This window comes from Phocoena phocoena, chromosome 6, assembly GCF_963924675.1.
Source record: "Phocoena phocoena chromosome 6, mPhoPho1.1, whole genome shotgun sequence".
Lineage (NCBI taxonomy): Eukaryota > Metazoa > Chordata > Mammalia > Artiodactyla > Phocoenidae > Phocoena > Phocoena phocoena.
In genome coordinates, this window is record NC_089224.1 from 35874906 (window position 1) to 36019084 (window position 144179).

At 41.5% G+C, this 144179-nt stretch overlaps 2 protein-coding genes across 2 annotated transcripts; one reads left to right on the forward strand and one right to left on the reverse strand.

The window, feature by feature from the left end:
- Positions 1–11221: 11221 nt before the first annotated feature.
- Positions 11222–36140, forward strand: RIGI (RNA sensor RIG-I). Its single transcript, XM_065878499.1, is given in 20 exon segments — positions 11222–11363; positions 12402–12567; positions 14012–14094; positions 14847–14932; positions 14934–15001; positions 15579–15722; positions 15724–15832; positions 18103–18208; positions 18211–18261; positions 19628–19705; positions 21717–21740; positions 21856–21954; positions 21957–22008; positions 22951–23061; positions 23187–23209; positions 23821–24013; positions 24221–24471; positions 26392–26543; positions 34081–34222; positions 35800–36140. Coding segments are annotated over 20 exon segments (2388 nt in total). The 5' UTR covers positions 11222–11254.
- A 5550-nt stretch (positions 36141–41690) lies between these two features.
- ACO1 (aconitase 1) lies at positions 41691–101163 on the reverse strand. Its single transcript, XM_065879827.1, has 21 exons — positions 101124–101163; positions 80667–80785; positions 79447–79615; positions 78249–78386; positions 70547–70616; positions 70233–70416; positions 69542–69681; positions 67712–67883; positions 66322–66422; positions 64805–64921; positions 63546–63705; positions 62141–62276; positions 59441–59525; positions 58501–58657; positions 56977–57101; positions 55014–55118; positions 54401–54543; positions 51788–51935; positions 47500–47622; positions 44072–44257; positions 41691–42562 (listed from the first exon to the last, which is right to left on the reverse strand). Exons 2-21 carry the CDS (start codon positions 80761–80763, stop codon positions 42449–42451), a joined length of 2670 nt encoding a protein of 889 aa, XP_065735899.1. The 5' UTR covers positions 80764–80785; positions 101124–101163; the 3' UTR covers positions 41691–42448.
- Between the last annotated feature and the right edge of the window lie 43016 nt (positions 101164–144179).

Consider the following 144179-nt stretch of genomic DNA (forward strand, 5'->3'; position numbering starts at 1 on the left):
GGACACGGGTTCGAGCCCTGCTATGGGAAGAAACCACATGCTGCGTAGCAACTAAGCCCATGCGCCACAACTACTGAGCCTGTGCTCTAGAGCCCGCGTGCCACAACTACTGAAGCCCACGCGCCTAGGGCCTGTGCTCCGCAACAAGAGAGGCCACTGCAATGAGAAGCCCACGGACCACCACAAACAGTAGCCCCTGCTCGCCACAACTAGAAAGAAAGCTGGCACATAGCAACAATGACCCAACACAACCAAAATAAATAAATAAATAAATATCAATGTTTAGTATGTTAACAATATATGATCACCTCAATAGATACAGAAAAGACATTTGAGAAATTCAACACCAATTCATGATAAAAACTTTGAGCAAACTAGGAATACAAGAAAACATTAATCTGATAAAGGGCATCTAAGAAAAAACAACAGCCAACTTGTTTACCAAGTGCAAGCTTGTACTGCTTACCAAACGACAGGACAATAAATCAAGCGGTGAGGTGTTGGGGCAAGGAATAGCGACTTTATTCGGAAAGCCAGTGGACTGTGAAGATGGTGGACTAGTGTACCAAAGAACCATCTTGCCTGAGTCACAATTCAGGCTTCTTTTATACTAAAATGAGAGGGGGTGTGACTGGTTGCTGCAGACTTCTTGGTGTAGGAATCCTTTCTTCTTGCAGCTGTCAAGGTAGGTCTGGTCACATGTTCCTATAAACCTCCAACAAGACAAATGTTATTCTCTGTTCTGCAACTTTTAATCTCTATATGAACGGAAAAGTGGTATACCTTTAAAGGTCAGAGCCTTGAGAATGGGCTATCCTGTGTATTTCAGGCTGGAGGCGATATTCTTTTGAGTTTGAGGAGCCCTTGGTGCAGAGCCAGCATGACTAACCACAGGCAACAGAGCACAAAGGTTAGAGCTAAAGGAATAGATTCAATATGGAGTCAGGTTTGTTCTTCTCTGTTACAAACTTTGTAATTAAAGTGAAACATTGTTTCCCTGCTGAGACAAGTAATAAGGGTGTCAATTCTCAGCAGTTTTATTCAACTTTCTGTTGGAAGCCATAGGAGGTGCCATAAGGAAAGGAAGCAGAATGAAAGGCATAAGGATTGGAAAAGAAGTAAAAAACATGTATTCAAAAATGACATGATTGTTTACCTAGAGATTTTTAAGAAATCTATAGAATAATCACTACAACTAATAAGTGAATTAGTGAATTCTATATACTAGCAACAAACAATTTGAAAATGAAACTTTAAAAACAATTCAATTTACAGTAGCCTCAAAGAACATAAAATAGTTAAGAATAAATTTAACAGATATGTAGAAGATCTGTACTCTTAAAACTATAAAATATTGCTGAGGGAAATTAAAGACCTAAATAAATGAAAATTTATGTTCATGGGTTCAAAGGCTTGACATTGTTAAAAATGTCACTTCTCAAGTTCATCTGTAGGTTCAATGTAATTCTGATCAAAATCCCAATATAGTCAAAATCCCAGAATAGTCAATATAATCTTTACAAAGAAGAATAAAGCAGTATCAGCAACTAGACAAGAGTTAGAAATAGACCTGCACACATACAGTCAACTGGTTTTTTTTGACAAAGTTGCCAGAGGCCATTCAATGGGAGAAGGAAGAGTTTTCAACAAATGAAACAGTTTGTGCCGAACAGTTGGAAGTGCAGGAATAAAATGAAACCTTGACTTCTGCCTCACACCACAACAAAATTAATTTGAGATGGTCACAGCCTAAACGTAAAAGCTAAAAGCACAAAGACTCTTAAAGAAAACAATATATTTATGACCTTGGAGTGGGCAAAGATTTACTAAAGAGGACACAAAAGGCAGTAAACAAAAATTTAAAAAACCCTATAAATTAGATTGCACCAAAATAGATTTGTGCTGAAAAGACACCTTGAAGAAAATGAAATGATAAGTCACAGACTGGGAGAAGATATCTGGAGTACATATATTTGACAATAATGCACCATTTCACACCTGGCAAGAAACAAAACCAAACCAAACCATGCAAGCGAACAAAAAAACTGACCGACGCGTGTATTTCCTGGATGTGCATCACCTGGAGCTGTCTCACACTCCGGGAGGGAAGGGACCATGGGATGGCCATTTTGGAAGACAGGTGACAGTTCCCTGTAAAGTTAAAAGACACTTGGCCACAGGACCCACACAACCTGGGGAAGGTGGTTACACCCGCACACATTTTGCAAAACTCAGAATTGTAAATTAAAATCTGTGCATTTTATTTTAACTAAATTTTACCTATGTAAAAGCAAAATAGAAAGTAAGATGAATAAAATGAACATCAGAAAGCAATTAGCAGGGTTCCTCTTGGGTCCCTCTGGATCAGCCTGCGCCCGCGGGTGGGCGGGCCCGGCAGCCAGAGAGGAAACGAAACCGCGCAGGAGACCTGCGCGAGCGGAGACTGGGCGGCCGCCGCCTCCCACCCCTGACTGCAGTTTTGATTTTTCCTTGGCAGTCCTGGTTTCCCTGCAGCTCCGGCTCTCGGCGCTGGGTGCTTTTCTTGGACAATCCCTCTTGTCTCATTGGGCTTTCTTGGGAGCTGAGCGCAGGGAGCGGAGCGCAGGTGATGCGAGGACCTCGCGGGGAGCGAGGAGCGGCAGAATCTGCACGCTTTCCGGGACCATGTCAGGAACATAGTGGACTCTACCTACATCCTGAGCTACGTGACCCCCTGGTTTAGGGACGGTGAGTGGTTCCCAGCGGCGCTTGCCCCTTGGGGCAAGAAAACAGTTCAGGACTTATTTCCGCCTTGCTTTCCCCCGGTCTTTCAATCAATACAGGTAGCCTGCTGGGAACACCGGGTTTGTGGCAAGATCTCCACAGCGTTTTAGACTAGAGATTGTCAGAGTTTGAGGAGCACTTGGAGGCCCAGATGGGGAAACTGAGTCCCAGCGAGGTGAAACGACTTGCTTAGGGGGGCACATCTATTTAGATTTAAAGCTGGGGAAACAAGTCGCTGTCCATTTCATTTATTTGTACTAATACTTAGCGTCTCCTGTGTTTGTCTTTGGGCTGACATCAGAGATTCAGAATAAGATACAAGCCCTTCCTTAAAATACTTTAAAGTCCAAGGGTTTGGAGATGGAAGACTGTTGAGGACAGAAGTACACAAATGATTGCAAAGTGCTGTCAGAACTCAAAGGAAGTTGAGGCTTACTCTGCTGGATCTCGATCTTATTTGCACTACCAAATAACTGGAAATTTTTTTTAATTTAATTTTTATTTTATATTGGGGTATAGTTGATTTACAGTGTTGTATTAGTTTCAGGTTGTACAGCAAAGTGATTCAGTTATACATATATCCATTTTTTTCAGATTCTTTTCCCATATAGGTTATTACAGAATATTGAGTAGAGTTCCCTGTGCTATACAGTAGGTGCTTGTTGATTATCTATTTTACATGTAGTAGTGTGTATACGTTAATCCCAGACTCCTAATTTATCCCTCTCCCCTAGGGTTCCCCTTTGGTAACCACAAGTTTCTTTTCGAAGTCTGTGAGTCTGTTTCTGTTTTGTCAATAAGTTCATTTGTATCACTTTTTTAGGTTCCACATATAAGTGATATCATATGGTATTTGTCTCTATCTGATTTACTTCACTTAATGTGATAATCTCTAGGTCCATCCATGTTGCTGCAAATGGCATTATTTCATTCTTTTTTATGGCTGAGTAATATTCCATTGTATATATGTACCACATCTTTTTTTTTTGTTTGTTTTTTGATACGCGGGCCTCTCACTGCTGTGGCCTCTTCCAGATGCTCAGGCCCAGCGGCCATGGCTCACGGGCCCAGCCGCTCCCCGGCATGTGGGATATTCCCGGACCGGGGCACGAACCCGTGTCCCCTGCATCGGCAGGCAGACTCTCAACCACTGCGCCACCAAGGATGCCCATACCACATCTTCTTTATCCATTCCTCTGTCAGTGGACGTTTATGTTTCTTCCATGTCTTGGCTATTGTAAATAGTGCTACTGTGAACACTGGGGTGCATGAATCTTTTTGAATTATGAGAGGAGCAAGACTCCCTGGAGTGAATGGCTTTAGGCTTCAATTCAGGTGTTTCCATGTGGTTTATAAGTCCCTTGATGATGGATAATGGCCATTTTACAAATTTGTATTGAAGTGCTTTGTGGCAGAGGTGAGCAGAGGCTTGGGGAGAAGAGAAGGGAGATGGTGCCTGGAAGGGTTGAGATGAGAGAAGGAATCTGCTCTAAGTGCCTATGTAGCTTTCCTGATGTGAGGTGGTTTTTGGAAATTGCATTAAAGCAGACAGGTAACTTGAGTGCTAATTGCTGTGCAAAAGCAAATCACAGGTTGTGGAGTGAGGAGTGAAAGAATGCCACCAACACAAATAGACCCCTACTTTCTAGTTGTACCCAAAGAAAAGTAACAAAAGAGTAGCTTGGGCCCTTGGAGAATGTAAGCCATGCAAGACATCTGTCTTTTCTAGAAATCCTTGGAATGAGTGAAACCCTAACAATGCTAGGAATCCCGTTCTTTCATGCACTCATGTATTGATTCAATTACCAGCAACTTAACCCCAGTTAAGGTGTGTGTTAGGCATTAGGCTAGCATTGGAGACAATTAACACATATTACTACATATATTATTTAATAGGAAGCATCCTGTTAGGAACTGAGGGTTCACTGGTGAGCTGGATAGAAATGGTTCCTGCTCTAAGGGATTAGAGTGCACATGTGAAGGCAAGTAACAGAACAATGGTAATAAAGTGTGCTGAGTGCTTTGATGGAAAACCGTAGTGTGCTAAGGGAGCACATAAGTGGGATAGCTTTTAACATATATAAGTTGTAATTTATAGTTACAATACAATCACAACAAAAATACCAAAAGGTAAGTTAGAAAAGCAAGCTGAAGAACACTGTATAATATTTTCTTATTTTTGACTGTTAACGATACCATAGAGTTTTTAGTTCGAGCCCTTTCCTGAGGCAGCTGTTTTCATTTAGTTGGTTTACATCTTTCCTGTTCATTTCTTTATATTTTATCACATAAACTCTTTGCTTTCTCCCCATCTCTTTCTGTTTTCTGTTATATTGATAAAGTTCTCTATCCCCTGTTTTTTTTTTTTTTTTTTTTCGTGGCTGCTTTGGAAGCTCTGGATTCTATTGGTTAACCTTAACTGTGACAAATATATTTTATCATCAGGATTCAGTGAAGGAGCACAGACACTAAAGAGCATTATGGCTGGATAGAAGCTTTTTGACTCATTTTTTTTTGCCCTCATTAGAAGGCAATGGGAGCTTATCCATACTCTCCTTATGCCCATACATTCCCCATACACACACACACAAATACACCAATATGTTTAAATTACACTAGCAACATCCTCTATCTCTTACTATAATCCTTCTCTCCACATGTTGGATATTGTGCATGAGGTGCCTCTTGCAACAGGAGCACTGCAGCCATGTTTCTTCTGGAGAGCTTGCTTGGTAACTGGGGTACCTCAGGGCTTTGCTTATTCACAAGTTATCCAGAATGTTTCAGTGTAGACCTGGGTGTGGGCTACAGATTTTTTGCAATATGCCTTTGGAGTCAAGACTAACACTTATCCTGGAAGGGTGCTGGTGGGCAATATTCTAAGCATTTCTCCATTCCTTCAGTAACATATTCTGGACACATCATGAGCCGGGCACTTTGTTGATGATTAGAAGACAAAGATGCAGATAAAATGAGTACAACATGCTCATGGTCATGGTCAAAGGGAGAAGACAGGCCCCCAAATGATTACTATATACTATGCAGTGTCAGTGCTCCAGTCAGAGGCATGTAAATTAACTGAAAGCACAGGGAAAGACCAAGAAATTCTGCCTTGGGGAGCTGAGGATAGCATCACAGAGTGGCCAGGATGGCAAAAGGAGTGAGAGATACTGCCTGCCAAAAATGTGAGTTTCCATGCATTGAACTTCCAGTGCTTTTGAGGAAAGTAACACTACCTAGTAGCAGCAGATATTGGGGCCAGGCAGCATCACAGTGGGCCCAACCATGTGCAGAGTAAAACTAAACTGCCCAGGATATGGCGAGGCAGTTTACCTGGGAAGGTCTCAATTGTGACTAGACGAATCTGGACCTCCATGTGGACTATCCGTAATGGCTCATAGGTAGCACATCTAGCAGAAGAACAAACAGCAGCGAAGCCTGGGAGCAAGAACCCAGCTGTAAGGACTAGGTTTAGGAAAAGGATTAACTATTGCAAAGGGTTGTGTGCCCAAGGATGCTGGGATAGGTGACAAGATAGGTTACTGTTATGGATTGAGTTATCTCCCCCAAAAGGTATATTGAGGTCCTAACCCCAGGCTTCAGAATGTGACCTTATTTGGAAATAGGATCTTTACATAGGTATGTAGTTAAGATGAGGTCATCCTGGAGTAGGTTGGGCTCCTGATCAAATATGACTGGTGTCCTCCTAAGAAGACAGCCATGTGAAGACATAGAGGAACAAAGAGAATGGCATGTGAAGGCAGAGGCAGAGACTGTAGTGATGTGGCTGCCAGACAAACAGAGGGGAAGGTAATGTGAAGAAAGAGGCAGAGTGGAGTGATGTGGCTGCAAGCCAAGGAATGCCAACAGCCACCAGAAGCTGGAAGAGGCAAGGAATGCCTTGTCCCTTACAACCTTCAGGGAGAGTGTGGCCCTGCCAGCACCTTGGTTTCAGACTCTGGCCTCCAGAACTGTGAGAGAATAAGTTTCTATTGTTTTAAGCCACCCAGTTTGTGGTAATTTGTTACTGCAGACACAGGAAACTAATATAGACGGCTAAAATTAAAAAGATAGTAAAAAGTGTTGGCAAGGATGTATAGAAATTGGAATCCTCATAAGTTGCTGGTAGGACTGTAAAATGGTACAGCTCCTTTGGATAACAGGTTGGCAATTCCTTACAGCGTTAAACATGGAGTTACCATAGGACCCAGCAATCTCATGCCTAGGTGTATACTCAAGAGAAATGAATACATATGTCCACACAAAAACTTGTACATGGATGTTCATAGCATTACTATTCATAAAAGACAACATGTAGAAACAACCTAAATGCCCATTAACTGATGAATGGATAGACAAAATGTGGTATATCCATACAATGACATATTATTTAGCAAGGAAAAGGATTGAATGATAAATGATACACAATAGATGAACCTTGAAAACATTATGCTAAGTGAAGGACCACAAGGACCACATATTATCTGATTCCATTCATATGAAATGTCCCAAACCGGCAAATCCAGAGAGACCCAAGATTAGTGGTTACCTGGGGCTAGGGGGAGGGGAAATGGGGATGACTGCTAATGGGTACGAGATCTATTTTTACAGTAAGGAAACGGCACTAAAATTAGATTTAAAACTCTAAAAACTATTGAATTTTACACTTTAAAAGGGTTTGTTTTAGTGTTGCAGAGGAGGAATGCATTCTTTCCTTTCTTCTTTCATTCATTCAGCATACCTTTGTTAAGTGTATATTAAGTACTAGATCTTCTTCTAAACTCTGAAAACACAGAGATTAACCAGCCAGACAACTGGCTTACTCCATTGGAATTTACATTCCATTGACAATGGGGAAAAAAAATGGAAAATTATCAAATGTCAGGTCATGCGAAGGCAAAGTTTTGGTCACCAGCCCAGATGTGGAGTTAGTGTACAAAATCAGTATGACCACCAGCTGGTTGGTGGATAGTTTTCTGTTACCTGGCCTCACTGTGTTTCTCTTTAGCTTCTTTTGCTTTCTCTTTTCTGCTATATTTCCTACTGTCTGTTGACCTGAAATGAATAGACTGCCAGATATTTCTCCAGCAAAGATGGGTTTTTTCAGGGTCAGCAGAGAATTGCAATCTGGAGTCTGCAACCATGGCAGCCGTGTGCAAGTCCCTGCAGGGCAAAGGGAGGAGAACACTTTTTTAGAGAGGAAAGGAGGCTGGGAGGGCTGTAGTAAACAAAGAGTCCATGGCTTTTCATTGGCCAAGTCGTTACCGGGAAAGAAGAGTCTGTCTTCTTCCTCTTGGGCTCTGCTATGTTCACAGGGCAGGAAAGCGACCCCTTCTGGTCTCCTGACTCTATTTAATTGAGATTTCTGTTTATTAATTTTTTTACACGTCTTAGCAAAAGCCTGGAAAAAGGACCATGAAAGTATCTCTGTTTATCCTAACTCTGCTTGCTGTGTCCACTGTAACTGTTACGGATGACATGAGTGGTCCTATCCTCACACTCTTTTAGTCCTGTAATTAATTTAGACTTTTGAACAAGAAGCTATCAAAGTGTTAGAAGAAGGCTTTGTTCTTCCACCTAACCCGGTGCTACCCTAACTTCTCTCTTGTTATGGGGAGACTCTTGCAAACATCTTTAAGAAACTCCTTTTCTTAAGGACTGCCCTCCAGCGTGTTCCCAGACTTCCACACCAAACTATTGAGAAGTTTCCAGAGAGGGTAAGAGGGGGATTTGGTCAAGAATGGGTGTGATTGGCCTGGGCAGAGAACTTGCTGCCTTCCTGCAGTTCCTTTCGTCGCTGTGATTTGTTATACTCCCCAGTACCATTTGAGAAGTTTGGTCTGACAACCAACCCTTCCAATGATTAATGGTTTTACATCCAATGATTAGTTTCTGCAGTTTTTTTTTTTTTTTTTTTTGCGGTATGCGGGCCTCTCACTGTTGTGGCCTCTCCCGTTGCGGAGCACAGGCTCTGGACGTGCAGGCTCAGCAGCCATGGCTCACGGGCCCAGCTGCTCCGCGGCATGTGGGATCTTCCCGGACCGGGGTACGAACCCGTGTCCCCTGCACTGGCAGGCGGACTCTCAACCACTGTGCCACCAGGGAAGCCCAATAAGGTACTATTATTATTTCTGTTTTATACAGGAAGAAACAGAGGCTTAGAGAAACTATATAACTTGCCTAAGATCACACCACTAATAAGTGGTTGAGCTTGGATTAACAAAATGTATTTGTGTCCAGAGCCTGAACACTTAACCACTGGAGTCCATAGCCTTTTTTCTTTTTTGCCATTTTTAATTAATTAATTAATTTATTGGCTGTGTTGGGTCTTCGTTGCAGCACGTGGGCTTTTCTCTAGCTGCGGCGAGCGGGGGCTACTCTTTGTTGCAGTGCGCGGGCTTCTCACTGCGGTGGCTTCTCTTGTGGAGCATGGGCTCTAGGCGTGCAGGCTTCAGTAGTTGTGGCACACGGGCTCAGTAGTTGTGGTTCGCGGGCTCTAGAGCACAGGCTCAGTAGTTGTGGCACACGGACTTAGTTGCTCCATGGCATGTGGGATCTTCCTGGACCAGGGCTCGAACCCATGTCCCCTGCATTGGCAGGCGGATTCTTAACCACTGTGCCACCAGGGAAGCCCCCTTTTTTCTTTTTATTTGCTAAACTGTTTGGTTGTATTTAAGTTTGCATAAAATATTATTCTCAAAAGTAATAAAATAATTTTATCTGAAAATAGGGCAAACCTGAAAAAAACGTGACACAAAAATTACTCAGATCACAAAAGTACTCTTCTAGGTAATTATGCCTTAGATTTGAGGACTTTTGTAGATTTCAATGATCTTGCTCAGGTCTAAAATAGCATAGAAAATAGAAGACATTCCCCACGTTCAAATTTTTTCCCCAAATTCAATATTTAATATTAATTAAAATACCTGAATAATTTCTTCACATTCCTGATTAATTAAACGTTCAGATATTTCAGGAAGGATACCTTTTGGATTGATCGTGGTTTTAAATTCTGGTTGTAAACACTTTAAAAGTAATCTATACTCCTCCAACCTTTCAAGTTTTTGGAAATCCCAACTTTCAATGGCATCATAAAGTCCAGAATAACCTGAAAAGTAGGAAGAAAATGGGGCTTTTAGAACGCCAACTAAAAATTACTTTGAGATTAATATCTCAAAATCATGATATGAAAGAGACTGAAAACATATCTGTAAATCACCTCCATTATTTATGATCTTTCAAAAAGAAAATTCAGTATTCATTTTAGGCACCCCACATTTCAGGTCCTCTAACAACGTTTACCATCTCTTAGGAGAAAGTACTAAGGTTAAATTTGAAGTCTTACATTTGGTCTTAGTATGAAATCTTCCTTCCAAGGTACCCCATGGACTTCACCTCAGCCTCTGATTTGCCTTTCAAATGAGTCAAACCGTTATGCTATTAAGTATCTCCTCAGTGCAAATTAGTAAAAAAGGCAAAAAGAAATAGAAATTTTAATTCCTGCCCCTCAGAGGCTTACCTCCTACATTATTCCAAGAAAAGAATAGTAAGTATAATGGGAAATTTGAGGAGAAAAAATTATTTTCTACTGTAATAATCCAAGAATGCTTGGCCCTAAGATTCTTAGCAGAATAACCATGCTTGTCTGACTATAGGCCCACACTCTTTTCATTAGGCTATAAAGACTATAACCACAGGGCTTCCCTGGTGGTGCAGTGGTTGAGAGTCTGCCTGCTGATGCAGGGGACACGGGTTCGTGCCCCGGTCTGGGAATATCCCACATGCCGCTGAGCGGCTGGGCCCGTGAGCCATGGCCACTGAGTCTGCGCGTCCAGAGCCTGTGCTCCGCAACGGAAGAGGCCACAACAGTGAGAGGCCCACGTACCGCAAAAAAAAAGAATAATAAAATAAAAATAAAATTAATAATAATAATAGTACCTTATTAAAATGGTATTTTTATAGGAATTGAATGAGATAATATATGTAAAGTGCTTACATATCCCTGGCACATAATAAGTGCTCAATAAATTTTAATTATTGTGATTAATAATAAAAGTCATGTAAGTCCCACTACCCAGAAAAAAGCATTTGTTAATATTTTGTCATATCCTTCCAAATATACCTATGCCAATATACCCATATTTTGAATGAGTGTCAAATAGGTTCGTTGTCTTCCTAATATAGCTGATGATGATACATATAACATCTCAGAGGAGGTAAGAACACATGGCTTGACATGTTGATATCACATGTAGAAGACAAGGATGAAGGAAAGCGTATCTTATTAAATGGTTGAGTTGGATGGGGCAAGAACGGTCATGAAGGAGACCTAGTGAACCAAAGTACACAATGATTTTAAATCAGATAGTAGTTGAATTGATATTTCTTCAGTAAAAACTCATAAAACGAAAACTTTTGAACTTGATTAATCAACTGCATTTGTCTTGCTTAGATTTGTTCCAACAAGGGGCTGATGGCAGGTGCAGAGTAAATGGTTGAGTGCCTTCTCAGATCAGACAAGGAGAACTGGCCGAAAACTTTGAAACTTGCATTGGAGAAAGAAGAGAGCAAGTTCAGTGAACTGTGGATGGTAGAGAAAGGTAGCGTATTTGGAAGGGTGGGAGGGTCTGAAAACATGCCCTTCCTCATAGTTCTACTTAGGGCTTCCTTCAGTCCTGCCTGTTTTTCTCTCACTGTCAGAGGCATTTCCCCTGCAAATACTCATGGTTACATCTCTAGTGAGAGACCAGCATGAAGTTGAGTTCTGGAAGGCAGGTGGTTTTTTAATCTACAGAATTAGTTAGGTTGTATATAACCCCTAACAAACCACTCTCATCCAGAATTAGCCCATCCTGCCCAAAGCATTTGGGTAAGGCAGAGTCTGAGCTCGCCGTCTGGGTTTAGATTATCAGAAAAATAGCTTGAAAATTCTAGAGTTAAAGGTTCAAACTCCAGGACTCACCCACTTTTCAGAGTAGAATTATGATGGACATTGCCTGGTTCTCTTGCCTGGAAGCCATCTGGAACTGAACTAGAACAGGATTGGAAAAAAGAATCTGTTGTGATTAAGTATCTGAGCCATCATTTGGCTTCCTGAAGCTAGTAACATCTTCTCAGAGCATTATTTTAAAGGCTGAGTTTGGTAAACCATCTGAGCATCTGGTCTTAGCCTTTTTGTAGGCTTCTTTAAGATCACAAATTGTTCCAGAAATTATCTGTGTAAATATACATCTGATTTCTTGGGTCAGGTCAGGAATGGAAGACATGAGTGTCTGCTAAATCGTGCTTCTCTTTGGTTTGATTGTAAATCACTGGGGAGCTTGCTAAAATGCAGGTTCTGATTCATTCCGGGCTCAAGAGTCTGCATTTCTAACAAGCGCCTAAAGAAGTTGCTGGTCCATGTTTCACATTTTGAATAATAAAGTTCTAAATGACACTGGAGTTCAAACTCCAAATTGAGATTTCAATTTGAAATCAAAAAGATTCCTTTGGTTGTTTTAAAAGGTGGAGGGAGTAGTTGTGAGAAATCTTAATGGAAGTTTAAAATTTTAGTATTATGATCTCTTTGTAGGGCTTTCACCATCAAGATCGTAATCAAATAATGTAAAGATTCTAAGATGTGTTTTGGTCTCATAAAGGTGCAAAAGATGTCAAAATGAAAGATCTTGAGGATGATGAAATGAAAACTTTGGATGTACAGATTTTCTACAGGGAAGAACCAGAAAACCAGAATCTTAGTCAGAATTCATGCCCTTCTTCAGGTACTCAGCATCGTTTGTTCTTATCCATAATGATGCTTTTTAGGTATTTTGTGTGGGGTCATGTTTTGCAGTGCCAAAAGTCATAGCCTAATGAAAAGTTACTTAAGGAAAAGTAAGAAAGAAAAGAGAATTTATATTAAAATGGATACTTTCTCTGTAATTAGAAATGTCTTTCTCTCCCTTCCATAGCTATTGCTAGCTTCTCCCTTTTTTTTCTTTTTGTCTTCTTTTATCACTAAGTATTTGCATATATACACTGAAAATGCAAATAGAGTCCTCCCAGAAACTCAATGTCTATGAAATCCAAAATCAGCCCTGCTTTCTAAAGAAATACTTCTACTCTTTGTGAGTCACTCGCTCAGTTTCCTCTCAAGATCTCAGGGCTGCAGTGTATGTTGATGAAATGTGTGCCCTGCACAGACATGTGGAGCTGAGAGGTTGAGTGGGGCTGAGATCCAGCCTGTCTTGTTTGGCAAACAATACACTGAGGGGCTGTGTCCTCCAAAAGGAGCTCCTTTCTCTAATTCTCACATAAGTTAGCTACGGCCCTATAAGGCCCACTTTATGTTTCTTGAAGCATATTTTCATGAGGAGACCAGAAAGTTGCATAGTAAGCCATAGTCAAGAGTTATTTATAAAAGGGCATCAGGGAAACAATTAGGATCGATAATGAATAGTGGTAGAAGAAAGATGTGATTTGGGGATAGCAACATAAGGTGAAAATTTATAGATTGCTTCTGCAACCGAATGATACATATTTTTTGTTATTCCAGAATAAAATCAATGAATGTAAATTGCTTTCATTTTTTCTGACACGTAAAGGTCCTTAGTGGAACTCACTTAACCTTTAAGAAATTCCCATTTTCTTTAAAATGGGTAGGTTGGACTCAATAGATGATTTCCAAGGTCTTTTCTAGCTCTTAATATTCTGTATGCTTACCTGTTAGTGAGAAAAGCCTCTGATTATTTTTTAAAACTTCTGATTCTATGAAGAGAGAATACCATGTGAGAGCCTGCAGAATTACAAAGCATGGTTGTTCGTCAGTAAGAGATTACTTTGGGAGTTCATTATTCACAGTTAGGTGTTTTTCAAAGATCTAGGAGGGGTTTGTGGTTGTTTTGTCTCATACAGCATTTCCTTTAACTGGTGGCCATCTGTCTTGCCCTGAATTAGGCCATTCTTGCTTTAGTTTCTCCTTATTAGGCTTCCATGATTGTTTCAGAAAGAAATCTTTGTGGGTTTTTTTTTTTTTTCCTTTTTGCCATTGGTACTTTGTCATTGGGGGAGAATTCTGTACTTCAAGTCAGTGCAGAAGCTGGAATGCTTAATTAGAGACAAGGATTCTAAACTTTCTTGAATGAGGCCTTTCTTTCTAGAGAGAGAATTCTTGTCTGTTGGACAATACCTGTTGCCTTGATTCCTCAGAGCAGTCACTGTTTGGTAACTTAGTTTCTTTTGTTTTACAGAAGTGCCTCATACTTAACAGCCCATTGAAGCCAAGAAATTACCAACTAGCGCTTGCCTTACCTGCTCAGAAAGGAAAAAACACAATAATATGTGCTCCTACTGGTAAGCCAATTGCCATTACTGATATAGTTTGTTTCTCTATTTGCTTCCTTTTTTCCCCTTTATTGAACACTGGAACACAATGGGCAAGTTTCAGTTTTTTGATTGTTCCATTTGTCTTTTGAGACAACCATTCTATTAATATAGTCTCAAGGTATTTAAGGAACATGAGGAAGGAAAGAAAAATGCCCTCTTTTATTTACTTTTTAAAATTTATTTATTTATTTTTGGCTGTGTTGAGTCTTTGTTACTGTGCGAGCTTTCTCTAGTTGAGGTGAGTGGGGGCTACTCTTCATTGCGGTGTGCGGGCTTCTCATTGTTGTGGCTTCTCTTGTTGCAGAGCACCGGCTCCAGGTGTGCGGGCTTCAGTAGTTGTGGCTCACGGGCTGTAGAGCACAGGCTCAGTAGTTGTGACGCACGGGCTTAGTTGCTCCGCGGCATGTGGGATCTTCCCAGACCAGGGCTCGAACCCATGTCCCCCTCATTGGCAGGCGGATTCTCTGCGCCACCAGGGAATCCCCCGAAAAATGCCCTTTTTTAGCTTCCTGCAGGCCCTGACTGTCTGAATGCATGTTAACTAGGACGCAGCTTGATTTTTCAGTCATAGTGTAAATTCTGCAGTTGTTAACCTGCCCACATCACCAATTTACTAGTCAGTTCAGTGGGTTTAGGGGAGCCTAAAATAATGACCTTTCTACAGAAGTATTTTAGTATACTATTAGTTACATGTTGTCTTTCTCTTTATATGTTAAAAGGTTGTGGAAAAACTTTTGTTTCACTTCTTATATGTGAACATCATCTTAAAAAATTTCCACAAGGACAAAAGGGGAAAGTTGTCTTCTTTTGCTATGCAACTCCCAGTGTATGGGCAGCAGAAATCTGTGTTCTCAAAGCATTTTAGAAGACTTGGGTAGGTATAAGTTGGTCCAACTTCTTTTTCTCTAGCTTCATGTAACTGATGTGTTTTCTGCTTTGTGTTGCTTTTGGAAAACCATGATTCAAAAAATTTATAGTAGATTAAGCTTTTATATAATCTAGATGTAGTTCCTTCATGGATTCAAGTCTGTTTTGTTAGATAGACCTGAAATCCTAAATTCCTTTGATTAGCTCTTGTCGAATGAGTAAATGACTTAAGATAACTTTTATATTTAAATGGCACATTTAACTTTTTAATGATTTTATAATTTATTTAATATTACTCTTTTCCTTACTATTTTCTTTCTCAGTGGCTTACAAGAATTACAGTCAGCCCTCTGTATCTGCAGGTGCCACATGGAATATATTCTACTAGCAATTCTTCCTAGCTTACATTTATTGATCACTTACTATGTGTCAGGCTTTGTGCTGGCACTTAACTTTTCTCCAGATCTGTTCCTTTTGAACTTAGGGAGAATTTAATCCCTCGATGTTCTGACCTGGTATTTCATATCTTTGTGGTTCGTCATTCACATCATGGTTGGTAATAGGAAATTTCTGTCATTTTCCAGGTACAAAGTTGTAGGCATTTCTGGAGTAACATGTGACAATGTCTCAGTGGAACAGACTGTTGAGAACAATGGCATCATCATTTTAACTCCACAGATTCTTGTAAACAACCTTAAAAATGGGACTATTCCATCACTCTCTGTCTTTGATGATATTTGATGAATGCTACAACACTAGTAAACATCATCCTTATAATATGATCATGTTTAATTATCTAGTTCAGAAACGTGGAGGGTCTTCAGACTCACTGCCCCAGGTATCTCTAAAGTCAGATGGATTTCTCAGAAGAGTTCTAACCTTCCTAAATCCTGTTTATTTACCCTGGTGGCCATACTGAGGATGTCCTTCTGAGATCCTGAGTGCACATTGTACAACTCATTCATTAATTTTGATTGATTCATTCATTTATTCACTTAACAAATATGTATTAGGTGCCTCCATGTGTCACGCACTGTGCTAGGCACTAGGGTATAAATATAAAAAGACAAAGTACTTGCCCACAAACAGCTTAAGTTTTGTGGGGAGCAAAATATGTGAGAATTATGTTATAATTTATGGTGATGGCACATGATGGAGTGGTACAGAACAGGAATGACAGAGATCCTAAATGTGCTATGAAAGTAAGGCAAGACCTAACAGAAGTTAGGATAGGCAAAAACTAACAAGAGTTTACAAGATGGTTTTCAGTAAAGGCTACTGTATGTCCAGAGGCAGAGAGTTATGAAAGAGCATGGGGTGCTCAAGAAGCTTGAAGTTCTTTTTTTTTTCTTTGACCGCACTGCACGGCTTGCAGGATCTTAGTTCCCTGACTGGGGATTGAACCTGGGCCACGGCAGTGAAAGTGCTGAGTCCTAACCACTGGACTGCCAGGGAATTCCCAAGAATATTGAGGTTCTTGATATTTCCTGAGTGCAGAGCGTGAAGTAGTGAATAGCAGCTGGTGAGGCAGGATGGGAGAGAGGGAATGACTGACAGAACAAGATTCCAGGAGAGACCAGAGGGTATGGGATAGGTAGGCAAGTAGATGCATTAGTACGGGAGAGCAGATGAAACACCATTTTTGGTGTCATCAGAGAGGAGTGGCTGAGGAGAGTCAAGACAGAGAGTAGACGGAGGCAGGAAGGGTAGGGAATCCCTGGCGTATAACCTCTCTTCTCTCGAATGTAGGAGAGAGAGATCGTTCACTGAGGATAATCAAGATGGGAATGGAGGAGGGAGCTCAGGGTGTATGGAGAGGATTTGAAATGGTCGAGACAGAACTGAGAGGAACACAGAAGAATCGCCTGGTCATATTGGGGCCAAATGAGGTTGGAAACCATGACTATGGTTTACTGATCTCACATTTGAGTTATGTTCTCTAACCTTAATAATTACCCGTTTAGGAAGCACAGTTTAAAAGAAATTCAGTATGGTGCCCATAGACAAAATTCAGTAGAAATCACATTTCTTACAGATTTTTCTTCTAGAATAAAATTGGTAGTTAACTAGATTCCTTGCTTGATTGAATGATTCAGTCATTCAATATTTGAGTGGCTATGAGAGGAAGGAATAAATACTTATTAGAAGACCATTAAACTAAATTCTTTACAAATGTTATCTTACTGAATTCACACAGCTACCGTTTTTTAAAAATTGAAGTATAGTTGACTTACAATGTTGTGTTAATTTCTGCTGTACAGCAAAGTGATTCAGTTATCCATAGATATACATCCTTTTTAATAATATTTTCCATTATGGTTTATCACAGGATATTGAATATAATTCCCTGTGCTATATAGTAGGACCTTGTTGTTTATCCATTCTATATATAATAGTTTGCATCTGCTAATCCCAAACTCCCAATCCATCCCTTTCCCACCCCCCACCCCCTTGGCAACCACAAGTCGATTCTCTATGTCACACAGCTACCTTTTTTTTTTTTTAAGTTTCTTATTTTTTGGCTGCACCACACAGCATGTGGAATCTTAGTTCCCCGACCAGGGATCGAACCCATGCCCCCTGCACTGGAAGCACAGAGTTGTAACCACTGGACCGCCAGGGAAGTCCCACAGCTACCATTTTAAATGGCTGTTGTTTCCCAACTTTAGAGACGGCTGAAGATACTTGTCCAAGGACACACAGACAGTGTGACATGGCTGAGATTGGAATGCAAGCATGTCTGATTTTAGTCCTTTTCCTTTTCAGTATGTTGTTCTACACATCATGGGGGAAACAAGGGTAAAGAAAAGTCCTGCCTTGAAAGGGTTTCTTCTCTTGGCTTCTATGCTGATTTGTGTTTAGCTGCTGAGTAACTATTCAGTGCTGAGTAACTATTCCTGCATTTATTCAGTGCTTTGCCTAATGGGGACCTTTCCATTTTTGATGTCATGGAGAATGTCAGAAAAAAAAATAACGTTCTTGCTCTTTATCTGAAGTTAGTTTTAAAACCAGAACAAAACCTACTTTAGCAGGAAAGAGTTACATGAAGGGTTGTGGAAACATCATGCTATTTCCCAGACATCCAACGGTTTGGAGTGCTCCTCACAGGTCATTGGGCTGACTGCCTTGGTTGGCACTGGGGATGCCAGAAATACAGCTGAAGCCACAGAATATATCTGCAAATTGTGTGCTTCTCTTGACACATCAGTGGTAGCAACAAAGACAACTTGGAGGAACTGGAGGAGATTGTTTATAAGCCCCAGAAGTGTAAGTGGGATCCAGTAACAAACCCTTTGGGACTTTGTTACTCTCTGCTATTCTTAGTTCAGGGCTATTTAGATGAACCCTGAATTTTTACCCTTCCTCTGTTTAGTGGAAAATATTTAACCCCAAACTTGGGAAGTAATCACATTTCCAGCTTCTTTCCCCAATGAAGTTCAGGAGTGGCCTGTAGACAGCAAACATTCTTACTCTTCATTTCTGCAAAACTCTTATAAACGTACTGGCAATGAGAGATGGGTGCTTAGAAAATCATGTAGATGGCTCAGTCCTTCCCTGCTTTCCGTGCCTGAGGCAGACACTGAGTTCCCATTCATCATTTGAATATGTATCTGGTAATTTTGGTTGAAATGAAATTATCTGAACTCATATTTTCCCTCAAAAGATCAGAATATGATTTTATTAATAAGATCAACTAACAAATGATTCTTGAATATGAATGCTATATTAACCCAGCAAGGGAGATGGGTACAGAAGATGCATATGAGTTCATCCCCTTGCTCTCTGAATAACATATGACCGAATGAGTAAAAGGCAGAACATACATACCTGAAATAGTCAGGGAGCTGCTTGTCCCCCTGCCCCCTGAGTTTCTTCTCCTCTCACGACCCATAAGCCCAACCAAGTCGCATTCCTTGGGCTCCTCAAACGGGTCATGTGTTGTGTTCTGTCTCTAAGCTTTGTCCGTCTGAGCATTTGCACATGACTGCGCTCACTCCTTCTTGCCTCTTTATCCCACGACACTGCCTCCCCGGGAAGAATGAGAGAGTCTTTCCCATGCTCCATGACACCTTGCACATACTATGTCACAGCACTCTGTGTGGTCATTTGGCTGTGTATCTTTCTCTCCCCTAAGAAGACAGACCTCTCTGGAGCACAGAGCCTGTTCTTTTCAGCGATCACCAGAACGCGGCATGTGGTAGATGATTAATAAGTTTCTGTGGATACAATGCAAAAATGAATGTTAGGAATATTGTGAACACTCCTGGGGGTTGGGTGGGAAGGGAGAAGATGAAAGAACAGAGACAGGGTTTAAAATGTGGCATTTTCAGGAACAAGATGGATATCAGACTTGTCAGAGCAGGGCCTATGTGTTGAGTAACAGGAAAGCCTGAGTAAGAAGTTGAATTAGACCCAGACAGTGAAAGAGATGTTAGAATCAGTGCATTAAACACTAGGGAGCCGCTGCAAGGTTTCTGAGTATTTGTTTTATCATTCAGATGACTTGCCTGTGAGCTTGGGGCCTAGGGTTTTACAGAGGAAGTAACAAAGGCAGAGAAAGGTTTGGAGAGGCATGCTTTGAACTATGAAGTGTGCTTCCTGAAAAATACTCATTTTCCTTTGATGGCTCTAGTTTTTAGGAAAGTGGAATCACAGACCACCAACAGATTTAAATGCAACATATCTCAGTTGATGATAGAGACAGAGTCTGGTAAAGAGTATCTTTGAAGAACTTGGTACCATAACTCTCGGTGAGAATAACCTCATTTTGTACTCTCTCCATATGGGAACAGCCATTTATTATTCACTGGTGTCTTGCACTCTCCTTAGTTCAGACAATGTCAAGACCATATCTAGAGGTTGACTTTCTTGATTATAGGTTATTCAGGAGCCTTCTTAGTCCTCCTTTATTTTCTCTTGCTTTTTTTCCCTCTTTTTAAATCCAAAGTAAATCCTTCTGGACATGCACACCTGAAAAATACTGTATTTAAATCAATTCATTGCTTTCGTGGCCTTCCAAATTAGCTTTCCATCCTGACCTCCCTATTTATATGAATGAAACCACCATTCCCGTGAAGGCTCAGATTCAAACCTAGGGGTGATCTTTGATTCTTTCTTCTTTTGAGGCTCTCATGAAGTCACCAAGTTCTGTTCTCCTTTTTAAAATTAATTAATTAGTTAATTAATTAATTCACCAGGTGTTGTGCCAGGTACTATGCTAGGTAATGGAAACACCAAGATTAAAGACAATCTTGCCCTCAAGGAACTCACAGTCAAACAATGAGAATCAGATGCGAATAGTTGCCATGCCGTCGGGCAGAGTTACACACTGGGCATCATGGGAGCATATGGGAGCTTAGGCATGGACTGGGCTGCAGGGAAGACTTCCCGGGGGAGGTGATGCCTGAGACAGATCTTGAAGTCAGCCAAGTTAAGACAGAGAGGTAATCAAGTGAGGTCGAAAAGGCATCAGAGTGACTTCCCTGGTGGTGCAGTGGTTAAGAATCCGCCTGCCAATGCAGGGGACACGGGTTTGAGCCCTGGTCGGGGAAGATCCCACATGCTGCAGAGTAGCTAAGCCTGTGCGCCACAACTACGGAGCCCACGAGCCACAACTACTGAAGCCCGTGTACCTAGAGCCCTTGCTCTGCAACAAGAGAAGCTACCACAATGAGAAACCCATGCACCCGCAACGAAGAGTAGCCCCCGCTCACCACAACTAGAGAAAGCCCTCACGCAGCAACGAGGACCCAACACAGCCGAAAATAAATAACTAAAATAAATAAATTTATAAGAAAAAGAAAAGGAAAGAAATGGCATCAGACGCAGAAGGAAGGAGAGAGTGCAGTGAATTTTAGGACCTGCAAGATTTCATGATAATTCTAACAAGTGATTAGTAGAAAGGAGTGAAGCTAATGGGAGAGGCAAGGGCCAGTGAAGGGCCCAGTAGGCCAAGCTGAGTTTGAATTTTAGCCTAAAAGCAATGGGAAGCAGCGGGTGATTTTAAACTGATTAGTCCTGAGATGAGGACACCAGTGAATGAAGAGAGCCAAACAGAGGCGGTGGAGTTGGGGTGGTGAAGGGAGGAAGCTTTTGCAGACAGGAAGTGTTCAGCTTTAAGGGCTAGCTGGCTTTGGGTGGGAATGAGAAGGCGGGGCGGGGGGGGGGGGGGGGGGGGGAGGGTGGCGTGGCACCTGTGTGTGCGCCAGCAGGTGGTACTGGTTCTAGCGCTAGGAGTAGCTTCGGCGGACACAGGTGAGTTCAGAGTTTTGGAGATGTTGAATTTTTGATGTCTGCAAGGTAACTCCTGGTGTCTCGCCTTCTCACACTTAATTTGCTTTTCTCTTTCCTTTTCTTTCACAGCTTGATTTCAGACTTATTCTGACACCTCATTTGTCCACCTCTGTTTCCCATTGAACCCCCATTACCTGGCTCGTCTGCCTGAAATTACCAGTTTTATCTCGTCAGTGTCCTGCTGGCATCCTTGTTCTTCCAGGCCGAGCTGTAACCTGCCCATTTGCGCCCTGCTCGTGCAATCTGGTTCTGCTTCTCTTCCCAGGTTTCCCCTGTATGCTAGCTCTGTGACTTGGCATAATGATTTTGCTTCTCTGAGCTTCCATTTCCTAATCTGTAAAATGTAATATCTACCTCATGGGTTTGTGAACTGAAGTGAAATTTTAAATGTAAGACATGTTGGTTCTTGGTACATAGTAGGTATTCAGTAAACAAGCGTATATGTACACAGACACCCTACTGAGAGGAATATCTGTGTACAGAGAGTAAGGAAGAAAATTAGAAGGCAAGGCATGCTTAGAACCTTAAATGACTGGCCAGATGGCACAATGAAAAACTTTTTTTTTTTTCAGAAAACATCTCAAATTCAAAATAGGAATTTTGGAACACAGAGATATGAACAGTGGATTATCGCAGTTCAGAAAGCGTGCATGGTGTTTCAGATGCCAAAGATGAAGAGAGCAGGATTTGTAAAGCACTGTTTTTCTACACATCGCATTTGTGGGTATGTGGCTTCTTTGGAAAAGCATATTTCAGTCGTGTCACCTACTGGGAGCTGCACTGTGGCAGCTGAGAGAGCATCACTTAGGAACTTGCCAGGTGGTTCTTATGAAGCAAACTCCAAAAGTTATCCCATTCAGCATCTTCTTTGCTCTCTGAAACCTAGCACTAGAGGCAACGGGACAGAAACAAAGGCCGAGGTTGTATGTTGAGCCTCAGCATTCCCATAATTGGCATAATTGGAAAACACTGGGTGGTGATGCACATTATTGTAGATACGTGACCAGTGACAGCCATCTTTAAAGTTCAGTAGGTGGGTTGTGTTGCCATATCCTGAAGCACATGTCTTTCTGCTTTTGGTCAAGCCACATGCTGAGAAATCCAGAATCTCTGGTTGTTTGCTGGCTAATCAAGAAGGTAAGCAACAACAACCATCATCACCTCTGCTTGTCGTGCCATTGAAAATATTTTAAAATGCACTCAGTCAGTATGAATTTGTAGAATTTTAATGAATTTAATTGACTATCTGGTGTAAGTGGTCAGCACCATCATTCTGAACAGGTGCCATTACAATTCAGTGATGGCTTTGGGTGTATAAAAAGGTTAAGTTGAATGTCTGAATTACATTTTTGTGTGATTTAATCTTTGACATGTGTTCTTCTTGGAATTTTCTTTCTCTTCTAAGGTAGATTTCTAGAATCCAAAGTGATCCTAATTAATTAATGAGTCTAGCTAATTGAGGGGTTTTTTTTATAGTGTGGTTCTAAGGTTTTATTATAGTACTGTTAGAGACCATTCATCTTAAAAAAAACTAAGTTGGAATGGATTTGAGACAAGTTTATTATTAAAATTAATTCTGTGTTAATTACAGCAAATTGAACTTGAGTACAGCGAATGCACTAGGCATTAGAAACATACTGAAACTGTTTTCACTTTCAACAGATACAATGATGCCCTCATTATCAATGAGCATGCTCGAATGAAAGATGCTCTGGATTACTTAAAAGACTTCTTCAGAAATGTCCAAGCAGAAGGATTTGATGAGATTGAGCATCAAGCTCACTCAGAGATTTGAAGATGGGTGGCATTTCCAGGAGAGGAAGGCCAGTGGAGCCTGGAGACTCCAAGGGCAGCCTACACACATTGTGTCACACTTAGAGGCACGTGGTTACGCTCAGGGACTTGTCCCGGGCTCAAGAAGGTATTATACATGTCAGGACTATGATGCTTCAGGGAAATCTGGCGCTTATGAAAAGAATCTGCTGCTTATACTATTTCTTGTTTTGAAGAAGGAAAAAATAATAGGATTTGCAAAGGATACATCCCATCAAAATAGTCAATTGATAGTAGCATTTTTTGGTTTAACTTTTAGTAATTTTATAAAGGTTTAAAATTTTTTTTAAAAGTGTTTTAATGATATTAAGACTAATTATATATATGTCTTTATAAAGAAGAAAACCAACATGGCTCATAATCCCACTGCCTTCATATTTAGGAAAATATTAACTGAAAAATCTCTCTTCTTCCTCTCTCAAATGCTTTTCCCAAAGGTAATTACTGTTAATTTTTTTGCCTACCAAAGTATTAACTATACATATGTGTGCTGCTAAACACTGAACAACCAGATTTCTGTGGGAAAAAAATGTATGCATTTATCAGTATATTTAATGTATGCATTAAATTGATGGTTATTCCTCATAAAATTCTGGTCAGAGATTGGGAGATAAACTGTTTGAACTATAGCTAAAGGTCACAGTGTGTTCTACATTGCTAGAATTTAAAAACCTTTTGTAAAATGTTCCCCTTTTGCAGAGAAGCTGCAGGAACTAGAATGTATTTCCATGGATCCCAGCAATGAGAACCCTAAACTCAAAGATCTCTGCTTCATCTTGCAAGAAGAGTACCACTTAAGCCCAGAGACCAGAATCTTGTTAGCTGAAAACTGCTGTGCGTGTGCAAATGTGCTAAAATTAGCTGTTAACATTTTTGCAAAAAATCAATATTTGTTTTGATATACCATGACCAAAGCCACATAGCTAGTAGTTGCCACAGCTGGGATTTTAGGTCAGGCAGACTTGTGGCAGAGTCCAAGTTGTTGGACCCCACCTTAAATATCCTCTCAAAAACAAGGACAAGGATAGGCCCTATTGCTAAGGTTGTTGTAAGGTCATGGATGTAAAGCACTTATCACAGTACCTGGCATGTCGTTAAGTATTCCATAATTAATAGCTGTTTTTTCAAGGGTAAAGTTCCCTCTTGGTGAGTTATACCTGCCTTCTGACTCTGACACAGGAATGACCCTCCCAGTACAGAAGTGTGTATTGGATGCATTCAGAACTGACGGAGATAACAAGATTCTGATTGCCACCTCAGTTGCTGATGAAGGCATTGTCATTGCTCAGTGCAATCTGGTCCTCCTATTTGAGTATGTGGTCAATGTCGCCAAAATGATCCAAACCAGAGGTAAGAAAAGCTTTCATACCATTACTAAAAGGCTGCCATTTTATCTGATTTGTGAATGTGTCTGTCATTCCAGCCTTTCTCCTTTACTGTGACCAATGGCACAGTGGACCCTGGTATCATTGGCCCTAAAGGTGGCTTACTTGGTCAGGACTGGGTAGCTACAGTTTTGTCCACTAACATATACTCCATTTTGGTTCTTGTTCACAATGAATACTGATTACTGGACCGACATTGGCTGACATATTTATTGAAGGATAATTCCAACTTTGATTGACGCTTTGGCAGTCACATGTGGACCTTTTCTGGTTGTGCTTAGGTGCTGGTGGGCTCCCTGTATTCCAGAAGAGACACTCCAAGGAGTTGTATCCCACTTGAACTAGACAGTCTCCTAACTGGTCTCTCTTACTTTTTCTAATTTCCATAACAACGGCTGCCACATCTTTTTTCCAGAGAAACAGCTCTGAGCATGTCCCTTGCCTGTTTAGAAACTCCAGTGTTTCCCCAATTTTCTTGGTGTTAAAGCATTTTCAAAATCCAGCACCCACTTATCTTTCCAGCCTTATTCCGCATTCTTCCATTTCATTCATTAGCCGCTTCAGCCTACCTGACTTTATCATTTCTTCCTTTTTGAAGGAATTGTACGAGTACTGCTTCTGCTGACCTTTGGTTTTCCTCTTCTCCTGCCTCCACATCACCTGTCCCTAATTCTCCCAGCTGGCAATAATCTCTAATTTGAATGCCCATGACCCTTTTATCCATCTTTCTTTTTTTAAAAAAAAATATTTATTTATTTATTTAGCTGTGCCAGGTTTTAATTGTGGCATGCAGGATCTAGTTCCCTGACCAGGGATCGAACCCTGGCCGCCTGCATTGGGAGCATGGAGTCTTACCCACCGGACCACGAGGGAAGTCCCTATCCATCTTTCTTTTTTTTTTTTTTTTTTTTTTTTGTGGTACGCGGGCCTCTCACTGTTGTGGCCTCTCCCGTTGCGGAGCATAGGCTCCGGACGCGCAGGCCCAGCGGCCGCGGCTCACGGGCCCAGCCGCTCCGCGGCACATGGGATCCTCCTGGACCGGGGCACGAACCCGTGTCCCCTGCATCGGCAGGCAGACTCTCAACCACTGCGCCACCAGGGAAACCCCATCTTTCTTTTTTTAATAAATTTATTTATTTATTTTTTGGCTGTGTTGGGTCTTCGTTGCTGTGCATGGGTTTTCTCTAGTTGTGGTGAGTGGGGGCTACTCTTCCTCGTGGTGCACGGGCTTCTCATTGTCGTGGCTTCTCTTGTTGCAGAGCACGGGCTGTAGGTGCGCAGGCTTCAGTAGTTGTGGCACGTGGGCTCAGTAATTGTGGCTTGCGGGCTCTCAGGCTCAGTAGTTGTGGCACATGGGCTTAGTTGCTCTGCGGCATGTGGGATCTTCCCGGGCCAGGGCTTGAACCCGTGTCCCTTGCATTAGCAGGCAGATTCTTAACCACTGTGCCACCAGGGAAGCCCTCCCTATCCATCTTTCTTATAGCAGTTATCATTTTCCACCTATATTCCGGTGGTTGTGAACATATCTTATTTCCCCATTTCCCCATCTGTTTATTATTCATCTTTGGGGCCCTCACCATGTCATCCTGAGGGTTCATGCCAGATTGTCTTTAAGCAGTATTTCTAATAATGTGCCTGTCCAGTCACACTGTACCATGGAGACCCCAAGGAAGCCTGCCTAAGGTGGGCTCCTTGTTTATCTGAATGTTTAATATGCAGGTGCACACCTGAGTTAGACTTCACACCCTACCAGCTCAGCTCTTCTAGAAAGTGGGATTCAGTGAACCAAAGTTGAATTTTAGGAATACCCCTATTTCTCTCATATTCTCAGATTTATCAGAGTTTTAAGTCAAAGACACCAAATAAAATATTTATTTTCTAATAGGCAGAGGAAGAGCAAGAGGGAGCAAGTGTTTCCTTCTGACTAGTAATGCCGATGTAATCGAAAAAGAAAAAATAAGCATATACGAAGAAAAAATGATGAATGACTCCATTTTAAGCCTGCAGACGTGAGATGAAGCAGTATTTAAAGAAAAGGTAAGTCTTTGTATCTGTGTTACTCTTTCAGAATCTGACTGTAAGTCACAAACAGTCCCTGTTTGTGAGCATGGCTGGTACCTGTTATCATGTTGCTCTGAGTGTTATTTTACTTTACTATTCCATTCCATTCCATTCCCTGCACTGTGGGGCTTGTGGGATCTTAGCTCCCTGACCAGGGATTGAACTGCGCCCTTGGCAGTGGAGTCCTAACCACTGGACTGCCAGGGAATTCCCTGAGTGTTATTTTATTTTACTTTAAAAAAATTTTTTAACATTTCTATTTATTTATTTAGGCTGCGTTGGGTCTTCATTGCTGCGTGCGGGCTTTCCCTAGTTGCAAGTGTGCGGGCTTTCCCTAGTTGCAATGAGCGGGGACTACTCTTTGTTGCGGTGTGTGGGCTTCTCATTGCAGTGGCTTCTCATGTTGTGGAGCATGGGCTCTAGGCACATGGGCTTCAGTAGTTGCAGCAAACAGGCGTCAATAGTTGTGGTGCACGGGTTTCAGTAGTTATGGCACGTGGGCTCAGTAGTTGTGGCTTGCGGGTTCTAGAGTGCAGGCTCAGTAGTTGTGGTGCACGGGCTTAGTTGCTCCACGGCATGTGGAGTCTTCCGGACCAGGGCTCGAGCCCACGTCCCCTGCATTGGCAGGCAGATTCTTAACCACTGCGCCACCAGGGAAGTCCCCAGAGTGTTATTTTAGAACCATAAGTTTATGCTTAAAATTTCACCCTGTAGTGAGCATCAGATTCATTCTGCTTTGAGTCTCAGTGAGTTAAAATATATTGTATTAGTGCTAATACCTGAAACTATGTTTTTAGATCTAAAAGGCAAACTGAGCTAAAATTGCTCTTAAGTTGACAGTTCATTATGAGCACTACACCCTAACACTGCAAGACACAGCTCTTCTTAGTCTTTTCCTCAAATCTCTCTCTCTCTAACATCCAGAGTCCTCAGGGAAAAGCTTCCAGTGCACCGTGCCTGGGAGGTGTGCCCAGTGTTGGAAGTACGTAGGTATGGATAATAGTGTGAACTTTGGAGTGGTGCACTGATTCAGTCCAGCATTTCGGTAGTGACCTTAGTTTGGTTGTAATTTCCTTTATAACACAGAAAAATGGGGGGCAGATTAGGGAAACACACACACACACACACACACACACACACCCATGCTTTCTGCAGACCATTTGCAGAGATTTTATCTCAGACTCTTTGGAAGCATTGAACTCTGCAGGTCTGGGGCAGGAGCTTTAACATTAGAATCAGTGGTTCCAGTCCCAGTTCTGCCACTTACAAAATGTGTGACTTCAGGTAGTTCCTCGTTGAGATCATCATTCTCCTTGTTTGTAAAGTTGGGAAAATAACAGTATTTGACTCACAGGTTAGTTTGGGGGATAAAGTGAGACATATGCATTGCTTCCTACAGTGCATGGTATAAAATAAGTGCTCAAAAACGGGAGTTGTTACCGGACAGAGGCATGAGGCCTACTTTAAAACTTCATGAAGATGAGTCTTACAATTTAGTAGACCGATTCCATAGGGTTCATAATTTTGAAAAGTCATAATTTGTATGCTCAAAAAAGTATTGAGAAGCAATGAATGATCTAAAGCAAACTAATACTTATTTTAGGAAAAAATTACAGTGTTATGTCAGCGTTGACTCATTTTAAAGAACATTTCTTCCTAAAGTTTGGAGAACAAGATATTTAAAAATACCTCTTCCACACTTTCACTGAACAGAATTAAAGGGCAATTCTTTAGTTCCTCTTAATTTCCCTCCTTAATTTTACTTAGGGTAGAGTTTTTTCACTGAGCCACGTCTCCATTTTGTAGAATACAGGGACACTGCTAATAAAGGCTTTAAAACCATGTTAGCTTTGGCATAATTCTTTATCTCCCCCACTGAGTAACAAGGTGCTTACACTCACATGTGGCAGAAGCAATAGAGTAAAAGTCTTGAGGCAGACGGAGGCTGGAACAAACACATAGACATTCTTTTGTAGGCAGCACACCTGGCCATAGAGTGGGGTGAGGAGAAAATGGTTTAAATATCTGTTGAATTAGGCTATTTAATAGCATTTGGGATTCCCCTAACACCCACAGATCAAAAATGGGCAGAGGTGGTAAAGAATCAGCAAGGGCTCAGCACAAGTGCGGCCACGAGTCATTGGCAGCTGGCAATGCCATGGCAGCTGGGAGCTCAGAGTCTTGGTGTCGTCCCTGTCCTATCCTGGTGACCAGCCTCCACTGCTCTGTTGAAAGAAGAAGACCTTGCTTTCAAAGGCTTAGGAGAAGTGTATAATAAGTTAGGGAAAACCTTATGCTCTTAAAACTAAAAGGAATTATGGTTCTTGGGGTAAGCCCCCTTTCTGTGGTGTTTTGTTAAGGGTTGGGCATTGGATCTGAGCACCTGGGCCCTTCATATCAAAGAAACTCTGCAGAAGAGAGGGAACCAGTTCAGAGGTCTCTAGGGTAATCCCTGGGTAGGGGGGTGGGAGACTGTACACTTTCTTCTCTGCACCCACAGCTGCATTGTCCATTGTCTACGTGTGGCTGACCTTCACCAGAGCACTGTGGCCCTTGGGGAATCTCTGGTTACTCTCCAGCCACCTGAACATGTAGAGAGCCCAGAATCATCCAAGAACTTATTTCTATGATGGAAGCTTCAGGATCTGGTAGTATTTCATTCTGGAGGAATAAAGTATAAAGGATAGTTTTCACAGTTCTAGTTGTGGAGGGTCATTTGAAATCAAAATGAGGAAACCTACTTTCCTTTCTTATGAGTAGAGAATAAGTTATGGGTTGAAAGTTCAATTTGACGGAATAACTTCCAACGTGATGTGTACCCATGACTGCACGCAATCGGGGTTTCATAGTTTTGCTCTTTCCACCTCAGTGCAGGGAGTTAGGCTGCTTCTCAACCACAGGTGGGCAATGGGGAAGCAGTGTGCTCTAGACTTAATTTGTGACTTTGGTTGAACCTCTTTATCCAGTTACTGAGTTTTACTTAGTTTTCATTATAGCAGTAATAGTTTTAATTTATTAGGATTTATATTTATTGCCTTCAGTGACATTTAAAATATTTGAGGTTATTAATATTTAATGAATTTTAGTATATAATTGAATATCATTAGATATAAGTGAATTTTTTTAATTGGATGCCCAAAGGGCAAGTTTATATTTTTACCCTCTTTCCTATCAAATCCCCCCCCACCGTGAGCCTGCATTAGGTAGTGATCAGAACCGTGTCTGAGAAAAAGAAATTAAAATTGCTCATAGGGAAATGTATATCATGTAACCCAGTAATTTCACTTCTAGAAATTTACCCAAAGGAAATAACGGGATTAAATATACATAATGCAACAGTTTTATGGCAGTGAAAACTTGAATTGAAAATAGGAAGCATTAAGCATCCTTTATTCTTACAAAAACAATGACGATAATTTCAAGTGGGATGGGGTGGGGAGTTGGGGGACAGAAAATCGTATTTTGATTGTTTTCCTAACCTATATTCCAGGCCTAAATTTTTAAATATAAATCAAATTTTATTTGAATTTGAAGTGCTTTAGAGATCAATGGATTCTCTATGGATGATCAGTAACCAATACAAGATATACGGGGGTGGGACATTTCCATTCACAGTGACAACAATAACTGTGACTCATACATGCAGAACATGGGCTCTCCACCAAGCCCTGCAAATGCTTGTTTATTTATATCAACGGGCCTCACAGAGTTCCATGTGGTAGAGCCTCTTATTATGTCATGCTCCAGGAGGGAAACTGAGGCATGGAAGTTTTCAGTGTCAGTAGACCACACAGCTAGTTAGGGGTGGAGCTGGCAGGGCCCCTCTGTTTAACTACTACATCTATTGGCCTAACCAGAAATGTTTGAAGTGTAAATACGGACAACTAAAAAAATTTTACTTAGAGATAGAAGGTAGATTAAGACAAAAGAAATGCCATGCTCTTGAATGGAATGACTGAATATTTTAAAGATGTGCATTTGCCGCAAATTCTCTTTCAGGTTTATCATAACCCATAATCAAAGTATAAATGATTTTTTAAAATTTATTTCTTTATTTCTTCTTGGCTGCATTGGGTCTTTGTTGCTGCGCGCAGGCTTTCTCTAGTTGCGGCAAGTGGGGGCTACTCTTCATTGCAGTGCGCGGGCTTCTTACTGCGGTGGCTTCTCTTGTTGCAGAGCATGGGTTCTAGGTGCGCGGACTTCAGTAGTTGTGGCACACGGGCTCAGTAGTTGTGGCTCGCGGGCTTTAGAGCGCAGGCTCAGTAGTTGTGGCGCATGGGCTTAGTTGCTCCGCGGCATGTGGGATCTTCCTGGACCAGGGCTCAAACCCGTGTCCCCTGCATTGGCAGGCGTATTCTTAACCACTGCACCACCAGGGAAGCCCTAAATGATATTTTAAGTTGGTAAAATGGTTCCTGAGTTTATACAGAAGAATAAATAAATGAAAACAGCTATGACATTTCTGAAAAAATAACTCATGAATGGGTATTGCCCTACCCAATACTAAAGTACAGATCACCATCATTAACATTTTCATGGTTCTTACCAAAAGACTAGCCTAACAGACCGAGGCTAACAACAAGGAGCATTAAAGCTACGCCAGGCAGCCCTGAGCAATTATTAACTCATCTTACCTCCCAACAGCCCACAAAGTAAATGCTATTACTACTATTCCCATTTTGTATAATAATTGAGGAAACTGAGGCACTTGCCCCAAATCACACAGCTGCCAAGTGGTAGGAACAGGATTTGCACCTAGGCTATCTGGTTCCACCTGGAACACTTGATAAAAGAGAGGCAGCACCACAAACCACTGGGACAGAGCGGATCCTTCTACAGCTGATACTGTGGAAATCACCACGTTCCTTCTTCCTTTATGATGTTTCATGTTTTCTTCTTTTATCATGTCCTTCCGTTTAGAGAACTTCCTTTTGCTCTTCTTTTAGGGAAGGTCTACTGGTGAACAAATTCTTTTAGTTTCCCTTCATCTGAGAATGTCTTGATTTCCTCTTCATTTTTGAAGGATATATTGCTGGATATAAGCGTCTGCGTTGACAGGTTTTTCATTCAGCATTTGAAAAATACTGTGTCACTTTCTTCTGCTCTCCCATAGTGTCTGCTGAGAAATCTGGTGTCATCCAGATTGTTTTTCCCCTATAGGTCAGGTGTCAGTTTTTTTCTGGCTGCTTTCAAGATTCTTTCCTATGTCTTTAGTTTTCTGAAGTTTAATTATAATGTGCCTTGGTGTGGTTTCTTTGGGTTTATCCTATTTGGATTTGTCCAGCATCTTGTATCTGTAGGTTTATGTTACATTATGTTAAATTTGGGTAATGTTCCATCATTATTTCTTCCAGTACTTTTTAAGCTCTGCTTTTTCCCCTCTCCTTCCAGGACCCTAGTGTCATAAATGTTAGATATTTTAAAATGGTCCTAAAGGTCCCTGAGTCTCTGTTTATTTATTTATTTATTCATTTATTTTGGTCTGTTTTCTTTCTGTTGTTTGCATTGGGTCATTTCTATTGTTCTGTCTTCCAGTTCACTGATTCTTTCCTTTTTCCTCTCCATTCTGCTGTTGAGCCCATCCACTAAGTTTTTTATTTTGGTTATGGTATCTTTTAGTTCTAAAATTTCCATTTTGTTCTTCTTTATGTCTTCCGTTTCTTTGTTGAGCCTCTATATTTGTTCATGTTTCAAGAGTGTTTATGATGACTCATTGAAGCATTTTTATTATTGCTACTTTAAAATCTTTGTCAGATATTCTCACATCTCTGTCATCTCCATGTTGGCATCAATTGGTTGTCTTTTTTTTTCACTCAGTTTGAGATCTTTCTGGTTTCTGCTATGAAGAGTGATTTTTAATCAAAACCCAGAGATTTTCATACTATATGATGAGACTTGGGATCTTATTTAACCTTCTGTGTCAGCTGGCTTCTTTCTGATATCATTCTGGCAGGGGAGATGGGGGACATTGTTTCATCACTGTCAGGTAAAGGTAGAAGTCTTGGTTTCCTACTCAGCCTCTGTTGATACCAGCAAGGGGAGGCTCCTTGTTACTGCTGTGTGGGGATGGGTGTTCTGGCTCCTCATGTGGTCTCCATGGACGCCACAGGTGAGGGGGGCTACCATTTGGCAGGACTGAAAATCCTGGCTTTCTCTGACACCAGCAGGTGGGAGTGTTGAGGTGCTTTGTTAACAGACCTGCAGAGTGGAAGTCTAGGTTCCACGCTTAGCCTCAGGGTTCAGGGTTTTTTGTTGTTGTTATTGTTATTGTTGTTGCTGTTTTTTCCTGTGGTGTTTGGTAGAACAGCTGTTGTCTGAAAGTTTTCTGTCTTGCTGGCTGCCCCTGTTCTGGTGGCTGCCCCTGTCCTGGTCTTTTGACCAGTAGCTAGAGAGATAGGGTTTTGTTGAGATTTCTTTGTCTGTCCCCATAGTCAGTTCTGGTTGCCAGCTTCTTCAGCTCCATGTCTGGGATATAAGAGGCAAAACGAAAACCCAGGAAACTCACTACCATGTTGTTTCTAGGGTCCCAAGGTTCCTAGCTGGTCTGCCTTCCTCTCTTCACCCTACAGAATCTTATGGTTATTTTATATATAATGTCCAGGGTTCTTAGTTGTACTTAGCCAAGGCCTAAATTTTGAGATAGAATATGGTCATCCTATACAGACATTTAATTTTACTGTAATTCAACAATACTCTCTGTGGTTGGAAAGGAAGAGAGAAAAAAGATTTTAGGTGGTGAGGGATTCTTCTGCCTACTGTTACATTCAGTGGGTTTATGCCTTGAGAGTGGGTGTAATTATTCCTGAAACAGTTAATGCATATCATATGTCTGTTTGTGAAGGATTTTTTTTTTAAAGATTTAATTTTATTTTATTTTTGGCTGTGTTGGGTCTTCGCTGCTATGCATGGGCTTTCTCTAGTTGTGGCGAGCGGGGGCTACTCTTTGTTGCAGTGCGCGGGCTTCTCATTGCGGTGGCTTCTCTTGTTGTGGAGCGTGGGCTCTAGGCGTGCGGGCTTCAGTAGTTGTGGCACGTGGGCTCAGTAGTTGTGGTACACGGGCTTAGTTGCTCCGCTGCATGTGGCATCTTCCCGGACCAGGAATCGAACCCATGTCCCCTGCGTTGCAGGCAGATTCTTACCCACTGTGCCACCAGGGAAGTCCCTGTGAAGGATTTTTAAAGTTTTACCAACTACTAAAGTGGAAAGCATGGTTCACATCACTATTTTACGGACATCTTTAGTGCTTTTATGGGCATCTTTGATGAAGATATTAAAGGGCTAATTGGAGGCCACAATTAAACATTAACTAACAAAGAATTCTCCTATTAGGAGAATCAATAAAATTACCTATGAGATTTTTATGAACAAAGCCAGGTACTGTATGTTCATGGAAGTTGTATAAGAATGAATGATTATGTACATATATATGTGTGTGTATATATATCCTAGTTATACTCTAATTACATATTTGAGGAGGTTCTTTTGTTTGTTTGTTTTGTTTTTTTGCATCTAGGTTTGCCAGATACAGATTCATGAAAAATTCATCAGGGATAATCAAGGAAAAGTAAAACCTGTGCTTGATAAGGAAAATAAAAAACTGCTCTGCAGAAAGTGCAAAACCTTTGCATGTTATACAGCTGATATAAGAGTGATGGAGACAGGCAGTCTTTTTAACAAATAGCACTGGGTCATTTTTTAGCACTCATTAAAGCTTATTATCTATCAGTGAGATATTTATAGTAAGAATACTATTATTCTGTTGTTATCATGGCCATGGTCCATGTATTTTTAAAAGGCTAAAAAGTTTAAAAGAAACCCTTGATGTTCAACAATAAAGAAATAGCTTAAAAATTGCTGCACAGCTACTTAATTATATATTACGTAGCCATTACAAATAATGGTTATGCTAAATGCACCATGGTATCCTGGATTAGATCCTAGAACAGATGAAGGATATTATTAGAAAAAGGGGTAAAACCTGTAGTTCAGTGTAAATCTGAAATTACTCGAAAATAAAGTTTGTTAAACAAAGTGATTAGGAAGCTTATATAGTATAATGAAAAACTTCTTACAAACTAATGGTACAGTGGGAAAATTAATGAGGATAGAAAGTAGTAAATATGCTATGATCATAGCAGTGCAAAATAATAGCAGCAATACCACCATCACCACCACCAAAAAAAACACTTACGTTTGTACAAAAAAGGCTAGAGGAAGTATACTAAAATGTATTAATACTTTGCAGTGAGACACCATGATTTTTTCTCTTTCTACTATTTTGTGTTTTCTAAACTTTCTTCTGGGGATATGGATCACTTTTACAATGGAAGCAAAATCTCCTTATTTTAAAAACATGACATCTGCAGGTTAGCTTTCTAAAACTCTTAGATAAGGGTTAGAAAAATCTCCAAAGACAAAAATTGGCTGTAACTATTGCTGCCGATTGGGGAGAGTGGAGGGCCTGGGCCAGGTCAGATGAGAAGTTATTACTTTAGGGTTCTGTTTAGTCTTCAGAAAGCTGAGTCTTTAATCAGTCCAACATTGGAGCAAGAAGCGTATTAGGGGTAATACTGGCAAGTTCCCATACCTTTCTGAGTCTTTTTCTTTAGCAGTAAAAGGAAGGTCCTTTCAGCTCCAATTTGGGTGATCTTCTGTTGAAATGGCCCTTTTAGACTATGTTTTCCCGAGGGACTGGATATGTAGGATCTGGGTTTGTTCTGTGCACTGTGGTGTTTGTTCAGTTTATTCTAACGTTGACTGGGGGCGGGGCCAGTGGACACATTAGTCCCTGAGCCTCTTCAGATACACATTGACCCTTTGTTGTTGTTCTCTGTATCCTTTGGATTCTTCCTGTCAGGGCCACTGGTGAACTCAGGCTTCACAGATCTTCAATAAATACCCCTTTGTCTCTGAATTAATAAGGAGTATCTATTTTGGGGAGCCAGGTTGCCTGGAAACTTCTTAGTCCTCCTCTTCATGAGGTGTCCCCTGCCCCCTCACTTGCACCTCCACCTCCACCCTAACCTCTACCTGTGTCACTGGTGGTCAGGCTGCGTGGATTCTACTCTGGCCTTGAGGCAAATCCACATTTCCTTCTTACTCCATCTGTAAAAGAATTGGGATCCCGCCTTCTCATCATCTCTGATTATTGTGGAGTTTTCTTTTTTTTAAATCACAATTATGTTCTGGTTCTAACGTTCTGTTTTGTATGCTACTCGATCCATTCATCCGTAGGAATGCCATTTCACTATGGTTGGAGTTGCTTTCAGGGAGCATTTTGTGAGTAAGTTACACCCCAGACCAAAGAGCTTTGGGAGTTTTGAGAAGAGAGCAAAGATCTTCTGTGCCAGGGAGGACTGCAGCTATGACTGGGGAATCCATGTGAAGTATAAGGTATTTGAGATTCCAGTTATAAAGACTGAAAGTTTTGTGGTGGAAGATGTTGCAACTGGAGCTCAGACACGGTATGCAAAGTGGAAGGACTTTCATTTTGAGAAGATCCCATTTGATGCTGCAGAAATGTCCACTTGAGCTCAGGACCTCAGTCTGCAGGGAATGGGTGACCTTGAGTGAGGAAGAAATTAGACCAGTGGGTGAATCACAGATCACTTGTACCACTGTCAGGATATTTTCCCTAAGGCTTGTACTGTACTGAGTATATATCACTTAACTTCTGTTGTTTTCAGCAGTTTGTACTGTATCACTTACGTAAAACACGAGTGAATGAATCACAGCACTCAGTGAATCACTTTGTAGGTCAGTAGAGCTTGGGAAAAATGAAAAAGGCTTAACTTATTGCCATTCTTCCCTTCAGAACTCACTGCCAGTGTGCACCGCTAGCCACTCAGTACACATTGAGATAAATGAATGAGTGAATGGAATGTTGAAAGGTTTTCCATGCTTCCCTTTCTTTCCTTAACCTACTGTAAACTGGCTTTTGCCCTTAATAATCTACTGAAATTGTTTTTGTCAAGGTCACCAGAGACTCTGGTGGCCCAATCCACTGGGCACGTCTTAGTCCTTCCCTCTGTTTGACCTCTTTGCTGCTTTTGGCCCTGTTGAATACTCCTTTCTTGGAACTCCCTCTTGGCCACTAGCGCTTCTAACTCTACCCCGGTCTTTTCTATTGGCTCCTTTTTGCTGATCCTTTACACGTTGGTAAGTCCAAAGGTTCAATATATATATACACATACATAGGCATAATAGTCACATACACTTGTGTTCTCTATGTGTGGCATCTGATCTTAAAATTCTACAGTGGACAATTTTTAGTAATGGGGGCATTTAAATAATACAGTACTCATTGAGAAGTTGATTTCTGTTCTTTTGGTTTACTGTACATCTTGACCGATTAATTTGTTTTCTTAACCTGTGCCATTGTTCCCTTCGAATGGTCATTTCAAGCCATTTTCCAGTAATAGTTGATGGTCAACATTCGGACTCTGTTCTCAGGTAGGTCCCTTGGATGATACTGAGGAGGCAGTTTAATTTGGCTGTCCTTTCTATTTAAAAACTTAGAATACATATCCAAATGGCATTCCTGTGTCATTTAACAAGGCTGATGCTCCAGAGCTTAGTTTGGGGTTTTCCAGACATGGAGACAACTACCTGAGTTTTACTGTCTCCATCCAGGCCAAGGTATTTTATGTTCCGCTCAGGATAGCCTCTATAGTAATTTAAGCATCTTCTTAAAACAGATTCAGATTAGTTGTTTGTAATTCACTAGGACCATCAATGGCTTTAACAAACCTCCAAACATCATAAAACGTTAATATGCTCAGCAGAAGGGGTCGCATAACTCTTTTCAGATAGCACTTATATCTGAAGGCTTATTGGTGTCCAGGAGGCCATCCAGACCCCCAGATCAGTCCTGGAGATCAGTGGGGTGACCTGCTGCAGCCACCTCTTCCTCCTTTTGATCTGATGAGAGTCAGAGAACTTGCCAGTTACATAACTTCTCCTAGGCTTAATTTTCTTCATCTGTGAAACAAGGATAATACATACCTGTAAGAGTTAGTAGAGAGTTTTTAACTGAAATAACATAAAGTATTTGATATACATAGTAGTTGTTTGATAAGGGTTATTAATAGTATTCTTAGTAAGACACAATAAAATGGGTTATTTAAGCCAACTTGCTTGCTAATTTTTATTCATTTTCCATTTATATTTTATTAGAGTATTAACGTTCTGGTCACCAGTTTTAATATGGGCTTTGTTCCCACACCACCAACCAATTCACCAACGGGGTGTCCTACCATTCAACTCAATTCTGCCAGTATCTGCCTGGAGATGGCGTCAGATCCCTACAAGTTAAGAGCTCAGTCCTACAAAACTGCCCCACCTCTTCCCTACTTCAGAAGCCAAATTGTTATTACCTGTGCCTCTGACCAATTGAATACAGATGAGAGGTTACAGCAACCTCCTCTGTGGGCTTAATTTGCTAGAGAGGCTCACAGAACTCAGAGAAACCTTTTACTTACTAGATCATCGGTTTATTATAAAAGGAAGTAACTCAGGAGCAGCCAGATGGAAGAGATATATAGGGTAAGGTTTGGGGAAGGGGCTCAGAGTTTCTGTGTCTTCTCTGAATCTCTACGTGTTCACAAAACTGGAAGCTCTTTGAACCTTGTCCTTTGGGTTTAATGGAGGTTTCATTACGTAAGCTTGATTGATTAAATCATTGGCCATTGGTAATTTATTCAACCTCCAGCCCCTCTCCCCTCCCCTGAGGTCAGGGGATGGGACTGAAAGGTCTAACCCTCTAATCACGTGGTTGTTTTTCCGGTAACCAGCCCCCATCCTTCGGGGTGGTCCAAGAGTCGCTCCTTAACATAACAAGAGACACCTTTGTTGCTCGTATCACGAAATTCCAAGGGTTTTAGGAGCTCTGTGCCAGAAACTAGGGACAAAGACCAAATATATATTTCTTATAAATCCCAATCTAACAAGTATCTCTTTGTATATGTGAGTGCCCTTTTTGGATGCTGCTATTTAAGGACTCCAATAGGATGTATACAACGTCCACTGGAAATCTATTTGAGAAAAGTTCTTGCAAGTATCTAAATAATTCAATTTGGATGAAGGTGAATAGTACAGCCAACAGAAGAATGCAGTCTAAAGCTGAAACAAGAAAAATAATTTCCTTGTTTGACTTTAGCCTGGAGTCAAGCCATTGCAGGCATAGAGCATGGAACAGAGTAAGCATTTGGTTAATATTTATTGAATGAAAGAAACCAGTAGGTAGGGTTTTAAGAATTGCACACTCTTAACTGATGTCCAAATGCTGGTCGTTGGATTTCTAGGTCAAAGGCTGCATTTCAGAACCAACTGGGGAGTCTTTTTCATGGCACATGCCCAGCCCCCTTAGAACATCCTGCCAGGGTGTGTCTAGCCACGTGTACGTTTTGAAGTTCCTCAGGTGGTTCTGATAAAATCTGATAACAACCACTCGATCTTGTTAACTCTGTGATCCCCACCAGTGCTCACCTTGTGATATTTTCACCTGAAATGAAAAGTCACCTTCAGTCAAATGCCTGATTGTGTCACAAGGCCAGTAAACTGATTCCCACCCTTAAAACTGACATTATTATTTGAATTTAAAAACAAGCCATCAGGTCAGTGTTTCCTCAAGTGTGTCGTTTGAAACCCAAGTGCTGTGAGATGCTCTGAAGAAAGCAGTTCTGTGGGCAGATAGGATTCTGTATTGTCTGCTGCCCCCTCTCCCCTCAAATGAGTGATTTCCAGTACACACTGCCATTGTGTGTCCTTATGTCAATTCTGTGGTAATAAGGCCCGTTTAACCCAGTGGTTCCCAGATACCCCGACCCTGGACCCCTTTTATTCATGGGACGTTGTTAACATCCTGTAGAAGCACAGTAGCAGATACTCAGCCCTGATGCTGACTAGACAACCAGAACCAAACTGGAGTATTAATTTCAGGATCATACCAGTAACTCTGTTTTATTATACTATGTAATAAAACTAAATTCCACCCAACAAATCTGTATTTAAAAAGTAGATCTCAGTTTTGGGGATGCAAATTATTAAACCTGTTAAAAATAATCAGCTGTAATTCTATAATCTTTGTGCACAATGATTAGGCTGTCTGGGTGAACAAAAACTACTTGGATGTTAAATTCTGTTTGTGGTCATGACATTTAACAACTTCCAAAGAAGGTAGCCAGTAGAACCTTGGCTCCTGTTTTTCAGAAGCAGCTCTCCATTGCTCCTCATAACGTGCAGGGTGCGCCACACTGTCCTAACTCAACCCTGAAAGGCCAACTGTGTCAAAAATAAGGTTCTTCATTTAGGTGACTAGCAAACTTCCAGTATGTTTAGCCTAGGGAATACTGGGAGACAGATCTCTACAACCACAAATTATTAACTGTGACCCCAGAGTTGCCAGTGGCCATATCCCCCCGCACACGGCCCGCCCCAGAAAGAGGCCGTCACAAATGAAGGGCGAGAGGGGAAACGATAGGGAAGGAACCTGTTTGAGTCATAGATCCAATCAAACCTGCTGCCATGGCCACCCGTGTTCTTCAAGTTCTTTGAGCCAAATTTTTTTTTTTTTTTTGCTTTAGGCAGTTTGAATTGTGCTTCTAACACTACAACTAAGAGTCATGACTAATATATCCTTCTCCTAGATTATTCTCCACTTACACGAAGGCTGTCCCATAGCCAGAGACACATGTGCTTATTTGCTGCATTAAAAAAGTTGGTCAGTGAACTCACTGTGCACACCGAGGAGCGCTTGTTTCCCTAGGAAGGAACAGGCAGGAATGGATTTAGAAAACTAAGAACAAAGGAGATGGGAACCCCATAGAGAGGAAGGAGGGGCTGGGTCTAGCATAGAGCAGCACACTTCTAATCCGGAGAGTAAGCAGTCCAGTGCCTTCTTGAGAAACCAGGTAAAAGGGGTCTATTTGTTAAGCCTTGTGGAGAGCAAGGATGGGACACTGGCTGAGACATTTTATCAATGAACAAGATAGTGTGTTTGGAGGTAGAGGAGGGGAGTCCAGAAGTGAAGGGACCCCATTCCAGAAGTCATAGCTGCAGGAATCTGTTTCCTCATAAGCACTGATTGTGGGGAACCAGGCTGCTCCCACGCTCTGCAACGGAGGGCTGAGGGGTGGACGTCTGTTTTCTCAGCCCTTCTTAGTGTTTTTATCCTAGGACTGCTCTTAATTTGAGGGTCACAGCCTTTTCTTGTGCAACAGGGTTCTGTTTGTAATTTTTATTCATTAACAGAAGCTAGATCCCAGGACGTCAGAGGCAAGGACGCTCAATAACCTGCCTTGTCCGTCATCTGGGAAGAGGTGGAGACAGGATTTGATCCTAGGTGTTCTACTGACCAGCACACAAACCCTGAGTGCTAAAGTTGAGACTTAAAATTCATTACAAGAAGATTAATTTGTAAGCTGTTAAGGTGCCCTGTTATGGACTGAATGTTGTCCCCCAAAATTCATATGTCGAAGCCCTCCTGGACACTGTGACTCTGGAGATGGAACCTCTAGGGAAGTAATTAAGGTTAAAAAAGGTCACGAGAGTAGGGCCCTTGTAAGACGAAGACACCAGAGAGCTCATTCACTCGTGCTTTCCCTCCGTGCAAACGCACTAAGGGAAGGCCATGTGAGGACACAGTGAGAAGGTAGCTGGCTGTAAGCCAGGAAGAGAGAGAGCTCTCACCAGAAAATGAATTTGCTGGAACCTCAATCTTGGACTTCTAGACGCCAGAACTGTGAGAAAATAAATTTTTGATGTTTGAGTCACTCAGCCTATGATATTTCATTATGGCAGCTGGAGTAGCTTAAGACATGTGCCCTGAAATGACTTCAGTGATGAAAATGAGCAGATAACCTAGATGAAAATAAAAAAATTATGATCCGTTCACCAGACTACATGATTGCTACTGCTACCAGGCTATTGCCACCTTCTTGTTTGCTCCCAAATGAGGTTCAACACAGCCATTTAACCTGCATATTACTGACGTGGTTACAAAAAGAGGAGAACTCGAAGGTCATCCAGGCTTCAGGATCCTGCAGTCTGAGATCTGCTCTGCTCTACATATCCCAAAATGAGGGGCACACACACACAGCAGAATTCAGTGTCAAAGTCAAAAAGTTTTCCTTGAAAATAGATTTAATCGTATTCAAATTAGAAATGTTCTGCATCTCTCTCCAAAACCACATCTAAAGTTCTCTCGATACATGAAACATTTTCTGGGGAAAATGTTTGAATATAGTAAAAGAAACCTCCATATTTCTTCAGTGTTGATCTATCAAAAGGTACATAATCAAAAAATTTCAACCTCTGAGCCATCCACGAGGTGTCTGGATCATTCACTCTGGAGGAAAAGGCGGGGCGAGGGGATCACAGTCACGGCTAGGATTTGAAGTGTGAAAAAGTTCTTCTCTGCCTTGTCAGTTAACTTTGGGACAGTATGCAGAGGCAAAGGACTCTCAAGGGAAAGGTTTCATTGAGCAGAGGGTAACAGAGGAACCAAAAATCGGGCAGGAGACATTTGTGTTCAGCTGAACAGTACAGGCTAAGAGTGAAAAATCAACATATTCTGTGATCAGTAACTGTAAAGGGCTCAGCTCTCCCTTCCTGGCACAACTGACAATCCCACCATTCTAAGCTTCCAAATTCTAGAAAAAGATTAACAAAAATAGAGCATGTAGAGACTGCTGATTTTGTGTGCAGAGGATGGGCACCAGAACCTTAGGGCACCCTGGGCTGGAAGTGCCCCTGCGTGGAGGGGAGAAGAGGGGAGGGGAAAGGCTGGGGTGGAGAGACTGCCATGCCAGGGCCTGCGGGCTGTAGGCACTGCGCTTCCTCCCCGCTGCGGCCAGGATGCCCATCTCCGAGGAAACCAGGGCCTACTTGGCCATCTTGCGAATCATGTAGTTGAGGATGCCCCCGTTGTGGAAATAAGTGAGCTCCACGTCGGTATCAAACCTCATGACAGCCTGGAAGGTCTTGCCAGTATCCAGCTGGGAGGACGAAGAAGCAGAGAAGAATCGCTGAGGGAGGAAGTGAGCCAGCCCTTTCCAGAGGCATCCTGCCCGGCCTGCCCTCAGGCTACCCCTCCAAGTGTGGTCCACACTCCGGCAGTGCCGGGGACAGGCGCACGCTGGCCCCAGCCCAGACCTGCTGAGCAGTAAGTTGCATTTTATTTAACAAGATCCCCAGTGTACTGATCTACACGGTAAAGCAAGCACTGCAGAGAATAAGTGATGGAAGTGAGAGACACCTGAGAATTAGAAATAGCCTCTCAGGGCAGTAGCTAGTAGTGGTGTTTGGGATATTTTTTTTTTTTTTTTTTTTTTTTTGCGGTACGCGGGCCTCTCCCGTTGAGGAGCACAGGCTCTGGACGCGCAGGCTCAGCGGCCATGGCTCACGGGCCCAACCTCTCCGCGGCATGTGGGATCTTCCTGGTCCTGGGCACGAACCCGTGTCCTCTGCATTGGCAGGCGGACTCTCAACCACTGTGCCACCAGGGAAGCCCTAAAAAGGTGTTTTGTTTTGTTTTTTTTTTTTGCGGTACGCAGGCCTCTCACTGTTGTGGCCTCTCCTGTTGCGGAGCACAGGCTCAGCGGCCATGGCTCACGGGCCCAGCCGCTTCGCGGCATGTGGGATCTTCCTGGACTGGGGCGTGAACCCACGTCCTGTAGCATCGGCAGGCGGACTCTCAACCACTGCGCCACCAGGGAAGCCCTAAAAAGGTGTTTTGTTTTGTTTTGTTTTTTGTGGTATGCGGGCCTCTCACTGTTGTGGCCTCTCCCATTGCGGAGCACAGGCTCCAGACGCGCAGGCTCAGCGGCCATGGCTCACAGGCCCAGACGCTCCGCGGCATGTGGGATCTTCCCGGACCGGGGCATGAATCCACGTCCCCTGCATCGGCAGGCGGACTCTCAACCACTGCGCCACCAGGGAAGCCCTAAAAAGGTGTTTTGTTTTTTTTTTGCGGTATGCGGGCCTCTCACTGTTGTGGCCTCTCCCGTTGCGGAGCACAGGATCCGGACGCGAAGGCTCAGCGGCCATGGTTCACGGACCCAGCCACTTCGCGGCATGTGGGATCTTCCCAGATCAGGGCACGAACCCTTGTGCCCTGCATTGGCAGGCGGACTCTCAACCACTGCGCCACCAGGGAAGCCCCTAAAAAGATGTTTTTAAGGTAATGTGAAAATGCCCTATGGCTGAGCTTTCATCACCGTTCTCTGGGCTGAGATTGGGAGGAACAGGAGACAGTGGGGCTGGCAGGTTTGGGAAGAAGGATGGAACTGATAACTCTATGAGTAAACAGAATAAATAATAAACCGACATAGTGTGGCATCACTGTGCTGGCAGGTCAGAAAGGTGCTAGTAGATCTCCTAAGTCTAAAGCACGTCTACTGAGGGATTTATTTTTCCTTCCAAATCCCACTGATTTCCTTCTAACAAGATTGATGATGAACACAGGGCCTTTGAGCTGGGCCTGGCATGGAAAGGCGCCGACTTACCTTGACCTGGACTTTCATTCGTGGTTTGAGGGTTTCTGGAATGCTGATAGTGTATCGTTCCCGCCCTGTGAGTCCTAGGGTGTCTGCATTCTCCCCGGGGAGATACTCGAGGGGGATCACCCCCATCCCGACCAAGTTACTTCGGTGAATACGCTCGTAACTCTCAGCCAGGACAGCTCTGATTCCCTGATGAGCCAACAGAGTAGTTTGGACAGTTTTTCTTTAGTTACACAGACACTTTACAAAGGCTTCGTAAGTCAGAACTCTTCTCACACCTAAATTCTTCATAAGTACCAATTAATCGTTTACATAAAATGTTGCCCGCTAGTTATAAATAACACAGTAGCCAGGCTTAACTGATTGCCTGCACTGTGTAGGCAGCATGTAGGCGCTGAAATGAACTCTCCTCCCACCCTCCCCCAACCCTCGCTATTATTGTGCCCCTGTACCCTAGTAGTCAGTGGTTTACCCAATATCTGAACCCATGCAGTCTAACCACACACTTAGCCACTTTGTGATACAACATTTCTCAGCAAACTTCCACTGTATCTGGAAACCTCAGCACAAAGAAACATAAAGAAAATTCATTTTTCCCCTTGAATTTTGCTATTATTGTAGGTGCATCAGCAGACACCGAAGATTTAATAAAAACACAACTTTCAGAACATACTACAGAGAAAGTAAATGATTACCTACTGTGTGCTGCTTTTATACTTCCTGTTTCAGGGATCAAATTACATTGAATATAATCTTGATATAAAGCTTCCTATAAAGTACATTTTACTATGATCTATAACTGGCAGTGTACAGCAGTGATCAATAAACCAGGATACTTGATTAACTAGAATATCCCATCCTCAAATATTAGTTAACTGTAATATAATAGTAAGATACCCCTAAAAGGTCTCAATATCTAGGGTCCACTTTTAAGATCCCCTGAATCAGGGTTACTCAGGAAGCTTGTTAAAAATGTAGATTCTTGAGTCACAAATGTAGTAAACAAACTTATAGTTACCAAGGGGGAAGGGAGGGCGATAAACTGGGAGATTGGGATTGACATATACACACTACTATATATAAAATAGATAACTAGTAAGAACCTACTGTATAGCACAGGGAACTCTACTCAATATAATGACCTATATGGGAACAGAATCTTAGAAAGAGTTATACATATGTATAACTGATTAATTTTGCTGTACAGTCGAAACTGACACAACATTGTAAATCTATATTCTAATAAAAATTAATTTAAAAAAATGTAGATTCATGGGTACTACCCCAGGTCTACTGTATCAGAATCTCTAACAGGGAGCATGGGTGGGAGAAGATAGTGATTCTTTTAATTTAGGAGAACCATGGCTATAGAGCAGTAGTTCTCAAACTCTGCTGAATATTAGAATCACTGGGGAGACTTTTAAAAGCCCGATGTCCTGGCCTTTCCCCTTACCAGTTAAACCAGAATCTCTGGGAATGAGATCCAGGCACAGGTGTTTTTTTAAAATCTCAAGGTGTTTCCAAATTTAAAAGCAAATTTATAGAGGAAGGGCAGATTCTTTAGGACAGTAGATATTTTGTATGGATTTACGTATATATGTACTGTATACTTATTTTGGGGGAAGTGGTAATCTTTGTAAACACAGGTCATTCACGTCTCAAGCTCTGTGTAAAGGGCCTTGCAGCACTGCAGATCACAGCTGTCTGTCCCTCTCTGCATGAGGACAGCCCGGGGTTGCCTAGTGGCCGAGGCTGGGCAGCTACAGAATGAAGTGTGTACGGCTGTCTGGGCAGACAGAACTTGGAGCAGTTCTGTAGAGAAGTCTAGACGTGTATGGTCAGGCCCCTCAAGATGGCTGTTCTCTTGCTCTTTGTACATCCCCTGCTCGACCAGTCCCTGCTTCACCTCTGCCCTACTCACATGAATGTGCTTGCCCCCTGCCTCTTAAGTCAGAACGGCCCCACCTGCTAGCTTATTAAAGGGAAACATCTGCCCTAGTGGTGGTGGTTAACCTGAGGGGCTGTGAGGCACAGGCCCCAGCTGCTGGTTTCCCTGGTAACTGATGAGCCAACCTGACATCAATCCCCCCCTATAAATGGTAGCCTCCTTCTCCCCCAGGGGAGGGAAGACTTGCTGTGTCCTGCTTGCTGCACACGGTGGGGTGTTGCCCCAGGACCTTGCTTCCGATGTGTAAGAGCCCCCCTCTATTAAACCACTGATGTCTCTCTGTCGCTGTATCCGGGCTCCTTCCTTGGTCTCGTGGCTGGTGCAGCCCAGTGAGCCCCTAGAGAGCCCCTCGGTGCCAGGTCTCTTCTTATTTCCCAGATCTCACTGTCCCCACCTGACTGCTCCCTGCAGCACCCAGCTCCCTTCCTAAAATCCTTTCTTCTGTAATTTCTTAGGTTCTTTTCAGCAGTTTCTAGAAAAGGCAGGCCTTTGACAAATTACCAATAAGAACATCTCCCCCCCCCCACCCACTGCAAACTGATTGCCTAAAAAAAAATAGGTGTGATGTTCAAAGACATTTTTCAGAAGCCTGGGAGTCTGGAGGGCTGCCTGCCAGACAGCCATATTTTTTTTTTTACTGTACTTGTGGATATCAACTTACTTAGCATCTGCCAAGTGCATTGATTTGCTCGAGCCATCGTTATTTAAATTGATATCAGCGAAGCTATTCTACCCTATCCTGAGGATTAAAGTCAGTCACCAGGAGTGTGCCCTGCTTTCAGGGCAAGCAAATGCTCGAGAGGTAAAAGCTCCTGCGTGGCCCCTCCCCCAGGGACACCTGACGCAGGTCAAGCCCTGAAATGGCTGAAGGTTCCAAAGAGCTGACTGTCTACATACAGAGAGGGCTTCCTTTTCTATTGAGCCTGTATGCAGACTTTTCACAGGCAGTGATAAGCAACTGTTAAAAAGTGCATTCCCCGAGCTTATCCAAAGCTCAGGCTCCTTACTTTTTCCCTTCTGTGAACCTGACGATACAGTAGCAGTAGATTATTCCTCACATTCACCTGGGACAAGAGCCTTGAATAAACTTCAGGTGATAACCTCTGAGAACGTTATGAAAACCATGAAACTTTCCCCATTTAAAAAAAAAAAAAGACACATACTACACACTTCTGGATGGATAGACTTCGGGACCCTCCCCCCAACTGTTCTGTAGACGCCCCCAAAGATCCACAGCTCCCAGGATAGCAATGTTTGATCTAAGGGAAGCTGGTGAACTCTAGATTACCCTTCACTCAGTGAAGTAAATCCTGATCTACCAAGAAGCAGGAGATGAATAAACGTTCCCTGCTTTCCCGAGCTTGCTTTGCTCTTCTACATCTTGGAAAGTAAAGCAAAGCATTTTATTTCTGGCCTCCCTCCCAGCTTCCCTTCTGGTTCAGAGGGGCAGCTGCCTGCGGGGATGTCTCTGCATCCTACTCACCAGTAGGAAAGGGCCCTTGGCCGCCCAGTCTCGGGAGCTGCCTGAGCCGTACTCTTTGCCGGCCAGAACTATCAGGGGAAGGCCCGCCTGCTGGTACCGCTCAGAGGCATCGAACACATCAAGCTGAGGAAGAGAAGAGGAAGGTTTTACAGACACAGTAAAGGCACAGAGTGTGGACACAGGGCAGTGAGTCCTGGTGGGACATGCAGGGGCAGAAGTGTCTGTAGTCGGCCAAGCCAACGTAAAGTCAATGGAACACTCAACCAGTCAGTTGCCTGGTCTACAAATTTCCAGTTAACTCCATCTACGTACCTCTATCAAATTGAATGTTATACTCTTAAGTGAAATGCCTCATTATCCTAGTTTTAGAAAAACATTCAAATCCTAGGGCATCAGGGGAAAAATAGGAAATTAGATCAGTTTTTTTTTTTCTAACTCTTCCATTGATTAAAATATTTTACAGCTAAAGCAGAGAATCCCACCTAAACCTGGGTTTTGACTGAGTACCAGAAGCTCAGCGATGGTCAGCTGTGAAGGGTAGCCAAACAGAAAGAAGGTCACGTGTTCAGGAATTACAGAAAATGCAAACTCTTATGTGTCACCCTTCTACATGGAGGTCAAGGTAGAGACAGTAGAAACACTGATGGAAGCACCAATCAATAAAGGACAGGAAAGGATTAATGGATCTTTTGGTACATATGAGAAACATCTTACACAAATAGATTCATTTGTTTCTCACAGGAGCTCTGAATATTCTGCTGAGCTGAGACTTCACAAAGAGATGATATCATTGCTGGTGAGTAATAAAACATTGTTTTCTCCTGGCTACTTAAGTCAGAAAATAAGATCTGTCCAAAAGAAGGAGTATTTGATTTGAAAGGAGCTCTAGAAAGGTGTCTAATCAAATTCTTACGTAGGCTTTCACAGATTGCTATTGCGGTGAAAGGATGGAGACTGTGCTTGATGTCACACGGCATCGCCTAAATCTGGGTAGGATTCTGTATGTCTTTAGCTGGATAGAGCTCATGAATATAGAAACTGTTTAAAAACAAACGAACAAACAAAACCAGTGAAAGCCTGCCCTAGCCAAATAGCCTGGATCCTTTCAAAGACCAGAAAGAAACAACCTACCTGATATTTTCAGAGATATCTATTAGTAGCTTTGTATTTAAGACTGTGGGAGTGTGTGTTTTTTAAAGTGCTTTTAAAACTACCACAAAGCTGACAATCCCGTGGCAAAGCAGGTCTTGGAACCCAAGATGAGTGGGACTAAGCAGGTCTAGAATTGCGAGCTCCTGGCTTTTCTCATACATGAGCCAGACAGAGTAGTAAGCTTATGAAGCATCAGCTCCTGTACTCTCCCGCTCTTCTGAAGAAAACATAAAATTTAGTGGTTTTTTTCTGTTATTGTGCCTCTGTATCCCTAAGTATTTAATCAGCCAGTTCTTCATTTCTCCTTTTTTATTGTTAATTTCCTACTTCGATGATTTAGTTCTTTTAACCACTGTGCTCCTTCCCCTCCCCCACCCCCTACTCTCCGCGGCCTTCTAATATCATTGTCATACATTTTGATTATGTAAATGCCACTTATAGCTGAGCCATATAATATACTCTGATTTCCTTTTCTTGGCAATTAAACAATTTTTTTTCCACCGGAATAAATTTTTTGTATGTGTGCTCACCTATTTCTGTGTCCCTACTTGTTAATTAATTCCCAAATGCACTGCCTAAAGTATCAATACAAGTCTTCTCTAAAGACATTCAAATCTATCAGGCAATCTAATTTAAAAATCTTTTTCATGGGGTGTCACTCCTGGAACCCAACATTCCTGTGTGGACTGATGGCTCTCTGAGGACTTGGTGCATTCCTATTCTTTCCCCAACATCCTGTCGATTCCCTGTATTTCTTTTTCTTGGATCCTACATCTTCCTCTTTTTTTGGTTTATTCCCTCGTTTTGGTGTAATACATTTACTAAGTAGCTTCTTGAGACTGGGACTAAGGGTATTTTTAAAGTTTTTGAATATCTGAATGTGTTATTACTTTAATCTCACTTGGCTGGAAGTATGAGGGACACAGATTTTAGGGTCCCAATAACTTTCCTCAGTCTGTTTCCTGGGCTGCTGTGAGCGCGTCTGATCCCCAGGACAATGCACATAAGCTGTTTTTCCCTCTCTGAAGTTTCTAGAACTCCTTGCCTATGCTGTTCATGCCGCGCGGCTTGTGGGATCTTAGTTCCCCAACCAGGGATCGAGCCCAGGCCCTCAAGCCGTGAAATCGCGGAGTCCTAACCACAGGACCGCCAGGGAATTCCCAACTTTGCTGTCTTAATTTCATAATGATGTCACTTGGAGTGGGTCTTCTTTAATCATGTGGCTGGGCACTCAGTGGACCTTTGAATCTGGAATCTCAGATTTTGCAGCTGAGGAATTTTCTTGTGTTAATTCTCTAATAATTTCCTCTCAGATCTTGTCTGTTCTTTTTAGCATCTCTATTCAGTCAGATGTTGGCCCTCCTCAGTTCAGTCTTTAATTTTCTTACATTTTCTAATTTCCCCTTTGTCTTTCTATATTCTGGAAGATATTCTCAACTAATCAACTTTTCCTGTGAAATTTTAGGGGCTTTTTTTTTTTTTTTTAAGGAGCTCTTTCTTGTCTTCTGATTACTTTACAGCAACAGAAAATCATCTCTTATCACTCTGAGGAGACAGTTGTTTTCCTTAGTTTTCTTCTACTCTTTGCATTATCTGTTGTCCTTTATATTCCTCTGTTCTTTGTCTGTCTTCCAAGTTCAAGGCCTGATTCAAATGCCCCTTCATCTCTCATTCTGTCTCCTTATTTAAGCTGAGGCACTAAGCAACTGACTAGGAGTTCTGTGCAATGGCCGGGCTGTAAATGAGGGAGATTCATTGTGACAGTCAGTATCCTGGAGGCCTCCAAAGTCTGTAACTGCAAGTCCTTCCCCTTCATCTCTCGGGGATTTTACCATTTATTTGTATCTTTTTCACTTAATAGTTTATCGTCCCTGCTATTCACTGAACAGATATCTCCTGGGCATTGACTTTGTGCTGGATCCTGGTGATCAGAGTATCTGTGATGAATTTGCTTTACAAACATAGAACCAGTTACAAGTGAGGCAGTGTGTTTGGTGGTAAAGAGCGTTGACTTCGGACAGAGCCTGACTCCATGGGTTTTAATCTCAGCTCCTCAGACTTGTGAATTTAGGGAGTTACATGAGCTCTCTAGGCTCCACTTGCCAACTTAAAACAAGGAGAATTATGGTACCTTCCTCAAAGGGTTGTTTTGAGGATTGAACAAGTCAGTATATGCAAAGAGCTTAGAACAGCACCTGGGATGGAGTAAGTTCCACAGACGTATTTGGTCATTATCATTTTAAAATAATTTGTGAGGGTTATTTCTTAAGTAGCTTAACCAGTTTTCATGCGGTTTCACAGCATTCACTGGGAAGGGAAGTGACCCTGAGGACCTACTGCTGTGCCAGATGCTATGCTAGGTGTTTAACGTGTCATTCCATTTGAGGTTAAGCCTCAGAGCCTTAAAAAGTGGATATTATTTCTACTTCTCAAGTAAGAAAAATGAGGCTCAGAGAGGGAGATAACTTGCTGAGGGCTCCACAGCTGATATGAGGTGGAGATGGGACTTGAACCCAGGCTTGTCTGACTTAAAGTACAGGCTTCCCCACCTCTCATATGCCTGCCATCTGTGAATAGACAATTCCAGCTGTAATATGCCAACTCCAGATGGTCCCCATTAGGACCCAAGCAGGCCTGCACAATCCCGTACATTCCTTCTTTTCCAAGTGATATGGTAAATTAATTAAATGCTATTAAAGTTATATTGGGTTGGCCAAAAAGTTCATTTGGGTTTTTCCATACGAGGCTACTGAAAACCCAAACGAACTTTTTGGCCAACCCAATAAAATAGCACTTCTTAATAAATATCCTCCACCTTAACCTGGAATTTCCCCTTCAAGTACTCTGACGAAATTTCACTCAGAGGTTTTTAAGCTCAACTCCTAGGAAACTAGACTTAGTTAAAGCATGAAGCAGAATCTCTAAGCAGGAAAAGTTTTCCCAGTTTAAAGGGCCTCTCCATCAAGGATGAACTCTATATACATGGACACCTGGCAAGAGGGACTGTACAAAGCAAGAGGTAGGATGAGCTGTGAAATAAAAATAAGACCAAAAGGAAAGTGATGGTGCAAACATCCACCCACCCAGAGCCTGAGAAATTCTGGCTTCTTAATGAAGTAGAAGACACAATACTCACAATTTCGCCAGTAGGCAGATGGATAGTCTGTGGTGCCTGCTTGTTCAAGAATTTGTTTAATAAGCGGATATTGGCAAATGTCCCCCGCGCCATGATGGCGTCATTACCTCGGCGGGAGCCATAGGAGTTGAATTCTCGTGGAGTCAAGCTGATAACGAAAGCAGGAGGGGAGCTGGTTTAGTGAACTGAGAGAAGATTAAACTTGGCTTACCCCAAGAAAAGAGAAAACCCACAAACCTAGGTGTTTCTCTATGTCTGCTAAGTATTGTTCTCCAAGGCAGAAAAGCTGTTCCCATGGCTTCAACTGAGGGCAGAGTGAGAGGTCGCAGGTGGGACTGTGAATCAGTATGCTCCCAGCAGCAACCTACAGTCTTATAAATCTGAGTAGAGCAATCGGGAGGGACTTTAATAAGAGTATTTATTTTACTGATTCAGTAGGGTAGCCTATAAAGCTTCACAAAAGGTAAAATACTAAAAATGGGTAAGAAAAACAAAGGAAGCAAAGGGAATACTCAGGGTAGGCCAGTCAGGTAGAGCCAAGAATGGGGACACATAAAATACATTCTATAAACTAAACAGAAGTAGGTTCAAATTTGTCCCCGAGTTACCAGGAGCTCAGTGCAATGAAAAGACACATAACTGGTGACATGACTTAGAATTTTCATAAGATCAAAATCAGGGCAGTGCCAAAGAGGCAGACGGGAATAGCTATTGGTGGTCCTAAAATCAAAGAAAAATCTTATCTGTGGGTCCCAATGAAAGGACACTTTGCAAAGTGAGTAACAACATCTTAAAATGAACATGGCGACCAGTTCACTGGGCTGTTTCTTATAATGCTAGGAAGTGTGTGGTTAATGATTTATTAGTTAGATCTAATTTGAAGATTGAGAGTCTATGAATGGGCTTCAGGACCAGGAGTAGGTGAGTGTGGCTATGAACTCCTGAAATTATGTCCAAAATGTGCATGTGCATTTTTATGAGAAGGTATATCTCCTTTCATTCAATTCTCTAGAGTATCAATAATCACCAATCTAAAAAGGTGTTGGTCACTGCTTATTTTCTAATTTCTTCCTCCAGCCTCAATCTTGTTTCTCTAGTTTCTCTGTTTGTTCTTAGAAGCCTTTTCTCCCATTCATTCACTCAACAACTTTTTATTGAGCACCAACTATGTGCCAGGAGCTGTTGTGGGTGAACAATGAACAAAACAAATTAAGATCTCTGCCTTTGCAGAGCTTACATTCTAGAAGCTGGAGACAAAGAAATTTTTTTAAAGAGCATCCTATGCAAGTGTTACTAGATTGTGGTTAATACCTTAGAAAAAAGAAAAGGTAGACCAGGGCAAGGAGAACAGGAGTATGGTGGGAATGAACTCATGGAGGAAGACTTGAACTTGGCGAGAGAGTTAGCTAAGAGGGTATCTTGGGGAAGGGCATCCAAGAGGAAAAAACAGCCAGCTCAACCAAAGGCTCTCAGGCAGAAGGGTACTTGGCCTTGCTTGGAACATTCGATGAACAAGGTGGTGGGCAATGTGTCCTGAGCAGTGTGGGTGAGTGGAAGAGCAGGGACTCACTGACTCATCTTGAATATCACCTGCCCTTTTCTACTTGCTGATGGACTTGTGTCTCCCACTCAAAGCAGAATCATATCCCTTTAAAATCTCACAATATGTATCTGTGTATAGGCAGTTCCCATACATTTTGAAAAGTAGTTGCCCTGCGTTAAAGAAAAATCTTGACACAGACCACTGTGCATCATCTCCTCCAGATGTGGGCTATCTTCTTAAACTTACAACACTCACATTTCTGGAGAATATGAAATATTCTTGGTCTGAATGAATAGACTGTCCCATAGGGTGCACTAGGAAAAGGCAGAGATGAGTGAGCAGGATAGAAAGGGAAATTCATGAAGAAAATGGGTTAGCCACCAGGCAAGTGAGATGAGGGGCAAGGTAGCTGTCCTCTCCTACTGGGAAAAAAGAAGGTGTTGAATTTCGTTCCTCAAATTGGCTCTGGGCCCCATCCCTGAAGAAGCTGATTCAGGAGGTGGGGACGGGAACCAGGAACTTTTATCTCCCCAGATGACTCTCATGGAAAGTCCCATTTGGGACCGACATTGATTGATAGTGGTATATTAAATAACAGTGGATAATACTGTTAAAATCGGTATGTGACTGAAGGATTGCTGAATGGATGCGTAAACTGCAAATCCTTGAAGTGGATCTCTGTAAAGAATACGTCTCTCAACCAGGAAATATCAATGCATTTCCAGTTCTAGCCCTGTCGAGTACTTCAAGTGGAACCAGGCTCTGCCACGGGTGAAGAGCAGAGCCTTGTACTTGAACAGTCAGCCAAGCTGGGGGTTGGGATGACAGCTGAGTCTAATGAGTACACCTGCTCAAAAAGAAGGTCCTCATCCCTGCTGGGGTTCACGTGCTGATGGATTCTCCCCAGGGAAGCTTCGAAGCAGCAAACAGAAAGAGCAATTGGTTTTCAAGCCCCAGGGTTCAGTGAAAAACCGAAGTGTGACTCCAAGGAGACCTCATGAAAAGAGAACTACTGGCCTCACTCTCTCCATTTCTGCCTTCAGGCCTTCCTCCCCTTATTCATTACTTACCCTCTGTTAGTTAAGTAGCGAGCAGCAGGGCTATTTCTTGCAATATTTCCAGCCGGAGAGATGTGGTCTGTTGTTACTGAATCTCCCAAATTTAACAGCACGTAGGCATCCACTATAGATTTAGGAGGCCGAAGATCCAAAGTCTACCAAAGAACACAGTAAGTCAGTGTTTGCCCAGGTTTTCTCCCAACATGTCACCAGGGGAACCCCAACAGTAGCGGTCCATGGACCTGAACCAGATGACAGCCCTATATCAGTGCATAGAAAATTCTAGTTTTATTGTTTTTTTCAGGGGTGTTTAGAAAGGTGAGGTGAATTTATGCAAAATATTCATATCTCACTCTTGAAGGGAGGTGAAGTATTGGCACTGTCCCCTCAAAAGCAACAGGGATGCTGCTGCAAACGACATTCTCTTTCTCCACATCCAGAGAAGGCCTCAGATGCTGAGGACAGCAGGAGTCCTCCCCGCTCCACCCAGGGCAGTGCAGACTCCTTGATCATCAGTTTCAGAGAAGATTTCCCTTGTTTTTATGGATATAAGGTTTAAATATGGATTTTGCAAGGCAAGAAACTTTTTGAAGAACTCGTTTTGTTAAAAAGTAAAAAGTCCTACCAGGTCTTCAAAGAATGGTGGTGACTTAATGTATGTAGATTTGGGATTCCAGTAATATAGCTTATCTGATGGGGCTGCTAAGGCATTCCAGCTCTCATTCACAGTCTTGGGGAAAAAAGAAAAAAGGAAAGGCAGATCTAATCACAGTCCATCCTAAGGAAAATTTAACATGCGAACACAAACATATATTCAAGCTAAGAGCACAGTGAAAACCATTCTTATTCTAAATGGTCACACAACAGAGTTCCTCTATACTAAGACAACACCATGCGAAGTAATTTAAAAATACATGTGCTCTGTGATAGGCAGCCTCTGGAATGGCCCCCACGGACCTGCCTTCTAGGATTCACACCCCTAAGTGATCCCCTCCTGCTGAGTAGGGGCTGGGCCTAGTGACTCACCTCCAGGATTAGGTTATAAAGAGACTCTGCCTTCTGTCACTTTCACCCTCTTACCCTCGCTTGCTTGCTTACTTGCTCTGATGGAGGCCAGCTACCATTCTGTGAAGAGCAGGTGAAGAGACCCACTAGTAAGGCACTGAGGGCAGCCTCTAGCTGACAGTCAGTGAGGAGCTGAGGCCTTCACCCACAGCACGTGAGGTCCTTTATCCTGCCAACAACCACATGAGTGGTCTTAGAAATGGATCTTCCCCCAGTTGAGTCTTCAGATGAGACTGCAGCCCCAGATGACACCTTGACTGGGGCCTTGTGAAGGCACACACACCCTGTTAAGCCGCACCTCCATTTCTGACCCATGGAAACTGTGAGATAAAAAAATGCTTGCGGGCTTCCCTGGTGGCATAGTGGTTGAGAGTCCGCCTGCCGATGCACGGGACACGGGTTCGTGCCCCGGTCCGGGAAGATCCCACATGCCGCGGAGCGGCTGGGCCTGTGAGCCATGGCCGCTGAGCCTGTGCGTCTGGAGCCTGTGCTCCTCAACTGGAGAGGCCACAACAGTGAGAGGCCTGCGTACCGCAAAACAAAAACAAAAACAAAAACCTTGCTGTTTTAACTCACTAAGTTTGGGGGTAATTTGTTGCAGAGCAATAGATAACTAATACATATACTTATAAATATAATTTATGAAATAATCCAGATTGTACCCCAGGGGAAATTATGTATGCTCTGAAGATTCTGAGAAGTAGACCTCCAGGTCATAAGGACATTAGCTAGTAAAAGACAGCTGCTATGCATTCAAATTGGCTTGAATTAGCTCTACATGTCCATTGACTCAGACTCTGGAGAAATACATTTAACCCAATATCTACCAAACTCCCTTGTACCATTTTCCAGTGAGCAGCTTGTGGGATTCACAGTGCATGAATATGACCCCCGTGTGACTCTGCTACCCAGTCTGCCCTCTTGTTTCATTCAAACCACCAGCCCTAGGCTGAAGCCCTTGGGTCAGCCTATCACAGAGACTAGGGAAAGTGGTAACATCCAAGAGGCTCCGAAAATGATGCTGAGCCCCATACATTTTCCCTGTATTTGTAAAATGCACAGCAAGTTTTTTTTTTATTTCGGTAGTTTGATAGGGTGGTGTTTCCTACTGAGTGGCTTTTATTTTTATTATTATTTTTTAAGCATGCAAATACATCTGAGAGGTGCATTCAACCATTTGATGCCTCAGTGACACACTACAGTGACATCAGGGGGTCCTCAACCATAGTTGATGCACGCCCCAGGCTGCCTGAGGAAGGGGGTAGCTGTGGAGAGCTGGCCAGGAACCACACACAGCTGAGGCCTTTCCTCCTGAGGCTGCCACTCACTCGTCCAACTCTGGGAACATCTGGGGAGTGTGGGGTCTGGAAAAACGTGAGTCTTAGGAGAAAAATGATGGATAACCACTTCCCCAATCATCTGAAGAAATGTTACTTTGTATAGCTGACACCGCCACTGGCCTCAAGGGTGGCAGAGATGATGCATAAGAGTAGCTTTCCCTCACAGGTGGGCTGGGACCTCACCTCTATTTTCTGATAGACCTCCTTAAACATCCCAGGGATGACATACTGACGCTCCACTGCCTGGATCTCATCTCTGGTTGGCCAGATATCTCTCAGAAATACCTGTTGTCCCTTTGCATTTACCCCTGGGGAAAAAAATGTTTATTAGTGAGAAAAACATCTCATACCCCATTTTCATCGCCACATACGGTCAGTCAAGTCTCGTTCAGGGTAGTTACGTTCTGTAAAGCCTACGTGCACACTCAGAGAATACTCAGTCACTGCCCCCAGGGGACACACATGTTAGGCTCCCAAGAGCCTCCATCCACAACACTGTCGTCAACTGATCAAGACATAACCCTGTTTTATGTGTGTTTCTGTTTCATGACACCTTACTTCATACATACTGTTGATGCATTCACACTGAACTTGCGAGCCTGTCTAACGCGAGGCCCGTCACAGCCTTCTTGGGTTTAGGAACGCTACACAGCACTTTAGCACTACTCTTGGTGGTCATTTTAAACAGTGAAATCACCAATAAAAAGCACAAAAATGTGAAAAACATGGTGCTAAACAGAGCTCGAACAGGACACTTGTTTGCAGTGTAACACCTGCAATAAAAAGGCAGAATGGGGCTTCCCTGGTGGCGCAGTGGTTGAGAGTCCACCTGCCGATGAAGGGGGCACGGGTTCGTGCCCCAGTCCGGGAAGATCCCACATGCCGCGGAGCGGCTAGGCCCATGAGCCATGGCCACTGAGCCTGTGCGTCCGGGGCCTGTGCTCCACAATGGAAGAGGCCACAACAGTGAGAGGCCCGCGTACAGCAAAAAAAAAAAAAAAAAAAAAGGCAGAATGTTGCCTTGTTCGACCTCAGCTGAGAGCAGGCACAGTGAGGGACTCAAGGTTTTCACACCTGCACCCCTCCCCGCCCCCACCCCGTGCACATCTGTGAGTGACCATGGGAGAGTGATGAGCATTGATTTTGGGGTTAAAATCCATTTTAATGAGTAGTCAAATTTGCAAATATGGAATCCATATATAATGAGGATCAACTGTATGTCTAAAGCTATGATTTCCTGAAAGTAAATTCCAGGGCACCATTTTCATATTATCTAATCTGCTTATTAGCATGGGTTGAGGAGGGTACAGCAAAGAGACCAGAGGAAAGGAAACAAAGCATCCTGTCCCCAGAATTTCAAGAAGCTGTACTATGTGGATGTGTTCCTACAGAGGAGACATTAAAACAGTGCCTATCATTAGATTAAAGCAGGAGCTGGAAAGGAAGGGACTGGAGAAGAAGCCAGAATGGCAAGATCTCCACTACTTTGGGTATTTCTTTCCCTTTTGTTGTCCCTCCCCCTTTAGTAAATTCTTGTTTAACTATTTCAGTTATGTCTTAGCTGTGTATTGGGGCATAAAGAAAAGGCTCCTCCTCTGATCTCTGGAGGGTCTAGCCTTCATTATTTATTAAGGAAAGCAATAACTTTCTCCCAGTAATGTTTTCAGATACATTGGAAAAACTGTAACCCCCCAGAAAAGATCTTACCCAGTGGTTCTTTCTCAAAGTCGATCCGGATGGTCCCCGCAATTGCATACGCTATTACTAAAGGCGGAGAGGCTAAATAGTTGGCCCGGGTATTGGGGTGGACTCGCCCTTCAAAATTCCTGTTCCCAGACAGTACTCCAACAGCAACAAGGTCCCCCTGTGTGAGGCAAGGGGAAAAGCAGGTCGCAAAGAGAAGAGAATGCCTAGGCTCCATTTGTCAAAGTTTTCCCTTTAAGCTTCCCCTTCACCCGGTCCTCTCCCTGGGAAGAAGAGCACACAGGGTGACCCTGTGGGAGACACTCTGGGTCAAAAGCAGCTGAGAGACACATTCAGTGGTTTCTGCTCATGAGAAAATAGCAGGTTGGTCAGGAGGCAGCATCCTGGTTATTTTGCTGCTGGGGCCTGAGAACAGGCGGGGAAGACTGCAAGTTGAAAGCTAAAGGAAGCCACATTGACTGACAGGGATTCTATAATTAATGCAAAGCAAACCAAATAGTATTTCTCAACGCTACAGAATTTATGGGCCAAAAATCAAGCCAATGCAATTTAGTTTACATTCATTTGTCTGATTTGGAACCAGTTTTCAGACAACAGGAACAAACGATTCTGGCGCCTTCTGCAGTCAAAACCACGTTTAGGGAGCACGCGTGTGCCAGGCGCTGCACTATGTCCTTCGTGTCCACTATCACCTTAGTGCTCACAACTCTATGAAACAGGTGCTATTATTGTCTCCAGTTACAGTTGTGAAAACTGAGCCACAAAGAGGTTAATTAACTTGCTCAAAGGTATACAGTTAATAAGTTTCACTCAACTCCAAAGACCGTACTCTTAACCACATCCCATGCTTCCCTGGACCTTCTTAAAATTACCAGCCTTTTGATCACACATCGTATGAAACATGACAACAGCTCTGAAGACCCACAAGTTCCTCTGTAATCACCTGCGTGATGGCTTCTACCACAGCTTCAGCTAAGGGCCCACTGTTGCCAATGCAGGTCATGCAGCCATAGCCCACCACATCAAACCTAGGTGCAAGAGAGAAGCACAGGATGGAGAATGACTCTCAGTGGGCTCACCTGTTGGTTACAGTGCCTGGAGACCACTGACTTAAGTAAGTTTAGTACAGGGCTGTCTCTATAAAGCTTTCATTCTGGGGAACATTTTGATCTACTATTCATCCATTCTAGATCATTCAATTAAGAGTCCTTTTTATAATTTACTTTTTAAAAAAAACTGAAGTATAGTTGATTTATAATATTAAGGTGTACAACAAGGTGACTGTCATATACAAACACACACACACACATATTTTTTCAGATTATTTTGCACTATAGGTTATTACAAGACATTGAATAGTTTTCCCTATGTTATACAGTAAATCCTTGCTGTTTATCTTTTTTTTTTTTTTGGCCACACCACGCAGCATGCGGGATCTTAGTTCCCCGACCAGGGATCAAACCTGCACCCCCTGTAGTGGAAGCCCAAAGTCATAACCACTGGATGGCCAGGGAAGTCCCATATCTATTTCATATATAGTAGTGTGTATCTGTTAACCCCATACTCCTAATCCCACCTCTCCCCCCAATCCCTGCTTTCCCCTTTAGTAACCATAAGTCTGTTTTCTATGTCTGTGAGTCTGTTTCTGTTTCGTAAATAGATTCATTTGCATTATTTTTTTTAGAGTCCACATACAAGTGGTAATATATAATATTTGTCTTTCTCTGCCTGACTCACTTCACTTAGTACGATATTCTCTAGGTCTATCCATGTTGCTTCAAATGGCAATATTTCATTCTTTTTTATGGCTGACTAGTATTCTATTGTGTATATGTATCTTCTTTATCCATTCATCTGTTGATGGACACTTAGGCTGTTTCAATGTCTCAGCTATTATAAATAGTGCTGGTATGAACATGGGGGTGCATGTATCTTTTCAAATTAGAGTTTCTGTCTTTTCTGGACATATTCCACTGACTGCTGGATCATATGGTAGCTCTAGTTTTAGTTTTTTAGGGAAGCTCCATACTGTTTTCCATAGTGGTTACACCAATTTACATTCCCACCAACAGTGTAGGAGGGTTCCCTTTTCTCCACACCCTCTCCAGCATTTATTATTTGTAGACTTTTTTTTTTTTTTTTTTGCGGTACGCGGGCCTCTCTCTGTTGTGGCCTCTCCCGTTGCGGAGCATAGACTCCGGACGCGCAGGCTCAGCGGCCATGGCTCACGGGCCCAGCCGTTCCGCGGCACGTGGGATCTTCCCGGACCGGGGCACGAACCCGCGTCCCCCGCATCGGCAGGTGGACTCTCAACCACTGCGCCACCAGGGAAGCCCCTATTTGTAGACTTTTTGATGATGGCCATTCTGACTGGTGTGAGGTGATACCTCATTGTAGTTTTGATTTGCATTTTTCTAAAAGTCAGTGATGTTGAGCATCTTTTCCTGTGCCTGTTGGCCATCTGTACGTCTTCTTTGGAAAAATGTCTATTCAGGTCTTCTGCCCATCTTTTGATTGGGTTGTTGGTTTGTTTGTTTTTGATATTGAGATGTATGAGCTGTTTGTATATTTTGGAAATTAATCCCTTGTCGGTCACATCATTTGCAAATATTTTGTCCCATTCGGTAACTTGTCGTTTTGTTTATGGTTTCCTTTGCTGTGCAAACACTTTTAAGTTTGATTAGGTCCTATTTGTTTATTTTTGCTTTTATTTATTTTGCCTTGGGATATTGCTACAATTTATGTCAGAGAATGTTTTGCCTATGTTCTCTTCTAGGAGTTTTATGGTGTCATGTCTTACATTTAGATATTTAAATCATTTTGAGTTTATTTTTGTATACGGTGTGAGACAATATTCTAATTTTATTGATTTACATGAGGCTGTCCAGCTTTCCCAACATCACTTGCTAAAGAGACTGTCTTTTCTGCAATATTCTCACCTTCTTTGTTGAAGATTAATGACCATAGCTGTATGGGTTATTTTTGGTCTCTCTATTCTGTTCCATATAATTTACTTTTATAAGTAATTTACTTTTTAAATTTATAAGAAAATTATAAGGAGTCTATCTGATCTGGAATTTTTAAAAGTTGAAATCAGATATGCCATTTGATGTCTTTATTCACTACTCTTATTATATAATCCCAAGGACTTCTGACTTTTATGAGGCACATGACAAAAATCTATGTCATCCAAATTAGGAATAGTGGATTAATTGGAGAAACTGTATTTGGCAACAAATAACTAATTGACTTCAAGGAAAGAGAACATTTTCAGGCATGGGAAATAATTATTTTCATACCAAAGGGCAGATTCAGTTGCAGAGCCAACACTAGCCCATAGCACACCTTCATACAACTGAGAAAAGATGCCCCCTCCCCCAGGAGTGCAGCGCTACAGCAGAGCACAGGCTTGATATCAGCCCCTGCTCTCTTCACAGACACCCTTGTCTGATGAACAACCAGTACAACTGTACAGGAGGGCCCTGCTCTGTCGGAATTTGAGGGTTTGTCTGTTTACCATCCGACAGAAGACTACACAATTAGACACCATCAGATAAGCTTACATCCATTACAAGATGACTTAGCAAAATACCTGTGGAATACAATAAAACAAAAGCAATGGTGTAAGAGATTTCTCCCTCACCCAAGCTGAGACAGGTAAGGCATGACTCCACTTTCTCGCAGGTAGTAGGTGACCACACCACTTCCAGGAGATAGGCTAGTTTTGATGTAAGGCTTCACGTTCAGGCCAGCATCCACAGCCTTCTTTGCTAACAAGCCTGTGAAATGGTAAACACAGACACGGTGTGTGGGGCTGCCCACTCTCGGTGCCACGGACATTTCAGGAAAGAGGCTGACTTCAGTCTGCACTTCCTGCACTGCTTGACAGAGCCCCATTCATGTTGATGCTTTCTGCCATTTTTGTTGCCTGACAGAAATCAAAAGCTCGCTGGCCCAAAGTCATTTACATGTATTCAGTAAACTCAAAATTAGCCATGGACATAAAGAAAAAGATAAAAAGAGCTGTGCCTTTTTTTTTTTTTTTAAAAAAAAGAGATAAACCTGAACCATTCATGATTATATTATAGAATGAGTTTTTAATTTTTGGAGGGAAAGCAATCTTTCTAATTATATTTTATTTAGATGAAAAATAATAGGAAGGGCCCCTTCTTAAAGTATATGAATTGTGTACTTGTCGGTGAGGAATACAGTCTGCCTAGAAGATAAAATCTAGTCCTCAGATATTTCTTGAAGAGGAAGATCAAGGGCTCTTGGGCCACTTGACTCTGGGCAAATACAGAGACTATTTATTACAGGGACACTGGGTGCTCTGACTTAGGACATATCAGGGAAGTAGGAAAGAAATAAGGAGTCAGGGGTATAAAGAGACAAAAGGCTACAGACAAGCTGGTGTCTTATCTTAAGGAAATTGGTTTGTCCAAAGCTTAGGTGGCAACAGATGAATTCCTGGACAAAGAAGGTTCTCCTTACGCACTTGTCCAATTCATAAAGAAAGAACTGTTTGTGGACACAAGAGGAACTCTTAGGGATATTTTAAAATTTGGAAACTAAAGGGACATTAGAGTAATGAAACTCCGCCTGTAAATATTAAATAATTAAACAGAATTGCATAATAGGTAGATAAGTTTTATCGACCAGTGCCCTGTGCCATAATTCAGATGCACTTGACAATGCATCTAAGACAGACTAAATTCTACTGTACAAAAAGGCCTATCAGGGGTTTTATGGAGAAAACAGTCTGTGAAATGAAAACAGGTTTTTTCTTCTAAAGTCTGACATAAGATTCTAGGCTTTACCAGAAATTCATCTTTCTTTCCTCTCTTCTCCTTCTTTCTGTGTTGATTCTAAAGACTATACTACTTTAAATACTTTGCATTATTTATTGTGTAAACATTTCTGGGCCAATTAATCTCTGCATCTGGAAAGGATAAGGTTCAGGGAACTATATGTAGAACTCAGTTAAGCCCCTGGGTTATGTCTTGGGAAATTTTCACCCACACGTCCACATGACCATCAAAGGCACTTACCTGCTCCTAACATCACAGATGGATTACTGGTGTTAGTGCAGCTAGTAATGGCAGCGATTACCACAGAACCGTGAGCAAGGGTGAACTCGCTATTATTATAGATAAATGTCTTATGGTCATTATGATGGTCCAGAGCAACCTGGAATCCTTTAAATCCTTGCTATAGGAAGAAAAAAAGAAAAAAAAATATATGATCAAAAGTTCTCACTTTGGAAGAAGAAGAAATACTTTGGTAACTATAGTTTTAAAGGCCAATTCTTAACAAAACATAAACATCTCAGCTGGTAAACTCTGAAATGCTACAGAAAAATTAAATTTACTCTTTTTAAATCTTTATAAAAGGGAGTCATGATTTCTGAATCTGATTTTACTTTGAAATTATTAACAATTCTTCCCCACCTCAAATACTGAAAGAATAAACTACAAATTTAGCTGAGTCTAATTAGAGCTAATTAGTACAGATGTAATGGCTACACTGAGGGCGCTGATACTAACCTTTATGGAAATTTAGAAAAAGGTGCCATTTTGGCCAGATTCAACCAATCATAAGCAGTAAGGCTAACACAGTGCAGCTGAACATTTGGTAAAATGCTGGCATCCCGTGGATAAAATCCATCACAAATCTTATTCATTTGAAAAATCTTCATTGAAAATCTACTGTGTACAAGATACTATGCTGGGCACTTTGTGGGATACAAAGGTGACTGTGCATAAATCCTATCCTCAATCTACAGTGTAGTGAAGGAAATCAGACATGCACATATTATACAGTACCAACAGTGAAATTAAAGGCTATGAAACACCATCACAGGGTTTCCCACTGATGCCATGAAGGTTCAAATGAGGGAGAGATGACTTTGTGCTATGGGATCTGAGGCCACATTGTGGAAGAGCTGAGAGATTAGGGCATGCAGACGGGGAAGGGACATGCAGGCAGGGGATGGCATGAACAAAAGTACAGTGGCCAGAAAAGTGTGGGCAAGCCGAGTGAACACCGTGGTGAGTCATGTGAAAAGGAGGTATGCTTTTGAAAAGGAGGGTTGAGTTGTGTTTACAGGCAATCAAGTGCTCTAAGGAAGCTGCCTGGCTCTTAGCTAATGCAGAGGGAGGCATCGAGGACTATAGGATGGAGAGGAAACGCCCGCAGCACCAAGGCTTCAGGAAGACTCATCATCGAGGGCGGTGAAGCCTGTGCACAAAGAAGCCAAGCGTGGGGCAGGATTGGGGAGGATTTCTACCCACCTCTCCCAGGTCCCTACCTTGGCTCCAAGGCAGCTCTCAAAGTCCTTTTTCATGTCAGATATGGCAACTTTGTCCTGAGGCCTTTTGGGTCCACTGCAGCAAGGCACTACTGTTTTCAAATCTAACTCCACAACCTGTGCACCCAAAAGAAAAGGAACCGTGGAATTGACATTATACTCACAAAGAAAAAAACACAGCCGTGCCAGAGAATTTAAAACACCACAACAATAAAAATAAACTAAACTACCACATTCAAAACCAAGGAAGTCAATGTCCATTTTACACTGAAGGGATGAATTTCCAGAGTTCCAGATGAGCACTTTGGTAGCATGGGACAGGCAGAAGCCTTGCCACCTCTCAGAAAGACCAGGGTGGGCATTGTGGCTGCCTCCAGGGTCTTTCACTCAGCCATCTTTGCAAAGCAGCTCATACATCCTTTTTATTGCTTAAGTTAGTCAATGAGATGGATTTTCTACTGAAATGATAGATAAACCATTGTAATTTTTCTAAGATGACTGGGGGAATGCAGCCATTAACTCATCAATGCCAAGAAATGGGCCCTAGTCTAATTGAATATTTCCTTCCATCAATGTAATATGAAACAAAACAAGGATCCCACATCTGGTTTACCCTTCAATCTTGGCTGCTGAGAAAAATGTGGATTCAGTTTGCACCCTAGAAAATGAATGAAGATAAGTACGTCTATGGGTAAATCAGAACAAATTGATTCGCTTGCACCTCCATTTCTTTCCCCATCTATAATAATGATGTGCTTATCAGCCTTTAAATAGCTCCAGTCCTTCTAAACTCCTTTTCCAAAGATCTTCCACATAAGAGGAGTAAAGCAAAAAAGGAGAGCAGGGCTTCCCTGGTGGCGCAGTGGTTAAGAATCTGCCTGCCAACGCAGGGGACATGGGTTCAAGCCCTGGTCTGGGAAGATCCCACATGCCGCGGAGCAAGTAAGCCTGTGAGCCACAACTACTGAGCCTGCGCTCTAGAGCCCACGAGCCGCAACTAACGAGCCCATGCACCGCAACTTCTGAAGCCCACACACTCTAGGACCCACGTGCTGCAACTACTGAAGCCCTCACGCCTAGAGCCCATGCTCTGCAAAAAGAGAAGCCACCGCAGTGAGAAGCTCGCGCACCGCAACTAAAGAAAGCCCGCGCACAGCAACGAAGACCCAATGGAGCCAAAAAATAAATTAATTAATTAAATTTATTTTAAAAAAAAGCGGTGGGTGGCGGGAGCATACTCAACCTAATGGCCAGGAAGAATGGGACAAGTTACGTTATTTTATGTCTACAATTCCTTATCTTTTTGATTATTTAGCCTTTTAACACCCTGTTCTTCTGCGATAACTTGGCAGTGACTAATTTCCTACAAATACACCCCCCAAGAAAAAACATTCACAACTAAAACCACAGGCTTGAGAAAGAGGAAACACATGCCCAGCACTGTGTGCTAAACATTTTAAATGCATTATTTCATTCTCTAATCCTTTATCATGACCTTATGAAAGGCACTCTCATACCTGGGCAAAGTCTGGGTCTTGAGCGGGGTCACTGAAATCCCGAAACATTCCTACAGCCTGAAGATACTTTTTAATATGCTTTACTTTTTCTTCATCACGACCTAATGGGCATTTTAAGAAGTAACAAGTAACAGATGTTAATATTTCCTGATTAAACTAATGCCTCTACCAGAAGCTATACAAGGAATGGGCATTTCACTTAAACACACACCAAGAGCTCTGCTGATGTTGCAACTTTCAGGCTAACAGTCTGACTCTCTAGCCGATGCTGCTGTTTACTAGGGGCCATTGACTGATCTGCTGTTCTATCGAAGTGACCATTTTCTGTAGAAGATTCTCACTTATAAGCACTCATCTCTCTTTGGTTATGGGTCTTAATTAAGAGGAGCCTAAGCCTCAGCGAATTGTCAAAGCATACCTCCGACGCATCTGCCTTCAACTGGCCACAGACCCTCAGCATTCCACATGATTCTTGTTATAGTAATCCCCGCAGTCTCCCACCACAGATCACCAGCTGTGTGCCCAGCACTGTGTGCTAAACATTTTAAATGCATTATTTCATTCTCTAATCCTTTATCATGACCTTATGAGAAAAGCACTGTTATTATCCTCATTTATGGATGGGGAAATAGTGGCTCAAGAAGATTAACTTTCCCATGGAACATGGGCCGTAAATGGCAGAACCAGGATCCGAAGCTGAGTTTAGATTTGAGTTCAAAGTCCTAACTCGTGATGCTATATCACCAGGAATATGACCCTGAAAGCTCTGCTGTTTCATTCTGATCAAGACCCTGGTTGCAGGAAATAATACCTACGGTTTGCCCAATGGACACGGAGTTCTCCCAGTTTTCTGACAGTTAAATAAGCCTGTTCGAGAGCTTGATTCTTGGATCCACAACAGATCAGCATTCTTTTTTTTTCGCCTCTTCATTTTAACTGAATTGTAAAGGTCATCAGCTTTCAGCATGGACCTTATAACAGATGACTGTCTGATCTTTGTTAACATTTATCATGACCTGTTGTTGGGCCCCAGTGTTCATTACATCCCCTGTCATCCTCTCCACGAAGACATGCAGGAGAAATTTCTTTTAGGTTTCAGTTTAAGAAAGTGTTCAACTTCTCTGAAACCATTGGTTTCAAATCAGTAGATGTTACAAATTCGGTACCAGATCAGTAAGAGGTTCGGTGGCCACCTCTCGAGCCATAGAAACTAATCTCATCTCTGGATGTATTTTGCAGCTTTCCCCTCCCCACCATCCCTTCTCTTCTCTTCTTTAGGTTGAGTGCCTCAACTATTTAATCGAGGGACAGAGGCAGAAGGTAGTGCTCCAATTCTCAGTGTTCTATGAACTTTAGAAACGGCCTTCTGTTTTCAGGGTTCTGCACTTACCTGTCTGCACCAGGTACTTGATACTGACTTCATCAACTGGGAAAAAGGCAGCAGTGGCTCCATACTCTGGACACATGTTGGCAATTGTAGCTCGGTCGGCAATGGACAACTGGGCTACCCCTGGCCCGAAGAACTCGACAAATTTGCCCACTACCCCAACCTGGCGGAGGTGCTGAGCAACAGAACAATAGCAGAGTTTGAGACTTGATAACCTGTATTTAAAATGCAGAACTATCCCCTTGCAATTCTCATAAAGTAGCCTTGTGAGTAAACACAAAAAATGAATTAGCCCAACATATGTTTGATTACTTTTAAAAATAAAACTTAAAAAGTAAGGCCAACTAAATACAACATGGTATCTTGGAGTAGATCCTCGAACAGAAAAGGGATTACTGAAAAAACTGGTGAAGTTTCTAGTTTAGTTAAAAATGTCATACCAATGTTAACTACTTCTGTTTCTGATAAATATACCATGGTTATGTAAGATGTTAACATCTGGGGAAGCTGGGAGGAAGGTAACAGGAACTCTGTATTACCTTTACATCAAGTCCCCTGTAAATCTAAAATTATGTTGAAACATTTCTTTAAAAAGAAAGAAAAAGTAATATAAAAACACAAATAATAAGAAAAGTTTTGCCCAATGAGAAAACTTCTTTCTAAAAATTAAATAAATTCTTTCAACTTGAATAAATTATGATTTGCACTTGTTGAATAAGCAAATGCCTTGTTTTCAAGGGTATAATGAAAAAATATCCTGAACACAGGTATAAGTCAAATGTAACCAAAAGATCCAGGCAGTCTGACTCTCACACCTTTTCCATACAAGCCATCAGCCAGGGCTGGAGCCTCATGACTGGCTTGGCTCTGCATGAGATCAGCTGTATGAAGTGTGGACAACCACACGGACAGGCCCTTTTGGTTACATGGAATTCTGCCAAATTTTGTGGGCAGAGCCTATATTATTCCACACTTGAACGATGTGGACATCTCTGATGAGCTATAGTGTTCAAATAAATCCGATTCCGATGTCCATGACTATTAAATCAAAAGTATAGCATCCATCCCACATAACCCAAGCCTTCAAACTATACAACCAGAAAAACTTGTGTGATAATAAAAAAGAAATTACTTTTCTCATAGTCTTTCAAAATGAAACTGCCTTCTTTTTGCAAAGCAAGCAAATCACCAAAAAGGATTATTTCTGACAAGGGCAAATGAAAAACAAAACAAAACAAAACTAATATTTTCCAGCTTGGAGAAACATCTGTTACAATAATGTAACTTATAATACAGAGAATGGAATTTTAAATAGTCAAAAATTATTCATAGTTATTTTCATATAAAGAAGAACCATGTGGAAAAAATGTAGAAGTATAAACATATGCATGGAAATGATTTCTTATAACCTCAAGACAGTGATTATCTCTAGAAATGAAGAGGGTGGCTTTAGCCATAAATATTACATTTCACTTCTTAAAAAATATACATACAGAGAGAGCTCTGAAGCAAATACAGCAAAATGTTACCATCTGTTAAGTCTACATGGTGGGCGTATAAATGTCATTTTAACTTCTGTGTATTTAAACTGTTTCACAATTTCAAAAAATTTTTTTAAAGAAAAAGATCCATGCAGCAACAGAAGAGTAAAATGAACATAATGATCTGGAACCTAACTGCAGAGTTCTCTCCTTATGTCATCTCTTTTAAAGTCATAAACGTACTGTTTCCTAGCACTTCTAGAGCACATGGAAACCAAGAGAGACTCCATCATGGACTTTCCTCCTATTTGTCACTGCGACTCAGACCACAGAAGAGGCAGCACATTGTTACCTTGGTGATGGTGAGCACGATGTCAGTGGATGTTACCAGGGGGTGGGGATTTCCCATCAGCCTGTAGCCAATCACCTGGGGAAGCACCATGCTGATTGGCTGGCCCAGCATGACAGCTTCTGCTTCGATACCACCCACACCTGTGTGGAAAGGCGTGATAGAGTAATGCTTTCCTTAGTCCTCACGATATCCCTCAGGCATAGTTCACTGTGATTAACAAGTAGTCAACCCACTTATAGTGTTTTACTAGTGTAGAGTTATATTTCCATAAAGGACAGTTATCTTTTCTCTATTTCCCTCTATAGAATTTTTAACAAGTGTTTCTCAAAGTGTGGTCCCCCAAACACCTGTGTCAAAATCCCCTTGATTCCACACTAAAAAGAAGAATGGGCTTCAAGGAGTCGCTGTTTTTAACAAACACCCCAGCTGATTTTCGCCTATTCTAATTCCAGCTGCTTATTCCAATTCCAGCTGCTTATTCCAATTCATTCTTCCAAACATTATACTGAGTGCCTAAAAGGCATCAGACACTTTTCTGGGTACTGGAAATTACTGGAAAACAGACCAAAAAAACCTCTCTGATATTTGTGGTCACTCAAATTCATGCTGCTGGGATGTAAGGGTATCAAAGTAAATCAAGGTATTTACATAGAACAGCATAAGTGGAATAGGAGCCCAGAAGAACACTCACCCCAACCGAGAACGCCCAAACCATCAATCATGGTAGTGTGCGAATCCGTGCCCACAAGACTGTCTGGGTAATAATATCCATCCTGATCAAATACCACTCTTGCCAAATACTCCAGATTCACCTGGTGGATGATTCCTGAGCCAGGAGGAATAATCCGCATGTTGCGAAAGGCCAGAGAGCCCCACTAGGATTGAAAAATGGGGAGAACACTATGAATACCAGACACACCTTTATGCAGCTCACCTCCTTGGCACCTCTTCCTCATACCCCACACACATAAAGAATTAACCAACGGAGCCAGACTCTGCCCATACCTTTAAAAATTCAAATCGTTCTCTATTTCTTTCAAATTCCAAGTCTTGATTCTTCTGTAAACTGTCTGCCCTGTCAAAGAGAAAGACTAAATGTATAAATTTTAAGGCGTAAAATGTTACTGGTCAAATTTATAGGTGATAATAAAGAAAATGGCAGTTTCATGGGCAGGCTTGCTGGGTGGTGGTGTGCATTCGTTAACATGGGAAAGAGGTAATTAAAGAAAGTAAAAAGAATAATTATTTTTTGGTTCAGGTGATTTTTATAATGCCTTTAAACATGGTGGGTAGAAAACATTAAGTGGATTTAAGTTAAAACTATTCTAATCATAAAGTCTGACTCTTAGGAACAGACTCAAGACATTTATGATGACAGTAGCAGCTTAGATATTTAAAGAAGCTTTCTTCCTGTACTCCTTTCTTACCTATGACCTTGTTACAACACCTCTCTGAGCTGAGCCGTATCTGGGCTGGCATTTTCATCTGTTTTATGTTGGGAGGTAGGGAACCAGTGATGCCAGGAGGCACAGGAATTTATAGAATCACAATCTCCTATCTTGCAAAAGGAGGTTTATGAGGAGGATGGTGCCACTCAAGGACGTGAGTAAAGATTAGATTATATACTGAGATTAACCTCAGATTATATACTGAGGTTTGCTCCAAGTCATTCAGTTCATCAGGACTGACATGGACAATTCAGGGCATCAGGAAGCTTTTCCAGACTTTTTATTTTATTTTTTTCAGAATTTTTATAATCAAACTACATTGTTTTGAGGTAGAGTAAGTCATAGTGACAACTCGGCATGGTTAGCACACAGGAAGTGCTTACAAACTGTCATGGGTTGAGTGAACATAGGATATGATAGTGAAATTAATAGCTAAGACCCAAGTCAGACTTCACTAATTGATAGTTAACACTTATTGACATTACTATGAACTAGGCCCCAAAGTGCTTTACATTTATTTTCTAATTTAGTCTTCAAAATAGCCCTTTGAGCTAGGAGCAACTAATATCCACATTTTTCAAAAGAGGAAACAGACACAGAGAGGGTAAGAAACTTGTTCGGGACCTCACAGCTAGTAAATGATGGAATTGGTATTGACACCCAGGCAGTCTGACTCAAGAATGATGCTCTAAGTCCCTATGCTGCCTCCCTGTAGTAGTAGTTGCAGAAACTGTAGCAGCGATGGTGGTGGTGGTAATAGCAACAACTACCATAATAATAATAGCAGCAGGAGCCAAAGTGCAAGACTGCATGGTGCATCGTAGGCTCTAAGTGCTTTACACACATGAACTCATTCAATCATCATAACCCCTCACGTAGGTACTACCATTACCCCAATGTATGGAAGAGGAAGCGGAGGCACAGAAAGATTAGTTAACTTCTCCAAGGTCAGATGCTTGTACATTACAGAGTGGTCACCTGAACCCAGGTCTGACTGGTCCTGGAGCCTCTACCTTAACCACTATACCCACTTTCTTCTGTCACTTGTTAATGATCTACAGAGCCTACCTGGTGCCACATGCTGGGCATACAAATGTGCAGAAGGGGCATGTGTGCTGCCCAGCTGGAGCTCAGAGCCTAGCGAGAGACACAGACCAGCAACCAGGCAACCATGAGAGTGTGATTATTAATGTCATGATACGGGAAGTACAGGGTGCCATGGGAGCACCCAGACAGGGCCATGAACTCAGACCAGGGAGCCAGGGATGCCTTCCAGGAGGTGATGACATCGATGTAGTCTGGAGGGCAAGGGGGAGTCTGCCAGATGAACATGGGTAGGCAGGCACTGCTTGAGAAGAAAAAGACTGGAGGCACTTATTTACTCTACAAATACACATTCAGTTACCATGCGGATTTTTTTCTTTTCCTTTTGATGTGAATATTCTTCCAGATAAGTGTCAGTTGCTTTGATGGAATCAATTTCTGAGAGTATCTTACAGCAGGGCTTGGTCTACAAACTATGGTTCATGAGTCAAATCTGGCCCAATACGGTATATGTTTGGCTGTCAAGCAACGAATAATTTTTATATTTTTAAAGGTTGGAAAACAAATAAACGGAGACAGTATGTGGCCAACAAAACCTAAAGTATTTACTGTTGGCCCTTTACAGTAAAAGTTTGCTGATCTCGGGCTTCCCTGGTGGCGCAGTGGTTGAGAGTCCGCCTGCCGATGCACCGGTTCATGCCCCGGTCCGGGAAGATCCCACATGACGCAGAGCGGCTGGGCCCGTGAGCCATGGCCGCTGGGCCTGCGCGTCCGGAGCCTGTGCTCCGCAACGGGAGAGGCCACAGCAGTGAGAGGCCCGCGTACCGCAAAAAAAAAAAAACAAGGTCCTTCAGTCTGACGTCAGACTTCCTTCATGAGTCCTCTCTCATTCTCCAGTCCAAACTTTTAGTTTCAGCTGCACTGTGGCCCTCATACTCTCTCACACCCCACTTCCCTCATGCCTTTGCATGCTCTGTTCTCTCTGTGTAGAATGTCTTTCCAGCTCTTTGCTCTTTGGTAAACATGCCTGGGGACCCAGATTAAGTGACACTCCTGGAAGAGCCCCCCTGACTCTCCAAGTTAGTGATTTGGTTCCTACACTTACTAACTGCATTCAAGCTGTGCATTCCCTAATCTCTCTACTTTTCTAGACTAACCTGCTTCTTGAATAAATACTGACATACAGTAGGTCTGTTAAATGGATTTAATTTTACAAAAAAAAAAGGGAAGGCATCTTGGAACGTTATTCTTAATCGTGTATGGCCCTGCCGCCCCATCTCTTCTGCTGAGCTCTGAGCCCATGTGGACTCCCAGTCATTATGCCTTGTCCTCTTGTCTCCAGAGGATTTCAGAGTTTCTCACAACAGAAGCAAGGTTGGAAGAGGACCATTTACCCCAGAGAATGCTGGGACCGTCAGTTCGATATACATGACATAGTCACAGGACAAGCAGAAGCCAGAAATGCTTTGGCTGCTTTAAGATATGTTAAATTCTAGGTAAAAAAAAAAAAAGTTAAAATTAAAAATAAATTAAAAATAAAATTTAAAAAACAACCCTATTTACTCACTAAAACAAAAAATCTTTCATGCTAACCTTGGCTCGTTAACTTAGTTCTAGTTATTCGAATGAATAAACAGACCTAGAATTCAGATTTTTCCACCACTCAGAACTTTCCTAGATTTACCCAATCTGGTGAGCTTTCAATAAGATCTCTGAATGTGAATGGCCTCACACACTAAAGAGGAAATTTCTCCTTATTTATGTAAGTTGAAATCAGATTTGGATGTAGTTCAAAGTTTCTGAGTATTACATTTAATGGTACTCTAGAAATTCACAGACAGTATTTATAGAGAAGATAGTTTTGACACTCATGAAATCTGGTCAGAAATTGCTATGATATTCTTGTTGGGATTTTAAAAAAGGTTATTTCTGAGATAACTTTGTAAAACATTACAATAATGCATTAGTTAGATCCTTGATTCCTAAAGATGGTGTGAAGCCAATTACTATTATTCACAGCAGGGAAAGAGCTTAGAAATACTTAACTGAGAAAATTCACCATCCCACCACTCCTTACTTCATTCTGGAAATAGCTGGAAATAAGCCCACAGCACACAGTTCCACAAAAGCTGAGATATCACACTTAATTCCTTACAAAAATGAGGAAAGAGACTGGGAGGTCAAATTGCAAAACCAAACTCAAGAAATAAAAACAAAACACTAGCAATGAAAATACTTCTCGGGCTTCTCTGGTGGTGCAGTGGTTAAGAATCCACCTGCCCATGAAGGGGATACGGGTTCGAGCCCTGGTCCGGGAAGATCCCACATGCCACGGAGCAACTAAGCCCATGCGCCACAACTACTGAGCTTGCACTCTAGAGCCCGCAAGCCACAACTACTGAGCCCACGTGCCACAACTACTGACTAGCCCACGTGCCACAACTGCTGAAGTCTACGCACCTAGAGCCTGTGCTCCGCAACAAGAGAAGCCACTGCAATGAGAAGCCTGCACACCGCAACGAGGAGTAGCCCCCGCTCACCGCAACTAGAGAAAGCTGTGCACAGCAACGAAGACCCAATACAGCCAAAAATAAATAAATTTATTAAAAAAAGAAAATACTTCTCATAGAAGTGTTTCTCTTTCATTAAAAAAAAAGAAGTGTTTGCTAGATTTGGATGTCATTTTGGATCAAAGTTCACCCTTAGACTTTGCTATTTTCATCATAATGTTTTTAGTATTACAGTATAAATGAAAAAGGTCCATAAAAAATTGAAACCAGAGTTGATGGATGTCAAGGTTTAAGGAGGAAACCAAGTCACAATGAACTTGGTGCTGACTCAGATTCTTTACCTGCTTAATTGTCAGGAGCTCTTTTGAGTTTTGAGTCAAATAACTTTAGACATTAAAACAATTACAATTCTGTCTCCACCAGTACTTTCACCTTCCAGGCCAGGGAAATGAAGGTAAATCCATCAACACCAATGAGTCTTCAAGAAAAAGTTGCCCATGATTTTGTGAGGCTCCTTTCAATAATTTCTGAAGTGGGACTTTAGGAAACATACTCTCCAATAGGATAATAGTTTGTGTAAATTTAACTCTTCCCTTTGAAATCAAAACATTAAATTGAGCTCATGTGATTTAAGGAAAAAAAAAAAAAAAGACATGCTGCCCAAGGATGGGTTGAGTCCAAAGAAAAGGAAAGAGCTAGCAAGTATCCAGTCTGTTTGTTCCAAGAACCATCAATTCAGGGGACAAAGCAGTTTTCTCTCTATTCCTGAATTTCTCTGGTTTGGATATTGGCAATACTAATTTGAGAATGACTAGTTTCTACATTTCTCTTGAGGCTGTATGGAACCCACTTAAATCCCCAAGGAAGCAAATAAACGTTTTTGCTTTTTTTTTTCCTTTGAGTGGTTGGTTTCATATTCTTAAATGACTTTCTATTATAAAAACAATAGCTTTTTATTGTAAAAATAAAGAATAGTTACAATCGCTTAGCAGTTTGGCACTTCTCTTTCCAATTTTGTAATCTTTGCCTAGAGTTTCATCGAGCTGAGATCACTCTATACATGCAATTTTTATCTAGCTCATTGAGCCAAGACATGAGCATGTTCCAAATGTTATTAAGGATTAAAATATAACCGTAAAGGTTACTTAATAATTTACTTTAAGGATGTACCATAATTTAATAAATCACTCTCCTTTGTTGGACACCTAGAATGCTTTTAAGTTTTCACTATTATAAATAATACTTTAATAAGCACTATTTAGTCATTAAGCTTTTGCTGAATTTCAGATATCTATAAAGTGTATGTTTAGAAGTGGAAATTCCAGGACAAAGGATATGGCACATTGCTTTCATTTCTAATTTGTAGTGCTATCAGCAGTGTATAAAAGTGTCTCCCTCATGACACATTTATAATTAATAACATTTATTTTCTAAACTATGTTAAGAGGAAATGGTATCTCAAGGATTTAATTTACCTTTTTATTACTTGTAAAGTTGAAAAGGCTTTATATATTGTTTACCATTTGTATTTCCTTTTATTGTGAAATGTCCACTTTCCTTTGCCCATTTATTTGCTGGGTTTTACTATTTTTTAATAGATTATACATACTCTTTATATATTAGGGATATTAACTCTTTATTGAAAATATTTTTCAAGTTATCTCCTGGTAACTTTGAAGTCATTAAATCTATAGATTTTTTTTCCCCTTTGTTTCATTCATTGCTTCTAAATTTAGAAAGGTTTTTCTCATCAAGACATTTGACACTATATAAATTTTCTTCAAAATCTTTGATGATTTAATTTTTAAAATATTAATGCTTTAAATCATATGAACTGTTCTCTCTACCAAATAATTTTCCCAGCATTGTATGCAGAACAGTTATTTCTTTCTAACTAAAGTTCTATCTAAAGTTGGAAATAATTTTATTTAGTTATACTTCTAGGTTAAGATATCAGCCTTCTAGTAGTACCTGGTTGCCCTCCTTGTATCCAAATCCTCATTGTGTAACCTTGCAGTTACTGGAGTGTACTGCTTCACCCCTGACTTTGGGCTAAATTGTGCAACTTGCTTTGATTAATGTGATTGTGAATAGAAGTGATCCTATGTCAGTCCTCATCTAAGCCTCAAGAGATGCTGCAGGGTCCCGCTTGCCTTCTTGAGCCTCTGTGATCACCACATAGCTGCTTTCTCCTTTAGCCTGGGCTCCCAAAGAAGCACACATAGAATGGAGCTGTCCCAGCTGCCCTACCGATGTGCAATGCAGAGTAAGCAGTCAACCCAGCCAAGGCTGGGTGAGGCACAGCTGCCCAACTGCATTCAGCTGAGCTCAGCTGAGCTCCCACCCAACTTGTAGATGTGGAAGAAATAAATTCTTATTGGCTTCTGCTACTGAGATTTTATTGGTAGGATTGGTAGGTTGTTGGTACGATTTTAGCAGCAAGAGAGAAGTGGATATCCTGAACAATAGGAGGAAAAAAGGAAAAGGATAGAGTTTATGGACACCCACGTGGAGAGGCAGAGATGGCCAGATATGAAATAGTTACTTGGAATCAAAAAGGAATAAGACTCCAGTGGTTGGAAAAAAAAAAAAAAAAAGCCAAACTCTTTTCAAGTCAAACACATACTTGTATTGACAAGCTCTCATGGCAGAATTTGTATGTGTTTTTCACCCAGACTTCAAGCTTAAACACAGGCTGTTCTCACCCAAGAAGTAAATAGAAAAAAAAAAAAAAAAGACTTAATCCCCCCTGCCCCCACCCTGGAAAAAAAAAAAACTTCAGGGGAAAATATTTATTAAGTTTGAGTTTTCCTGAATATACTTTTTAAAGATTTTTCTTCTTTTTTTAATTTTTTAATAGATCTTTATTGGAGAATAATTGCTTCACAAAACTGTGTTAGTTTCTGTTGTACAACAAAGTGAATCAGCCATATGCATACATGTGTCCCCATATCCCTTCCCTCTTGAGCCTCTCTCCCATCCTCCCTATCCCACCCCTGTAGGTCATCGCAAAGCACCAAGCAGATCTCCCTGTGCTATGCTGCTGCTTCCCACCAGCCAACTATTTCACATTTGGTAGTGTATATATGCGGATGCTACTCTCACTTTGCCCCAGCTTCACCCTCCCACCCTGTGTCCTCAAGTCCATTTTCTATGTTTACCTCTTTATTCCTGCCCTGCAACTAGGTTCATCAGTAACTTTTTTTTTTTTTTTTTTTAGATTCCATATATATGTGTTAGCATACGGTATTTGTTTTTCTCTTTCTGACTTACTTCACTCTGTATGACAGACCCTAGGTGCATCCACCTCACTGCAAATAACTCAATTTTGTTTCTTTTTATGGCTGAGTAATATTCCATTGTATATACGTGCCACATCTTCTTTATCCATTCATCTGTCAATGGACATTTAGGTTGGTTCCATGTCCTGGCTATTGTAAATAGTGCTGCAATGAACATTGTGGTACATGAGTCTTTTTGAAATATGGTTTTCTCAGGGTATATGCCCAGTAGTGGGATTGCTGGGTCATATGATAGTTCTATTTTTAGTTTTTTAAGGAAACTCTATACTGTTTTCTATAGTGGTTGTATCAATTTACATTCCCACCAACAGTGCAGGAGGGTTCCCTTTTACACACAAAAAAGACTTACACTCTGAGATTTTGCACAAAGCAGAAAACCCAACTATTCATCCTAGTCTCTCACCTTCTGTTGAAATCAACCTGGATGGAATGATCAATGACAAGGTCAGCGGGACAGACAGGGTTTATTTTCTCTGGATTCCCTCCTAACTTTTTCACAGCATCACGCATGGCAGCAAAGTCAACCACAGCTGGCACACCCCTAAGAAAAGGGAGATTAAGCAGAAAACAAATCGGTTAAACAAGTGCCATGGGATTTTTCAGCTTTTGCCTCTGCTGATAATATTGGCAATGGGACTGTTTCATCGGCTGTTTCATCAGTGGTGCTAACAATGGATGTGTTAGAAAAGTGAAAGTGTCTAAACACATTCCCTTCAGCAGAAATCACATCAGTAATAAGTGCCGCGACTGAGTGGTATCTCTATATGCAATTTTATCCCTGCATTGAAGGTCACAGCCAATATGGTCTAAACAGAGAAGCTGTGGGAAAGCTGGCAATTAAAAACTCTGGAACTTTTTCTGCCATCACTGTTCCCTTTTCATATGGTGGGCTGACAAAGACCTGTACAAGATATACGGATCACACCCTTCAACTTCAGACCAAATTTAAAGGAATGGATATAATTCAGAAAAGTAGGCTGTGAATCAAATTTATACTAAGTGAATGCTTCCTTTTTATTAGAGAATAAAATTTGGGTGATCTTTCCTCTAAAAAAAATGAAATTTGCTCTCCAGAAGGAATAAAATAACATCATTTCAAAATGAAATGGTAATGTCTCAAAATGAAGCCGTGATAGGGAGCAATTCCTGGGAATAGCAGGATGTGAACAGAGGCTTAACAGCAACACATCACGCCTTGTGAACTACGTATCTCCCCTCAGGTGACACATATCAACGTTCCAAGGACAGCTGTTTGAAACCTGGCTCCTTGGGTGATAGGACACAGGGGCGAAAAGATTCCGAGATAGCTCCACTCCATACTGTTTCTTTCAACTTTTGTTAGTACACTTAGAACTAGGATCTTGAAGACCAAGGACAAAGATCTTTGCCACTGGAAAAGGTGGAGTGAGTATGCATCCTGATTTGCCTGAGATTATCTCTTCCCGTCTGGGATGACTGCCCTCTTTTGCTTTCAACCGTCTCTGAATGTTAAGTGAAAAATTATACAGTCACTGTGTTTTTTATTTTTGCTTTTAAGAAGCTTTCTTTAAAGGCTGACAAGGGATGCAGAGAAAAACAGAGTGAAGTGACATGAGGCTCACGTGAAGTCCTGCAGGATGACGCGGGCAGGCTTAAACGGCACTTCTATGTTCTTATGCTGCATGACATTCCAATTTAGGATATTTTCAACATCATTTTTCTTCACCAAAAATTGATCACAGTTCCGAATGGCTGCCTCCAGGAGAACTCTGATAGAAAATGGTAGTCGTCCTAGGAGTAAAGGAGAAAGTATAACAAAACCAAACCCATGAGACATCTTATTATAAGAGCTCTCTAAAGCCAAACTCCATACAAACTTGATACAAGGCATCACACTATTCTTCCAGCAGGGAAAGAGTAAATTTAAACTGATTCCAACAGTTTAAAATATAAAACTACTGAATGGATTTAGGAGACATTCAGTACTAGAAAATGCCAACAGCCTAGGCAAAAAGAAAATATTACACTTAAATCTTTCATAATAAATGGTTGCCTAGCCTTGGAATCCAGTAACAGAATTTCCCTTAAGTCATCATGAAAGACATGAGTCTAGATAATTTACTGTATTACTGTTAGCAAGTACACACACATACAGTAGTATTCCTTATGAAACCTAGTGTTTAAGAAATGAGAAGATAACCCCTTTACAATTATTATAATAAGACTAAAGAATAGTCAGATACATCTTTCAAAGGAAATAAACCCCTAAACACCATGTAGTGTGGTCATTGGTAACTGTGTTTTCTAGAATAAAACAATGGTAACTCATTAAGAAAAGTTATTTTGTTTATAAAAGAAATGGTCCATCCGGATACATGAGAATTATTTACCAGTATTATCCAGAAAAGGCAAGACTACAAAGGTAGAGAAGCATAGGAGTTGGAATAAAAAAGGCTTGTGTTTTCATCCTCTTCTGCTACCTACATAGTTGTTATTTAATCATATCATTTACTCTCTCTGGGCCTCAGCTTCCTCAGGACTTCTTATGTTTTTAAACATAACATGATAGGGTTGTTATTCAGATTAAACAATATATATGTACAAACACTCTCTATACTAAATGTTATGTAAATGTTACATATATATAATCATTATTATCTACTTGAAAACGAGCAATGTAAGAAAGGTGTGTATTTGTGTGGTTAACCCAAGACCATTCAGCCATCTCTGCTACTCCCTCTTCCAACTCTCCTAAAGCCTAATTTATTAAGTAGCTTACTTATTATGCAAATGATATTCCAATTACTATCAGAGCACTTACATCATAGAGCCATGTACCTACCATATCTTGAATCCTCCAATTTATTCAAATTGAAGAATTTCTTTCCTGGTTGTGCAGGATCCAAAGGCTCAGCGAGGTGTGCAAATGGGTTGCTCATTATTCCTGATGGCCACGTGTCCCTGAAAAGAACAGAGAACATTTAATTTCTACTCTCAAAGCTGGACCTTATTTATTCAATGAGTGTTTGCCCTCTTTAACGATTATGATACATTCACTTCAAGAAATCACTTATCTTCTCAGAGTAGGGGAAAGGTGGGACATAAATGAATAAAAAATGATATCCTTAGCAGAGAAAGTGGGCTCTGTGAAGCTATTTGTGAAAGCTAGGATTCACCTCTCAAGGGTGCATACAATTCCAAACTTCTTTTGCCTTATCTGTATACAACTTTCCAAAATTCTTGCACTGATAAATCATGAGGAAGAAGGGAAATGAAGGATGTGTTGCATGGTGAATCTCGAATATGTGGACAGACCTCTGAGCTGGACTCATGTTTTGCTTGATAGGAGGTTAAGAGGTCCAGAGCAGGTGACATTGTGCAATTGTATAAAACTCGAACTCTGGAAGAGCGGACTTGAAAGCAGCTGTTTTCTGTTGTAACTGTGTCTGCAGCGTTTTAAATAAACCTGTTAGTTGGAAGTCTTCCCAACTCACTTTTGAGTTGGTAGCAAGAGTGAGTTCACATCAGGTAATCTTTAAGGTACACTGTGGTGGCATAAAGGCCCAAACTCCCCAGATATGTTTGGAGAAGACCCTCTACCCCAGCTCTGGGCAGAATTTCTCCTTATCTTTTTTTTTTTTGCGGTACGCGGGCCTCTCACTGTTGTGGCCTCTCCTGTTGCGGAGCACAGGCTCCGAGAGCGCAGGTTCAGCGGCCATGGCTCACGGGCCCAGCCGCTCTGCAGCATGTGGGATCTTCCCGGACCGGGGCACGAACCCGTGTCCCCTGCATCGGCAGGCAGACTCTCAACCACTGCGCCACCAGGGAAGCCCTCTCCTTATCTTTTTATAAATTATAAGTGGTGAACAAGAAAGGACACTGTTCCTGGCCTCCACCACACAGATAAACAGCAATTTCAAATAACTATATAACTTAGAGCAAAACACTCTGGGGTGGAAGTCGGAAGACTTGCTGTCTAGTCCTACCCCTTGGGCAAAAGTCTTTTAATCGATCCATTCTCCAATAGTCTTAATTTTAAGATAATAATAGTAACATTCCCCTATCTAATCCAAGGTTTTTATGAATAAATATTCATAAAACCTATTTTGGGGATGACTGATATGGAATGATCAACATATTACTATAAAATGAAAACAAAGTACAATATCTTACTCGACTTATGATTGGGTAACACCGTGATAAACCCGTTGTAAACTGAAAATATCGTAAGTTGAAATGCATTTAATATACTAAGCTACTGAACATCACAGCTTAGCCTAGCCTACCTCAAATATTCTCAGAACACTTACGTTAGCTTACATTTGGGCAAGATCATCTGACAAAGAGCCTATTTTATAAGGAAGTGCTGAATATCTCATGTAATTTATTGAATACTGTACTGAAAATGAAAAACAGGGTAGTTGTCTGGGTACAGAATGGTTGTAAGGGTGTCGGTTGTTCATCCTCCTGATCGTGTGGCTGACTGGGACTCGTCACAAGAGAGTGTTGTACCGCATATCACCAGCCCGGGAAAAGATCAAACTTCAAAGTGTGTTTCTACTGAATGCCGTAAGTCAAACCATTGTGAGTCGAGGACCATTTGTACAGAAAACGACTGTTTGTGGAGATAAAAAGTGACAAGTGGGCCTTGTCTCCATAGACAGGCCCATGTCTTCGTTGAGACACAAAAGAGACTGGTTCCTTTAAGAGGAACAGCGGCCTCGAAGTCAGGATTGGGAGAAAGACTCAGCTTCATTGTATATCCTTTGGTATTATTTGCATTTTTAACTGTACAAATATAACTGTTTGAAAACTAGTTAAAAACTTAAAAGAGATAGATGATGAGCACACCCACTGTGTCTAAAGTCCAGTGCCAGGCAGTTCTGGGGAGAGGCAGCTGAGTGAGAAGCAACCCCTGCCTTCCTGAAGTTACGAGTGCAGAGACAATGGGATGAGCTGGGCACCGGCAACAGGCGTGAGAGAATGAGAAGGAAGAGTGCGGTGGTCTGCCGAGCACCTTTTTATTAGGAATCGCCTCTTTCCCCTAGTCCCACGTGGTTTTTGCAGGAGCTGCCATTTGGTGGGGGAGAGGGAAGGCCAACTGACGTCTCTAGGAATTCCGGAACTGAAACTAAAGAAAGCCTAGCACGGGATGCTGGGGCATGCCCTAGATCATCTGCAGTAGAACTACCTGGGGCTCTTTCTTGTTAAAAATAGGCTCCCGAGTCCCACCGCTGAGCTACTGAATCAGAAGGGACTGGGGGAGGCGCCAGGAATTCGACAATCTCCCAGGTGTCTCTAGCACGTGTCCAGTTTGAGAATCATTGCTGGACACCGTGGAGGACCAGGTGAAGAAGGTACACTTGATTCAGAAAGCAGGGAGGTACCATGGAAAGTATATGTTTGAGAGGGGGAGTGAATCGCAACCAAAATAACCACACAGTTCAGGAAGGGGGCCTGAACAAGTGAAGCAGGCAGCACGGGGGCTTGGCAGCCTGGGCAACGTTTGCCCGGCTAAGGGAGCGGCAGCCACTTGGCTCCAGCCGCGGGCTGCATGCTGGAATATGCCAGCCCAGTGTGGACAGAGCCAAGTTTTCAAGCGAGGCTGGCAATCTGGATTTCTACACGAACATTCTTGATTTATAAATGTCAGTAACTAGATTTTTCTAAACTACTGAGTGGGCCTGCAGCACAATGGCCAAACCAAACATGCCTGAGGGGCACTACCTGACCTGTGTTCTAACTTAGCCTGGCAGATGTTTTGGAGGAATGGGAGGTAACTACAGAGAGACAACTCAGGCAGGAAACTCCGGAAGTGGTAGGAACCCCTCGCTGAACTGGACACGGTGGTCTGTTCATATCTTTCAAAAGCCTTAAGTCACTGAATCATCCCTAAAGGGGCTCAGTTTGCCAAAATTCTATGGTTAAACCAGTTGCCAAATTGTACCCATATTTGCCATGATGCAGTGAGGACACAGGACACAACGTGTCAGTTTGCTTCCCCGTACCTTATAAATGCCCTGGCAGAACTCTGGAAGCCTTACACGATTCCTGCTGTTCCTACCACCCTACAAAGCCAGCTGGTATTTCAGGATGGATATAGTGACCAGTATGGCTCTTGTAGAAAATGTGTCGTATAAAGCACTCTCCATCTGCCTCCTTTTTTCCTTAGAGACTAGATAATTGTGTAGTTTCACTATATAAATGAAGGAAATTTTACTTGCAGAAGTTGGGAGAGAGAAGAGCCAGTGACTAATTACTAAGTATCAGCGCGTGCCAAGTGCTTCATACCATCTTCTATAACTCTGGCAACATCTCTGTAAATTCCAGCCTATCATTACTCCCATTTTACAGCTGAGAAAACTGCAGCTCAGAGAGATGGAAAAACTCGCCTCAGGGTATACATCCAGTAAGAGGCAGAGCTAGGTTTTGAACTCTGGCTTTTTCCACCAGCCCCCTGGGGCTGCCTCTCCAGGTGTGGCAACTCCTGGTTTGAAGATGGCACTGGCTGGAGGTCACCACCCAACCCCCAGAGAGCTGAAAAAAGCCAGGAGATGCATGGGCCTGAGAAATCCTCCTCCAAGAGGCAGTTTTGAATACTAGAGTTGCCTTTCCTTCTTTCTAGGGGTCACCCAGTACAGTGGCCTGAGCCAGGCATTGATTGTCCCATGTCCCTTGCCACAGGTCAGTGGAAAGCAACAGGAGCTGTGTTTTTGCAACCCCAAACTGGTTTTGCTTGGAAGTTGGGAAATGGACCTCCCCCCACCACCACCACCCCCTTATAAGCCTGTTGGGTTCTGGAAATCAGAGCCACTCCACAGTTTCACTCATTCTATCACTCTTGTTTCAAATGACCTTATAGGAGTTCCCAGTGCTTTAGTAATCCCAAGAGGGAGCCAGAACAACGATGTGCCAAGCAGGGTGTGAGGGGAAAGATCTTTGGTTTGGGAACAGTCCAGATACAAAGTAGAATCTAGGCATTGTGAATGTACCTAGGTCTGCCTTACCCTGGCCAGAATCCTAGCCCATCCCCAAACCTTGAGTATTACCCCAAATTATCCCAAGATCTGTGATTTTGCTAGAAACGCCACCAACTGGCCAGGGAATCCTGTCTACTTCCACAACCACAGAAAGCACAGACCCCACTGTTTCAATTCCTTTCTTATCTGCATTGTTCCTGCCTTTTTTTCTGTTTTGTCTAATGCCCATTCAATACTAATAAAAGAGAGGAATGAGCAAACAGAGAGGATCTGGGGGGAGAGGGTGGAGTGTCATCCTAGGTTTTTTTCTCTTTTGGAAGAGGGAAGAATTAGTATGCATGGAAATATGTTCGGGTTGCTGCCTCTTGTGTTCCACAGAATAAGGTGGTACTGCATGGAGGCAAAGGAAAAAAGAAAGAGAAAAAAAAAAAAGCAAAGAAGGGCAAATGGTATCTTTTAAGCAGCGAGTTTACAGCTCACTCAGAACTTGCCCTTCCTGAACACTTGTGTTGAGAAGGCTAGGACTGCTGATATCTGCCTGGCCTCTGAATCAAGTGGGACCCATGGACAGTTCTCAAAGAAAAGGAATCCAAAAAGAGACACTTGCACCATCTCTGAAACCCTTCACTACATCTGTTCACATTCGGAAAGAAAAGATAATTATTTGGTAGCAAAACGGTGTCTCTCAAAGCTAACCCATCCTGAAATACCAGCTGGGTGACTTGGTATGATCCTTACAGATACATTTTGTACATCGAAGAGTAGGGGTGGGGAAGGGAGTGCTGGACACCAGATTTTTAAAGTAAATTACTAAAAATACTAAATAGTAGGCACAGGCAGGCAGATCTGAGACACTTAACACATGAAGTACGCTCCCAGTAAAAAAGGTTGAGGGAGTTCAGTGCTGGGGATCCTCTCCAGCCACAGACAGTGTCGCTGCCAACTGACCTTTGGCCTCAATTTAGGACACTGGCATGTGACTTACTTGGAGAGGCACCTTCACTTGTACATGTGTGGCTTGGCATTGATCCGTCACCACAGGCTAGGGACACTTTGATCTTAGATGCTAAGGAGGTAATGAGATAAATCAGAGAATGGTGAGCCTACCTTAAAGAACTTTACCTAGGACTACATCAGGGGACCAACATTCCCCTGATGAGAAAATAGAGTCCCTAAAAAGAAGTTGATGGCCTGGGGTCACAGGATTATAAGTGGTAGCACCAGGAGAAATGTAGCTGATTTTCCCTCCAGTAAAAAAGCAAATTTCTGGCAGAGAAAACAAACAAACAAACAAAAACACCTTAAAATCCTTCGTAAGTAGAGTTGAAAAAAGTACGTATCACAGTCTTCTGGCACTTTTGTGAGTTAGTTCTATAATCATTCACTGAACCTTCCGTGGTTCAAAATTCCAGAGAACTGACTGACAGCTAAACTTTGGGAAAACAACCTGTGGTTAAGTTTTTAACTGCTCTTGATGACTAGTTTATTCCAAGAGAGGCGGAGGAATGACAAATCAATTCCGTCGATGTAAATATCAGACCACATACCATTCACATGCAAATGAACACACAAAAGAAAGATACAGAGTAAAGTTAAGATATATAGATTGCCAACAGGCACGTGAAAAGATGTTCAATATTGCTAATCATCAGAGAAATGCAAACCACAATGTCAGTGGTTTTGCAAATGAAAACCACAGTCTCACACCTGTCAGGATGGCTACCATGAAGAAGACCACAAAAAACAAATGTTGGCGAGGATGTGGAGAAAACGGAACCCTCGTACGTGATTGGTGGGAATGTCAATTGATGCAACGACTGTGGAAAAGAGTATGGAGGTTCTCAGAAAACTATAAACAGAACTACCACATGATCCAGCAATTCCACTGCTGTGTATATACCCGAAGAAAACGAAAACACTTATCTGAAGAGATACATGCATCCCTATGTTCAAAGCAGCATTCTTTACAGTAGCCAAGATATGGAAGCAACCTAAGTGTCCATCAACAGATGAATGGAGAAAGAAGATGTGGTGTATATATATACAATGAAATAGTACTCAGCCATAAGAAAGAATGAAACTTTGCCATTTGTAACAACTGGACTTGGCGGGTATTATGCTTGGTGAAATAAATCAGACAGAGAAAGGTTATCACTTACCTGTGGAATCTAAAGAATAAAACGAATGAAGAATATAACAAAACAGAAACAGCACAGAACAGACACTTAGATCAATGGGACAGACTATAGAGCCCAGAAATAAACTCACATACTTATGGTCAATTAATCTACAACAAAGGAGGCAAGAATATGCAATGGAGAAAAGACAGTCTCTTCAAAAAGTGGCGCTGGGAAAACTGGACAGCTACATGTAAAAGAATGACATTAGAACATTTTCTAACACCATATACAAAAATAAACTCAAAATGGATTAAAGACCTAAATGTAAGACCAGAAACCATAAAACTCCTAGAAGAAAACGTAGATGGAACCCTCTTTGACATAAGTCATAGCAATATTTTTTTGGACCTGTCTCCTAAAGCAAAGGAAACAAAAGCAAAAATAAACAAATGGGACCTAATTAATCTTAAAAGCTTTTGCACAGCAAAGGAAAACATGAACAAAACAAAATGACAACCTATAGAATGGAAGAAAATATTTGCACATGATATGACCAATAAGGGGTTAGTTCATATCCAAAATATATAAACAGTTCATACAATTCAATACCAAAAAACAAACAACTCAATTAAAAACTGAGACCAGTTATAACCTATGTGGAATCTAAAAAATAAAACAAATCAGTGAGTATTATAAAAGACTCACAGATATAGAGTATAAATTAGTGGTTACCATTGGGGAGAGGGAAGGGAGGAGAGCAAGACAGGGGTAGGGGTCTTCAAGGTATAAACTACTATGTATAAAATAAACAAGCTACAAGGATATATTGTACAGCACAGGGAAAATAGCCAATATTTTATAATAACTATAAATGGAGTATAATCTTTAGAAATTGTGAATCACTATATTGTACACCTGAAACTTATATAATGTTATAAATCAACTACACTTCAATTTAAAAAAAAACTTAGAAAAAAGATCAGAAAAATACATTAAAAGAAAATTTTAAAAACAAAATTTTTATGTATTTATTTAGGCTGCGCTGGGTCTTAGTTGGGGCACCTGGAATCTCCGTTGTGGCATGTGTGATCTTTAGTTGCAGCATGTGCGATCTTTAGTTGTGGCATGTGAACTCTTAGTTGCAGCATGCATGTGGGATCTAGTTCTCTGACTAGGGATCAAACCCGGGCCCCTTGCATTGGGAGCATGGAGTCTTAGCCACTGGACCACCAGGGAGGTCCCTAAAAGAAAATTTTAAAAATAGATGCTCATTGTGGAAACACTATTAATCAGCTATAAAAAATGAGGTAATCCTACCATTTGTGACAACATGGACTTTGAAGACATTATGCTAAGTGAAATGAGTCAGAAAAAGACAAATACTGTATGATCAGATTGCACTAATGTATAGAAGTAGAACCTAATTAAAAAAAAAACACAACTCACAAAAAAAAAAAAGAAAATGCAAGTGAACAAAAAGAAGAAAATGAAAGTCATCTGTAATACCATGGTTTGGAGTTTCATTTAACATGACTTTTAAATGTACTTGGATTTTTAAAAAATGATTAGACCTCACATTGTTTTGTAACTTGCTTTTTTTTCCACTCAGCAGTAGACCACAAACATCTTTATAGAGCCATCATGTGATATTTTATATCACTTTTAACTACACCATAAAAATCTATCATTCAGATATATAATTTATTTAAATCTCTTATTATTAAAATACATAGGTTGTTTCCAAGTACTAACATTCAAATACCGCTTGCAACTTTTGTATACATTTCTTCGAATAGCTCCTTAATGCATTTCCTTAAAATAAACGCGTAGCTCTCAGTTCCTAGAAGTAGGACAGCTGGGTGAAAGGATCTGATATCTCCATTGGGTTGCACATCACCAGGTTGCCAGGGAAAGGCTGTACCAATTTTATGACCCTTCTCTGAAGCAGTGAGTAAATGAAGGTGCCTAAACCAGGCAACATAATTGGTCTTTACCTTTTGCCAAACTGAGAGATTAAAAAGCTAACCTTGGGCATTTCTCTAATTGCTAGTGAAGGTGAATACCTTTCCATCCCTCTGTTAGAATCTGAATTTCTTCTTTTGTAAACTCCCTGTCTGCCAGAAAGGGCAAACTGAGGGTCACTAAGATGGCCTCTGGTGACCAAATGTTCTCATCTCCGAGGGGACTTCACTGCACTGTTCCTGTGGATGAGACTCAGCTCTGTAGTCCTGGAGAGGCAAGGACTGCCTGTGGCCTCTACCTGATCTTGAGACTTGCAGTCTGTAAGATTGCCCTTTACCTGAAGGGAGCCCTAAAATCTAATGCACAGTTTGACCCCATGCTCAGGTGCACTGTGAACCTAGTTGGTTATAGCAAAGTAAGTGACCAATTAGCTTACCTCACAGGCAAAATCCCCACTGGGGTCAGTGAGCTTTGCTACCTGTAACCCAGACCATTTCCAAGCCCAGGCAGCAGTCTTGCAAATGGGTTTTGTGAGGGAGCCCGAGTACAGCATATGGATAGTACAATGCTAAATCACTGCTCTTGCTAGAGGATCGCCTGGGACTATACCCCAGCTGACAGTCATGATGCCTGTTTGGTACAGCCAGATTTGTAGAGATGTTTGGAATAGTCGACTGATTTTAGCTAAATGCCAACGATCAGATAAAATAAGAGTCACGTTTTCAGGTGTTTTTCCAGCCTTTGGAGTATATAAATCTAAGATTTAGCTGCTTATGCTGTCGGAGTTGAATCTTCTTAGGTGGTCTTATGATAGAGAAAGAGGCATGCATATGAATGGGCCCTACCACCAGCCACAGGATTTCCACGCATCAGTGGGAAAGAGCAGAGGACAGGCGTAACCCTGGGCAGCAGAATTCCCCTCAGTAATGGGATGGGGAGAATAAAGTTGGGGGGTGGGGTGGAGATTGTGTGTAATTAGTTTCCTGGAGAGTTTGGATAGTTTGAAAGAGCCTTCAGGTGATTCGTTGAGAATCACTGCTCTGTGTGGTCTAAAGTACAGACAACACACCCTCAGAATTGTTTATTTAGGATATCTAAAGACACAAGAGTAGATTTTTTTTTAAATCTATGCTAACAACAGAAAGAGGTTTCTTCTGTATTCATGTGGTTTACCCACCTCTCTCCTTCTCTTCTCACATTTTCTTAAATATACCCTCCCTGAATTTTCATGGCTTCCAACTCCGAAGTTAAAGCAGTATCACTGCATCTTTTAGGGTTTACTTCAGTTCACTAAAAAGATTAGCTGTGCTTCATTTTTTTCTGTTTAAAGAGAAATTAATTGGTCCCACCCCCAAACTGTTGTGTATCTAAACATCATGCTACTTATAAACAACTTTTTGTCAAAAGTGAGATTCCAAGGATGTCTATAAACAAGATTGAGGTCAGAACCATTCAGGTCCTCAAACCACCATGGCTTGTCAAGTCGGTTCTTTTACAAAGCGGAGAGCTAGAAATATTAGTTCTTTGCTTTATTTGATGCAGATGCATCTGGAAAAATGGAATAGCTGAATAGCTCTGAATTTTCCCAGAGACCAAGTCACTTCTTTGATCTTCTTAGCTGTTCATAAAAGTATTGAAAAAAAAAATACACACACACCAAAAACAACACAAAAATCTCTTAAATGTGATACTTGTAACCAAAAGAATTTTAAAGCCATAAGTGCAATTGTATATTTTGGAAGAGAATGAAAAAGAAAGAAAGGAAAAGAAAAAAAAACGGAAAAAAAGTAGTACTGTTGTAGGAAAAATGGGGCATGAGAGAATGGTCATGTCCCAGGCCTAGAGTCCTTGGGATGGCTGGCCAAGTGAGTAAGCCATAGTAAAGTGAAAGTGGGTTTATTTACAGAGGTACACACTCCACAGAAAGAAGCAGCCCCAGGGGTGGGGTTCTCTTGGAAAGTGAGAGCAGCCCCTGAAATGTGGGGCTGGTTAGTTTCTATGTGCTGGGCAATTTCATAGCTAATGAGTGGGATATTCTATCTTGGAGAGGGGGTGGGGATTTCCAGGAATTAGGGCACCACCCACCTTTTGGCCTTTCATGGTTGGCCTCAGGACTGTCATGGTGCCTGTCTGTGTGTTGTTTAGCATATGCTAATATATTACAATGAGTGTGTAATGAGGCTCAAGGTCTATGGGAAGTTAAATCTTCTTCCATCTTGGACCTAGTTGGTTTTAATGAGTTTTTGTCGTATCCTCAGGATATGTCATTCTTTTAAAGGTTGTGCCTTGCCCCTGTCCCTCCTGTCTCAGTGCAGAAGGAGGGTCTTAGAGAAAGAATGACTTTATGACAGTATAACCAAATCCATCAACACATTTTTCTTGGGCACTAATTAATGCAAAGTGCACTTTATACCACAAAAGTCAACAAGACTCTGCTTTCAAAAAGCTTTGCCATCACACAATAACTTGTCACTTTTTGCTAAAATTTTAAGTTATCAGTCTGTTTTCACTAACTCTTTTGTCTCATCCTGGACCACTGACCAGAATGCTCCACATATATTCCTAGAGTTCTAAAAAGAGCTATAACAGCTTTTAAATGATTCAGTTTCATTCTGAATAAGCCACATAACCTTTCTGTGCCTCAGTTTCCCAGTCTGTAATATAAGGTTACTTGATGATCTAAAAAGTCCCTTCTGGGTGAAAAAATTCTGTTTCATTCATTCATTTGTTCAACACATATTTATGTTAACTGCGTAATATGTGCCGGGAACTGTATTAGGCACCAGGGATGAACCTGGGAACAAAACTGACAAAGCCCCCTCATGGTGCTTCCATTTCAGTGGAGGTAGATAGACTAAACAATAAACAAACATAGAAGCAGAACGTCAGACTGTGACCAGTTCTGTGGATAAAGCAGGACAGGGCACTAAGGAGTGTCGCCGTGAAGGGTATCAGGAGATCAAAGAAGGCCTCAATGATACGGAGCCACTTGAGAACAAGCTTGAAGGAAGTGAGGGGGCAAGCTCAGTGCAATCTTGAGGAGGGGTCAGATCATGTGCAAAGGTCCTGAGGTGGGTCTGAGAGAAAGCAAGGAGGCCAGAGCAGAGTGAGCGAGGGCAGAAAAGGAAAAGATTGAGGTGGGGAGTGGTAGAGTCAGCTACTGTAGGAACTCTGACTAAGGACAAACTACAAAGTACTCTCCTAACTTTACACTTGGTTTAAATTGTACATTTCCAACATCAGAATTTAGGTTTGGTAAGATATTAACTCATAATATGAAAACATTAGGTTGTCATTTAAAAAGTAGCTACCTTCCTGAAATCTAACCCTTCTGTTTCCCTGAACTTCATTAAGTAACACTGGAAATTTTCAGGATGTATCATAAAAATGATCATGACTCACTCAGCAGATGTCCATAGCCACTGCCAAAGGTAATGGTCAGGATTTGGGGGGCCAGAGCCGTGACCACGGCACTGTCTGATCAAGCAGCCCCTGCCCCAGCACTGTGCTGTGCTCAGTGGCCAAGACAGCACAACATCATATGAAATTCCCGAGAGAGAAAACTTGCCTGACACATCCTTTAAGCTCATTTTAAATGAACTGCAGTAGCACAAACTCCAAAGAACAGAAATAGTTACCTTTATTTTCTGGTATCACTATGAACTAATATAAACAGAGTTTCACAAAAAGTCTTGCTGAACTTCAGATTTATTATTCCAGAGATGCACTGAGAAAGGAAAGTCTTTGTGGGGTCATGAAACATTTGTCCAGAAAGTAAAGGAAGAAGCAGGGCAGGACCCCCTCAGAACCAGGTGTCCTGGCCAGTCCTCAGTTCCTGACCTCATCCTCTCCTCTTTTTTTTCTGCAATACGCGGGCCTCTCACTGTTGTGGCCTCTCCCGTTGCGGAGCACAGGCTCTGGACGTGCAGGCTCAGCGGCCATGGCTCACGGGCCCAGCCGCTCTGCGGCATGTGGGATCTTCCCAGACCGGGGCACGAACCCGCGTCCCCTGCATCGGCAGGTGGACTCTCAACCACTGCACCACCAGGGAAGCTCCATCCTCTCCTCTTTAAGGCTAGTCCTCAGCCCCTTCTCAAACTGTGGGTCCCCTACCCTGCAGCAACCCACCATTGCCAGTAGGGCTTCAAAAATGACGCCTGCAGAGCCCTGAAGTCCTACTGCATCTAAGTCCTGAGAGTAGGGGGTGCGAGGGGGCAGCAACTGTAGGTGTTACTAGCATTACAGAGCAGGCCTCGTCGATAGCCATCCTTTAAGAGTGGCGTGATTTCCTCAAGCTCCAAACTCATTTCGTAGATCCTTGGTAACAAACTTTTCTAACTCAAATTTTAGGAATTAGAAAGAGTGTCACCACGAAAGGCTGAGTGTCAGGCTGCCGGAGGTCTCACAGGGTAGCATTTCTCTCCATGAATTCACCATGTTTCTGAGGTCATCTACCCCAACCCACTTCAGCACTGTTCAGACCCAAGAATGATGACTCGTACTAACAGAGTTCCCAGAAGCTTGCGGTATAAGCCCACGTTTCTTGGTTTTTGAGAAGAAAGGCAGCTGCCGGGAGGACCTGAAGCTCCTGTTTTCTGACCAGCACGTTCTTTCCCCGCAGTGGTATAGCCACGTGGTTAGGAGCTGGGAAGCTGCAGCCAGACTGCAGGCGTGCTGAGAGGGAACTCAACCCAGATGGAGGGAACGTCCATCTGGCCTTAAGCCCAGCTCTTAAGCAATGATGCTCTAGTCCCATCTCAGCGGCCCACAGAGTGGCATGGCATCTACACGCAATGGCCATTTCATTGGGTCAAAGATGTGACAAGTAATAGAGCAGCATTCGACCATGACACATCTACTACCTGGGCCTCGCCGGCTTGTCTAAGAAAAGGGACTGACCCAGATTCATTCATACATTTGACATTGATAGACACTGATTTGACATTGATGGGAAAAAGAGATGAGTCCGCCTGCTCTTCAGTCACACACAGACTGGTCGGGAGTTTATGAGACTATCAAGCAGTCCATGCTACAGCAGCAGTGGATGGAGAGCGATAAAGAAGCACCTAGGGGTGCTGGAATTTGTTCGTGGTCCAGTGGTTAGGGCTCCGAGCTTCCACTGCAGGGGGCACGGGTTCGATCCCTGGTTGGGGAACTAAGAGCCTGCACGTTGCACGGTGCAGGCAAAAAAAAAAAAGAAACATCTAGGGATAGCACCTAATCCAGCATCGGAGGGGGTCAGGAAGACCTCCAGGGACAGGCACGCCATGCACAAGCCTTCCAGAACTACACTGAGGGAAGGAGTTGGGGAAAAAATATTCCGGGCAGAGAAAACAGCACATGTAAAGGTGCGGAAGGGCTTCCCTGGTGGCACAGTGGTTGAGAGTCCGCCTGCCGATGCAGGGGACACGGGTTCGTGCCCCGGTCCGGGAAGATCCCACATGCCGCGGAGCAGCTAGGCCCGTGAGCCATGGCTGCTGAGCCTGCGCGTCCGGAGCCTGTGCTCCGCAACGGGAGAGGCCACGACAGTGAGAGGCCTGCGTACCGCAAAAAAAAAAAAAGGTGCAGAAGCGTGACCCTGTGGGAGCCATAAAGCAGTTCCATGTGGACGAAGGACAGGGTTCACGACGGGCAGGGTAAGAGGAGAGGGAAAGGGAGGGGCGGGGTCCACATCATGAGGGACCTCGCAGAAAGGCTCAGATTTATCCTGAAGACAAGGAAGCACATTAAAAGATTCTAAGCTGGAATCTTCAAGACCTGATTTGATTTTCAGAGATCACTCTGGTAGTGGTAAGAGCTGACTTGGGAGAAGGATGCTAGATGGGTGTCAGGGAGGGAGGTTATGGTGCTATTACCATCATCAAGTCGGAAGAAGGGGGCAGGGGCCATAAATCCCAGGGAGAGTTAAGAAAGGAGAATGGACTGAGGGTGGGTGAGAAAGAAAGAGAGATCTGGGATAGCTCCTGTGTTCCTCATTTGGGCAAACTGGCAGAGCCAATGGGAACCGGGATGTCGGTTTTAGACATGGGGAATTTGGGTTGAAGAGGAACAGCAGGCAGCAGCATATATGTGCCAGGAGCTCAGGAGGTCTGGGCTGAGAGAAGTTTGGACAGGCATTCTGCCATGAGTGCTATATCACTCCATAGGCACTGCAGCCTGCTGACATGTGCCGAGTGCCCGTGGAGTGCCAGATATCTTATCCACATTGTCTAATATGGTCCCTCAGCAACTGTGAGATAGGGACTACCATCCCATTATACAGATGAGAAGACTGAGGATCAGAGAGGGTAACTTGCCAATGCCCTGTGGCTGGTAAGTGGCCAGATTGGGAGTGAAACCCAGGGCCCCTGATGTCAGGGCCAACTTCCTCGCACCCTGCTGCTTCCAAATAGGCATAGCATTTTATAGCCACTCCTCATCCAAAAACCCACATTCACCAAATGGATTAAAAAAGTTAAATCGCACTTTAAAACAATCTTCAAACTCTAAGGTACATATGCGAGGACTAGATAGTCAACCTCTAATTTCCCCTAAAATATCCTTGATCTTGGCAAAATTTGTATGACAGATAACTTTTAAAGTATGGGCTGATGTCAAAAACCCATCACCAGGCATCACCAACCCTTAAAATGTATCTGATTCCTTATCTAAGCAAATAAGCCTTTTATGAAACACAGCAATTCTTAAGACCAGTCTGGAGGCTGGTCTTTATCCCACCACTATTATAGAACTGTCCTGCGCGTATCTGTGTAGCTCTTGCATGTAACTGACTATCCACAAATGATTTGTTCACTTCTCCGCTTCTCAACCAAAAATTCAAACCTGGCAATCCTGTAGGAGGACACTTTCTTCGACCAACATGTCTTCTTCATGAACTAGGCCACAATGTGTACAATTTGCTTTGTAATTTTACAGTAATGGTCATGAAAGAATGACGAGGTTAAGGAATAATTAAGTGTTCCATACACGTCAGTCTGAGTAACAGCTCAGGCAATTCACACTGTTCAAAGATGGGCTTCCCCAGATTTCTTCTTAAGGCACGAAAAGAGAATGAGAGAGAACCCCAGCAGCATGCACGCACAGCAGCCTTGCCAATTCATCATAAAGTGGATTAACTTCTAGGACAAAGACTAAAGCAGAACCTGAGGAATCTGGGAAGTGATTGGCTCAGAGAGTGTGATATCACTTTGATAGTTCTACACAGTGGGATATACATACTTACTTCGAGAACCTGGTCTGGCTCCCCAAATATATGTAGTGCTTGGAGAGAGAGTTTCCCGTCTTTGCACGTTCCCAACATCCAATCCCAAAGCCCTTTGGTTTCCAATCTACACTTAAAATCAGACTCTGCCACTTTCTGCCATAGACAAGATTCCCTCTATCTGCCTAAGCCTCAGTTTACTTCTTTGCAGATTTAAGGCAACAACAGCTGCCCTGCACTGCCCTGCCCAGCTCACAAGGGCCATTGTGATAATTAAAGGAGGCAACAGATGAAGAGATGGTGAACACCGGGAGCAACTCTATACCTATGAGCTGCAACTCTATACCTATGAGCTGCCGTTATTCATGAGATTGATACCAACTTACTTCATGGGGCGTGTGGACCCTAAACATAGCCAGTTTCTTCTACTGAAGATTTAAACCTACATCTTAAAACATAATAGATATTCTAATGTTGTCAGAGTCACTCTTCCCTACCAAGGGAAAAAAAGCATTCTAGAATAAGAGAAGACCTAAACACTCCAGATATATGTGAAAAAAATGACAACAGACCATAAAGACCATTTTCCTCAAAAAAAAAAAAAAAAAGATGTCTTCTTTATACTGGCTCAAATTGAAGATTCTTTTTGTTGCAGTACTTTAAAATCTTTAAAAATCTTGCAGGTGAGATAAAATGTTCGTGGTCCTAGGCAATACCTGAAATTTTTCCTTTGAACATAATGCATTTCTTTTGTAATCAAAATTTTTCTCCAATGAACTTAATCAATTTAAATTAATTTAGCATCTATTTCTTGAGCATCTTCTTTGCATTAAGCATTTTTAAGTAGCATAGGAGAAAGGGAGATAAGGAAAATCTTGTTTTACATGAAGATTATGATCTAAGGAGACTGAGATAAGCTCACAAAGAACTATAATATGCTAAGGGTCATAAGAGAGGTCAGAGGAAAGTGACAGCTATAACTAAGGGAGTTGAGAAAGGCTTAACAGAGGAGAATTGGAAGAAGGAAAGAGGGAAGACTGATTTAGCCTAGAAGGCAGAGAGGAGAGGAAATGCAGAAGCAGAGAAGGGGGACCACACAGCAAGTGTTCGAAGTCTGCCCGGGGGTTCGGTTGTGCTGACATTAAGACAGAAGTTTTAAGATTTTGTTAAAGCAGTTAGTACATGCTTGTTACTAAAAGACACAACAAAGATACTTTGTTAGTTTATACAGTTGAAAATGAAGATGCTAACTCCTGGAAGAGGGAAAAAAAGAAGTGAGTTTGAGGAAAGGTCCCGATGAAACAAGACTGGTCAAATGCTAATGTTCATAATTGTTGAAGCGGGGGGTTTATACTCTCCACTTCTTTGGATGTATGCAATTTTCCATTAAAAATGGCTGAAAAAGAAATGAAGGCCATTCAGTCTGGTCAGCTGATGGCTTCTCAGGTGATGGTGCTGATCCGATAAGAACATTCTAACCTCTAGGTCAGTTGGAGGGAACGGGCAGGGCTGAGGCTGGAGCTGACTCCCCAGGCGGAAGTAGACACTGCACAACATAACTAAGGGCTGTTTTCGGTTCCCCATGCCTCTTGCTCCTTACTTCTTTCTCAATTTCCCACTGGGAGGAAGGGAGTAGCAGGGGTCTGCTACTGGCCAAGCTGGTGCTAAGTCAGTCTAAGAAAAACGAAGCCAACTATGTTGCCCTTAATGTACAAATAACTGTAGGGGTTATTTTTGGTCAAGTCAAATTAGTTTTTAATTTATTTATATTTGGCTGCGTTGGGTCTTCGTTGCTGCGCGTGGGCTTTCTCTAGTTGCGGCGAGGGGGGTCTACGTTGCGGTGCGCGGGCTTCTCATTGTGGTGGCTTCTCTTGTTGTGGAGCACAGGCTCTAGGTGTGCAGGCTTCAGTAGTTGTGGCATGGGAGCTCAGCAGTCATGGCTCGCGGGCTCTAGAGCACAGGCTCAGTAGTTGTGGCGCCCAGGCTTAGTTGCTGTGGCGTGTGGGATCTGCCTAGACCAGGGCTCGAACCCGTGTCCCCTGCATTGGCAGGCGGATTCTTAACCACCGCACCACCAGGGAAGTCCGGTCAAGTCAATTTTAATATTTGTTTAGTACTTGCTAGAAAATATTAATAAGCAAAGTGAAGAGAATTAAAAACCCACTGTACCCCGCCACCAAGAGAAAAACCACCTAGCGTTTGGCACATCCTTTGCCTCTGTCCACGCGTGTGCACATCTGTACATACATGCACATGCTTTCTCTCCTCGTCACGGTAGGATCACAGAGAAACAGTCTTGGGTAACATGTTTTTCAATTTTAAAACTGTACTTCATGGCATTTGATGAAACAGCGTTTTACAACATCAGTTTAAGGGCTGCATAATAGTCCATTAGAAAACAGTCTGATCTGTGTGGATGGACCTAGAGACTGTCATACAGAGTGAAGTAAGTCAGAAAGAGAAAAACAAATATCGTATATTAACACATATGTGGAACCTAGAAAAATGGTACAGATGAACCAGTTTGCAGGGCAGAAATTGAGACACAGATGTAGAGAACAAACATATGGACACCAAGGGGGAAAAGTGGTGGGGTGGTGGTGGTGTGATGAATTGGGCGATTGGGATTGACATGTATATACTGATGTGTATGAAATGGATGACTAATAAGAACCTGCTGTATAAAAATAAATAAATAAAATTCAAAAAAATTTTTTTAAAAGTCTGATCTGGTGCTTCTAACCTTGGACAGGGGCTTACGTCAAACAAATATTGTTCAGTAAAATGCTTTGATCTGAGAGGGCTCTCTCTCTCAGTATTATTTTGAGTTAATATATACTAGTATCATATATACTAGTTTAGAAATAGGATGCAGTAATTTGTTTTATCAGGAGAGAGGGAGTGATGGTAACATTCTAACAGAAATAATCTTATCTTCCTTGAAAAAGTATAGGTTGTTGGGATTTTAGTTTTTTGTTTTGTTTTCAGGTTGTAAAAGCAATACATGAATGCTGCAAGGTAGGCAGACATATGTTACCACAAAGAGTAACAAAGATAAGTTCCCTGCCTTCCTTCTGACTCCACTGTCCAGAACTGGCTACTGTTGATAGTTTGGTATGCCTGTCTTCCAAACATTTATAAGGCTAAATATGTATGTAATTTCTATCTGGAATTTGTGCTGACAGAACAAGGAGCCACGGAAGGAATCCAGTGAGTGATCCCATCTACCACACAGCAGCATGCAGGGCACTGGGCTCTGGCAGAGGCTGAGGAAGGGCCACTCACAGGGACACCCCTCTGAAAGTGGAAAGTGAAAGAGCACCAAGGCTGGGTGCTCTTACTCACCAGTCATATTCCAATAAACTCAAGGCTGCTCAACCACAAACAAATGATCACGGAGGACAGGAAGGCAACAACACGCCTCCCTATTCTTTTGCAAATCTCTTCTCAAACACTTGCAAACTCACACAAACCCCTCCACACTTGGCATGGGGTCCCCATGCGCACGTCTCCGAGTGCGTGGGTCCTGTGTGTCACATCACTGGTACAGTCTGGACTCACGCACAGGTCACCTCTGCAGGGACAGAAATAACCAAAGGCATCTGAGAGCCTTGCCAGTTTTCAGGAGGCCAGCAGGGCTCATCATGCCTTATGTGGGGACCTAGTTCTTGGTTTCCTGAGTGGGGTCAAGCTTGGTTGCAACTACCAGAGGTTAACCATCCATGCATGGTGTGGTGTGTGTTCCCATTCAGAGGAAGGATCACAAACAAGAAGCAGGCCCAATGATTTAAGCCTCTGAAGCTTTTCCTACAACGGTGGCTCTCAAAGTGTGGTGCAGGGGACTCTAGGGATCCACAAAGTCAAAACCACTTTCGTAACAATGCCAAGATGCTATTTGACATTTTCACTCTCACATTTTGCGGAGTACACAGTGGAGTTTTCCAGAGGCTACATGACATGTAATACTGCAACAGACTGAATGCAGAAGCAGATATAAGAATCTAGCTGATGAAAAAGCAAATGAAAAACAAAAAAAAGAATCTAGCTGCTGTCTCTTAAACCTGACATTAAAGAGATTTGCAAAAATATAATTAATACAATGCCACTCTTCTCAGTAACGTTCTGTTTTGAAAAGGATGGTTATTTTCATAAAGATATGTACAATACGTCCACTATTATGTCTAAATGCATTACTAAATATAGTAAAATATTCAGTTTTAGTTATATTTGGCAAATATTGAAATATATAACCCACATAAAAGTTCCTTAGTATACTGATTTTTAAGAGTCTAAAGGGGTTTTTGAGCACCGCCCCCAGAAAAGTTTGAGCACTGCTACCCTAGAGGCTGTCCCCAACTCCCTACCCCCATCCCCGCCAAGACGCACACACACACACCGCTGTAAGGAGGGTTATATATGTGGCAGGAAGGAAGATGTGCCATTCTGATGTGCTGGCTGAATTAGTAAAGGCAGCCCGTGCTCCTTCCTGGATCTCTGAATCTATTAGGATGGGCTCTATCCCCACCCCTTCCACTGAGGGTCTCTTCCCCCCGCACTCCGTTTTCCCCTTACCACTTGGTGTGTTTTCCCCGATCTGTCAGAACCTCCGAGGATTTCCCTATCCCGCCACCCCCAGCTCGGCGAGGACTCCCCGGTGAGGCCCGCACACCCTCCCTGAGGTTAGGACTCCCCAGTTCAGTCGGCCGGAACAGTCTCAGCGTGGACTCTGGGCGGCCCGCACAGCCCAGACAAAGAAGGCCTAGGAGAGCCATTTCCAGTCCCCAAGACCTGTCCTCGGCTCAGCACAGGCTGGGGACAGGGCGAAGGGGTCAGTCCCCAGGAACTAGTCCCCGATTTTCCCCTCGGCCTTCCCCGGATCCCCGCCCCGGGCCGCCCGGCGCGCTGCAGTCCGGGCAGTCCAGGCTCGGGGAAGGTGCCCGGGGCGCCGCGGACTCGCGCCCACCCTGCTGGGGCCAGGGCGGCCGGCTCTCCCGCCCGGGGCCGGACGTCGGTCGGGCCGCGACGTATTCACTTACCGCGAACTGCACTGCAGGCTCCGACCTGCGGCCGGGAACCAGGCTGCGGGGCACGATCCCGTGCGCTGCGCGATTCCAGACGCCGAGCTCCTCCCCTTGTCGCCCCGGGGCCACCGGCCGAGGGGCGGAGCCGGGGCGGGGCGGGGTCTGCGGGGCGAAGGAGACCTCGCCCCTCGCGGGAGGGAGGGTTGCTAGGGGCCAGCGGCAGGCTCCTCCCCTGCGGGCCCAGGCCTGGGACTCGCTCACTCTGGGCCGTGGAGTGTGACTGTCCAGCTCTCTAGGAGGGGAGCCGAAGGGACGAGGGGAAAATGTCGCTTTTTAAAGTGATTTGGCCGTCAAGCTGGAGGTTTCCCTATCTGGCACCCCGGTACGTGTGGTCACCTCCCCTCTCTCCCTTTTGCCCTCACCCCATCGCCACCTTAATGCCTTGCAAAGCGTGCTGAGTGACCTGGCGGGACTTCAACGTTTCTGTGGCTAGGAGTGCAAAGTTTCAATGTTTAATCAACTTATTTATTTTTAACGTGTAACAACTCTTCCTAATGTACGCTGTTCACCCTGTCAGAAGTCAGAGAAATGGCTCAGCAGACGCTAAGAGGGCCTTCTTCACCGCACCTACTTTCCGTAGGTTGGTTGGAGTTGCGCCCGCTGAGGTAAATGTGGGTGATTAGATCTTTCTAGATGAAAGGTGAGGTTTTCCTGCCCAACTTATATGGAGAGTTATTGTCGTTTTCTATCTTATCTGAATAAACAGCTTATAAGATGACTAATAGCTGATACTGATACTGACCTCTACTAGTTACCACGCTCCTACTCTTTGCAGGCTTCGATGATGGGGTCTTTACATACGTTATTTAGTTCAGTTCCTCCAGTTGCCCCATGAAGTGAGGAATATGACCCCGTTTTACAGACATCCATAGCTGGGATTCAGTCCTCAGCTCTATCTGACTCCTAAGCCCACACTTCATCATGTTGCACTGCAGGGTACAGCTATTCCCTGGTTATATTTAATTTTGAAAGAGAACATATTTGCTATATTTCATATTACTATAGTAAATATTACGTATTTACTGTATGAGAGAAGACTTCCTCTGGAGGTCCAGTGGTTAAGACTGGACTTCCCTGGAGGTCCAGTGGTTAAGACTCCGCTCTTCCACTGCAGGGGGCATGGGTTCGATCCCTGGTCAGGGGAACTAAGATCCCATATGCCATGCGTGGCCGAAAAGGGAAAGAGAGAGAGAGAGAGAGAGAGAGAGAGAGAGGCAGTCTAGCATGGCAGTTCTCAAACCTCGAGGTTCATTGAAAAAACACATTCCTATACTGTACTCTTAGACAGACTGAGTTACTCAAAGGTGTTACCCTTTGAGTAACACCAGTGGTGGTTCCCAAACTGGGTGTTAGAATGTATTAAAAATACAGCCTCCTGTGCCCCGACCTAGAATTAGTTCAGGAGTAGGATCTGTGCTCAGAGTTTGAGGACTCTAAATACTACAGGTGATTGTGCTCTTGCATGTTCAGCATATTGCCCCCAGGGAGCTGCAAGCTGGAAATATACCCTCCCTGAAGGTGGGATAATGTCAGTTTGCTCATCACCCCTAACACAGAGCCTGGCACATAGAAGGTGCTCAGTACAAGTTTGCTGACTAATTACTGCCTTCTACTCTGTGCTTTCCATTGGTGTTCAGTGTTCTCTAGCATAGTAGAACCATTCAGTATTCTCTACCATAGTAGAGGGGAGATATCTGTATGGCAATGAATGAGGTATAAAGTGGTCCCTTCTGAAATTCCTGTTTGGTATGACTCAAGAATGCCTGAGTTCATCACTGAATGTATTTCTTCCTCATACCAGAGGAAGTCTGAGATAAATGTTTTCTGTTCTTCTACAAAAAAATGCTACATTCATAAAAAGGAAAGGCAGTTCTTAGGCTTATGTTGGCCCCCAACAGATATCCAACTGCCATCCCCTTCCATGCCTCTCATAGTCTTAATTTTTTGCTTTCTTACTGCCTAAATGCCTGAACTCCTGAGCTGCCTTCCCAGGGAACCAGGGTCCTCTGGCCATTGGCTTTACAATTAAGCACCGTTCCCCTCAACAAAGCTAATAATAAAAACCAAATGTGATTAAATGTCCCATTGAATCTTTACGAGAACACTTTGTATCTGGTGGCATGTTACCATTTCACAGATGAGGAAACTGAGATTCGGAATGATTATGTAATTTGCTTCAGGTCACATAACTTGTAAATGGTGATGCTGGTATTTGAACAAAGCCTGGTCTTAATTCCAGAGCTTGTGCTTGAAACCCTGTGCAAACAAATACAATTTTATTTAAATGAAATCATTGGATACCATGAGATTATAAGTTATTAATTCTTTGCAGAAAGGAAGAGGAGCTTAAATGTTCTAGGAGGGAACTGTGGTCTGTTCCCATATGGTCTAGAATTCCTTATTCACAAATTTTCAGGGCTGCTTCTCCTTTATTGTAGTATGGAGATCCCTGCTGCTGCCCTGTGATTTAGGTGCACACAGGTAAAGAAACTCCCCATCCTGGGGATGGAGGTGTTGGAAATAAGGAGCAGTAATTTTACTGTTCTGAGGCTGCTCCTACTGACTTATTTAATACTTTTTTCCAGAAAATGAGTTGGTAATGAGTCTCTCACTGCTGAACATCTACTTGATATTTATGTTGTACATGCTTGTATTGTAAATGCTCATGAAGTCCAGAAGGGATTCTTTCATTCAGGCGCTGTGGCGTGTAGAGAGGTAATCTCTGTCCTCTTCCCGGCGGTCTCCCAAAAGAATATAAAATCTGAGAAGAAATGGAAATCACAGCTCTAAAGACTTAAATGGTGGCAGCTCAGAGAGGCAATTTCCCAGTACAACATCTCCACCTGCCGGATGCAGGCACTACGTACACCCCTTTTAAAAAGTGGGGTGGCTATTAATGTGTTGCCAAGCTGACATGCATAGAGGGCTTAGGACTCTTAAGCCTGCTGTCCCCATTTTTGGGTGGGTCAATTCAGACTTGACAACTAATAAGGAAAAGGTCCAGTCTACTTGCTTGTCAAATGGAGATTGTATATTTAAGGGCACAGTGACCTGGCCCCAGCAGCATCTCAGTGTATATGAAAAAGGGGCAGCTATTGTTTTGGAGAAACTTTCTTCTCCATTATGTATATAACCTGAAATAAATCCATTGGTTTAATGGGGCCCTTGACTCCCAGAGGTTCTCCTTAAAGCCTAACTCTTGTTCACTGATGGTTTGGCTTAGTTGGGTCCTGTTAGTGTCCACCGGGCTGCTTCAGCTGTTCAAGTGCTGCTTAATATATGCCATCTTGAAAACTGGTGTGGTTGTCCACATAGTGGGCAGAACTCAAGGCCATTCTCATAACTCTGGCCAATACTCCTTTTGATGAAAGATTTTTTTTTATTGATTCATGGGATATTGCCAATGAGTTAGCTGCCTGGTCTGCTATCTGGTCTGCCAATTGAAATACTATAGACTCATAGATTAAACAACCCTGGCATCTCTGATGGGAACACTTTAGACCCAAAATGTGTAAGAGTGGGGGCAATTAATAATCCCTTTGTCCCCTAGATCCACCACTGCCACTTGAGTCACATAGCAGCTGCAGCTGTCATTCTGTGGACATGGCTGATTCTTAATTCTTCTGCTGTGCCTGATGCCATCAAGAGCAGCTCTCAACACGGACCCCCTTTAAGCAGGTACAAACACACGGGCTGGCACAACCTTGTTTCATTCTGACTGTTATAAATTCACGTGCTTTTCTGATGCTTGAGAGGTTTTAGGTTATGCCAGCTACAACCACTCAGTGACACTGCCCATGTGACTTAACCAATGTTAAGGCTGATCCAAATCAAGTTTAATGAAAAACCTGATCAGAATTACCTGTGCCTGTTTGGGTTTGCATATGACTGGAAATGGGCCATAGAATATCTCTCCATTGGGGATGGATGGTTTTTTTGTTCGTTTTGTTTTGTCTTGGGTGTTTTTCTTTTTTTTGGCTTATCTGTTGCCTTCTGTAATTATTGGCAATGACACCAAAGATCAGCAGGTCTGTGTAAACTCTGTTTCATGGCTTGTAATGGATAATGGACTGGCCTTACACTAGACTACATCCTGACTGTCTGAAATAAAATCCTCTGGTCTCCCCGGGACAGTTGTCTGACTCCAGGACCCCCAAAGGCATATTTGAGGTCAATACTGCAGGCTAACTTTGTCTGGCTTGTTTGGAATCCTATTGATAGTAACCTTAATTAAATGCTGTATGAGGCCATTTGAACAGATTTAGTTCTAGCCTCTGTTGGTTAAATTAATCAGAGTGGTCAGCAGAGTGGCATGTGTTTGTGAATTTTGCCAGAAGCCAGGATGTGGAGGGACAACAGGTAGATTGATGGGGAAGGCAAACTTCCATGGGCCCTGAGCAGCCCTGCACATTTTTGCTGGGTATGCCAAGTACACAAGGTCCTGACTACTCTTTACCCAGGCCGTTCCTTAGGGTGGTGATTACAGAGAGCGGCTTTGAGCTCTGAAATTATATAAAGTCAGGCATTTGCTTCAAAAGTACTAGGTGGGGGGAAGAATTGAATGAGGGTATAGATGAAACAATATTGTCTAAGAATTTATGATTGTTGAGTCTGGGTCATGGGTACATGTGGGTTCAAAGTGCAGACTTTGTTATCACCATAAAAGCAGTGAATTCCCAAGCTCAGTGCTCCTCTTCTGCAGCACAAACCCATTGTATGTCTTACATCCTTCTGGACCCTCCGCATCTCTCCCATGGGACCCGAGGAAAGGACGTGATGCTCATGGTGCTCGCTGTGTCTTGAGTAATAACATTTTTCTTTGACTTAGGAGTCTCCTGTCTCCTGCCAATATTCATAAAATAGTAACAGGCTCTTATTATCTTGTAAGTAGGGTAAAATCCCAAACCCTGATAGGTATCTGTGTTTTTTGGGGAGGGTGAAGGATGCTCTGGTGTTTGTTTGAAATCACCAGGCACAAATTTAGTTGTGTAATTTTGTTTTTACATTGAGGGGAAAAAATTCAGTTTATTAAACTTGTCTTGCAGCTGTGCCAAATTCTGCAAAGCTGGAAATTTAGAACTTTTTAATTTCGTCACCTTTTCAGCTTTATTTAAAAGATTTAAAATAATGAAAAATCTCAGCCATTTACAGAAGTAGAGATATTAGTATTATGAGCATCCATATAGACATCACTCAGTTCAACTGGCTCAGCCAGTCTTCTTATTTCTATATCTGCTTCCTATCCCTGATAATTTTGAAGCATGTTTATAAAATCATATAATTTCATTTGTAATATATTTTATTTTAAAATCATTAACTGGAATTTGCTTTGTTTTAAAATATCTGTATTCTTTGAATTTCTCAAGAGCTATTTTGTGAACATAGGATATATTGCTCCACTAATAATAATTATAAGAAAAGCATCACAATTCTCCTTCTCCCTGACACCTGAAATATTTTGGAGGTAACCAAAACTGTACATAGTGGTAAATGTATCGCTTAAGCTTTTTATTTTAATAAATCTACATAAATACACAGGAAGTTGATATTATTGTATCACCAAAAGTTGACTCTAGAAGAAATGAAAAACTTGGCTAGTACAATAATCACTCAAGTAATAGGAAAAGTTATCAAAGAGATACATTCAAAAATGTTCTTAAGTGAGATGATTTTGCCTTTTAAATGGACTTTTTTTTTTTGCGGTACGTGGGCCTCTCACTGTTGTGGTCTCTCCCGTTGCAGAGCACAGGCTCCGGACGCGCAGGCCCAGCGGCCATGGCTCACGGGCCCAGCCGCTCCGCGGCATGTGGGATCCTCCCGGACGGGGTCACGAACCCGCGTCCCCTGCATCGGCAGGCGGACTCCCAACCGCTGCGCCATCAGGGAAGCCCTGGACTTTTTATTATGGAAAATATAAACGTATAAAAAAAGCATAAAAAACTTTATAATGAACCCCCATGTACCTGTAAGCAAAAAGAACAAAGAGTGTCACCCTGATCCAAACGGTCAAATGGAAACCCGCTGCAGTCTCCCACGCCTTAGCACGCCCAGTCTTAGCACGCCTGAGGGGAATTCAGGATGGAGAAAAATGGGAAAATGGCATTCTGTGCTTTGGGTATGGGGCCACTAGATAGTTAAGATGCATATCTAAGGAAGAATTTCAACGACCCCAGATTCTTGCATCTTCCCATTCATAGAAAAACACTAAAGTCATTAGCTTGAGATATCCTTTTTTGTAATTAGCAGTAACCTTTCGCCAAGATGTATGCTTGACTACATGTATTTTCCAGCCAAAAAATTCATATATAAACTAGTTCCTCCCCTACCTCTTCAGAGCAGTTCCTCAGAGTTACCTGAGAGGCTGTCTTCTGGGCTATTGTCCTCAGCAAGGTCTCCAAATAAAACTGAAACTTACTACTTTTACATCATATGTTTTTTTTTTCAGTCAACATACCCATGACCCAGACTCTACAATTATAAATTCTTGGACAATTTTCTTTCTTCTATATCCTCAATTCTTCCTCACACCTGACAGTTTTTTTTTTTTTTTTTTTTAATTTATTTTTTATTTTTGGCTGTGTTGGGTCTTTGCTGCTCCGCACAGGCTTTCTCTAGTTGCAGCGAGAGGGGCTACTCTTTGTTCCTGTGCGCGGGCTTCTCATTGTGGTGGCTTCTCTCGTTGCAAAACATGGTCTCTAGGCACGCGGGCTTCAGTAGTTGTGGTGCGTGGGCTCATTAGTTGTGGCTTGCGGGCTCTAGAGCACAGGCTCAGTAGTTGTGATGCATGGGCCTAGTTGCACCGCGACACGTGGGATCTTCCTGGACCAGGGCTCGAATCCGTGTCCCCTGCATTGGCAGGCAGATTCTTAACCACTGCGCCACCAGGGAAGCCCAACCTGACAGTTTTGAAGTAAATACCTGTCTTTATACAATTTCATGTATTATATATTTTGTTTTAAAAATGTAACTATAGTATCATCACATAACAAAGTTAAAAATAATTCCAAAAATCATAAAATATCCCATGTTCAAATTTCCCTGTCTTATAAAGTTTTTGAAACAATTTGTTTGTTTAAACCACGCCCATTATCTTTTCTCTGTTAAGCTACAGATTTACACTCTATTTTTTTTCTTGTAGTTTATTTGTTGAAGAAATAATTGTGTTCTACCACCTGGATTTTGCTAATTGCATCTCCATGATGTCATTAATATGTTCTTCTGTCCCCTGCAAATAGATACATGTATCTTGAAGCTTGATTAGATTAATGTTCCCATGTTTTGCACAAGAATACTTCAAAGATGATACTGTGTACTTTTATCAGGAGGTATATAATACAGTAAGTCCAGTACATACGAACCTTCAAGTTGTGAAATTTCCAGTTGCAAAATTTCAAAGATGCATTCCATCAAAGTCAGGTGTGAGTGAAACTGCAGCTTGCCCTCCGTCTCCTATTGCTGACGATCCTTCAGCTCTACCATCTCCCACCTCCTCTCCCTCCTCCAGTCAGTAACTCTTCTAGCCTGTTTATTCGATGCCAGCTCCTGTATGCCAGCTGTTGTACTGTACCACTATACTTTTCAAGGTACTGTACTGTAAGATTAAGAATGTGTTCTCTATTTTTTGTGTTTGTTTTTTATGTATTTTTTGTGTGCGAAGTATTATAAACCTATTACAGTACAGTACTATGTAGCCGATTGTGTTAGTTGGGTACCTAGGCTAATTTTGTTGGACTTAGGGACAAATTGGACTTACGAACTTGCTCTCGGAACAGAAATTGTTTGTATGTAGGGGACTTACTGTATCTGACTGTCTCTCTTTTTGTGTGAATGTGAGCAGGCATTGATGATCAATGTTTAGACTCATTAATCATTAGGGGTTGCAAATGAAGATATTCTAATAGAATCTCTTCAGGTTGACTCCTGAGTCCTTTTGACAGAACCCAGTCATCCTTGATACTGTTCTTTTTTTTTTAAAACATATTATTTAAAAAATTTTTTTAAATTTATTTTTGGCTGTGTTGGGTCTTTGTTGCTATGCGTGGACTTTCTCTAGTTGCAGCGAGCGGGGCCTACTCTTTGTTGCGGTGCACAGGCTTCTCATTGCGGTGGCTTCTCTTGTTGCGGAGCATGGGCTCTAGGCACGCGGGCTTCAGTAGTTGTGGCGCGCGAGCTCAGTAGCTCCATGGTGTGTGGGATCTTTCCTGACCAGGGATCGAACCCGTGTCCCCTGCATTGGCAGGCGGATTCTTAACCACTGCACCACCAGGGAAGTCCCTTGATACTGTTCTTGCTTTCTGGTATAACAAGAGCTTCCTTACTTGCTTTGTACATTTTCTGCTCCTGACCTAGAATCTGCCATTTCTCAAAGGAGCCCTGATTCCTCTTAGTGGGAAATGGCATTTAGAGTCATAACCTGGGCACTAGGGGTCCTCATTGCTGTTGGATTGGTCTTTGTAGAAACACTGCCTTTTCAGTGGATATAGTTTTTGTTTATTTGTTTATATAATACATCATTAAAAAAATTAAATATTATTTATGATTATTTAAATTATTTTTATGGTTGCAAAGTTGTGATATTGTGATTTGTAGTAAGAAATATATGTTTGGTCTTTGTCCCTGATCCTGGCACAGAGCTCCTAAAACCCTTGGGATTTCCTGAGTGATAAGAACATAAAGGTGTCTTTCGTTATGTTAATGACGTGGCTTTCGGAAAGCACCTAAGGATGGGACCTCTTTGCCAGAGGAGCTAACCTGTGATTAGGGCTGGAAATTTTAGTCCAACCCCCTGGCCTCTAGGGAGGGGAGAGGGGCTGGAGGTTGAATCAGTCATAGCCAATGATTTAATCAACCCAGTATATGTAATGAAGCCTCCATAAACCCCAAAAGGACAGGGTTTGGAGGGTTCCAGACTGGTGAACATGTGGAGATTTGGGAAGACTGGTGTGCCTGGAGAGGGCATAGAAGCTCCATGCCCTTTCCCCATACTTTGCCCTGTGTGTCTATTCCATCTGTCTGTTCCTGAGTTATATCCTTTTATAATAAATTGATGGATCTCATAAGTAAAATGTTCCTCTGAGTTCTGTGAGTTATTCTAGCAAGTTAATTGAATTTGAAGGTCATTGGAGCCTCCAATCTACTGTTGGTTGGTCAGAAGCACAGGTGATAACCTGGGCTTGTGATTGGTGTCTAAAGTTGGGGGTGTCAGGGGGACAGTTTATAGGATGGAGCCCTTAACCTGTGGGATCTGATGCCATCTCCAGGTACTGTCAGTGTTCAGTTGATTTCTAGGACACCTAGCTGGTGTTGAAGAATTGCTTGTTGGTGTGGGGACCCCCACTCCACATACACACCTACATGGTGGAATTGTTCACCAGAACCTCTTAAAGTCAAATCTGTAAAACAAGGTAAATGTAGAGAAGTCTAGCTTCTGTCCCAATCTTCTTCAACCTATTCTTTCCTACCTCCAATGGGTATCTTGTTTTTTGTTTTATCCTTCAACTTAATTTAATAAAAGTAAATATGTGACTGTGTTCTTATTCTTTCCTTTCTTAGACAAACAGCAGCATCCTACACACATTTTCTCCCTCTTGCCTTTTTTTTTTTTTTTTTTGCCTAACCACGTATCATGGAGATCACTCCATGGCTGTATATAGTGCCTTTTCCCATTTCTTTTTATGACTTTATTTCTTTTTATCCTATTATGTGCATGTACCATTGGTAGACATTTTTGTCTCCAATCTTTGCTATTATGAATAGCATTTCAAAGAAAGACCATATATCTTTCTGCATAGAGTACTAGCAGTGGTATTGACGGGTCAAAGGGTAAATCCATGTCATTTTTGCTAGATATTGCCCACTTCTTTTCTGTATTAGTTAGGTTCTACAATGGACTGAATGTTTGTGTCCTTCCAAAATTTATATGTTGAAATCCTGACTCCCCTAATGTGATGGTATTTGAAAGTGGGCCCTTTGGGAAATGATTAGATCATGAGGGTGGAGTCCTCATGAATGGGGTTAGTGCCCTTAGAAAAAGAGTCTAGAGAGCTAGCTAGGTCTCTTTCTGCCATGTGAACATACAAAGTTAGCAATTGTAACTTCTTCTGCAACCCAGAAGAGGACTCTCACCAGGATCCAACCAGGCCAGCACCTTCATCTTGGACTTTACCTTTCAGAACCATGAGAAATAAATGTTTGCTGTTTTAGCCACCCAGTCTATGGTAACTTGTAATAGCAGCCTAAACTGACTAAGACAAGGTCACATTTGGAAACAGAGACCACACCAGTTATGTGAACCAAAAGAATTTAATATAAAGGCTTGTTCATTAGGTATAATGTTATTAATAGCTGAAGGTAAAAAGAGAACTTTAAGGTATCAAAAGGCAGCAACTGTAGGCAGCTGCTCCCAAACCTCAGCTGAGGAAACTTAGAGGAGAGGTCCTATGGAGCTGCAACTCAGAACTCCGAGGAGATGGTACTGCTGGACTGGTGGGAGGTTCTGAGTCTGATACGGGGAGCCTTATGGGCCTGGGGCCCAGGCCTTGCAGGAGGAGAGGGCCAGCTGATTCTGATGTCTCTGTGGGAGACAGGGGTTTGCAAGTATGGGGAAAACTGAAAACTGAATTTGGCTGCTGCTCTGCAAAGGTACCTGCTGCTGCAGAGTGAAGGCACTGCAGGGCCAGCTCCTGGGAACAGCAAGCAAACAGGAAGCCCCCCAGGAAGCAGACAGGAAGAAGCAAGTCCCTTCATCTTCCTGTAGCCTCTCAGGCTCGCACTGACACATCCTAACTTAGAGCCACCTGACCAAGCAGAAAGGTGGTTGGAGAGTCCTGGCCCCAGGATCAAAAAGCAGAGTACGAAAGGTTAGATTTGGAGCTGAGAGGCAGCAATTTCATAATCTCCACAGGTGTGGTAGAACTGTTAAGCATTTCAATTACCCAGTGCCTTTTCACCACAGCCTTAGCAATGGAATGTTTCATCAGACTTGCAGATTTTTGCCATCAGATGGTTCTTTTAAACAACAGGTAATTATCTGCCCTATAAACTGTTCTGAAGTAGAGAAAAAGATGGAAGATATAATAGTTCTTACTGCTTTTGTGTTTATCATGTATAATGGCTTTAACAATGCTTGTAAAACACTACACAACTATACAGAAACACAGCTGACACAGACTAATGGACAACTCTATGACCAAGGATAAAATGGTTGTGCAAGATGGCCTAAACCATCTGTTGGCAAAAGCGAACAGTGCAATCTTCTGTATTTCTATCCCTTGGAAATTTTAGTTTATCCTGCTCAGATTTAAGCCTAGAACAGCTTTTGCTATAACTTAAGACTTTTCGTTAAAAAACGTTTTTACTCCTTGCTTATTTTAAGATTACCTACATAAAAGGGACCATTTAGAAAATACCCCCGTAGTTTGTTTTCATTTCATGTATATTTTGACATTCATATATATTTTTATGAAGGCCAATTTCTCATCTACAATTTTTATACCTGTACTGATAAAATAATTGTTTCTTGACTTCTCCCTAGCTAGGCATCCCAGTCTTTTAAGTATATTGAGGATCAAAATATGCCTCCTGCTGGGGAAAATCACTCAGAGAAAAAAATCCTCTTATATTCTAGACACATTCTTCATTAAGTTTTGAAATCTTTGATTGAAATTTGTAAAGGTTAAGTCATCATATAAATAGCAGCACTATTAACAATCACAAAATTAATGAGAATAATAATGAGCTCAAGCACGTAAAATGCCAGAGTTAGAATAAACATTGTAAAGCCTCTTTGTGTGACATTTTTTTTTGCCATAGGGAAAAGTTCTGTGAGCTTGTTCCCTAAGTGGAGCCAATACGTTATTACTGCAAATAAACTGCTCATTATCTAAGTTGTTTTTGCAACTTTTGGAGAAAGCAAAATGAGGTATTCATGAAGGAGACATTTATGGCTGTGCAGTGAAATTAAAAAGTGGTTTTAAATAGAGGTGAAATTAAGAACAGTTCTGTACATCACTTTCATTATCATTGTAAAAGTAAAACACATACACTGCAGAAAACTTTGAAAATATACCCATGTGCACATGCAGACACACACACACACACACACACACACACACACACACACACTCCATTAAAAACTGCCCATAATCCTACCACCCATGAATGACTTATCACTGGCAGTATGTTTAGTTCTATTGGTCTCTGTCTTATCTCAATAGTGGGGAACACACAACAGGTAGTTTTGTATGTTGCATTTTTGTCAAAACATAACATCAAAAACTTTTCTCAGACCATTGAAAGTTAATTGAAACCATGATTTTTGTATTGCTGCATAATATTGTATCACACAAATAGATTGTATTTCATTGGGTTGGCCAAAAAGTTAGTTCATGTTTCCCATTAAGATGTTACAGCAAACCCCGAACGAACTTTTTGGCCAACCCAATATTTAACCATTGACCATTCTACATTTTCAGCTATGTAAAAATTTCCTTATTTTTCCGTTATAAAGATGAACATTTTTATGCATAAAATTCTGACCACATTTATAATTATTTCCTTTGCACAAATTCCTAGAAGAAGAGGGTCTTCCCTGGCAATCCACTGATTAAGACACTGTGCTTTCTACTTTGGGGGCACAGGTTCGATTCCTTGTCGGGGAACTAAGATCCTGCATGTCACACAGCATGGCCAAAAAATAGGAAAAAAAATTCCTAGAAGAAGAGTTGCTGGGTCAAAGGGTTTGTACATTCTTAAAACTTTTAAATTATGTTTATAAATTATCCTCCAGAAAACTTATAATAGTTTAAATTTCCACCTTCTGAGGTAGAATAACTGTCTTTTAGGATCCTTCATAATGCTGGATATTAATTTTTTTAATTTGATGGGAGAACTTGATAATTTGTACTTGTTAAAAATTTCTATTTCTTAAATATTAATTTATAAATACAATTATAAGATCAAAATATTCCTGATTTAGCTTTGATCAAAATTATAGTTGAAACCAGAGGCCACACATTTCAGTAGCAGGAATCTTGAGAAGAAAAATAATTGTTGACAAGGATGGTTTGAAGGTGTAAAGCACTGAGATAGTCATTTTATGCTATTAAGGAGACGAGGGCAAAAGCTGAAAACTTGATGTTTTTAAAGTGTAATATTAACCAGAACCACACTGTTTTGGTTACTATAGCTTTGTAATATAGTTTGAAACCAGGACATGTGATACTTTCAGCACTGTTATTTTCAAGATTGCTTTGGCTATTTGGAGTCTTTTGTGGTTCCATATGAATTTTTTTTTTTTTTTTTTTTGCGGTACGCGGGCCTCTCACTGTTGTGGCCTCTCCCATCGCGGAGCAACAGGCTCTGGACGCGCAGGCTCAGCGGCCATGGCTCACGGGCCTAGCTGCTCCGCGGCATGTGGGATCTTCCTGGACCGGGGCACAAACCTATGTCCCCCGCATCGGCAGGTGGACTCTCAACCACTGCGCCACCAGGGAAGCCCTCCATATGAATTTTAGGATTGCTTTTTCCATTTCTGTGAAAAATGCCATTGGAATTTTGGTAGGGGTTGCATTGAATCTCTAGATTGCTTTTAGTAGTATGGACATTTTAACAATGTTAATTCTTCCAGTTCATAAACATGGGATATCTTTCCATTTATTTGTGTCTTCTTCAGTTTCTTTCATTAATGTCGTATAGTTTTATTGGTTAACAGAGTAGATCTTAAGTGTTTCACCACACAGAAAAAAAGGGCAACAATGTGAGGTGTTGGATGTGCTCATTAGCTTGCTTGTGGTAATAATTTCTCAATATACATATATCAAATTATCACATTGTATACCTTAAATATACAATTTTTATTTGTTAATTACACCTCAGTAAAGCTGGAAAAAATGGTTTAGCCCTTTGGGAAAAAGAAGTATAAATATTAATTAGGTTGGAGAATAAAGTTCTAGTCAAATTTTATATATATATATATGTATAAATATATTTTTTCATCATGAATTTGAATCTGGCTAGTTTATCAGCAAGATTTTCTCCAGTGACACACTGATTTTTAACTTTGAGACTATTTTAAAAAACTATTTTGGAGTAGAAAATTTTATTTATTTAACACAGGTTATAGACATTTATATTTGGATTTCACACTATTTCACTAACTGATTATGGCTTTATTGACCTTGTTATAATTAAACAAAAATATAAAAGATTCTCTTGGAAATACATGGGCTATATGGTAGAAATATATGGTATTTAAAGCAGAAACATTTAAAAACCAAGCACAATTAAAAAATTACAATAGCAAGTATTGATGAGGATGTGGAGAAACTGGAACCTTCATACATTACTGGTGAGAATGTAAAATAGTGCAGCCACTTTGAAAACAGTTTGGACATTTTTCAAAGATTAGACACACTTACCATATGTCCCAGCAATTCTGCTTCTAGATATAAACCCAAGAGATATGAAAACATATGTCCATATAAAAAGTTATACATGAATTTTTATGGAAGCATTATTTATGATGGTCAAAAGTAGAAACAGGGCCTCCCTGGTGGCGCAGTGGTTGAGAGTCCGCCTGCCGATGCAGGGGACACGGGTTCGTGCCCCGGTCTGGGAAGATCCCGCATGCCGCGGAGCGGCTGGGCCCGTGAGCCATGGCCGCTGAGCCTGCGTGTCCGGAGCCTGTGCTCCGCAACGGGAGAGGCCACAACAGTGAGAGGCCCGCGTACAGCTAAAAAAAAAAAAAAAAAAAAAAGTAGAAACAACGCAAACGTCTGTCAACTAAAGAATGTATAAACAAAAAGTGGTATATCCACATAATGGAATATTATTTGACAATAAAAAGAAATGAAGTATTGATACATGCTATACCATGGGTGAATGTTGAAAACATCATGCTAAATGAAAGAAGTCAGTCATAAAAGACCACATATTGTATGATTCCATTTGTATGAAATGTCCAGAACAGGCAAATCCTCAACAAAATATTAGCCAATCAAGTTTACCAACGAAATAAATAGGATAGTATATCATGAAAAAGAGATTTATCTCAGGAAAGCAGGAGTGGTTCAACATTCAAAAATTAACCACTGTAATTCACTGTATCAACAGACTAAGATAAACTATAACTACCTCAATAGATGGAGAAAAATCATCTGACAAAATTCAGCATCCATTCATAATAAAAACTTCAGCAAACTAGGAATAGAAGGGAACTTCGTCAACCTGATAAAGGGCATCTATGAAAAACTTACAGCTAATGTCATACTTAATGGCAAAAGACTGACTGCTTTCCCTGTAAGATCAGAAACAAGGCAAGGATGTCTACTGTTATCACTTCTATTTGATTTTGTTCCATATACAAGCCAGTGAAATAAGCCAGAAAAAAGGATAAAAGGCATACAATCTGGGAAGAAAGAGCTGTATTCTATTCGTAGGTGACATTAATGACTATGAGGAAAATCCCAAAGAATTTACAAAAAGATTACTAAAACTAATATTAAGTTTAGCAGGATTTTAGGGTACAAGTTCAATATATAAAATTCAATTGTATTTTTATAAATTAGCAATAAACAGTTGGAAATTAAAATTAAAGACCAGTACTGTTTATAATAATATGAAAATTATACAATACTTAGGTATAAATCTAAAAAAATATGTGAGGGATCTGTATGTGGAACTACAAAACACTGATGAATGAAATCAAAGAAGAGCTAAGTAAATAGAGAACCATACAGTGTTCATGGATTTCAAGCCTTAATATTGTTGGGTTATCAGTTCTTTCCAAGTTGAACTGTAGATTCAATGCAATACCTATCAAATCCAGCAGGATTGTTTTGGTAGAAGTTGATAAGCTAATTCTAAAATGTCCTATGATGGAAAGACAAATGAAATAGAATATCCATAACAATTTTGAAAAAGAAGAATCAAGCTGAAGCATTCACTGTACCTGATTTCAAGATTTATTGTAAAACTATTTTAATTAAGATAGTGTAGTATTGGCAAAAGAATAGACACATGGATCAATGCAGGAGAATAGAGAGTCTGGAAATAGACATGCATACATATATGTATCTTTTTCAAAGAAAATCGATTATCAACAAAGGTGCAAATGTAAGTCAATGGAAAAAAAAGGCAGGAACAATTATGTATCCATATGTAAGAAAATCGGTTTCAACCCATACCTCATATTATATTCAAGAATTACTAAAAATAGAGCATATTCTTTTTTTTTTTTTACCAAAATGTTATCTTTACAGTTTATAGAATACACAAACACATATTTAGCTAGTTGTCTCCACATGGTGGAATTTAAGGTGACTTTCAAGTCTCTATTTGTTTTTGTTTTAATTTTTGAATTTTATTTATTTTTTTATACAGCAGGTTCTTATTAGTCAGCAATTTTATACACATCAGTATATACATGTCAATCCCAATCGCTGAATTCAGCACACCACCATCGCCACCCCCGCGTGGATTTCCCCCCTTAGTGTCCATACATTTGTTCTCTACATCTGTGTCTCAACTTCTGCCCTGCAAACCAGTTCATCTGTACCATTTTTCTAGGGTCCACATATGTGTTAATATATAATATTTGTTTTTCTCTTTCTGACTTACTTCACTCTGTATGACAGTCTCTAGATCCATCCACGTCTCAACAAATGACTCAATTTCGTTGCTTTTTATGGCTGAGTAATATTCCATTGTATATATGTACCACATCTTCTTTATCCATTTGTCTGTCGATGGACATTTAAGTTGCTTCCATGACCTGGCTATTGTAAATAGTGCTGCAATGAACATTGGGGTGCATGTGTCTTTTTGAATTATGGTTTTCTCTGGGTATATGCCCAGTAGTGGGATTGCTGGATCATATGGTAATTCTATTTTTAGTTTTCTAAGGAACCTCCATACTGTTCTCCATAGTGGCTATATTAATTTACATTCCCACCAACAATGCAAGAGGGTTCCCTTTTCTCCACACCCTCTCTAGCATTTGTTGTTTGTAGATTTTCTGATGATGCCCATTCTAACTGGTGTGAGGTGATACCTCATTGTAGTTTTGATTTGCATTTCTCTAATAATTAGTGATGTTGAGCAGCTTTTCACGTGCTTCTTGGCCATCTGTATGTCTTTGGAGAAATGTCTATTTAGGTCTTCTGCCCATTTTTGGATTGGGTTGTTTGTTTCTTTAATATTGAGCTGCATGAGCTGTTTGTATATTTTGGAGATTAATCCTTTGTCCGTTGATTCATTTGCAGATATTTTCTCCCATTCTGAGGGTTGTCTTTTCGTCTTGTTTATGGTTTCCTTTGCTGTGCAAAAGCTTTGAAGTTTCATTAGGTCCCATTTGTTTATTTTTGTTTTTATTTCCATTACTCTAGGAGGTGGATCAAAAAAGATCTTGCTGTGATTTATGTCAAAGAGTGTTCTTCCTATGTTTTCCTCTAAGAGTTTTATAGTGTCCAGTCTTACATTTAGGTCTCTAATCCATTTTGAGTTTATTTTTGTGTATGGTGTTATGGAGTATTCTAATTTCATTCTTTTACATGTAGCTGTCCAGTTTTCCCAGCACCACTTATTGAAGAGACTGTCTTTTCTCCATTGTATATCCTTGCCTCCTTTGTCATAGATTAGTTGACCATAGGTGCATGGGTTTATCTCTGGGCTTTCTATCTTGTTCTATTGATCTGTGTTTCTGTTTCTGTGCCAGTACCATATTGTCCTGATTACTGTAGCTTTGTAGTATAGTCTGAAGTCAGGGAGTCTGATTCCTCCAGCTCCATTTTTTTCCCTCAAGACTGCTTTGGCTATTTGGGGTCTTTTGTGTCTCCATACAACTTTTAAGATTTTTTATTCTAGTTCCGTAAAAAAATGCCATTGGTAATTTGATAAGGATTGCATTGAATCTGTAGATTGCTTTGGGTAGTATAGTCATTTTCACAATGTTGATTCTTCCAATCCAAGAACATGGTATATCTCTCCATCTGTTGGTATCATCTTTAGTTTCTTTCATCAGTGTCTTATAGTTTTCTGCATACAGATCTTTTGTCTCCTTAGGTAAGTTTATTCCTAGGTATTTTATTCTTTTTGTTGCAGTGTAAATGGGAGTGTTTTTTAATTTCTCTTTCAGATTTTTCATGATTAGTGTATAAGAATGCAAGAGATTTCTGTGCATTAATTTTCTATCCTGCAACTTTACCAAATTAATTGATTAGCTCTAGTAGTTTTCTTGTGGCATCTTTAGGATTCTCTATGTATAGTATCATGTCATCTGCAAACAGTGACAGTTTTACTTCTTCTTTTCCAATTTTTATTCTTTTAATTTCTTTTTCTTCTCTGATTGCCATGGCTAGGACTTCCAAAACTATGTTGACTAATAGTGGCGTGAGTGGACATCCTTGTCTTATTCCTGATCTTAGAGGAAATGGCTTCAGTTTTTCACCATTGAGAATGATGTTTGCTGTGGGTTTGTTGTATATGGCCTTTAATATGTTGAGGTAGGTTCCCTCTATGCCCACTTTCTGGAGAGTTTTTATCATAAATGGGTGTTGAATTTTCTCAAAAGTTTCTGCATCTATTGAGATGATCATCTGGTTTTTATTCTTCAATTTGTTAATATGGTATATCACATTGATTGATTTGCGTATATTGAAGAATCCTTGCATCCCTAGGTTAAATCCCACTTGATCATGGTGTATGATCCTTTTAATGTGTTGTTGCATTCTGTTTGCTAGAATTTTGTTGAGGATTTTTGCATCTATATTCATCAGTGATATTGGTCTGTAATTTTTTTTTTTTTGTAGTCTTTGATCTTTGGTTTTGATGTCAGGGTGATGGTGGCCTCATAGAATGCGTTTGGGAGTGTTCCTTCCTCTGCAATTTTTTGGAAGCGTTTGAGAAGGATGGGTGTTATCTCTTCTCTAAATGTTTGATAGAATTCACCTGTGAAGCCATCTGGTCCTGAACTTTTGTTTGTTGGAAGATTTTTAATCACAGTTTCAATTTCATTACTTGTGCTTGGTCTGTTCATATTTTCTATTTCTTCGTGGTTCAGTCTTGGAAGGTTATACCTTTCTAAGAATTTGTCCATTTCTTCCAGGTTGTCCATTTTATTGGCATAGAGTTGCTTGTAGTAGTCTCTTAGGATGTTTTGTACTTCTGCGATGTCTGTTGTAACTTCTTTTTCATTTCTAATTTTATTGACTTGAGTTGTCTCCCTCTTTTTCTTGATGAGTCTGGCTAATGGTTTATCAATTTTGTTGATCTTCTCAAAGAACCAGCTTTTAGTTTTATTGATCTTTGCTATTGTTTTCTTTGTTTATATTTCATTTATTTCTGCTCTGATCTTTACGATTTCTTTCCTTCTGCTAACTTTGGGTTTTGTTCGTTCTTTCTCTAGTTACTTTAGGTGTAAGGTTAGATTGTTTACTTGAGATTTTTCTTGTTTCTTGAGGTAGGATTGTATAGTTATAAATTTCCCTCTTAGAACTGCTTTTGCTGCATCTCATAGGTTTTGGATCATCGTGTTTTCATTGTCATTTGTCTCTAGTTATTTTTTGATTTCTCCTTTGACTTCTTCAGTGATCTCTTGGTTATTTAGTAACGTATTGTTTAGCCTCCATGTGTTTGTGTTTTTTACGTTTTTTTCCCTGTAATTCATTTCTAATCTCATAGTGTTGTGGTCAGAAAAGATGCTTGATATGATTTCAATTTTCTTAAATTTACTGAGGCTTGATTTGTGACCCAAGATGTGATCTATCCTGGAGAATGTTCTTTGTGCACTTGAGAAGAAAGTGTAATCTGCTCTTTTTGGATGGGATGTCCTATGAATATCAATTAACTATCTGGTCTATTGTGTCATTTAAAGCTTCTGTTTCCTTATTTATTTTCATTTTGGATGATCTGTCCATTGGTGCAAGTGAGGTGTTAATGTCCCCCAATATTATTGCATTACTGTTGATTTCCTCTTTTATAGCTGTTAGCAGTTGCCTTATGTATTGAGGTGCTCCTCTGTTGGGTGCATATATATTTATAATTGTTATATCTTCTTCTTGGATTGATCCCTTGATCATTATGTAGTGTCCTTCCTTGTCTCTTGTAACATTATTTTAAAGTCTATTTTATCTGCTATGAGTATAGCTACTCCAGCTTTCTTTTGATTTCCATTTGCATGGAATATCTTTTTCCACCCCCTCACTTTCAGTCTGTATGTGTCCCTAGGTTTGATGTGGGTCTCTTGTAGACAGCATATATATGCGTCTTGTTTTTATATCCATTCAGCAAGCCTGTGTCTTTTGGTTGGAGCATTTAATCCATTTACCTTGAATGTAATTATCGATATGTATGTTCGTATGACCATTTTCTTAATTATTTTGGGTTTGTTTTTGTAGGTCCTTTTCTTCTCTTGCGTTTCCCAATTAGAGAAGTTCCTTTAGCCTTTGTTGTAGAGCTGGTTTGGTGTTGCTGAGTTCTCTTAGCTTTTACTTGTCTGTAAAGCTTTTGATTTCTTCTTCGAATCTGAATGAGATCCTTGCCGGGTAGAGTAATCTTGACTGTAGGTTCTTCCCTTTCATCACTTTAAGTATATCATGCCACTCCCTTCTGGCTTGTAGAGTTTCTGCTGAGAAATCAGCTGTTAACCTTATGGGAGTTCCCTTGTACGTTATGTGTCATTTTTCCCTTGTTGCTTTCAGTAATTTTTCTTTGTCTTTAATTTTTGTCAATTTGATTACTATGTGTCTTGGTGTGTTTCTCCTTGGGTTTATCCTGTATGGGACTTGCTGCACTTCCTGGACTTGGGTGGCTATTTCCTTTCCCATGTTAGGGAAGTTTTCGAGTATAATCTCTTCAAATATTTCCTCTGGTCCTTTCTCTCTCTCTTCTCCTTCTGGGACCCCTATAATGTGAATGCTGTTGTGTTTAATGTTTTCCCAGAGGTCTCTTAGGCTGTCTTCATTTCTTTTCATTCTTATTTCTTTATTACGTTCCACAGCAGTGAATTCCAACATTCTGTCTTTCATGTCACTTATCTGTTCTTCTGCCTCAGTTATTCTTGTATTGATTCCTTCTAGTGTAGTTTTCATTTCAGTTATTATATTGTTCATCTCTGTTTGTTTGTTCTTTAATTTGTCTAGGTCTTTGTTAAACATTTCTTGCATCTTCTCAATCTTTGCCTCCATTCTTTTTCCAAGGTCCTGGATCATCTTCACTATCATTATTCTGAATTCTTTTTCTGGAAGGTTGCCTATCTCCACTTCATTTAGTTATTTTTCTGGTGTTTTATCTGTTCCTTCATCTGGTACATAGCCCTCTGTCTTTCCATCTTGTCTATCTTTCTGTGAATGTGGTTTTTGTTCCACAGGCTGCAGGATTGTAGTTCTTGCTTCTGCTGTCTGCCCTCGAGCATATTCTTAAATCTAAAATCTAAAACTATAAAAGTTCTAGAGGAGGGCTTCCCAGGTGGTGCAGTGGTTAAGAATCCACCTGCCAATGCAGGAGACACGGGTTCAAGCCCTGGTCTGGGAAGATCCCACATGCCGTGGAGCAACTAAGCCTGTGCACCACAACTGCTGAGCCTTCACACCACAACTACTGAGCTCCCATGCCACAACTACTGAAGCCCGCACGCCTAGAGCCCGCGCTCCCAACAAGAGAAACCACTGCAATGAGAAGCCTGTGCACCACAATGAAGAGTAGCCCCCACTCACTGCAACTGGAGGAAGCCTGCATGTGGCAACGAAGACCCAATGCGTCCAAAAATAAAAAATATAAATAAATAAATATAAATAAAAAATAATTAAAAAAAATGTCATTACCATACCTAAGGTCATCTAGACTTTCTCCTACATTATCTTCTAGTTTTCTAGTTCTGATTTTGCAATTAGATCTGTGATCCATTTTGAGTTAATTTTTCTGAAGGGTGTAAAGTCTGTGTTTTTGTTTTTGTTTTTGCATGTGGATGTCTAGCTGTTTCAGCACCATTTGTTGAAAAGACTGTCTTTGCTCCATTGTATTGTCTTTGCTCCTTTGTCAGAGATCAGTTGACTATATTTATATGGGTCTATTTCTGGGCTCTCTATTCTGTTCCACTGATCTATTTGACTATTCTTTCACTAATATCATGGCCTTGATTACTGTAGTTTCATAGTAAGTCTTGAAGTCAGGCATTCAGGTAGTCTGTCCTTTAATATTGAGTTGGCTATTTTGAGTCTTTTACCTTTCTATATAAACTTTAAAATCAGCTTGTTGATATCCATAAAATAACTTGCTGATATTTTGATTGGGATTGTGTTGATTCTATAGATCAAGTTGGGAAGAATTGACATCTTGACAATATTGAATCTTACTATTCATGAACATGAAATATGTCTCCATTTTATTCAGTTTTTCTTTGATTTCTCTCATCATTGTACATATTTTGTTAGACTTATACCTAGACATTTCATTTTTAGGGGGTGTTAGTATAAATGGTAATGTGTTTTTAATTTCAGATTCCACTTGTTCATTGCTGGTATGTAGGAAAGTGATTGACTTTCATATTTTATTTTTGTATCCTGCAACCTTGCTATAATATCTTATTAGTTTCAGGAGTTTTTTTGTTGATTCTTTTGAATTTTCGGCATAGACAATCCTATCATCTGTAAATAAAGTTTTACTTCCTCCTTCACAATCTGTATACCTTTTATTTACTTCTCGTCTTATTGAATTAGTTAAAGCTTCCAGTTAGGAATTTGGGAGTAACATATACACACTACTGTATATAAAATAGACAAACAACAAGGACCTACTGTATAGCACAGGGAACTATAATCGGTATTTTGTAATAACCTATATGGGAAAAGAATTTGAAAAACAACATATATACACATAAATATATATCTGAATCAGTTTGCGGTACACCTGAAACTAACACAACATTGTAAATCAACTATACTGCAATTAAAAATAACTTCCAATAAGATGTTAAAAGCAGTGGTGAGAGGGGACATTCTTAACTGTTCCTAATCTTAGGGGGAAGGCTTTGAGGTTTTTGTTATTAAGTTTGATGTTAGCAATAGGTTTTTCTGTAGATGTTCTTTATCAAATTGAGGAAGTTCCCCTCTATTCCTAATTTGCTGAGAGGTTTTTTTTTTAATCATAAATCGGTGTTGGATTTTGTGAAATCATATCCATCTATTGATATGATCATGTGATTTTTCTTCTTTAGCCTGTTGATGTGATGGATCATATTAAATGATTTTCAAATGTTGAACCAGTTTTGTGCATACCTGGGTTAAATCCCTTTTGGTTGTGGTGTACCACATTAAAAATTTTTTTTAATTTTTTACTTATAAAAATGTATTTATTTTTAAAATGTTTATTTATTTATTTGGCTGCATCAGGTCTTAGTTGCAGCACGCAGGATCTTCATGGCAGCATGTGGGATCTTTCGTTGCAGCACACAGGCTTCTCTCTAGTTGTGGTGTGCAGGCTCAGTAGTTGTGGTGTGTGGGCTCTCTAGTTGCAGTGTGCGTAAAGATTTTTATTTATTTATTTATTTATTTTGGCTGTGCCGGGTCTTAGTTGTGGCTTGCGGGCTTCTTAGTTGAGGCATGTGGACTTCTTAGTTGAGGCATGTGGACTTTTAGTTGCAGCATGCGTGATCTAGTTCCCTGATCAGGGATCAAACCCAGGCCCCCTGCATTGGGAGCATGGAGACTTGCCCACTGGACCACCAGGGAAGTCCCTACCACATTTTTTTTATACATTGTCTGCTTTGATTTGCTAATATTTTGTCAAGGATTTTTTCATCTATGTTCATCAGAGATATTGATCTGTGGTTTTCTCGAATGTCTTTGTCTAGTTTTGGTATTAGGGTAATGCTGGCTTCATAGAATGAGTTAGGATGTATTTCCTCTGCTTTTATCTTCTGAAAGAGACTGTGGACAATTGGTAATGTTTCTTCCTTAAATGTTTAGTAAAATTCACCAGTGAACCCATCTGAGCTTAATGCTTTCTGTTTTGGAGGGTTATTAATTACTGATTTACTTTCCTTAATAGCTATAGGCCTCTTCAGATTTTTCTCTTCTTTTTGTGTGAGTTTTGGCATATCGTGTCATTCAGAGAATTGGTTGATGTCATCTAGGTTATCAAATTTGTGGGCATAGAGGTTCATAGTATTCCTTTATTATCATTTCGATGTCCATGAGATCTATAGTGATGTTCCCTCTTCCATTTCTAATATTAGTAATTTGTGTCTTCTCTCTTTTTTGCTTAGTTACCCTGGCTAGAGGCTTATCAATTTTACTGATTTTTTTTTCAAAGAGCTAACTTTGTTTTTTGTTGATTTTCTCTATTGATTTCCTATTTTCAATTTCACTGATTTCTGTTCTAATTCTTATTTTTTCTTCTGTTCACATTTGCTTCTTCCTGTCTGAAACTTCATAGTTTTCATTAAGGCTCTTATTTCTTGCTGTTTATGAACCTCCCTGAATTTAGGTCCTCTTAAGTTGTTTCTTCAGGTCAGAGATTCAATTTGTGAAGAATTGAGAGGTCAAGGGACTTGTGGGAAAAATCTAACAAAGCCTTTTCTTCTTCCTACAATAACTGCAACTATTACTAAAATCTTCCATTTATTGAGGATTTACTAAGTGCTAGGTATTTAAAAACATATCTTATTTAATCTTCAAAACAGTCCTACAAGGTAATTAGTATTATTTTCATGTATACATGAGGAAAGAAGGTTCCAGAGGTAAAATAACTTACTCAAGGCTGCATACTTTGTATAAGTGGAAGAATTGGATTTTAAACTCAGATCTGTAGAATAATAATATAAGAGCTGTACATATAAATAAATTCACTGCAGATATATAGTCATATAGATGTTGCAACATCACAGGGGTTTTGAAAACATCTTATGCTTTAAAAAATTTTAAGGGAAAACTTTTGTTTATGAGAAAGTGGCATTGCTTTGTCAGATGAAGGGAATGACTTATTCAAAGGTAGAGATTTGTTGGTGGGTGAGGAATGGTAAGACTGGTTCTGTCTCAATTTTTAGTATTAGTTTATGAAACATGCTTACAAAATTGATTGGCCCTTTTGGATGCCCATGTGTTTTGTCACTTATAAGGTGTAACAAATGAGGATTGAAATGTTGTCATGTCCAGATTTCACTCAGCCTTTAAACGTGATTTAAAAATAATTGTCGGGCTTCCCTGGTGGCTCAGTGGTTAAGAATTCACCTGCCAATGCAGGGGACGTGGGTTCGAGCCCTGGTCTGGGAAGATCCCACATGGTGCAGAGCAACTAAGCCCACAAGCCACAACTACTGAAGCCCGCGAGCCACAGCTACTGAAGCCCGCGCGCGTAGAGCCTGTGCTCCACAACAAGAGAAGCCACTGCAATGAGAAGCCTGTGCACCGCAACGAAGAGTAGTCCCTGCTTGCCACAACTAGGGAAATCCCATGCACAGCAATGAAGACCCAATGCAGCCAAAAATAATAAATAAATGAAACAAATAAATTTATTTAAAAAAATAAATAAAAATATAAAAATAATTGTCACATCCTATGTTGGTTTAGACTAAGTCTATGCATAATACTTCTTCATCTTATTTTGGAAAATTTGGCTTGACTTCCTTTAGGAGGTGGGGATTGTGATCCAGCAAGCCTCTCAGCTCAGCGATAGTGCCATGAATTTAATTACTATAGGTTTATTAGCTCCTAAAAGTAAAAAGCTTAAAGCAGGGGAGATGTATTTAATTACTGACAGTGGAAACTTCTTGAGATTCTTAGTGGGGGAAAACTTTGCAATATTAAATTGTGCCAATAGATGGAGAAGTTGTTCCATACAAAACAGAATGCTTGGTTTCTCCATGAAGACTAAAGAAATCCAGGTTTCTGGCAAGTGGAAAATGGATTTCCTTAATAAAAATGTGAAACAGGAAAAGTGGGTTACTTATAAATATTAATAATAAATAACTTTAACAGGGGACAGGAATTTCACTAATTTCAATTATATCTACACGAAACCCTTAGTACCTGCACTGTTTTTACAATTTGGCCGTAGCACTTTTAGATCTGTACATATGAATATGTGTATGTCTATGCTTATTTTGTACAAAATGCTCTCGTACATAAAGGATTTTTAGCAATGTACAAAATTTTATAGGATAAAAAAGATAAAACATAACTAGAACTTCCTTGGTGATGCAGTGGATAAGAATTTGCCTGCCAATTCAGGGGACACAGGTTCGAGCCCTGGTCCGGGAGATCCCACATGCTGCGGAGCAGCTAAGCCCGTGCGCCATAACTACTGAGCCAGTGCGCTAGAGCCCACGAGCCACAACTACTGAGGCCGCATGCTCAACTACTGAAGCCCGCACGCCTAGAGCCCGTGCTCCGCAACAAGAGAAGCCACTACAGTGAGAAGCCTGTGCACCGCAACGAAGAGTAGCCCCTGCTCACTGCAACTAGAGAAAGCCTGCGCACAGCAACGAAGACCCAACGCAGCCAAAAATAAAATAAATAAATAAATTTTAAAAAAGACAATTCATAACTAAGTGTTAAACTGGAGCAAGAAAGAATGGAATGTAGTTAGGGTAATAGCATGTCTTGACTTGATTCACAAATCTGACCTGGAGCTTCCTAGCAGCTAATGCTAGTAGGAAAACAGGATCAGTTGCATAATCTAGTGTCTATAACATAAAAACATGCCAAGTGCTAGGAGAGCTATAATAATTCTTAGGTATAATGTATTAAGATCAGGAATTATGTCACTTGGGGATTCATGAAGAGGATACTATGTAATGTAATAGATACTATTCTTACCTTATTCTTACTATTCTTACCTTACTCTTCACATGTGTCAGCTGGTGGGTAGCAACACAGTGCTGTTCAGTTAAAGGGGCTGGAGGTGGAGGATGGAGGGGAAGCACCATGTACCCCCAAGCATTCCTTGTTGTGTAGCTTTCTGATTTAGTTTAGCTGAAGGATACAATTTTAAATCCACGGATCCTTCATAAATATTATTTCTCTAGCTGAGGGATTTGATAAGGCTGGAGGGTTGCCATGAAGACTAAATAACATGTTGCATGCAGAACACTTAGCTCTGAGTCCGGAGGGAGTGAGGCCTCGCTAAAAGCTATCCACTACCAGCCTGGACCGTGCATAACCCTCAGCCAAAGGGCACACAGTACTTGCCGTGGCTGACTCGTGTGGTTATCTGTGTGGCCTGTTAAACGCAGTGGTGTAGTTTTCAAAAGTCGTTTGAACTAGGATCGCTTTGGCATCTCTTTCTGGAAGGATTCCCTCCAGCCTCATATTTGCTCATTCATCCCGGTTCCAAACCTCTTGTACAAGGCTCCTGGGTCCTCTTCATGATTCTAGACTCTCTCTTGACACCTTCTCTAGCTCGATCCTTCTCTTGCTCTGTTCGTGATGTTCCAAGGACATTGCTGCTCTAGATCCTGAAACCCACGCCAGACTCCCACTGTCCCATTTCTAAAATACTGCTGCCCAGATCAGGTTTCCCTTTTTTTCTAGGAAGGGAGATTAGACCACAGCCTTTAGGTTTTATGGCTTCATTCTCGGTCAATTTACCATAATTTGTGTGAGTCTGTGACATATTTATAAAATTCTCAGAGCAGCTTCTGGGGCTAGAAGCTGATTTGAGAAAAGTCCTTCGGCTCCATCCAGTCACCCCTTGGTTTATTCACATCCAGACCCTCTGCCTTCAAGCATGGAATCATTGCAGCCTTAGGTTGGAAGTGACCAGAGGTCATTTAGTCCCTCTGCCCAATCACGCAAACGTCCCCCTACATCTAGTCTCACTTAGTTCTCCATTGTATTGATTGCAAATTCTACTAAATAGAATGTTGCAATGATTTTGCATTCTATAGCTGGAGGATATGCTAAGGGTATATTTTTGCTTATATTTCTGCATGGTTTGGGAGAATGTGCCCTGAATTCTGTTTTGTTTCCATTTACCTTTTTCTGAGCAATTACTGACCCTGAGTATTGGAATCCACAAATGGATTCTTTTAACAACTATCCTGTCAGGATGCAACCTCTGTGTGTTATGTGGCTTTTAGTCCACAAATGTTTCCTTTTAATGCATCGATTACCTTAAGAAGTATTTATTTGAGTGACTTTCCCTGCATTAGGATTTCAGGAATATTTCTATCTCTGCTGTTTTAGGAAACCTCCAGTCAGAAAAATTTGCAGTTCACTTATTGTTATAGCTGGCAACAGCTAGTTAAAACCTTGCCTCTCACTCTTACCTGCTTGAGATTGTCCCAAATCAATGATTCTTTGAATCTCTCAGCAGACTTTGTCTGAATCCTGTGCACTCAGTCTTTTTTTTTTTGTAATTTATTTATTTTTGGCTGCGTTGGGTTTTCGTTGCTGCGCGTGGGCTTTCTCTAGTTACAGTGAGTGAGGGCTGCTCTTTGTTGCGGTGCACGGGCTTCTCATTGCAGTGGCTTCTTTTGTTGCGGAGCACAGGTTCTAGGTGCGTGGACTTCAGTAGTTGTGGCTCGCGGGCTCAGTAGTTGTGACTCATGGGCTCTAGAGCACAGTCTCAGTAGTTGTGGCACACGGGCTTAGTTGCTCTGCGGCATGTAGAATCTTCCCGGACCAGGGCTTGAACCCGTGTCCCCTGCATTGGCAGGCGGATTCTTAACCACTGCGCCACCAGGGAAGCCCTGTGCACTCAGTCTTAAGTAAGATATTTGTATCCTGACATATTTTTGCATGTTTCCATCATCCTTGAGAAAATCACACAAACTCCTTCTCAGCTCGGTGCAAAGCAAAAGTGCACCACTGTTATTTAGCCTCAAATTAGGGGCTGTGTTGAGGGAAAGCAGCCACATGGTTTTGATCTTACAGTATCCAAATAGGAGCCTCTTTACTCTTCAGTGCAGCACTGATGTTTGTGAAATGGGTCCCCAGTGTTGCCATTAGGGGACAGGTCAGGATTGAATATACTTCTAGAAGAAAGATCCACAGCATGCGGTCTTGGATCGTTTATTATCTTCAGATGATGCTGCCAACAACTTGGGACTCTATAGCAGCAAGCCTGTGGGGACTAGTCCCAGGGAGGCTGTCCAGTCCTCTGGGGAGATGTTTGGTGGTCAGGTCACAGCAGATAAGTAGGGATTTGTCTTCCTGATAGTGATATCTTTAATTTTCTTCTCTCTTTTCTATTATGGTAAAAATTAAAAACACGCACAAAAAGACACGTTATAAACAGCGCTTGGTTCCTATCAGTGAGTACATTTTGAAAGCCTTGGAATCTTGGGTGTATATTTTTGTGTGTGTGTATGTGTATGTGTGAGAGCATGTGTGAGTGCATGTGAAAACTGGGGGGCAGGCGGGGCACAGAGAAGAGACAGGAGGCGCTGGAGACACTGGGGTGGTAAAGGAATAGAATTAAGCTGAAAAACAAGTGCTCCCTACAGTCTTGCTGGAGAGACAGCCTGGAAGCAAAATGAATTGCATTTCAGACGCCCCACTTCTCCCACCTCACCCTAAACTGCTTGCAATGTTCTGACTCCTAAACCTGAGTTATTGGTGACAAGTGAAATTAGGCAGCCTGGTTTCTAGGTAGCAGGTTGGATTGCAGTGAAATGTCTCTGAAACACCTCAGCCTTTGTCAGAAAGCTAAGCAGAGCTGCCTCCAGATGTTAGCTGGAGGGTGCATTGTAATCTTTCTGCACTCATTACCTGTATTTGCATTTGTGAGCTATAACCGTTGCGGAGCCAAATGCCGACTGAGAGGCTCTAGGAAAGACCCTTTAGCATGTACAACATCACGCTGGTTTTGGTTGTATGAGGAACTAGTGGTAGCTGGAGATCACCGAGGAAGAGTGCAGACGAATGGAAAGTCGGGAATGTGTGCTTGTATGTGGCAGCAGCTAGTGGGTTCTTCTTGATGGGATAACTTCCTACCATCTCTTTATTATATGGAACGAGGATTTGTCAACTTTGGTGCCACTGGCTCCTTTATATGCTAGGAGCAGCCTTGAATGAGCATGCTAGATTAAGGGCAATAGGAAGGGGACCTTCTCTACCAGAAAATGAAGCTGAGAGCTCATAAGTTGGTGGAGGAGACCGGGGTGAGGTGAGGGAGAGGTGCAGTGAACAAAGGGAACAAGAGAAGAAAGGAGAACAAATCTTGTCTTGCAAAGACATAAACAGTAATGGAAATAGTGTGAAAGAGAAGAGAAGCGGAAGAAAAATAATTCAAAACAAGAGATAAAAAGCAGGAGAGAACAAGATTCAACCCCTTGTTTAATAAGAGATGGTACAAACAAGAGAAAATATGGTGCATGTGATTTCTGGTCCTGGCAAGCCTGAAGTAGAAGCTGTGAACTATGATTTCAAAATGGTACAGAGGGAACACTGCACAGAAAATGGTGCTCTGTGTCTTCATATTAGTATTAAAACTGAGTCCTGGTCCAACATGGGGAGAAACAGGGCAGGAAAGCATTGGTGTGGTCGTTGGGAACCCGCGGTGTGTGTGGCAGGCACACCTGCTCTGCCCTGGCAGAGGTGGTCCTGGAAGACCTGCCTGGTGACCTGCTGGTGTGTAGAGAGCTGAGGAGGTGCCTGAAGCTGTCTTGTTGCTCTTGGTATGAGGATGGTGTAAGGGGACGAGGAGGAACAGAGAAGAGACATCACAGCTTTATCTCTACATCCCTGTTTTCTCATTTATAAAAGGGTAAAATGTGAGAGTGTCTAACTCAGAGAGTCCTTGTGAAGAGTGAAGGAATGCAAAATTATTTGACCAAGGAGGCCATTAGACCGTCCTGCACCTATGTAAGCAAACCAAAATCTAAGCCTGTAAGTGCCTCAGAGTTACAAAATCAAAACGCTAAGGGCAACCAATCACAAATAGCCAACTAGGCTTTAAGCTATAGCCAATCAACAGTTTTCTTAATTTGCTTCTGCACTTTCTCTATATAAGACTTTCCCCGAGCTCCTGTCAGTGGAGCGCTCCTAACCACTTTCAGGTTTGGCGCTGCTGGATTTGAATAATTTTTGCTCAAATCTTAAAATGTTTACTATGCCTCAGTTTAACTTTTAACAAGAGATAATACAGCAAGGTTCCTGGCTCAATAAATGTTAGCTATTTTTAGTACCCATACATGTGGTCTTTAAAAAATGTACAAAATATTTATATAGCAGTTTTATAAGTAAAAATAATAGTTACAAAAGAGTACTCGCAACAAACATATGCACACAAGCATGGAAGGGAGCAATTGTACTCAAATCTTAACAGTGCTTACTTTTGGAAAGTGGATTATTGCTAATTTATCTTTCTTCTCATGCTTGTTGGTATTTCTACAGTGAATATTAATTACTTTGTAATAAGAAACACATTATTCTTCAAACAGCTGTAAGAATCAATCCCAACAAGGTCCGTTATCAGTCCTTTTTCTCACACCTCCTCAAATATGGATTCAAAAAGCTCTAACATCAGCTCTTATTCTCACCCTTCCCCAATCTGGATTCATTTTAATTGGGAGCTTTATGGTTACCCCCCTGGTGCCTTCTGGGTCAGAGGGAGAAGTGTGTTTGCATTCTGGTAAGAGCTGGGAGAAGCTACTTTGTACTGTGTTTCTTAACTGTGCTTTAAGAAAAGCACTTGAAATTTATAACAGAAGACCTTATTTGCTCACAACTGTACTGGATAAGGAGCCAGATTTGCAGGCAGGCTTGGATCAGGCATGACTTTCCAAGATCTGCAATGAGAAGGCTAATTATTTGGAGGGCTGTCTCTTTGCATATACTTTATTAATCTGTGAGCATTGCCATAAAAAAATTGGCTTTTAGCTGAGGCAACCTTCTGAGGGTGGCTCAGTGGAAAAGCTGCTCTAGATGGAAAGTGCCACTCTCCAACTGGGTGTGCTTATGAACCACTTGGGGATAGCTGGGAGCGTCTGAAAGCAAGCATTCTTCAGTGGAGCGATGCTTTCCCTGGGCTCTGTTTGGAAATGGAAGATGTCCTGTCGTGTTTCCATTGCCCCTCTGCTAGAATCCAATGACTAGCATCATGTGATATAGTAGAATCTGGTGATTCTAGGTGGTGATAATGGCTTTGAGGAGCAGGGAGGAGGGTGGTGACATGGCCTCCAATTAGGTTGCCACAGTCCAATTGCCACAGCAAAGAAGGAGTTAAGTTAGATGTCTGTGCCTGTGAATTACTCTACACCTCAACTTAAGCACCGCTTCATATTTTGATCTGCTTTGGCACGTTTTGATTTTGGACAAGGATCAGCCTTGTCCGTGGTTCCAGAGGCTGTGTACGTAATAGAGGCATCACACATAGTAACAGCCTTATAGAAAAAGCAATCTGTATAGATACAGATCAAACGGGAGCATTTCCATTGGAAAATGCAGCATGGGTTGTGTTTTGCATCCCACTGGTAATGTGGCTGCTCAGGGTCACGTTCAGTGGTGTCCAGGTGTGTATGACACTCAGTGATGCTGATGGGTGTTGGACCCAGCCTCCCCTGGTAGCCTAGTTCTTAGGTGGAGAGGCTGTATGGGGAAGCTTCCTGAGCAGGGGGTCCAGGACTGGGGATACAGAACTGTGAACACTGGCCCTCCAGATTGTTCAAGCCTTGGGCATGATTCTGATCGTTTGTCAGAAACTGACAGTGCATGACAACTGAAAATTGAAGTGCAGGGATTATTCACTCCCTTTATTCCTCATTCTTCTTCTGGCTATTGCCAGCTCTCAAGGATCCCAGAAGCTGGAAGTGGGAGGAGTGGAAATTTAGGGCATGGTTTTTCCTCTTTCGTTATTAGCGGTTCTATTAAAAGGTATTGTGGTGGTGAGGGAACTAATGGTAGGAATAAACAAATGTTGGATAATTTTGGGTTTCAAATGCTCTCTCTGCTTCCATTTCCTCCATGACTCATTGCTAGTACAAGTGAACTCCTTTCCATAATGAGGGCGGGGCCTTTAGCCTTTTTTTTTTTTTTTTTTAAGTATTTATTTATTTAGGCTGCGCCCGTTCTTAGTTGCAGCATGCGGACTTCTTAGTTGTGGCATGTGAACTCTTAGTTGCGGCAGGCATGTGGGATCTAGTTCCCTGACCAGGGATCAAATCTGGGCCCCCTGCATTGGGAGTGCGGAGTCTTACCCACTGGACCACCAGGGAAGTCCCAGAGCCATTAGCCTTGAATTACATATTTGGTGGGGAAAATTTGCATTAATCTATTTTCATGTCCAGTTAGATTGATGAACAGTTTGACTACTCAATGCTATTCCACTTTGATTTTTGTTGAGGCTCTTGAAATGTGTTCTGTGTTGATTGATTGATAAATCCATATAAAATATTTGCTGCAGGCCTACTGTACACCAGACCCTGAGCAGAGATACAGGGTGACCTGGCCAAGTGTAGTTCTTTCTTCACGGAATTTAATCTAATTAAAGGGACAGAAAATTAAGCAAATAATTAATAGACAGTGTAGTAAGTGCTCTGATAATGTAAGTCCTATGTGTCTTGAAGCATGTAGCAGCAACCCTAGAAGGAGCAACAAAGTTGTTCTAGAGGAACAGACTTCTAGGTTGAGACCTGAAGATGAAAGGACTTAAGAAAGAGAAGGGGTGGGGAGAGGCCAGTGTTGTAAGCAGAGGGACGAGTCTGAGCACCACTTCATAATCCCTTTCTGCTGGGTGTATATCTATTTAGAAAGAAAAGTCTTAAGTGAGAAAGAACTTCTTTGGTAATAATCAGATGATTATTACCAGATCTCTTATCAGGTGGAGCTTCATTTATCTCCTTCGTATGGCCATACCCGTTTGAGTTGGTGTCATGGCTGCTTATGTGCATCACCAAAGGATCTCTGCAGGCTCTGGAAGGCCTTCGTTTTCCTTGTATCACTCAGATAAAGGTTTTGTAAGTGAGCTCGTTGAATGTTGAATCAAAGAATAAACTGATAAAGTGTATCATAAAATGAAAAAAAAAAGAATAAACTGATTCAGGGCACCTTGGAAATCCAGTCTATGTCTCAAAGCCAGTAGGGAAAGCAATTGACGCTTTGGCGTTATCTGGATTGGCCAGTGGCCTAGGTGTATCTGACCTTCCTGAAGGTTCTGGTTCTTGGCCACTCTCCTCTGATTTGCTATCCTTCTTCCTGTGAGGCTGACTGGGCTTAGCCTAGGATGGGCACGTTGGCCTATTCCCTCAAATATCTCACTTTAGCTACATTCAACTTGTTATGATTGTAGGCCTGTGCATACATTGCTCATTCAACAAATATTTTAGTTCCACATATTTCAACACAATTGAGAGCTTCCTATGCCCTGGGCTCTGCAGTATGTGCTGACAATACAAGAACGAATAAGATAGGACCTTTACCCTAAGTTACTGGCAAGTATTATATGCCAAGTTTCAACTGAGCTAGAGATGGTGAGGGTGGGGTGGAGTGGATGGATGGGAATTCCCAGCATCAAGATTGTAGGCAGCAGTTCTCCATGACATCGAAAGGGAATATGATTCAGGAGCTTCGAAGATAATTTCCATAGGAAAAAGGACCTGGTCCCTTAGGAGATTATAAACTTTTCCTCAACTTCTTTTCTTTCTACTGGGTATGAAGCTATTTATATTCTTTCAGCCTGAGTTCTCTTTGGGTCTTGGACTGGATGGGGCTGAGGTCATTTGGGAGAGTCACACCCACCAGATTGTAGAATGGTTCTCTTGGTGGCTTGAAAGAATTGATGTGCTTCTGTGATATTGTCTCTCAGTTCCTCAGTTCCTGGCACAGAGCTCCTAAAACTCTTATTTCCTGAATGACAGAGATGATAGGAACACCTTTTGTTACAATGTTTGGCCTTAGTCCATAGCTCCTGACACAAGAGCTTCTAAGACCCTTGTAATCTCTGGGGTGATAAGGTGTCTTTTTGTATGCTAATGAGATTACTAGTGGCTGGGGGCACCTAGGTAGCTTCAGGATGGGGGCTGGTTGCCAGAAAGACTAGCTCATGATTAGAGGGTTGGAGCTTTCATCCTCATCCCTTGACCTCTGAGAAGGGCTGGAGGTTGAGTTGATCATCAATGGCCAATGTTTAATTATGCTTACTTACTGAACCCTCTATAAAAACTCCTAAAAGACAGAGATTGGAGAGCTTCTGGGTCAGAGATTGGAGGGTGGCACACCTGGAGAGAGCATGGAAGCTCTGTGCTCCCCACCCTATACTTTGCCCCATGCATCTCCTTCATTTGGCTGTTTCCCAGTTGTATATTTTATTTTATTTTATTTATTTTTTTTCCCAGTTGTATATTTTAGAATAAATCAGTGACAGTAAGTAAACTTTTCCTGAGTTTTGTGAGTCATCCTAGCAAATCATCAAACCTGAGGAGGGGGTCATGGGAACCTGGGTTTATAGGTGGTCAGTCAAAAGTATGGGAGGCCCAAGACTTGTGACTGGCGTCTCAGTCTTGTGGGACTGAGCTCTTAACCTGGGGGTTCTGTGCTGACTGTGGATAGTTAGTGTCAGAACTGAATTGTGGGCACCCAGTTGATTCTGGAGAGTTAGAAAATTGGTTGACGTGGGAAAAAACCCCTACATATTAGGTGTCAGAAGTTTTGTGAGTAAGAACAGTTTAGAATCTCCAAAAATAACACCCACGTGATGCTGTAATATTATTTTCAAGTAAATATGTTTTTAAAATATATCATTCATTTGGAGTCTATCACTTTGGAATTTGTGATTTTTTGGAAACAATTTAGGCTAATTTTTATTTTCACATTTTCTATAGACAAAGTGGCTTGGACACAAGATAATACAGAAAATATACAAAAGATAAATGAAATAAACTGTCTCTAGCAACTCTAGAAGCACACAAATTTGACATACTAATTAAAAATAATACTTACCTTTTCATGAAGACAGGTCTCCTAAATAGAAGTCATGCTATTAGATATACTGTTAGAACATTTTGGGGCCAACTTTTTGCTAAGGGAGACTTGCGGTAAGTAGTGCTGATTTCCAAGCTACAAATCACCTATGTGTTTTATACAAAGAGACAAATTAACAATGACATAAATCTAATGGGTTGTTTATTTCTAGGAGTAGTGAAAGCTAGGAAACCATGGCAACCAATGTAGTCAGAGATGATGTTAAAAGGACATAGACTCTTGGCAAAAATGAATTGGAAAAAAAAAAGTGTGAAAAGTCCTGAAACACTCACTAACAGTTCTAGGCAATTTAACTATTCTTTTTTCATTCTGATGGAGGAGTTACATCCCAGCAGGAGTGGAAGTTATAATTAAGGGTTATTTGTTGCTTCCTCTACAACTCCTATTTTATAATTCTAAGCTCAGTGGCAGAGGCTCAGTTAAAAGCTCATGGGCATGTTTTATAGTGAAGGTAGTGATAATGGTAGCATATTAACAACTCACAAAGAACTCAATATGTGCCGTGTACCTTAAGCTCTCAGATTCTCTCCTCATTAAAGTCATGTGTTAGGATCTACATGAACTCCAGAAAGCCATGAAAAAAATTACTGTGTCAGTTCACTTACTGGTAAAACTCTTAGCTGCCAAAGCTTGGTCTATAGATGGAGAAATTGTTGATTTGCCATTAATGTATATTCTCAGCCATATTATAAACCAGTTGGTGCGTAATCAACCAGAGCAAACTGCATGTATTTGTTCAACAAATAATAGTGCAAACTTTCTGATTCAAACCTGGATGGTAATGGGACAAGTCCAAACATCACAAAGTTTGCCCTTTTTACTGAGGTTCAGCCACTTTTCTTGAATAAATACTCCTTGGATCATTGTATGCCTTCAGTTAATTTATAGGGTTCTGAAAAAGTTAATTTTGCCTTTTTTGGGGTCAGTATTCTGGTTGCTTTTAGGGAGGAATGGAGTTTCAGAGGTTCTTTACCGAACCGAACTCAGGTTTGCTCGCCCAACGTGCACAGCAAAGCCAATCTACTGACATGGGGGTGTGTTGAAGGAAAGTACAGCATTTATTTGCAGGGCACCAAGCAAGGAGAATAGACAGCTAATGTTCAAAAGACTCAAACTCCTTCATAGATTTTAGGCAAGGGCTCTAAAAGGCAACATTAGGGGTGGGGTCCTTGGGTGCATGATCAGCTTATGAACACTCTTCTGATTGGTTGGTGGTGAGGTAACAGGGTGATGCTTTGGGAATTTTAATCATCAGTCTCTGGCTCCCACCAGTCTGGGGTCTATGTGTTTGTGGCCAGCAAGTAGTAAGCATCCTCCACTGGGTTTTAGTTTCTACAAAATGACTTAAAGGTATGCATCAGATTGTTGTCTATATCCCTGGAGGAGAAACTAGGAGTCCTGTGACTCTGTTTTATTGCTGAACTATTGTTCAAAATATTAATACTTTTCTTGCTTGACTGCTTTTCCTTTGTTTCTGCATTTTCTCACCTCTCTAATCATTAACTATTTAAGTCTGCTCTTTGGAACTCGAGGAGGGCCTAGGAGACTAAAGTTTTTTTTACAAACAAGAAGCAGGGGACATGGAGAGGCTTGTACCCAGGAAGGCCCTGCAAAGTCCTGCTCGGTTTCAATTCTTTTTTTTTTTTGGCTGCACCGCACGGCATGTGGAACTTCCCTGAGCAGGGATTGAACCCGTGCCCCCAGCAGTGGAAGCGTGGAGTCTTAACCACTGCGCCAGGGAAGTCCTCAGTTTCAATTCTTACTCCACCATTCTGGAAGTGCTTCTTTCCAGTCCCTTCATTTTTACTTTGTACATTTATCAGCATTAAAGGTCAATGAGATTAAATGGGCACCTGTGTACCCACGCAACTCTGCACACATGCGACAGTGATCCTGGGTGGGTGCCTGGCGTGAGTGGCCTACAGCAGTGAGTGTCTGAGCATCTGGTATTTCAACTGGAACTTTTCTTAACCTGGAGAGGAGCAAACGGTTAAAATGTGGAAGGAGAGCAAAGGGAACACCACTAGCCAACATTGTGCTCATGTGCATAGAGTTTCTGGATAAGTATTGCATGTGGTAGCTTAAATTTATGACATTTCCAAAAACTCCATTGCTACAGCTCACTTTTGTTTCATTTCACAGTACAGAAATATATCAGACAGGTGAAGTTCTTTTCCAGACTTTCATCTTTAATGTAAATTTGGATGCTTATGCTTAGTGATAGATTTGCTTCCTCAAGTTTTCCCCCAGTGGCTGAGGCTCCACCAATGATCTTTTCCCCATTCTTCTCTCCTTCAAGAACAGAGTTGAGAGGAGTGAATTTACACAGTATCATATGAGCTGGGAAATACTTGCATAGACACCTGGGTTTTGCACTTATTAACTTCAAAGGATCAAATGAGAGGGTCTAGACCAAAGGATAGTAGTTGTATAAGAAGGCTAATTTGAGTTCAAAATAAGGAGTTATTTCTGACAACAAAAGCTCTAAAGCTAGCTTGATCCTCTGTTTTCCACATCTTCTCTGTTTTCCTCATTTTTCCTGGTGGAGTTTTTCCTTCTGTAGCATTTGACAGGTCTCTGCCTTCCATCACCACCTCATTTCATTATTGTGTTGGTATGTGTTTCATTTCATTATTGGCATTTGTTTACATGTCTGTTTAGTCCAGTGGTTCTCAACCAGGGGAAATTTTGTCCCCCAAGGGACATTTGGCAATGTTTGGAAATACTTGTGGTTGACACAGCTGGGGTGGGGGATGCTACTGGCATCCAGTGAGTAAAGGCTATGGATATTTCCAAATCCTACAATGCACAGGACAGCACTCCACAACAAAGAACTGTCCTTCCACAAAGTTCAATAATGCTGAGTTTGAGAAATCCTGCTCTAGTCCATGAGATTTGAGGGTAGGGAGCTTGTAGCTAGGTATATGAGACATAATAAATGGTAAACACAACAGTTGGTTAAAGAACAGAGTCTGTTCTTTTCTTATCATTTTTTTGCAGTTGCAACCAGTGGTTTGAGGGCTTGAAATTATGCATTTGATTTTTTTTCTTTTCTTGGTTAGTAACTGAATGGGAAATCCAGAAAGATCAAACAATCCATTTATTCCTATGAATAAACATCAAAAATACATGAAAAACACCAATCTGAGGGGCACTGGGAGCAAGCCAGAAAATGAAATCCATATAACATTTCTTTAGAAAGGCATCATTCAGTCTTACCTTAGCTGATGGGGCTGGCAGTCCTCACTCATCAGAATAGGCATGGTCTTTTATCTGAGTTTGTTTTACTCTTCAGTGTGGCTTTTGGATGTGGACTTGATTTACTGCTCTTTGTTATAGACAGTTTCAAGATAGCTCAATACGGAGAGACTCAGAGAGCCAGGCAGCCAGTACACAGATGGCAGAGGGATGGGAGGGAAGCTGTAAATGGAAGAGAAACTTTCTGCATCCCATTGATTCCTGTGTGAAAAGAAACCATGCTCTTGCTGTTTTGAGAGAAAAGATAAAGAGCACAGAGGAAGAGATAGCTTGATTCCCTGGATCCCTAGGCCTCGCTCGGTAGTAGACGTCTCTGTAAAAGCAAACTGCAGCAGCTGGGCTGCATCCTCCAGATACCGCTTTTGCAGAGAAAGTGAACACAGGCCTGATAATACACACCTACGTCTTCCATCTATCAGTATCCTGTTGGATATGTGTGTACACAAAGCAAAAGCACATAACCAAAATGTTTGTTGAAGGGACTTGTGCATAAAAGAATGAATGCATAAATGATTTAGGAGGAGATGTGGGCTTTTATAACAATTTAAGTAGTTACTATATATTGAGTGTTTAGTCTTTGCCTGGACCTTTGCTAAATACTGTTTTAATTTAATCCTCATATCATTCCTGTGAGTGAAGAATGTTTATCTTCTTTTCACAGATGGAAAAACTGAGGTTCAGAGAGGTCAACTAGCTTGCCTAAGGTTTCGGACCTTGTGTGGTAGAGTTAGGATTTGAGCCCAGGCGCATGCTGTACTGCCTCAAGGGAAGGGCTTCAGTTCCTGTGAAACTTGAGAAAGCAAGGCGGTGGAGGAGATGAAATTGAGTCAGGGGCTTCAGCAGGCAACCTGGGTCCAGTCTTCCCAGCAGGAAGCCCAGGAGGTGTTCTTTTTGCTGGTTTTTAATGAAGAGGCAAAAGGATCAGATGGCAATGACAGAATCCATCCTCTGTGATGAGAACTGTAGCCTCTTTACTATACAGATATGGTTTGTGAATCTTCAGGCCACAGACTGTGGATGGGGTCCCCATTGCTACTACCATCCATGCATCACAGACTAGACCTTCCTAGCTAATGAAGAAACCCAGCCCCTGTAAAAACTCTCCAAGATTCTCTGCAAGATTCTCTGAGAGGATAGGTCCTTATGCATACGGCAGGCAGCTTTCTTGCAGCACCCCACATTTCCCTCCTCTGTCTTTGATCTGACCATTGTCAAGTACTATCAATGTGGTGCAGTCCTGAAGAGTATAGACTCTGGAGTCAGGCTCCCACCATTCATGTGCTACCCCTGCCACTAACTCACTGAGAACTTGGACAGTTTGCTTACATCTATTTTCCTCTTCTGTAAAATGACAATAATGATCATGCCTGCATCACAGAGTTGTAAGTGTTAAATGAAATAATTCTTTCAAAGTGCTTAGCATGGTGTCTTGTAACTAGCCCTCTTTCAAGCTTAGCTATTTTATTTTTTATTTTTTACTACTTTTTTTGTTGTAGTATAATTGCTTTACAATGTTGTGTTAGTTTCTGCTGTACGATGAAGTGAATCAGCTATGTATATAGCTATATCCCCTCCCTCTTGGACCTCACCTCCCACCCCCCCATCCCACCCATCTAGGTTGTCACAGAGCACTGAGCTGAGCTCCCTGTGCTATACAGCAGTTTCCCACTAGCTATCTATATTTTATACAAGGTGGTGTATTTATGTCAAACCTAATCTCCCAGTTTGTCCCACCATCCCCTTCCCCACTGTGTCCACATGTCCATTCTCTATGTCTACGTCTCTATTCCTGTCCTACAAATAGGTTCATCTGTATCATTTTTTTAGATTCCACATATATGTGTTAATGTACAATATTTGTTTTTCTCTTTCTGGCTTACTTCACTCTGTATGACAGACTCTAGGTCCATCCACATCTCTACAAATGACCCAGTTTCATTCCTTTTTATGGCTGAGTAATATTCCATTGTATATATGTACCACATCTTTTTTATCCATTCATCTATTGTTGGACATTTAGGTTGTTTCCATGTCCTGGCTATTGTAAATAGTGCTGCAATGAACAATTGGGGTACATGTGTCCTTAAAAAACTAAAAATAGAACTACCATATGACCCAGCAATCCCAATACTGGGCATATACCCTGAGAAAACCATAATTCAAAAGGACACATGTACCCCAATGTTCATGGAAGCTTAGCTATTTTAAACCCCACCATATCTTCCAGACATGATAAGAAACAGCAGCATTTGGAAACTGCCTGGGAAGAACACTCTTTAGAGAACTTCCTTTTGGGGACACAGGAAGTTTCTGGATTTGAAGAGAAAATGGGGGAAGGTGGTGACTTCCAGCAAAATGGTCTGGCTTCCTCTCACCTTCTCTTCAACTTCTCCTAGGCATTTTGGAGAATTTTATGGGCCTAAAACTGTGGGTTAAATTTTTTATTAAACATTTCATGACAATGTATGCCTGCATGTCTAAACATGTAATTTGTGTTATATACCTGGAATTTTCTGTTAAACATTTTACTATATGTTTTCAGGGAGAGACCCTTTTCTATGACGTTAATCAAAAAAAAGTTAGGTACTCAAAAATTTTAATCACAAGTTAAAAATGTAAATTCCGGGTCTTTATCCCCAGAGATTCTAATTTAGGAGATCTGGCAAGGCATAAATAATTTTTAACAAGTGTTTCAGGTATCTTAGAGGCAGGTGGTCCAGAAAGTGCTAGAACAATAACTAAGGTAAAGTCTGAGGAATTAATTATTTGTGAGAGGTTATCAAAATGTACATAATGGATAATCTGCATGGTTCCTATGTTGCTCTTTGGTGAAGGTGAGAGCTGGCACTGCTGAGGTGGAGGGAATTACTCTTTACACTCCCCAGGTCTTTTTGGGCCTCTCATTAGATGCTTCGTTGCACAGTAAAGCTGCACCCTTCTTACATCTTGAGCTGCAGAGTAATTGGAGTTTGGGGTTGTTTCTGTCCACCCCTCCTATGGATGGGGAGCAGTGGGATTGAACGAAACCTGCATTTTCACCCCCCTGGGGAAAATCCTAAACTCCAAAAGCAGATGTAATAGAAGCAATATTTAACTCTACTTACAGTTATCTATCTCTGCCTCAAACAGAATCGACGAGTGCTCTTATTTGCCAATAAGAGAATGCACTCTATTCAGTCAAAACACAAAAGGGGTTTATTAAAGAATATAAGGAAGTTCGCAGAAACTCCAGGTGGGCTTGGAGGCCATGAAGTCAGGAACGGTGCTCCAACACACCTCAGGTCTGCTCCAGGGATGACCCTTCTGCCATTGCTGTGGGGACAGACATAGCAACCTACACAGCAGGTGCTAGGACGGGACACTAGAACCGCTGTGTCTTCTACACTCCAAAACAGGACGCTTCCTCTGCCACACTGCGATAGATTCCTTATGGAGCCTGCTTCCTAATATTTCTGTCTTCTCTCTTCAAAGCTTACGTTTCATGCAGGTGTATCTGATTATAGAATCTGAGTCGCATGCCTGTCCAGTGGGAGGTTGAAGCTGGCTTAAGCTAGCTCTGAGAGGTGACGGTTAAGTTTCGGGGATTTTATAGGCCAGTTTTTAAACTATTGGCAACTTGAAGTAGGCCATTGTAGGAGGATTTTTACCATGGAAATTGGCAAGTGATACAAAGCAGTGAAATTGAGAAACATTTGCCATCACGTCATTGCAAAGGATGCTGTGCAGTTTGATCTCACAGTTCCTTTGGGAAGGTGGACCTCATAGTGGCTGACATTCTCCAGACGGGAATGCTGCTTAAAATGTGCTATACAGCCACTAAAATAGTGAACTATTGGTT

Coding starts and splice junctions, on each gene's coding strand:
- ACO1 (XM_065879827.1), bottom strand. CDS start 80,763: ATGAGCAACCCATTTGCACACCTCGCTGAGCCTTTGGATCCTGCACAA. Junction 69,682..70,232: donor TTTGGGCGTTCTCGGTTGGG/GTGAGTGTTCTT, acceptor CTTTCCACACAG/GTGTGGGTGGTATCGAAGCA. Junction 58,658..59,440: donor TGGTAGAAGCCATCACGCAG/GTGATTACAGAG, acceptor TGCCTCACACAG/GGGGACCTTGTTGCTGTTGG.